We start from the raw sequence: 144,179 nt of genomic DNA, 5'->3' as shown, positions 1-144,179 counted from the left end.
CTTATGACAAACGGAGCTGGCGAGCTGATAATGATGATGAATGTGATTATGTAGATTTTATAGATCATATTCAATAGCAGGGAGGCACGGTGGTGTAGTGGTTAGGACTGTTGCCTCACAGCAAGAAGGTCCTGGGGTCGAGCCCAGCGGCCTTTCTGTGTGGCGTTCGCATGCTGTCCACGTGGGTTTCCTCCAGGTGCTCTGGTTTCCCCCCCCACAGTCCAAAGGCATGCAGGTTAGGCTAATTGGTGGCTCTAAATTGACCGTAGGTGTGAATGTGAGTGTAAATGGTTGTCTGTGTCTCTGTGTTAGCCCTGCGATGACCTGGTGACTTGTCCAGGTGTACCCCACCTCTCACCCATAGTCAGCTGGGATAGGCTCCAGCTTTCCTGCGACCCTGTAGGACAGGATAAGAGGCTACAGATAATGGATGGATATTTAATAGCATGCATTCTTTCACTCTACATTTTTGGCTTCTTGAAATAAAGGCTTTCATCATAATCTGAATATTTAATAGAAAATCAACTAAAACTAGCTCTTCTTCTATGGAATCAATTTTGTGCCAAAATGTTCATACAACACTTTTGAAATCTCATCATATTATCTCTAGCCGCTTTATCCTTCTACAGGGTCGCAGGCAAGCTGGAGCCTATCCCAGCCGACTACGGGCGAAAGGCGGGGTACACCCTGGACAAGTCGCCAGGTCATCACAGGGCTGACACATAGACACAGACAACCATTCACACTCACACCTACGCTCAATTTAGAGTCACCAGTTAACCTAACCTGCATGTCTTTGGACTGTGGGGGAAACCGGAGCACCCGGAGGAAACCCACGCGGACACGGGGAGAACATGCAAACTCCACACAGAAAGGCCCTCGCTGGCCACGGGGCTCGAACCCGGACCTTCTTACTGTGAGGCGACAGCGCTAACCACTACACCACCGTGCCGCCCCCACTTTTGAAATATCAAACAAAAACGACAAATCAAAATACAAAAAAAAGTCAATTTTTTTAGACCGGCAAACAAATTATTCGTGTAATTGTGCAAAATATTAGTCTATTACTCTTCAGAAACCTTTTATTTTTGTTCTGCGTCTTTCTCAGTTTTGTTTGACGCAATTTATTTTGGTTGCGATTCCAGCTTTCTCGTTTGCGCTCCCCGACTTTTTGCTTGCAGTTTTGGCACAAACCTCACGTGTGGGTGGGCTGTCCAGGAATGCATTCCCATTGGGTAACTTGTGTTTGACTGACAGCTACGCTCAGCGATTCCCCCGGAGGCTGTTGCGGCCATTTCCTACTCGGATTTTGGCGGACTGTTTGACAAGTGACCGATCCATTGACGGTACACAAGGATCGAGTAGTGGCGACTATGATATTGAATTAATTCAACAAAGTGTAAGTACGGGACAAATGTGCTGTATGTGTTGCAGTAGTGCACATTATGCAGGTGTTTCGTGGCAAGTCAAATGTTAGACTTCGCTCCACTACCCAATATAATAGCTGTCTTGCTAACGTTAAACACACCTGCATAATGTGTACTACTGCAACACATACAACACATTTGTCCCGTACTTACACTTTGTTGAATTAATTCAATATCATAGTCGCCACTGAAGTCCACTCGATCCTTGTGTACCGTCAATGGATCGGTCACTCGTCAAACAGTCCGCCAAAATCCGAGTAGGAAATGGCCGCAACAGCCTCCGGGGGAATGGCTGAGCGTACAGTAGCTGTCAGTCAAACACAAGTTAGCCAATGGGAATGCATTCCTGGACAGCCCACCCACACGTGAAGTTTGTGCCAGAACTGCAAGCAAAAAGTTAGGAAGCGCAAACGAGAAAGCTGGAATCGCAACCAAAATAAATTACGTCAAACAAAACTGAGAAAGATGCGGAACAAAAATAAAAGGTTTCTGAAGAGTAATAGAGTAATATTTTGCACGATTACATGTATAATTTGTTTGCCAGTCTAAAAAAATTGACTTTTTTTTGTATTTTGATTTGTCATTTTTGTTTGATATTTCAAAAGTATTGCATGAACATTTTGGCACAAAATTGATTCCATATTCTTCTGGCTGCTAGCTCTTAATTCCTCAAAATAAAAACCAAACTAAAATTACTTATACACTCCTAAAGCTTGACTGAAATGAAAAAGCAAACTGAAAGACTCAATAATAAAAAAAATAATAATGAAAATTTCAAAACTACAATAATTCTGCCCCCCATTTATTTATTTATTTATTTATTTAAAAGACCAGCCACCACTGAATACAAAATATACACTTCACTTCCAAATCTCAAATTACACTTCAAATCACAGCCAAATCCAAACAAATCCACTAACCTTGTGCCTTTATCAGCCAGGTGCTAAACAATATCAAATACACTTTAAAGTACTTTCGCGAGACCTCCGCCACTTTAACGGTACTTACTGTCATCTAATACTGCAGATCACGACTGCGCATGCGCCCCAGCAGTAATGGCATTTCAAAATAAAGACGCGTCTTAAGAAATGAGACGCAATTATAAACATGTAAAAACAAGGGCACGTATCAAAAAAGTCTTAATATAACTCAAATGTTATTTACCTGTAAAAAAAAAATCTGCAGTTCATATGGCTGATGTTTTCTCAAAACAAGTAGATGATAACAGGAAGTCGTTTTACTCTCTCTCTCTCTCTCACACACACACACACACACAACACGACTAGTCACAGTGTGTTCTGGGTAAATGACCAGATAATAATTGAACTTTTACAGTTTGTTTTGTCTCCGTGTAACTGATGGGCAGTTTTCACTTTACTACATGTATAATGTGTGATATATTTATCACAGACGAGGAAAGAAAGCACAACTTTATTCATCACACACTTGTGAAATTCCTCTCTGCATTTAACCCATCTGAAGCAGTGAACACACACATGCACACACACGTGAGCAATGAGCACACACATACCCAGAGCAGTGGGCAGCCATGCTAATAGCGCCCAGGGAGCAGTTGGGAGTTAGGTGCCTCGCTCAAGGGCACCTCAGCCCAAGGCCGTCCCATATTAACCTAACTGCATGTCTTTGAACTGTGGGGGAAACCGGAGCACCCGGAGGAAACCCATGCAGACACAGGGAGAACAAGCAAACTCCGCACATAAAGGCCCCCGCTGGCCGCAAACCCAGAACCTTCTTGCTGTGAGGCGACCGGGCTAACCACTTACACCACCGTGCCGAGTAAAAACAAAGATTTGAGATAATTTTACATTTGATAGAGGATTGCACACAATAACTTATACTGTCTTTAAAGCATTTTAATAAAAGCTTTTGCTTGAAATTCTATTCAGAGACAAATGCAAAGAGTCAAATTAATATATCAGTAAACTTATTAATTAACTTAATAACTTTAAATGTTTTTTTTTAAGTTAAAACTAAATTAAATGTTCTCTTGTAACATCCCCCTGTGTCTCGCTGTCTATTCTTTGGCCGAATCCCATTTCACCCCTTGGACCAACCCCTTGGCCCTTCCCCTCCATTTTGCGCGTTCACGTGAAGGGGTAGGGGTATCCCAATCCCAGTTAACGCGGAGGGGTAGGGGAAGGGGTAGGGCTTCTGTACCCCTCCAAACGGAGATTTTCCTGGAGCTGACTCCGAACGAAGGGGTTTGAGTGATTTCCCACAATGCCATGCGGATTTCAGCGAGATTTCATGCGGATTTCAGAAAGATGGCGGTTCCCACGGCGAAAGATTGTCATAAATGTATTTTCTCCATTATTTACGTGTTTTAAGTTGTTATCCAGAGGAAACACGCCGCTTGATTCGCTTTCGAGCTGAGAATGAGCAGCGATTTCTGAAATCCAAGCTGCTGCTAAAAAGCTTTGGGAGTGAGTATTGTTTTCGGTTGCTTGACTGCGTACGTTTTGTTCTGTTATTCTCGCTTTTATTGTTTACATGAGTGTTCTGACACCTCATTCTGTCAGATGTGGTGCACGAAGCGCCAAAGATATCCCATTCAGTGGTGTTAGTTAACAAATCACACCCTGCCAGCAGAGATTTCTGGTTCTGCCTCTGGCTCTGACTGTAGCGGCTGGTCGCAGCCAATGACGCATTTGGTCGCGTTTTGCTAATGTAAACGCTGACGGAGGTACGCGATGACGTATGCGATCGTTGAAGGCCTATCCCAATACGTAAGGGTTGAATTTCAAGCCCTATCCCTTGTAGCTCAGTTTCAAGGGGAAGGGCCAAGGGGAAGGGGGAGGGGAAGGGGGAGGGGTAGGGGTAGAAATTAGAATTGGGATTGGGCCTTTGTCTTGTTAGTGCACCAAGTTTTGAGGGAAGGCCTTGTCCAGGTTGTGTTGATACATCTTGCACTCCCTCATTCTCAAGGCCTCTGCATGCTCTTGCGACAAGGCTTTCGCAGACAGCTTTTCGCAGACAGTTGTAATTTATCGTTGAGCGGGGAGTAATAGGCGTGCGCGATGTTATTCACCGTTACAATGCAAGGGGGCGCGAAGTCGCGAAATCGCTAGGAGTAGTTGGTGGGTGTGGTTAGTGGAGTGTTTATCCTCCGGTTACTTATAATGACTAGAACTGGAGTCGTGTAGATGTCCGTACTTCCTCACTTCCTCGATCAACCGCTCTTTGTGCTGCTCCATCTTCGCTCGTGTTTTTAAAAATGGCGGTCGTGAAAACAAAACAAACCGGGAAAGTAGGGAAGCGGAAGTGCGTGTACAGCGGATGTAGAGTGGACCAATCAGAGCCCTCTTGTCTGCGACGCTGTCTGCAAGGCTTCTTCTGCGGTGGTCACAATTTTTCGGAGGTGCACGCAGAGCGTCTGCGAAGGTGGGGGGGGCTACGCAGAAGCTATCTGCGACACCGTCTGCGAGGACTGCGTTGTCTCCCAAAAATTGTGACCACCGCAGAAGCCTCGCAGACAGTGTCACAGACAAGAGGGCTCTGATTGGTCCACTCTACATCCGCTGTACACGCACTTCCGCTTCCCTACTTTCCCGGTTTGGTTTGTTTTCACGACCGCCATTTTTAAAAACACGAGTGAAGATGGAGCAGCATGAAGAGCGGTTGATCGAGGAAGTGAGGAAGTACGTACATCTATACGACTCCAGTTCTAGTCATTATAAGTAACCGGAGGATAAACACTCCACTAACCACACCCACCAACTACTCCTAGCGATTTCGCGACTTCGCGCCCCCTTGCGTTGTGGCGGTGAATAACATCGCGCATCCCTATTACTCCCCGCTCAACGATAAATTACAACTGTCTGCGAAAAGCTATCTGCGAAAGCCTTGTCACAAGAGCATGCAGAGGCCCTTACTCCGTTACATTGGGCTATATTCTGCTCGTTACTTGCTACTTTATTTTTATTGATCCGTGCGATGCGTGGTCCATTTGTTTATGTTTTGTCGAGACTTCCAGCAGAGGCTCTGTCACATGACAGCATCTTACCAATCAAATGTAGCAGCCAGAGCCATAGTGGGAGGAGCTATGGTTTAACTCCGTTTCACCAATCAAACAGAGCCAAGCTGCCGCGTGTGCCCGCACACAAAATTCCCGCGGCAAGAGCAGTCCAGGTGGAAAAGAGCCCGGAAGCAGAAGGAAAATGGCAGAGACAGCAGCCAGTGTTTCTCATCAAGCCGAAGAGGCACACCCCTGGCCACACATACAAACCATGTTCACTCTCCAAACAACAAAAAATAATAGTTATGTTATGCGGTGTCACATGTGTCTCCCCAAACCAGTGGACATTTCTGCTTATAAAAACTCAACGTCGAATTTGAGGAAACACATTGCTGTAAGTAGGCTATGTGCTTTTGGCTGTCTTCGTAGGCAGACGTTAGCCCTGTTGTAACATCATAAATAACTGTAAAATACATTGTTTTACATTGTAAAATACATTGAGAAAATGGATATTAAATATGGGGTAGCACTAACAGACCACATACCTCTGGCCTTCACAATTAATGTAGCAGAACTGCCATCTATAATTACCAACATTAATGATGGTAGGGGTAATGTGTCTACTAAAATAGACTGGTCAACTCTTTCTGACAAGGATTTAGTAACATATTATACTAACACAGACCAATACCTGAATAATGCTTATCTTCCCAGAGAAGCCATTTTGTGTAAGGACGTTCACTGTCAAAATGAGGAACACAAGATTGACCTATGTGCCATGTATGATGCTGTAGTGGCTGCTCTGTATGAGGGTGGAAAACCGTTTGCTAAAAACAAGAGAATTAGGGCAAATAACATAAGACCTGGATGGCATGAACATGTGGCTCCATATCATGCAGAAGCCCGGGAAACATACAGTGGTGCTTGAAAGTTTGTGAACCCTTTAGAATTTTCTATATTTCTGCATAAATATGACCTAAAACATCATCAGGTTTTCACACAAGTCCTAAAAGTAGATAAAGAGAATCCAGTTAAACAAATGAGACAAAAATATTATACATGGTCATTTATTTATCCAGGAAAATGATCCAATATTACATACTTGTGAGTGGCAAAAGTATGTGAACCTTTGCTTTCAGTATCTGGTGTGACCCCCTTGTGCAGCAATAACTGCAACTAAACGTTTCCAGTAACTGTTGATCAGTCCTGCACACCGGCTTGGAGGAATTTTAGCCCATTCCTCTGTACAGAACAGCTTCAACTCTGGGATGTTGGTGGGTTTCCTCACATGAACTGCTCGCTTCAGGTCCTTCCACAACATTTCGATTGGATTAAGGTCAGGACTTTAACTTGGTCATTCCAAAACATTAACTTTATTCTTCTTTAACCATTCTTTGGTAGAACGACTTGTGTGCTTAGGGTCCTTGTCTTGCTGCATGACCCACCTTCTCTTGAAATTCAGTTCATGGACAGATATCCTGACATTTTCCTTTAGAATTTGCTGGTAAAATTCAGAATTCATTGTTCCATCAGTGATGGCAAACCGTCCTGGCCCAGATGCAGCAAAACAGGCCCAAACCATGATACTACCACCAACATGTTTCACAGATGAGATAAGGTTCTTATGCTGGAATGCAGTGTTTTCCTTTCTCCAAACATAGCGCTTCTCATTTAAACCAAAAAGTTCTATTTTGGTCTCATCCGTCCACAAAACATTTTTCCAATAGTCTTTCTGGCTTGTCGTGATCTTTAGCAAACTGCAGAGGAGCAGCAATGTTCTTTTTGGAGAGCAGTGGCTTTCTCCTTGCAACCCTGCCATGCACACCATTGTTGTTCAGTGTTCTCCTGATGGTGGACTCATGAACATTAACATTAGCCAATGTGAGAGAGGTCTTCAGTTACTTAGAAGTTACCCTGGGGTCCTTTGTGACCTCGCTGACTATTACACGCCTTGCTCTTGGAGTGATCTTTGTTGGTCGACCACTCCTGGGGAGGGTAACAATGGTCTTGAATATCCTCCATTTGTACACAATCTGTCTGACTGTGGATTGGTGGAGTCCAAACTCTTTAGAGATGGTTTTGTAACCTTATCCAGCCTGATGAGCATCAACAATGCTTTTTCTGAGGTCCTCAGAAATCTCCTTTGTTCGTGCCATGATACACTTCCACAAACATGTGTTGTGAAGATCAGACTTTGATAGATCCCTGTTCTTTAAATAAAACAGGGTGCCCACTCACACCTGATTGTCATCCCATTGATTGAAAACACCTGACTCTAATTTCACCTTCAAATTAACTGCTAATCCTAGGGGTTCACATACTTTTGCCACTCACAGATATGTAATATTGGATCATTTTCCTCAATAAATAAATGACCAAGTATAATATTTTTGTCTCATTTGTTTAACTGGGTTCTCTTTATCTACTTTTAGGACTTGTGTGAAAATCTGATGATGTTTTTGGTCATATTTATGTAGAAATATAGAAAATTCTAAAGGGTTCACAAACTTTCAAGCACCACTGTACAAGCTCTGGGTCCTGGCTGGGAAACCTAGACAGGGCCCAGAGCTTGAGAGTAAAAAGTTGGCTAATGCCAGATATAAGTGTGCTGTTCGTTTTATCTCTAGAAATGAGCAAGCCATGAGGGCTGACTCTATGGCTAGTAAAATGATAGGTAACAATATTAATGACTTTTGGAAAGAGGTGAGGTCCCTCAAAAACTGTAAATCTTTTCTTCTTTGTACTATTGAGGGAGTCTCTGGTGAAGATAATATTGCTAAGCTATGGAGAAAACATTTTAGTTCTCTTTTTAACTGTTTACAATATGACCCGTATGTGGAGGATTCTGTGACCCATGATGAATCAATAACAATACTGTCACACGAGGTGTATGAGGCTATACAGAAATTACCCAACAGTAAAGCATGTGGCATGGACTTTATAAGTGCGGAACACCTGAAGCACACCAGTCAGAGGCTTTCTCTTCTTCTTGCAATTAACTTTACTGGACTGATGATACATGGCATATTGCCAGATTCTATGCTATCCATTCTGCTTGTACCGGTCATCAAGGACAAAACTGGAAAGGTTGGTTGCCTGGACAATTATCGACCTATTGCGCTGGCCAGTATATTGTCAAAGGTGATGGAAAGAGTCCTCCTTGATAGACTGAATGTGTATGTCTCTTCCCTTGACAATCAGTTTGGGTTCAAGCCAAAGCATGGCACAGATATGTGTATTTATGCTCTAAAAGAGATAGTGAATTTGTATAAATCTAAAAATTCAACTGTTTTAATGTGTTTTATAGATGCTTCCAAGGCGTTTGATCGCGTGAGTCACAAAAAGCTATTTATTAAATTAAAGCAAGGAGGGGTGCCTGGCTACATTGTGAGGGTACTTGCCTATTGGTATGCACACCAGAAAATGCACATCAAGTGGGGGAGTAGTATATCTGACCCTTTTAATGTGACAAATGGGGTTAGACAGGGTGGTATTTTGTCCCCTGTTTTATTTAATTTTTATATGGACGAGCTGTCCAGACGATTGAATGGCTGTAACACAGGGTGTTTGATTGGTGGTGTACTGGTTAATCATTTTATGTATGCAGATGATCTTGTGACCTTTAGTCCAAGTAGTGCGGGGCTGCAACAGCTTCTTAATGTATGTACTGACTATGGTTTACAATTTGACAAAGTATAATTCCAACAAAAGCGCTGTTCTAATATGTCGAACTAAACAGGATAAAAGCCTCAAATTCCCTGAGTTCAGACTGTCTAATAATTCTCTTGAGGTTTGCAAAAACATAAAATATCTAGGTCACTGTATTACAGATGATATGAATGATGATGATGACATATATAGACAGTGTTGTAAGTTATATGCACAGGCAAACACTATAGCCCGTAAATTTACATTTTGCTCCACTCAAGTCAAAGTGGCTCTGTTCAAGGTGTACTGCACACCACTCTACACTGCACACCTCTGGTCTTCTTATAAAAAGTCCAGTATGCAAAAATTACAAGTAGCATACAATGATGCCTTAAGAATTTTACTTAAGGTTCCCAGAGGAGGGAGTGCTAGCCAGATGTTTGTATCTGTAGGAGTTAGTACACTTCATGCACTTTTAAGAAACTTAATGTATAAGTTTATACAACGCCTGGATGATTCTTCCAACAACATCATGGTGGCACTCTCAAATCCAACTGTGAGTAGCACAAGGTATACATCCAGGTTGAGAGCGCACTGGACAAAATGTTTGTATATATTTAAAAAATTTTTTTTGTTCTTTTTTTTGTGTTTTTGTCTGACTGCCATGGTTTGTTTTGATGTGTATTTGTACTGTTTTGTGTGGATTTGGACATGTGTCTGGCAAATAAACAGAATTGAATTGAATTTTGTGGAAATGTATTGACGCACTGCGGCCTCAGACGGCAAGATAACACACACACACACACACACACACACCAGAGAACCAAGAAATAAAACTACAAAAAATCTTCCTAACAATCACTTTTTATTGATGTGAAACCAAAAAAATGCTCATGAAAATAAGGTTGCTCGCCTAATGTCAGCTCCTCAATAGCGTTACGGTTGTACACGGCTCTGGTCAAAAACTGGGAATGGAAGACTGGTGAAAACTTACTAAATAACAAAACCAGTGATGAGCTTTATCATAGCCTTCTTGGCTTACAGGAAACGGACATCCCTGAGTCAGGCTATAAACCAATCTTGATGCATACAGTAGCAGCTTGACGCGAGGAACCGGCCTTATCGCATTATCCCGTTTATCCCGCTTCAGCAATGACTTCCCTTACGATAGGGCACTTGAGGTTTTTTTCAGGAAGGCACGCAGAATTAAATGTTCTGATAGGACATGCAGGCTTTGCACCAGTTAGGGTAATGCTTTTTCATTATTGTTAGTTGCCTTTATGTTACCTTAAGTGGTTTCTTACATCTAATTATGATATTTTATTATTATTTTGTTACATTATACTATTTATTTCATTTTAGTATTGGTTGAGGTAAGTGTTGAGTTCAATATTTAAAATAAAAACCTCCAGCTTGTTTTTTGCAATTTATTCCTTGAATGTCAACTAAAGAATGATTGAAAGATTGCCACCAAAAAGGCAAAAAACTAAGGTAAAAACCAGAGGTGCACCGATTGACCGGCTGCCGATCGGAATCGGCCGATTTTCACGTGATCGGCCATGACCAGCAACCGGCCGGTCAAAATTAAAATATGCCGATATTCTGCCGATCAAAACTTGTGTATCACATAGAGATGAAAGTGGAAATACTCGCAATTCGCAACTAAAAAGACTGCAGTGGCAGCTTGAACATGCTTTCTAGTGCGATTGTGTTGCGCTTGCGCAGAACAGTGTCAGTCCTGCGCACCTAACGAGCTCCGGCGCGCGCGCTGTTAACAAAAAAAAAAAGAAAAACACTATATTTGGATATCCAAATATAATGAATTTTTTTTTTATATCCAAATATAGTGATTTTTTTATGCCAGATATTGGATGTGAAAAGAAGAAAATGTTTGTGGTTGTGTGAATTTCCCATTACAGGAATTAATATGTTAGCCTATTACCAAACATCTAGTTAGATTTGTACAAAGAGAGAGATAAAAAAAAAATGTCTTTTTGTTTGTTTTACAACCTTGGTTGCACTTGATTCCATTGGAAATTACTCTACAAATACACATTTGACAAAGATGATACACTGTAAAAAAAGAATAGTTGAGAATACTTGAAATTTCAAGGCAACAGTCTGCATTAAGAATTTTATGTTTTGCCAATGATGTGCCCATGATAATCCAAACTATGATAAAACTGTTATCTTTATTAAGAATTCTTAATTAAGTCAATTTTCAATTCCTCATTCTGCCAACATCGATTTCTCTTTTTGCTGAACAGTGGCATTCACAGTAGTACAAAAAGGCAATTGAGGTTATCAGACTTTTTTCACCTTTATTTGGATAGGACAGTGTAGAGACAGGAAATGAGTGGGAGAGAGGGACGGGGAGGAATCGGGAAATGACCTCGGGTCGGAATCGAACCCGGGTCCATGGTATGGTGCCTTATCCACCTGAGCCACGACGCCATACCCACGATGTAGGTATTAAAAACTTTATTTCAATATTGAAGTTTTGTAATTGTGTAGAACAATGAAAAAAGGCATGTATAGTTTAATGATAAATTGTCGTGGCTCAGGTGGATAAGGCGCCATACCATAAATCTGGGGACCTGGGTTCGGTTCCGACCCAAGGTCATTTCCCGATCCCTCCCTGTCTCTACGCTGTCCTATCCAAATAGAGGTGAAAAAAGCCCCAAAAAAATCTAAAAAAAAAAATTGTGATAACCTCAATTGCCTTTTTGCACTACTGTGAATGCCACTGTTCAGCAAAAAGAGAAATCTATGTTGGCAGAATGAGGAATTGAAAATTGACTTAATTAAGAATTCTTAATAAAGATAACAGTTTTATCATAGTTTGGATTATCATGGGCACATCGTTGGCAAAACATAAAATTATTAATGCAGACTGTTGCCTTGAAATTTCAAGTATTCTCAACTATTTTTTTTTACAGTGAATGGCTATGGTAAGTATGACTGGGTTGTTCTATAAGGCATAAGTTTTCAGATCTAAATAGGCTTATGAAAGTGTGTTCCATAGCAGTAGGCAAATAATATATGAGGGGGAAGTTGTTTTTGTGCCAGATATTTGATGGGAAAAGAAAAAATGTTTGTGTGAATATCCTATTTCAGGAATTAATATGTTAATACCAAACATGAAGAAAGATTTTACAAAGAACAATGCCTTTTTGTTTGTTTTCAACCTTTGAGGTGTTGAAAATTTATCACTGAAAATCTGGCAGAATGTTCTATTAAAGAAAAGATAAAAAGAAAATGGTCTATCTGTGTGCTGTGAAGTGGTTTGAAAAAATGAAATCGGAATCGGCCAAAATCGGTATCGGCAGGTCACACTCCATGGAAAATCGGAATCAGCCCAAAAAATTGCAATTGGTGCAGCTCTAGTAAAAACTAAACTTCAATTTTGGTGAGTAATTTTCATAAATTTAAAAGACAGGTTTTCCACCAACATCAAGCCCAGCAAACTAATGGCCTGCCCTGTAATGTAAAGTTGGGTCGAGGAATGAAACCAGATGGGGTTCTGGTAAAAAAAATTGTTTTAGCTGTCTTTTCTTAAAGAACTTAGAATTTAGATTGAACTGAATAATCTCAAATGTTTCTTGTAGCTTTAAAATAGTCCCAGCAGGTGACTCTGAAGAAAAATACTGTGTTTGAACACCGCCCGCTGTAAACACTTTGCATACACCCCAATGACCGACTCCACCGACCGCCACGACACCACTGCGCAAGATTCCCTCATCGGCACAGTGGAGCACCACAAATTGCTACCTAGTCTGTGGGAAACACTGAAAACGCGTAACATATCTCATCTCATCTCATTATCTCTAGCCGCTTTATCCTGTTCTACAGGGTCACAGGCAAGCTGGAGCCTATCCCAGCTGACTACGGGCGAAAGGCGGGGTACACCCTGGACAAGTCGCCAGGTCATCACAGGGCTGACACATAGATACAGACAACCATTCACACTCACATTCACACCTACGGTCAATTTAGAGTCACCAGTTAACCTAACCTGCATGTCTTTGGACTGTGGGGGAAACCGGAGCACCCGGAGGAAACCCACACGGACACGGGGAGAACATGCAAACTCCACACAGAAAGGCCCTCGCCGGCCACTGGGCTCAGACCCAGACCTTCTTGCTGTGAGGCGACAGCGCTAACCACTACACCACCATGCCGCCCTGCGCGTAACATATCGTTTGTGAAATCTCCATTTTTCAAACTACTGTATTTGTTGTGGAATAGAGGGATTTGTGAAGACTTTAGGTGTTTTTTCTGTGAGATTTGTTTTATTATTTGTCTACAAGTGCTTGTTCACAAAAGGAACGGCATTAGCTTGTTAGCTTGACCGCTTGCTAGCAAGCCCTACCACCACCCAGCCAAGCTGGGCGCTGGCAGCTAGTTAGCAACCTTTTTGCTTGTTATTTCCACTTGGTAACTCCTCTGCGAGATGGATCCAGTAAACAACTTTTTGGGAGATGAAAGGATTAACATCGTTGATCGCATCTTACAGGATTATTTCCAGTCTTTTTCGTACGAGGAGATATTACATGTGATGTTCAGCTGCTGTTAAAGCTGAACAGTCACTTCACAGAGTGAACGCGCACACAGTGTTATGGTTTATGTGCAGACTGCCTTGAGCTTCTTGTTGTTATTGTTAATACACAGAACTACACACACACAGTTTATGTGTGAAATATATATGAAATCTCTGCCTGTTATGACATCCTGATCAATAAACAAAGTTACTCAGCAGTTACTCAGTACTTGAGTAGTTTTTTCACTTAGTACTTTTTACTCTTACTCAAGTAATTAATTGGACGACTACTTTTTACTTTTACTTGAGTAATATTATTCTAAAGTAACAATACTCTTAATTGAGTACAATTTTTGGCTACTCTACCCACTTCTGATTAGAAGTGACCCTGGGGTCCTTTGTGACCTCGGCGACTATTACACACCTTGCTCTTGGAGTGACCTTTGTTGGTCGACCACTCCTGGGGACGGTAACAATGGTCTTGAATTTCCTCCATTTGTACACAATCTGTCTGATTGTGGATTGGTGGAGTCCAGACTCTTTAGAGATGGTTTTGTAACCTTTTCCAGCCTGATGAGCATCAACAACACTTTTTCTGAGGTCCTCAGAAATCTCCTTTGTTCGTGCCAAGATGCACTTCCACAAACATGTGTTGTGAAGATCAGACTTTGATAGATCCCTGTTCTTTAAATAAAACAGGGTGCCCACTCACACCTGATTGTCATCCCATTGATTGAAAACACCTGACTCTAATTTCACCTTCAAATTAACTGCTAATCCTAGAGGTTCACATACTTTTGCCACTCACAGATATGTAATATTGGATCATTTTCCTCAATAAATAAATGACCAAGTACAATATTTTTGTCTCATTTGTTTAACCAGGTTCTCTTTATCTACTTTTAGGACTCATGTGAAAATCTGATGATGTTTTAGGTCATATTTATGCAGAAATATAGAAAATTCTTCCACAACATTTCGATTGGATTAAGGTCAGGACTTTGACTTGGCCTTTCCAAAATATTAACTTTATTCTTCAACCATTCTTTGGTAGAACGACTTGTGTGCTTAGGGTCGTTGTCTTGTGTGTGTGCGCGTATATATACATTTTATATATATATATATATATATATATATATATATATATATATATATATATATATATATATATTGTGTGTGTGTGTGTCATGGCAATATTTGGGCTTTCAGTAATTTTTTGAACTGTTCTTTTTCTGTGGCAGAATGATTGTACAGCAAACATCTTTAATAAAAAAGAAAAAAAACACGAATTTGGTGCACAAGTTTTAATTTTCTTTGGGTTTTCTGAAATCAACACAGGGTCAAAATTATACATATATTGTCAAAAATTTACATATGCTCACTTAGATTATTAATTCAGATGTGCTGAAACTTCCAAAATGTCTCTTATCTTGCCAAGGCCTCGTAACTTCTTGTTCGTGAACATTAAGTTCAAGTTTGTCGCCGGTTAAGCTGCATGTCTGAAATGGCAGGACCCAAAACATTATGACCACCCAGAGAATGGGAAAAAAATGCCATTTTATATATACACACATAACCCCGATTCCAAAAAAGTTGGGACAATGTACAAATTGTCTTAAACACAGACACACCTGTTAATTGAGAAGCAGTCCAGGTGACTACCTCATGAAGCTAGTTCAGATAAGATTCAAGATTTTTTATTTGTCATATACACAATAACAGACACAGCGGTTTATTATTGAGTAATGAAATTCTTATTTTGCAACTGCCCGACCAAACTACGCTTACCAAAATAAAAAAATAAATAAATAAATATATATATATATATATATATATATATATATATATATATATATATATATATAATATGAAATATAAAATATAAAGTGCATATGGAATGCAAAATATAAAGGTAGAGTGAAAAATGAAGATAACATTTTAAAAAAAAGGAGAGGCAAACAAACAATGTGCAAACATAGAGGGAGATATACGTACTGTGTAATGTCTTTTAAAAAAAAAAGGAAGAGCCAAACAATGTGCAAACATAGAGGTAGATATACTGTGCAATGTCTTGTGCAAAATTGCTAATATACTCCGTGGCTCAAAGCCTGATGGAAATATAGAGGTAGATGGTAATTATAATCCCTGATTCAAAAGCCTGATGGAAATATAGAGGTAGATGGTGATTATAATCCTTGGTTCAAAAGCCTGATGGCCTGGGGGTAAAAACTGTTTGTCAGTCTAGTAGTCCTTGCTTTCACACTCCTGTAGCATCTGCCAGATGGTAGGAGCGTGAATAGTCTGTGTTGTGGGTGTGTTTGGTCCCTGATGATGCTCTGTGCCCTTTTTGTGACCCGGGTGTTGTAAATGTCCTACAGTGGGGGGAGGACAGCTCCACAGATGAACTGTGCCATTTTAATGACACGTTGTTATCAAGGTAAATAGTGACGACTTTGAAGAATCTAAAAGATGAAACGTTGTTTTTTAACACTTTTTTTGTTTACCATATAATTCCATATGTTCCATAATGTTATTTCATAGTTTTAATGAGTTCAGTATTGTTCTACAATGTAGGAAAAAAAAAAAAAAAACATTGAATTTGAAGGTGTTTCCAAACTTTTGACTGGTACTCTATCTATCTATCTATCTATCTATCTATCTATCTGATAATATACTACAGAAAAGGGGTCACATATTAGACATTAATTCATAGCCCAGAGTAAATATCGGTAATCAGTACTGCATGTATTTAACATAAATTGCAGCTTATGCACATTTATTACTTATAAATTTATGTCCAGTATGTTGTCATGCGGGGGGCACGGTGGTGTAGTGGTTAGCACTGTTGCCTCACAGCAAGAAGGTCCGGGTTCGAGCCCCATGGCCGGTGAGGGCCTTTCTGTGCAGAGTTTGCATGTTGTCCGCGTGGGTTTCCTCTGGGTGCTCCGGTTTCCCCCACAGTCCAAAGACATGCAGGTTAGGTTAACTGGTGACTCTAAATTGACTGTAGATGTGAGTGTGAATGGTTGTCTGTGTCTATGTGTCAGCCCTGTGATGACCTGGCGACTTGTCCAGGGTGTACCCCGCCTTTTGCCCATAGTCAGCTAGGATAGGCTCCAGCTTGCCTGCGACCCTGTAGAACAGGATAAAGCGGCTAGAGGAGATGAGATGAGGTCATGTTTTAAACTGATTTCAGTATAAGACAGTGAATTGCATTGAACAAATACCACTCTCATATCCCCCTTCATAGAAAGGAGGGTTTCTTTGTGACCCATTATAAGTTTAATATAAGACATACGGACACATTAATTAACCATGCATCAGAATATCAAGGGCAGGTTTCCTCAGTGAGTTTTCTCCAAGGACCAAATTATGTTAAGCATGCCATGTCGTCCAGGGCTAAACATACACACACGCAAAAATAAACATCCTGGCACATGTAGCGGTTGTGTACTCTCTCTCATTGTGTAGGCAAATAAAACTCATCAGTCACTCCTTTTTGGCTCCCAGCAGTTTATTCATATACCCGTGTGTACCTGATAACAACAGACTTCGTAAATATCTCACAGCGAATCTGTGGATTAGAAGTAGCATAAGACAGCCTACTGCAGACTGGTAACGTACAGTATGTGTATGCATTAAAATAACAGAACATAAAACTACCATATGAATACCCATGTGTACCTCATAACAACAGACTTCGTAAGTATCTCACAGCGAATCCGTGGATTGCAAGTAGCTGAAGACAGAAAGAAAATATTCATTCACTATTGACTACTGTTTACATCAGGTAACGCTAGCTAGACTCCCTGATTAGCACAACGTGGTTATTTTAACAAACCAAAGTATAAGAGATAAAATAAAACAAAGACTATATTTGAGCATCTCACATTAAATATGAAACTCTCCACTTGCATATAGCTCTTTACAAAAGTAATATTTCTACAAATGAAACCTATTTATTCAACTATTTAAGTGGAGCTCATTGTACACGAACTTACCATAAGACAGGCTACTGCAGACTGGTAACGTATGTGGGGAAATCCCCGTAATGTCTGCAGTAGCGTCAGTAGAGGGCGCTCATTCATCATATATTAAATAGAAAGAATTCTAACAAAATAAAAAAAAGTTTTCAAACGGCTGATGATGGCAAGTGGAATACCGTATATGACTCTGTTACATTCCCCCCTACTGATCTCCACTTGCCCATTCAAACAACTAGGATCAAAGTAAAAGACATGGATATAAGTGCTGTGAGGACACTACATAACAAATCATATCAGGTACCGTACCAACAACTACATACAAATGCACAGAGTAAATAATAATAATAATAATAATAATAATAATACACTGTAGTGTTCAGATCACAGACACCAAGCATTCTGGTCAATGACCATTCCCAAGGAATTAGAATGAGAAAGGGTTGCAAATCCTTCCAACATTCATAGAAAAACATGCCCATCTACATGTTAGACTACCAGATATCTTATAATTTACACAGTACACACTTAAACCACCTGGGTGGGTCTCAAAGTCTCACACATGTTTGTATATCGCACACAGGTGGTCGCTCTAAAATAAGAAAAATGCCACTTTCACAGTTTAAAGAATGACAAAATGAAAAACATTAAAGCCCAGCAAGAACCTTCCGGTGCATGTTTTGAATCAGCCTCACGACAGGCCTAACATCTTAGTTCTCACCCCAAGTATCCCATCATTATCTGTGCAGTCAGGATGGTAGCACACTAGATCTAACTACAGCACCTACAACTGAGGACTGTAAGTCATTGGCTGGCATAGAAGGGACAGGTTCTATGTCTGTCTGGTCAGGCCGACAGTCTATTCCAACAGGTAAGTCAGGTGAAACGGTCTGGTCAGGTCTGTCAGCAGTCAAGTCATAGGATTCAGTCCAGTCCTGTGTGTCAAGTGTCTCATCCAGGTCAACAGGTAAGTCACAGGAAACAGTCTGGCCTTGTCTGTCAAGTGAAGCAGTCCGGTGACTTTCAACTGAAGTTGGAAGGTTAGAGACCCATGATGCAGTCCTGTCATTTGGTCCACAATCAGGCAGTGCAACAGAGCCAGCGGCATCGTCTTCCTCCAGCAGTGAGTTGTCTGTAGCCCCTGTGGTCAGTTCACTGACACAAGAACTGCCATCATCAGACTGAGTTGGTATAGGCAGGAAATTGACAGGCATTATTAAATTCCTGTTAACCACCTTTTCTTGGCCAGTGGCACAGTTCCTGATCTTGAATGTACGGTATGTGTGTTCTCATGCTTCTCAACAACAGTGTACAAATGATTCTCCTAGCGATCAGCTAATTTTCTCTTTCCACGTTCACCCTTATTAGCTAAAAGAACTCTGTCTCCAATGTCCACAGCTGTGCCCTTGAACCTCTTGTTGTAAAGGTCAGCTTGCCTCTGCTGCTGTTTGGTGGTGGAGAGCTGAGCAACTTTGATAGCTTCTGCCAAATCATGCCTGAGATGCTGCACATAAACATCAAAGTTAACCACATGATCATACTTAAAGGGCAGATTGAAACATGAGGTCAACCGGCAGCCTGGGCGTTCATCCGAACATAAGTTGAAACGGAGCAAACCCTGTAGTCTCATGCACTGTGGCATTGTAGGAGAAGGTAAGAGATCTTAACAGCTGGGGCCACCTGTGCTTGGCTTTGAGAGGGAGGGCCCTAATCATATTCCCAAGCGTGCAATTGAACCTCTCAACAGCTCCATTGCCCATGGGATGGTAGGGAGTTGTATGTGATTTCTGGACGCCAGCAACAAGGAACATTTCTGCAATCAGACTGCTTTCAAAACTGGCACCTTGGTCTGAATGTATGCATTCAGGAAAGCCATACACACAAAAATAATTGTTCCAGAGTTGTTGTGCGACAGCCTTAGCTGACTGGTTGGGACAGAGATAAGCTTGGGCCAACTTGGTAAAGTGATCGGTAACCACAAGCACATCCAGGGATTTATTGGAAGAGTCTTCAGCTGACCAAAAATCAATGCAAACCAACTCAAGCGGTCTGGATGTTGTTATACTCTCTAGTGGCGCTCTGGCTTCTGGCTCAGGAGATTTACTAAGCACACAGCAATGACAGCACCGCACATGTTCCGTCACATCTCTCTCCATACTATGCCAGTAAAATCTCTGTCTACACAGGTAAAGCGTCCTCCTTTGACCTTGGTGGCCAGCTTCATCATGCACACCTTTGAGGACCACTTCTTTCAGCATAGAGGGCACAATGTACTGAAAAGTCTTCCTCTTCGTAATGGCATCTTTTGACACATGGTAGAGCACGCCTGATTTGATGGTGAGTTTCTCCCAATGCTGGAGGAGCTTTAGAGCATCAACTGATTCATGCACATGCTCTCATCTCGATGGGTGCCTCTGTCTCTCCACATACTGAAGCACGTGGCTCAAAGGGGGTCAGCATGCTGCAGATCCATCAGCTTGTCCTTAGGTAGAAGTTGTACCTCAGGACAGCTCACGTGGTCGAATGGACTGCACAAGCTGAGGCAAGAGCAAGGCTTGGGGAGGCAGATGTTCTTGGTCCAGAGACCTCTGCAGGACTGCAGACACTGCCTGCTTGGAGATGGAGAGGTTCAGAGGCATTGTCACTGCACATCCAGAGGCTCCCACTGAGCAATGGTGCATCTGTAGCCTGGCCTGTAGGTCACAGGACTGATGAAAGGCATCCTGCACACATTCGGGGTTCAAGGCGCTTGACTCTTCCATAAGTGCACCATAAAGGACCCTTGTGAGGTGATGGAGCATGCTGGGCTGTACGAAAGGTTCACGGCTGAGGGCATCTGCAACCACATTCTTAGGGCCTGGAATGTACCGTATGTCAAAATCAAATGGAGCAAGCTTCGCTACCCATCTCTGTTCACAGGCATTGCGCTTTGGTTTACTAAGAATGTAGGTCAATGGATTATTGTCAGTCCATACAGTAAATGTGTGGTCTCTGAGCCAGTGGCTGAATTTGTCACAAATGGCCCATTTGAGTGCCAGGAACTCTAACCTGTGTGCTGGGTAGCGGGACTGGGCGTAACTGAGAGATTTGCTGGCAAACGCAATTGGACATGCTACGTCATCACTCTCAGTGTGTTGGGAAAACACAGCGCCAAGGCCATTAGAGGCATCAACAGAGAGCAAGAAGGGCCTACTAAAGTCTGGATGAGCCAGAGTGGCGTTGTCCAACAAAGCCTGTTTCAGCCTCCCGAACGCTTCATTGCACTCCGGTGTCCAGTCAGCAGAAGTGAGTTTCTTGGTCACAGGCGGCTTCCTCTTGCCCTTGCTATATCATGGCCTCTTCACCCCAGAGGTCAAAGCAAAGAGAGGTTTGCTGATGCGAGAGTAGCCCTCAAAAAATTGTTGGTAGAAGCCAACCATGCCCAGGAAGGATCTTGTCTTGGAAGGAGATGGGGCGCCGCTGCTCTCCTCCATCAAATCCTTCACACTGAGGTCGACAATGGTTTTGATCTTTTCCGGGTCGGTGGAGATGCCATCCTTGTCCACAACATGCCCCAGGAACTTAACAGACAACCGCATGAGGTGGCACTTCTTTGGAGCCAACTTCAGGTTGTGCACCCTCAATCTCTCAAACACCATCTCTAGTCTCTGAAGAGCCAGATGTTCATTAGGAGCAAAGACTAAGATGTCATCTAAATAGCACAGGAGGCTTAAAAAGTTCTGGTCTCCAAAAATAGCCATCATCATCCTCATGAATGTAGCAGGACTATTGCACAGTCCTTGAGGGAGCTTGTTGTATTCATACAGCCCAAAAGGAGATGTAAACGCTGTGAACTTCTTGTCCTCCTCATGCACTTCCACATTATAGAAACCAGAGGTTAAATCCATGGTCGAGAAAAATGCATTCCCCCCAAGAGCAGCCAAGGCATCAGCCTGGTGAGGCAGGGGGTGTGCGTCTTTGATGGTGCGAGCATTCAGCCAACGAAAATCTGTGCAAAGCTGCAGATCGCCATTCTTTTTCCAAACCATAGCCAGTGGCGATGCATACTCACTCATATGGCCCTTTTCCACTACCCTTTTTCAGCTCACTTCAGCTCGCTTCAGCTCACTTCAGCCCGACACGGCTCGCGTTTCGACTACCAAAGAACAGCACGACTCGGCTCGCTTCAGCCCTGCTTAGCCCCTAAAACTCGCACCGTTTTGGAGTGGGGCTGAAGCGAGCCAAACCGAGCCGAGTGAGGCTGGGGGCGTGAGCAGACACTCCCCTGTGCACTGATTGGTGAGGAGGAGTGTCCTCACATGCCCACACACGCCCCGCGAGCACGCTGGGATCTGTAAACACCGTAAACCCGGAAGAAGAAGAATTACGAATTACGAGAATTTCTGAAGCCTTATGCGCCTCGCCTCATCTATACGCTCTTGCCAGTATCTGTTGGCGTTGTCGGTGACAACAAGCCACAGAACCAAGACCAGCAACACTAACGACTCCATGTCCTCCATGTTTATTGTTTACTATTCGGGTTGTGAGACTACCGCTTAAAAGCTCACTGATGTCACTGTTTGCGCTGCTTAACGACATCACCTGACGTCCACCCACTTTCGCTAACTCCACCCAATGTGTCCACCCACTTCCAGCCAGCACAGTTCAGCGCGGTTGTAGTCGAAATGCAACTCCAACAGCCCCGCTCAGCTCGACTCAGCCCAACTCAGCATGGCACGGCTCAGCCCGACTCAGCCGCGTTTGTAGTGGAAAAGCGGCAATAGACTTTCTTATGATGTCTCGCTCTTCCATCTCATTCAATGCCATGCGAAGCTTATCATAGTGGGACGGAGAGAGGTGCCGATAAGGCAGTCTGAAAGGCCTGCTGTCACTCAGCCGGATGCGGTGAACAAATCCTTTTGCTTTTCCACAATCCAAGCTATGGCAGGAGAAGATGGACTCGTACTTGGCTAGAAGATCAACCAGCTTCGCTTTCCAGAATGGAGACAGGACAGTTGAGTCAATGTCAAGGTCATGCAGTCCTAAGTCATGGAGAATTGATCGTGTCTGTCTGGGCACAGAGCACCCTGATTCGATGGTCAAGCTTTTCTCACTACCAGTATCAGTCAGTTGTGCAACATTGGCTACACTGCACTTTACATCGTCAGTCTGGTCAGTCACGTACAAACAGTCATTGTCAAAGTCCTCAAGTGCCACACAGGGAGATACATCGGCAATCTTGCAGTTGCGTTTCGGAGTCACAGGTTTATGGGAGGGGTTAATGATTCTCACAGGGACCCATCCATTGCCCCACAGTGGTGTCACAAGTCGACCTACCATAACTGTTCATGGCACTGTTCGTGACTTACTTGGCTCCACCACTACCGTACTGCCAGAAGAGAGACATGCATGGCTAGACAGACATCCCCATACTAGATGTTCCTTCATGGGCTCTAAAGTCACAGCACATTTCAGTTTGACAGTGCCCACCTTATCAGGGATCTTGCTGCCTCCCCACTTCTCCACAGTGGCCATCAGCTGCAGTATGGCTCCCTCCTCTGCAGGCACCCGGTGTGAAGGAGAAAGCTGTTCCCAGAAATCTTTGGAGGACTTCATTACGCAAATGAGATGTTTTATCATGTTGCTTCCCAGAATCAAGTCATCACTCTGGCCATCCACAATGAGTGTGGGTACTGAAAACTGGCAGTCAAGGACCTTCATCTGAAGCTAACATACGCCCACAGGACTTGTCTTCAACCCTCCACAACCAATCAAAACAATTGACATCGGAGAGATAGAGTCAGGCAAAACAATATTGGCCTCTTCCAGCATTGGAAGCAAATGTGAGTTAAGGGAGCAGGCCATTGAGCCATTGTCCAACATGGCACGCAGCTCCACAGCATCATGGATCAAGACATTGGTGTAGAAAAGATTATCTGTTGCAATCAGTCTTTGTGTGTTCTGAAATATTAAAGTCGGATCATTACTCACTGACGCACAAAATTCAGAATAAAGAGACTCAAGGTCAGCAACCTCACTTGGGGACATGCCAACTGGCCCTCCACTAGTCCCCTCCTCGTGCGGGCCAGCTAGTTTCCCTGCCGGGTGGATGGGCCCATCTGGGCAGCAGGTGAATCAGGAGTGGGGGGGGGGAGCTGTACACGTCACCACCTGATGTCCGGCAGCATGACAGCGAAAGCAAAGGCGTTCACTTCGGCAGTGTGATGCCGTGTCATGATCATCATTGCCACAAACAGCGCATGGTCCTCGAGCCCTGGTGCGAATGCCTTGTTTGGATCTGGGTTGTCTGGGGCGCTGAATGGACTCCCGCTGTAGTAACCGCTCTAGAAGAGTGATAATGTATTCAAGCGAATGTCCCTCACTCAATGACAGCCTACCAACTGAGGTTGGTTGTGGGGTAGGGGCAGAAGGACTCATGGTGGCCTGAACATGGCTGTGTAGAACATCTCCAGCCTGTGCAGAACGCAAGTTATCAGCTGGGCGCACGGTACACTGTCGCTGCTGAAGATGCTTTTTCTGGTGATGCTCATCGAGCCGCACCTGAACATCAGGGGCAGTCCATTCTTCCAGTGGCTTGCAGCTGAAGACCATAAACAATTCAGGGTTGGGGCAGTGGGTAATGAACATGACAGTCACCTCTCTAGGGGGGTTATCAAGGGTCTTGCCCTGCCTCTTCAGTCCCTCAACAGTAGTGTCGATGGCTTTATTAAGCCGAATCCAGTAGTCAACTGCACTTTCAGTGGGGAAGGGCTTGGTGTCATAAAAGTCAGCAAGAGGGATAAAAGAAGTCACAGATTCGCTAAAGTGTTGCTTAAGTATGTCAAAAATGGGCTGGGGACCTGACCGTAAGTCCAAACTAGGCTTGCTGCGCAGCCCTACTCTCACTACATCATGTGCTCTACTCTGCAACTTACTCATGACTTCTTATGCCTGATCACACAACTTCACATCCCTCCTAGTCAGGTACAGTTTAACAGCCTCCTCCCATTCTGACAGTGAGAGCTTATCTGTCTTATCCCCTCTGAAGGGCTGTGGCTCATAACTATTGTGGCCAACAGTCAGGTTAACCTTAGAGAGGTCAGTAATGCTCAAAGGGCTCAAACTTGACTCACCAGTTGGAACTGACTTAAGGCATGAGACAATGTTCTACCCAATGCTGCTGTCTATCTGCTTCACTAAATCACTAAGAACATGTATTGAGACATGCTCCACATCCTGACCCACAGAAAATGTGGGCGGGTTGCCTGCTTGAACACCTGCAGTAGCATAGGCATCATCACATTCAGTTTCATTAAGCATTGCATGGTGAGGGGTAGATGTAAGAGGCTTCCCCTCATTATGACCTCCTATGACTGGTTGTGAAGGGCTAAGCCACAACTTTTGACCCCTGCCAACACCAGATAGGTTTGGCCCATCCAATTTCAATCCATTCTCCATCCCCTCCATTACAAACCAAATCACAAAATTGTAACTATGTGAATATACAGTGTTGGTAGCATAAAAATCAAAAGGAGATCACAGAATGGCTTAAGATAGCTAGAAAGTCACTTCACAAAATGGCAAATACAAAAGAAAATTTAAAACATAAAAAGCTCCCTTTTATCAACTAAGTTCAATTCAGATATGTATTTTGTTTCTCACAAGCAAAAAGAAAGAGCATTCATGGTAAACTATGAAATAATAAGTATTAAATGCAGTTACAAATTGACCAGCTGCATAATATCTAATCTAAAGGGTTTAAATCAACTTTCTTTTTTTTCTCTTTTTCAAACCTATCCTCCGCTAAAAGTGTCAGTCCATTGGCGACACACAGCATTGACGAGATGATTGTGGAATGGCAGAACTCCCACGATGAAGCAGCAGGCACGTGTAGAGAAGAAGGGTCACGGCACCATTTGTAGCGGTTGTGTATGCTCTCTCTCTCTCTCTCTCTTGCATTGTGTAGGCAAATAAAACTCATCAATCACTCCTTTTTGGCTCCCAGCAGTTTATTCATATACCCGTGTGCACCTGATAACAACAGACTTCATAAGTATCTCACAGCGAATCTGTGGATTACAAGTAGCATAAGACAGCCTACTGCAGACTGGTAACGTATGTGTATGCATTAAAATAACAGAACATAAAACTACCATATGAATACCCATGTGTACCTCATAACAACAGACTTCGTAAGTATCTCACAGAGAATTCGTGGATTACAAGTAGCTGAAGACAGAAAGAAAATATTGGTTCACTATTGACTACTGTTTACATCAGGTAATGCTAGCTAGACTACCTGATTAGCACAACGTGGTTATTTTAACAAACCAAAGTACAAGAGATAAAATAAAACAAAGACTATATTTGAGCATCTCACATTAAATATGAAACTCTCCACTTACATATAGCTCTTTGCAAAAGTAATATTTCTACAAATAAAACCTATTAATTCAACTATTTAAGTTGAGCTCATTGTACACGAACTTACCATAAGACAGGCTACTGCAGACTGGTAACGTATGTGGGGAAATCCCCGTAATGTCTGCAGTAGCGTCAGTAGAGGGCGCTCATTCATCATATATTAAATAGAAAGAATTCTAACAGAGGTGGCACGGTGGTGTAGTGGTTAGCACTATCGGCTCACAGCAAGAAGGTCTGGGTTCGAGCCCCGTGGCCGACGAGGGCCTTTCTGTGCAGAGTTTGCATGTTCTCCCCGTGTCTGCGTGGGTTTCCTCCAGGTGCTCCGGTTTCCCCCACAGTCCAAAGACATGCAGGTTAGGTTAACTGGTGACTCTAAATTGACCGTAGGTGTGAATGGTTGTCTGTGTCTATGTGTCAGCCCTGTGATGACCTGGCGACTTGTCCAGGGTGTACCCCGCCTTTTGCCCATAGTCAGCTGGGATAGGCTCCAGCTTGCCTGTGACCCTGTAGAACAGGATAAAGTGGCTAGAGATAATGAGATGAGATGAATTCTAACAAAATAAAAAAGTTTTCAGATGGCTGATAATGGCAAGTGGAATATATAACTGTTACACACGCACTCACCTTTTTACATCCAACTCAAACCAAAAACAGTTTTAGTTACTGCCGTTTTAAAAACCAATTACTAATAACAGCACCACAGCACCCCTCCTAGAACTGCCACCTTATTGTGGTGGAGGGGTTTGTGTGCTTGAATGATCCTAGGAGCTATGTTGTCGGGGGCATTACACCCCTGTTAGGGTCTCCCAAGGCAGACAGGTCCTAGTTGACAGGCCAGACCAAGAGCAGTTCACCAAAACCCTTATGGATAAAAAAAAAATCAAGGACTGTGACGTCGCCCGGAATGGTGCAGCTGGGGCCCCACCCTGGAGCCAGGCCTGGGGTTGGGGCTCGTATGCGAGCGCTTGGTAGCCAGGCCTTTGCCCATGGGGCCCGGCCGGGCTCAGCCCGAAGCGGTGGTGTGGGCCCGACTTCCTGTGGGTTCACCACCCACAGAGGTAGCCGTAGGGGGCTGGTGCAGTGTGGATTAGGCAGCAGTCGAAGGCAGGGGCCTCGACGACCTGATCCCCGAACACAGCGGCTAGCTGTTGGGACATGGAATGTCACTTCGCTGGGGGGGAAAGAACCTGAGCTTGTGCGGGAGGTTGAGAGGTACCGGCTAGAGATAGTCGGGCTCACCTCCACACACAGCTTGGGCTCCGGAACCCAGCTCCTCGAGAGGGGCTGGACTCTCCACTTCTCTGGAGTGCCCATGGTGAGCGGCAGCGGGCTGGTGTGGGCTTGCTTATAGCTCCCCAGCTCAGCCGCCATGTGTTGGAGTTTACCCCAGTGAATGAGAGGGTTGCCTCTCGGGTCAGGGAGAGGGCTCTTGCTGTTGTTTGTGCCTAGGGGCCGAATAGCAGTATAGAGTATCCGGCCTTCTTGGAGTCCCTGGGAGAGGTACTGAGAGGTGCTCAGACTGGGGACTCCATTGTTCTACTGGGGGACTTCAACGCTCACGTGGGCGATGACAGTGACACCTGGAGGGGCGTGATTGGGAGGAACAGTCTCCCCGATCTGAACCTGAGTGGTGTTTTGTTATTGGACTTCTGTGCTAGTCACGGTTTGTCCATAATGAACACCATTTTTGAGCATAGGGGTGTCCATAAGTGCACGTGGCACCAGGACACCTTAGGTCAGAGGTCGATGATCAACTTTGTTGTCATTTCATCTGATCTCCGGCCCTATGTCTTGGACACTTGGGTGAAGAGAGGGGCTGAGCTGTCAACTGATCACCACCTGGTGGTGAGTTGGATCCGCTGGTGGAGGAGGAAGCCGGACAGGCCTGGCAGGCCCAAATGTATGGTGAGGGTCTGCTGGGAACGTCTGGCCGAGCACTCTGTCAGGGAGGTCTTTAACTCCCACCTCCGGGAGAGCTTCTCCCAGCTTCCGAGGGAGGCGGGGGACATTGAGTCTGAGTGGACCATGTTCTCTACCTCCATTGTGGACGCAGCTGTTCAGAGCTGTGGCCGCAAGGTCTCCATTGCCTGTCGTGGTGGGAATCCCCAAACCCATTGGTGGACACAAGAAGTAAGGGACACCATCAAGCTGAAGAAGGAGTCCTATCGGGCCATGTTGGCCTCTGGGACTCCGGAGGCAGCTGACTGGTATCGGCAGGCCAGGCAGTTGTGGAGGCAAAAACTCGGAACTGGGAGGAGTTTGGTTAGGCCATGGAGGAGGACTATAGGTCGGCCTCAAAGAAATTCTGGCAAACCGTCCGGCGCCTCAGGAGGGGGAAGCAGTACTCTGCCAACACTGTTTACAGTGCGGGTGGGGAGCTGTTGATCTTGACTGGGGATATTGTCGGGCGGTGGAAGGAATACTTCGAGGATCTCCTCAATCCCACCGTCACGTCTTCCATTGAGGAAGTGGAGGTTGATGACTCAGAGGTGGACTCGTCCATTACCCAAGCCGAAGTCACTGAGGTGGTTTTCAAGCTCCTCGATGGCAAGGCACCGGGGGTGGATGAGATCCGCCCCGAGTATCTCAAGTCTCTGGATGTTGTGGGGCTGTCTTGGCTGACATGCCTCTGCAGCATCGCGTGGCGGTCGGGGACAGTGCCTCTGGAGTGGCAGACTGGGGTGGTGGTCCCTCATTTTAAGAAAGGGGACCGGAGAGTGTGCTCCAATTATAGGGGAATCACACTTCTCAGCCTTCCCGGGAAGGTTTACTCAAGGGTACTGGAGAGGAGAATTCAGCCAATAGTTGAACCTCGGATCCAGGAGGAAAAATGTGGTTTTCGTCCTGGTCGTGGAACACTGGACCAGCTCTATACCCTTCATAGGGTGCTCGAGGGTTCATGGGAGTTTGCCCAACCAGTCCACATGTGCTTTGTGGATCTGGAGAAGGCATTCAACTGTGTCCCTCATGGTATTCTGTGGGGGGTGCTTTGGGAGTATGGGGTTCGGGGCCCTTTGCTAAGGGCTGTCCGGTCCCTGTACGAACTGAGCAGGAGTCTGGTTCGCATTGCTGGCAGTAAGTCAGACCTGTTCCCAGTGCATGTTGGACTCCGGCAGGGTTGCCCTTTGTCACCAGTTCTGTTCATAATTTTTATGGACAGAATTTCTAGGCACAGCCAGGGGCCGGAAGGAATCCTGTTTGGAAACCACAGGATTTCATCTCTGCTTTTTGTGGATGATGTTGTCCTGTTGGCTTCTTCAAACCAGGACCTTCAGCATGCACTGGGGCAGTTTGCAGTCGAGTGTGAAGCGGCTGGGATGAGAATCAGCACCTCCAAGTCCGAGGTCATGGTTCTCGACCAGAAAAGGGTGGCTTGCCCTCTCCAGGTTGGTGGAGAAGTCCTGCCTCAAGTGGAGGAGTTTAAGTATCTCGGGATCTTGTTCACAAGTGAGGGAAGGATAGAGCGTGAGATCGACAGGCGGATCGGTGCAGCCTCCACAGTGATGTGGTTGCTTTACCGGTCTGTCGTAGTGAAGAAGGAGCTGAGCCAAAAGGCAAAGCTCTCGATTTACCGGTCGATCTACATTCCGACTCTCACCTATGGTCATGAGCTTTGGGTAATGACCGAAAGAACAAGATCGCGGATACAAGCGGCCGAAATGAGTTTCCTTCGCAGGGTGGCTGGGCGCTCCCTTAGAGATAGGGTGAGAAGCACAGTCACTTGGGAGGAGCTCGGAGTAGAGCCGCTGCTCCTCCACATCGAGAGGAATCAGCTGAGGTGGCTCGGGCATCTCTTTCGGATGCCTCCTGGATGCCTCCCTGGGGAGGTGTTCCAGGCATGTCCCCCCGGGAGGAGGCCCAGGACATGCTGGAGGGACTATGTCTCTCGGCTGGCCTCGGAACGCCTCGGTGTTCTTCCCGAGGAGCTGGCCGAGGTGTCTGGGGAAAGGGAAGTTTGGGCTTCCATGCTCAGACTGCTACCTCTGCAACCCGGCCCCGGATAAAGTGGATGAAGATGAGACGAGCACCACAGCATGTGGCATACAGCAGGAAAGGACTGAGTATCATGAGGCAAAGATAACTGTCAACTTTTCTACAAAGGCCTGACATATTTCTGCGTACCAACAATAAAAGTATTGCTGTTTGTTAAACAGTATACACATCTGCAAAATATCCAAACAGGTTTCCATGTAGACAAGCAGCATCTCTACAACCACATTCACCTCAAGAAGAGCCAAGTGAGACTGTGAGCAAAGAGCCAGACTGGAGGACGTATTTACACAGACGCGCGCGCGCACACACACACACACACACACACACAGACAAATAGAGATTTTCAGTTTGTCAATTTTAAAATACAAGGTTAAATATCACAAAAACACACCAACACATTATTATTAGTTTGACACTTTAAAAATATGTGCTTACCAAATAATATCAGGCTATAAATATCAAATTGTATTATTTGTTTTTCTTGTGGCAAACAATATAATTTGCTTTGATTTTTGTATTAATTTAATTTCTCTTTATATGATTTAATTGTATTAAATTTTACCAACTAGTTTGCTGTGCTTTAGAAGTACTACATTTTCTGTTCTCTCAATACAAATAAAGTTATTAGTACTGTTGTTGTAATTATTATTATACCATAATAAGACTGACAGATGGACAAAAATAAATGGATGTTCTCTCACCAATCAGTGAAATTGTAGGATAGTTGGAATTAAAACTGACAGCATGCGTAGTGTTGAAGTGCTGCTTTATATAATATATGCTTTATATAATGTAGCAGACAGCTACAGTGTGCAGGTATCATATCAAGCTTGTTGTTTTAGTATTGGCATGGTCCGATAAAATAAAACAAAACTGATCAATCCAGTCAGAGCTGAACTGACGGGTTTCCTAGTCAACATTATGGTTGTTGATTTTTTTTTTTCGTGCAGGCCACATTGTTTTTGATTTAAGACAGTTAATGATTATCTGTTACTTACTGGTAATAACAGGCGGTGATGACAGGTGGCAGTGAGAAGGCAGAAGCAAGTTTTCTGAGTAAGTTTATCAGATAAATTTTAATGGATATTTTGATACTGCAAACTCTTTTCTTGTGTACATCTTGAGTTACTCAAAAAATCTCATACTCTGTAAAATTCAAAAATAATTTTCGATGGATGCACTGATTCAATCCTTAGTATTAATATAAAATCAGCATTGGACTGATGCTGAATCTTTATAAGTTAAAGCATGTTATTAGCTGAAAGAAAATACAGAAAGCACTGCATCCTTGTAGATAAGGATAAAGTGTTAGGACTAGGACTGTTTTGGCCTCTAGAGGCCGCTGTTATTTCCTTTTCATGTCGTGTTTATTTTGGCCTCTAGAGGCCACCACTGTTCCTGTGTTTTGTGTTTGTGTTAATTGCCTAATTATCTTCACCTGTGTCCTTAATTAGTTTGTCTATTTATACCCCTGAGTTCAGTCCTCTTGTCACGGAGTCTTTGTGCTGTTATGTTTATCTCCAGTTTCCTTTGTACTGTGTTTTTTGATCTTCTTAGCTTTTGTATTTTTGCACTTTGCTTTTCTTTTGGATTATACTCTTTGGTTTTTTTTGTCTTTTGTTTTGCCCTGTATATAGTGTATATAGTTTAAATAAACCTTTTGATTCTTTTTCTACTTCCGCCTCACGCCTCTGCATTTGAGTCATCCCCCTGGTGGCCTAGTGGGGGTTTGCTGGATTATCACACCAACGAACCAGGTTCGAATCCCAGCAAAACCCTAACAGAAAGACTCCGTCATGACCGACTCAGCAGAGGCTGCTTCAACTGTCTACCCGGCCAACCTTCAGGGAATTATGGCAGCTTTGACACGCTTCGGAGCGACCATGGACGCTCATGGACGTACGCTCACCAGCAAACGTGAGGCCCTCGCTCGCCACGAGGAACTGCTTCAGCAAATTGGGAAAACCCTGGCACAGCTGACATCTCTGCCTGCATCTCCTGCTCCTGATCCAGTTCCTGCTCCTGATCCAGTTCCTGTTCCTGATCCAGCTCCCACTCCTGCTCCAGTGCCTCCTGCAATGCTGCCTTCTTCACCTCGCGAACCCAGCCTTCCTGCACCACAGAGGTATGACGGCAAGCACAGTGAGTGCCGAGAGTTCCTTACCCAGTGTCAACTCACCTTTGAGCTTCAGCCTACCACCTACACTATGGATCGCCGCAAGATTGCCTTTGTGATCACCTTATTAGCTGGTAAGGCGCGAGCCTGGGCTACTGCTATCTGGCAAAGACAGGGACCTGAGTGCTTTGATTTCCAGCTGTTTTCTGAAGAGATGCTTCGGGTCTTCGATCAGGCAGACATCAGTACCGACGCAACCCGAAAGCTCATGTCCATCCGGCAAGGAGGAAGCGTCGCAGATTACGCCATCTCGTTCCGAACACTCGCAGCAGTAAGTGGATGGAACGAGACTGCCCTGGTGTCAGCCTTCCACCATGGTCTGTCTGACCCCATCAAGGACGGTCTGGCCTCTATTGGATGCCCAAGTGACCTCGAAACCCTCATCTCACATGCTATTCGTCTGGACAACAGGATGAGAGAACGCCACCAAGCCTTGAGCCCCCCCAGCCTCCCTACCTCTACCTGGAGACCGTCTACCTCCTTCAGTGACTGTCCAGAACCCATGCAAGTGGGTCGTACTCGCCTCTCCGCATCTGAGAGGGAGCGCAGAAGGAGGGACAAGTGCTGCATCTACTGTGGCAAGCCTGGTCACTTCCGAGCATCATGTCCCGAACTCTTGGGAAAAGGACCGCCCCGTCCAGCCGAGGGAGGGTTGTGACGGGGCCTACCCTCTCTCCCGGACTCCCTGGCCAAGGAATCTACATCCCGGTCTCCATCTCCTGGGGTGAGTCTGTCCACTCTTGTCAAGCTTTGATAGACTCAGGGGCGGCTGGGAACTTTATGGATATTCACTTCGCCCAAAGCATCAATATACCTACTGCACCTCTTGAAGTCCCTCTGTCTGTGTCTGCCCTCGATGGCCAAGCGTTAGGTGATGGAAGAGTCACCCAAGTTACTTCTCCAGTTTTCCTCCAGTCTCAAGGTCACAAGGAAGAAATATCCCTGCACCTGATTCCTTCACCTGAGTTCCCAGTTATTCTAGGCCTTCCTTGGCTTACTCGCCACAACCCTCGCATAGACTGGGTAACAAGCCAGGTTGTGGAATGGGGCCCTGCATGCCATGCCTCTTGTCTGCTCTCTAGCTCTCCTGTGTCTCCTGCCGAGCCCCCTGATCTCACCGAGTTATCTCAAGTTCCCACAGAGTACTGGGATCTCAAGGAGGTATTCAGCAAGAGCAGGGCCGCCGTTCTTCCTCCACACCGGGCCTACGACTGTGCCATCGACTTGCTCCCTGGGACTACCCCTCCTCGTGGCAGACTGTTTTCACTCTCTCAGCCAGAACGCAAGGCCATGGAGGAATACCTCAAAGATGCCCTGGTCTCTGGGTTTATTCGACCCTCCACTTCACCTGCTGGAGCCGGCTTCTTCTTTGTCGGCAAGAAGGATGGGGGGCTCCGACCATGTATTGATTACAGGGGCCTGAATAAGATCACTGTGCGCAACCGATATCCCCTTCCGCTGATGTCCACAGCTTTCGACCTGCTCCAAGGCGCCACCGTCTTCACCAAGTTGGACCTACGGAACGCATACCACCTCATCCGTATCCGACAGGGAGACGAGTGGAAGACTGCCTTTAACACCCCGTCTGGGCACTATGAATACCAGGTGATGCCCTTCGGACTCACCAACGCACCAGCTGTTTTTCAGGCCCTAATCAACGACGTCTTAAGGGACATGATTAACCTATATGTTTTTGTCTACCTCGACGACATCCTTATCTTTTCCAAGACCGTGCAGGAGCACCGCCACCATGTCCGCCAGGTTCTCCAGAGGCTGCTACAGAACAATCTGTTCGCCAAGGCCCAGAAATGCGAATTTCATGTTCCCGAGGTCTCCTTTCTGGGATTTATTGTACGGACAGGCCAACTCCAAATGGACCCTGCCAAGACCCTGGCCGTCCGGGATTGGCCTACTCCCAAGTCCGTTAAGGAGGTTCAGCGGTTCTTAGGATTCGCTAACTTCTACCGCAAGTTCATCAGGAACTTCAGTTCTGTGGCAGCACCCATGTCTGACCTCACCAAAGGGACAGGTGGATCTTATGGCTGGTCTCCTCAGGCAGAAAAGGCGTTCAAAGACCTCAAGGACCGCTTCTGCACGGCACCCATTCTGGTTCTCCCGGACACCTCCCAACCATTCATCGTGGAGGTGGACGCCTCGGACAGTGGTGTCGGCGCGGTGCTCTCTCAACGTTCGGAAGGAAAGCTGCACCCCTGCGCTTACTTCTCCCACCGCCTGAGTCCTGCTGAGTCCCGGTACGATGTGGGGGATCGAGAACTGCTAGTGGTCAAACTGGCCCTTGAGGAGTGGAGGCACTGGCTGGAGGGAGCACAACATCCATTCCTGGTTTGGACTGACCACAAGAACCTGGAGTACCTCCAGCAAGCCAAGAGACTGAACCCTCGACAGGCTAGGTGGGCCCTGTTTTTCAGTCGGTTTGACTTCACCCTCTCATACCGCCCCGGCTCCAAGAACACCAAACCTGACGCACTGTCCAGACTGTTCTCTGCCACTAACAGGGAGAATGAAGTCGGGCCTATTATCCCTGTGTCCCGGATTGTGGCCCCTGTCCGCTGGGGTATTGAGGAGGCTGTCCGACGAGCCCAACGCCAGGACCCCGGTCCTGGGACGGGGCCACCAGGCCTCTTGTACGTCCCACATCAAGCCCGGGCCAAGGTTCTCCAGTGGGGTCACTCTTCCCCTCTCACCGCCCACCCGGGAGCTCGGAGGACCCTGGACTTCCTGAAAAGACGCTTCTGGTGGCCTAACATGGAGAAGGAAGTAAGGTCATTTGTCCTGTCCTGTGAGGTTTGCACCAGAACCAAGAACCCACGACAGCGTCCCCAGGGTCTCCTGCATCCTCTGACCATTCCCCGGCGTCCCTGGTCCCACGTGGCAGTCGACTTTATCACGGGTCTCCCTGAGTCACAAGGTAACACGGTCATTTTGGTCTTAGTTGACAGATTCTCCAAGGCCTGCCGCTTCATACCACTGTGCAAACTCCCCTCTGCTCTTGAAACTGCGAAACTTTTGTTTAATCATGTCTTCCGAGTCTTTGGTCTTCCACAGGACATCGTCTCAGACCGAGGGCCCCAGTTCTCCTCCCGAGTGTGGCACGGGTTCTGCAAGGTCATCGGAGCCACTGCCAGCCTCTCCTCTGGGTTTCACCCACAGTCCAATGGTCAGACGGAGAGGCTCAACCAGGACCTGGAAACCACCCTGCGAGGCCTGGCTATGGATAACCCGACATCGTGGAGCACCTGGCTGCCATGGGCGGAGTACGCCCACAACACCCTGCAGTCATCGGCCACCAAGCTGTCGCCATTCCAGTGCCAATTCGGGTTCCAGCCACCTCTGTTCCCGGACCAGGAGGAGGACGCGGGGGTGCCCTCGGTCAACCAATATGTGAGACGGTGTCGCAAGACCTGGAGCAAGGTCAGGAAGACCCTCATACAGACCTCCAGAACCAACCAGACTCAGGCCAACCGCCATAGAAGACCTGCACACGCTTTCCGCCCTGGGCAGCGTGTTTGGCTGTCCACTAAGGACCTTCCACTGCGGGTGGAGAACCGCAAGCTTGCTCCTCGCTACATTGGCCCCTTCAAGGTGGTGCGCAGGGTGAACCCTGTCTCCTACCGGCTCCAGTTGCCCCGGACTCTGAGGATCAACCCCACTTTCCATGTTTCCCTGTTACGGCCCGTACTGACGTCTACGTATGCCCCTGCCCCTAGGAACCCCCCACCCCCCCGCATCTTCCAGGGGCAGACTGTGTTCACTGTGAATCGCCTGCTTGACTCCCGCCGGGTCCGCGGCGGGTTGCAATATCTGGTGGACTGGGAGGGCTATGGTCCTGAGGAGCGCTGCTGGGTTCCTGCTCGGGATGTCCTTGATAAAGAACTATGTCGGGACTTCCATTCGGCCCATCCGGATCGCCCTGGGAACGTCAGGAGACGCTCCTAGAGGGGGGGGTCCTGTTAGGACTAGGACTGTTTTGGCCTCTAGAGGCCGCTGTTATTTCCTTTTCATGTCGTGTTTATTTTGGCCTCTAGAGGCCACCACTGTTCCTGTGTTTTGTGTTTGTGTTAATTGCCTAATTATCTTCACCTGTGTCCTTAATTAGTTTGTCTATTTATACCCCTGAGTTCAGTCCTCTTGTGACGGAGTCTTTGTGCTGTTATGTTTATCTCCAGTTTCCTTTGTACTGTGTTTTTTGATCTTCTTAGCTTTTGTATTTTTGCACTTTGCTTTTCTTTTGGATTATACTCTTTGGTTTTTTTTGTCTTTTGTTTTGCCCTGTATATAGTGTATATAGTTTAAATAAACCTTTTGATTCTTTTTCTACTTCCGCCTCACGCCTCTGCATTTGAGTCATCCCCCTGGTGGCCTAGTGGGGGTTTGCTGGATTATCACACCAACGAACCAGGTTCGAATCCCAGCAAAACCCTAACATAAAGAAACTTCTGCTCAGAGAAATCTCAGCAAAGCTACTAAACTGCCCTTTTCCTTGTTTCTGTGTTGGCACCATCAATTCTTTTGTACAAATCTTCAAATATTTCACCTAGAGAAGGTGAATATAGTAGGGGTGCAACATAATACCTCTATCTGTATTTATGTCTGTATCTATATTTGTTTAGTCAGTAGCAGCTCATGACTATAGATTTTGATGGGGCAGGATTACATTATGAATGACAGCCTCCGAGAAAAAAAAAAAAGCAAATTCAAGAGGTTTTCATACTTGACTTGCCTACAGGTGAAGTTTTAGAATAGGCAGATGATAGTTCACAGCATACAGTCATCCAGCATGCAGTCTAGCAGCTTGTTTTGAGCAGTTTGGATGTACCTTTGTTAGTGTTGTAGTATTTAAGATTGGTCTTGGCCTCAAGACCGGTTTCAAGACCACTTTTTGAAGGTCACGGTCTCGTCTCAGAATCCATCACAGTTTTACTCAGTTTTGTCTCAGTCTCAGACATAGAGAACTCAGAATTTTGTTGCAAGACTGGTCAAGACCACAACTACAGGGATATCACTAAATTGCCTGTGTATTGTCTGATTTATTTGTCAATCATTTATTTGTTAATCATTACTGTAATTGGATGTAAAATTTCCTGCAACCAATACCATGACTCATTGTTAATTTAAGTTTTTGTTACTGTGAATGGCCATCACCCCTTCCTGCCCCCCTTCACATACCTGGGTCTGGTTCTGATCTTGACTCTGTCTCATCTTGCCTTTGTCTTCGTCTTGGTCTTGACTTAGTCTCAACCCCACAAAGTCTTGTTCTTGTTCTCAGTCTTGATGCAATCTGGTCTTGGTCATAACTTGGTCCCGGTTTAGGTGGTCTTGACTACAATCTTTGTTCAAGTGTGTCAGTACATCATATGTACTTCCAATTCACATGTACACCATTCACCAAATTTGGCAAAATTTCCAGCCCAACTACATCTCTAAAACCAAAAGATCTGAAACCAGCCAAAACAATCCAGCCACTGAAAAAGGGAGAAACATTTTGCTTCTTTTTCTCAGCCTTTGCATGGGACACAAATTCACATGCATTTCTGATGTCACAGTCCGGTCCAGTCCATCCATGCCTGAGTTTGTGGGACTTCCATGCTGGCTCCAGGCTGGATCCGGGACAGGAATTCAGTCCTGCCCTGTTGGAGGCCATCTTCCCTGAAGTGGCACTCCCACACCTGCTACCACTCCTCTCCCATCAGCCAGGGCTTAAGAGCTGTTTGGAGCTACTCCTTTTGCCAGACTGTCTCTTGCAGACTTATCACGGACTTCCACCAACAACACCCTGATGCACTTCCTAAGGTGCCTGGAGGTGCCCGTTGGAGGGGGGTGGTTACTGTCACAGTCTGGTCCATCCATGCCGGAGTTTGTGGGACTTCCACACTGGCTCCAGGACAGGAATAAAGTCCTGCCCTGCTGGAAGCCATCTTCCCTGAAGCAGCACTCCCACACCTGCTACAACTCCTCTCCCATCAGCCAGAGCCTACTTAAGAGCCATTTGGAGCTACTCCTGTTGCCAGACTGTCTCTTGCAGACTTTCCTCGCCTCACTACAGCCCTTTGGTATTGTGACTTCTAGATTCCCCTTGCCTGTATTGTTCTGTGTTTTTGTCTACTTTTTTGGCCAGTTTTTTACCCGTTTTACCTGCCTGTTCCTCTGGATTGTGTTTTTTGCTCCCTCTGCCTGGGTTTCCCTTGTCCCTGTTTTCTTCAGTTTTTGTGAAGATTTTTCTGTCCTGTTTTTGTCCCTGATCATGCCTGCCTGCTCTTCTGTGTTTTGACCTCTTGGCCCGTTCTTTGACCACTGATTTTGCCTGAGCCCTATTGTACCTCTGCCCTGTACTTCATTAAAGAAGTTTCTTTTTGTACACTGTCTGTCTTGAGTCTGCTCTTGGGTCCTCACTTCACCTCAGCTTGCCATTTCTGACAGCACAGTCTGACCAGCATGGACTCAGCAGATTTCGCCCAGCTAAGAGCAGTGGTGCAAAAGCAGGTAGCTTTCCTTGGGACCCACCAACAGGACATCCAACAGCTGAACCAAAACCTTGTCGCCATCTTTAACACTCTCAATCTTCTTGCCACTCAGCTACAACAGCTTCAAGTAATGTCTGCTCCTACACAACCCCCTCTGCCTGCCACTCCTCCAGCTCCTGCTCCAGCCCTCTTCAGGGAGCCGAGACTTCCCACCCCACAGCCATATGACAGAGAACCAGGTACCTGCCGATCATTCTTATCTCAGTGCTCACGAACCCTTGAGCTTCAACCACTGGCCTTCCCTACAGAGTGTTCCCGAGTGGCCTATACCATCACTCTCCTCACTGGCAAAGTTAGGGAGTAGGGAACAGCGATGTGGGATGCCAATGCACCATGCTGCGTCAACTTCAAGAATTCCACAGAAGAGATGAGGCGAACCTTTGACCGCTCTCTGTCTGGCAGAGAGGCAGTAAGAGAAATCATGGGGCTGTGGCAGGGCGCCCGGTCTGCTTTTGACTATGCTATTAAGTTTCGCACTTTGGCGGCATCTTATGGCTGGAATGAGAGTGCCTTGTTTGACGCATTTTTGAACAGGCTGTCAAACTCCAAGGATGAACTGGTCTCATGAAAACTGCCACCTGATCTACCCGGTCTCATGGACCTTGCCAGTCGTATTGACTCCTGGATCAGACAGCGGGTGAAAAAAAGAACTCGGACTAGTATTGCTCCCCCTCAGCCTCCCATTCCCTCCGCTGAGCCAATGCAGGTAGACTGAGTCCGTATCTCACCTGAGGAACGACAGCACCATCGGGATATGAGGGCATGTTTTTATTGTGGACAGCTGGGGCATTACTGCCAATCTTGCCCTTTAAAAGGAAGAGCCCACCAGTGAGTTTACAGGCCCTGGTGGGAAATGTCCAGAATCAGCCCCCTACCGATCAACCGCTACTCTCAGTGGTCCTTATCCATGGCAATCAGCCCCATGACCTCCAGGCACTCATTGATTCAGGGGCTGACAGAAACCTGATCTGCTTGACCACCGCCAAGCGCCTGGGGATTCCACTACTGGCTCTGAACCCGTCTCTCACTGTCCTGACCCTTAACGGTACTGGCCTCACCACTATCACCCATAAAATAGCCCCAGTCACCTTAAGAATTTCAGGCAACCACTCTGAGTCCATCCAGTTTTTCGCCATGAGCAACCCCCATGTGCCCATAGTTCTTGGTCTGCCCTGGCTAACTCTGCATAACCCCCATGCCAACTGGACTAACAACACCATTTTAGGATGGAGTCAATTCTGTTTATTGTCATGCCTGAGATCTGCCCTCCCTCACGCTGAGCTGCTCCAGCCCACCAGTAGTGAATATCCTGACCTCTCTAACGTGCTTCCTGAGTATAATGACTTAAAACCTGTGTTCAACAAGTCTCAAGCTGTTTCCCTTCCTCGCCATAGGCCCTATGACTGTGGAATTAACCTTCTCTCTGGGACTGCACCACCTAAGGGGCGACTTTACTCTCTCTCTCTCCTTCTGAAAGGCAAGCCATGGATAAATACATCACTAAGTCCTTAGCAGCTGGAATTATTTGTCCCTCCTCTTTTCCTGCAGGGGCAGGATTCTTTTTTGTGGAGAAGGACAAATCCTTGCGCCCTTGCATTGATTACCGGGGGCTAAATGACATCACCATCAAGAACCGTTACCCCCTACCTCTCATTTGAGTTACTCCATGGAGCTCAGATTTTCACCAAGTTAGACCTGTGCAATGCTTACCACTTCATGAGGATCAGGGAAGGGGACGAATGGAAGAATGTGTTCAACACCCCCACAGGCCACTATGAATATCTCGTGGTCCCGTTCGGCCTGACTAACGCTCCTGCGGTTTTCCAGCCCCTCATTAATGATGTCCTGAGGGACTACCTTAACTTTTTTGTTTATGTGGATGATATATTGATATTTTCCCGCTCCCTTGATGAACACCGCATCCACATCAGGCAGGTCCTTCAACGACTCCTAGAAAATAAACTCTTTGTTAAGGCAGAGAAATGCGAGTTCCATAGAAGCTCTGTCTCCTTTCTGGGTTTCATTATCTCCCCTGCACAGATTCAGATGGACCCCCTGAAACTCAAGGCAGTTGCCAACTGGCCCACTCCATCCTCTCGGCAAGAACTCCAGAGGTTTCTTGGGTTTGCGAATTTCTACAGGCAATTCATCAAGAACTTTAGTACGGTAGCTGGGCCCCTCATGGCTCTAACTTCCACCAAGGTCCCTTTCAGCTAGGGGGAAGGGGCCGAGAAGGCATTATCCGAGCTCAAACAAAGGTTCACGTCAGCACCCGTACTCACCATTCCAGATCCGTCCCGGCAGTTCATGGTTGAGGTCAATGCTTCGGAGGGAGGGCCCAGTAATGCACCTCCTAACCATCTTTTTATTCCTGTTTCTGTGCGGGCACAGGTGTTGCAGTGGGGTCATGGTTCCAGAATGGCATGCCACCCAGGAGCAGCCCGGACTCTAGCACTCATTCGACAACATTTTTGGTGGCCATCCATCAAGGAGGACGTCCAGAGGTTTGTGGCAGCTTGCGACATCTGCGCCAGGAACAAGACTGGCAACAAACCCTCTGCTGGTCTGCTGTGACCCCTTCCTGTTCCCTACCGGCCCTGGTCACACATAGCCCTGGATTTCATCACAGGACTCCCTAATTCAGGTGGCAGTACTTGTATCCTCACTGTCATCGGCTGTTTTTCTAAAGCTGTTCATTTTATCCCTCTGCCAAAGAGACCGCCGAATTGCTGATACTTCACGTTTTTCGTCTACACGGACTCCCCTCAGACATCGTGTCAGACCATGGACCCCAGTTCTCCGCCCAATTCTGGAAACCCTTCTGTAAACTCATTGGTGCTTCTCGCAGTCTGTCTTCAGGTTTCCACCCTCAGACCAATGGACAGACGGAACAGGCCAACCAGGAGCTGGAAGTGGCTCTCAGATGCATGGTGTCCAAGGATGCAGCCTCCTAGAGCAAGACCCTTCTGTGGATAGAGTACACTCACAACTCCTTACCCACCTCTGCTACAGGTCTTTCCCCCTTCCAGTGCTCTCTGGGTTACCAGCCACCACTTTTTCTCATCCAAGAAGTCGTCGCCGTGCCCTCTGCCCAGGTGTTTGTGCACTGCTGCAGGAGAACGTGGGCATTGACCAGGAAAAAATTCCTATGTTCTGTCAAGATGTTTAAAGAGCAAGCTGACAAACACCGCTCGGTAGCTCCCATCTATCAGATGGGGCAGCGGGTGATGCTCTCCACTCGCCACCTTCCCCTCAAGACGATCTCCCGCAAATTGGCTCCCAGGTTCATTGGGCCTTTCCCCGTCTCCAAGGTAATTAATCCCTGCTCTGTAAGACTGTCTCTGCCTGAAACCATGCGCCATATTCACCCAACTTTCCATATCTCCCAAGTCAAACCCCTTGTCTCCAGTTCCAGATGGTAGTGAGGTCTTCACGATCAGGAGGCTGCTGAAGGTATGATGCCGAGGCAGAGGACTCCAGTACCTGGTTGATTGGGAGGGGTATGGTCCAGAGGAGAGGAGCTGGGTTCCTGCCAGGTTCATCATGGATCCCACCCTCATCACAGACTTCCACCAACAACACCCTGAGGCACTTCCTAAGGCGCCTGGAGGTGCCCGTTGGAGGGGGGGGTACTGTCACAGTCTGGTCCATCCATGCCAGAGTTTGTGGGACTTCCACGCCGGCTCCAGGACAGGAATAAAGTCCTGCCCTGCTGGAAGCCATCTTCCCTGAAGCAGCACTCCCACACCTGCTATTAGAGGTCTGCGCGGGTCGGATTTTTCAGTCCTGCTCCCGCCCGCGCCCGCATTGTGCAGTCCCGCTACCATCCGCGCCCGCAAAGAATTATGATTTTCAGTCCCGCTCCCACCCGGGCCCACAAAAAAATTATGATTTTCAGTCCCGCTCCCGCCCGCGCCTGCCATATTTTGTCCCGCTCCCGCCCACAAATCCTGCATGATGCAGACATTCGCGTTATTTCTCAGGAAAGTTCTTGTTTTGACACAGCGTGATGGTGCCCCGCCCCCTACTTTGAGTGGATTTGAGCATAAATATCTACAGCTCATGTTCACATTTGTTATTATTTACCTTGTTTCTGAATTCAGCATGTAGTGTCTCTAATAATAATAATTAGTGCTGTCAAGCAATTAAAATATTTAATCGCGAATCGCACATTTTTATCACATGAGAAACCATTGTAATTCTCTGATCAGCATAAAAAAGTGAATGGGCTTGCTTTGTACCAATGGTGTTTTTTTTTATTGCAAAGCAGAGCTAGTAAGAGAAGTGAATTGATTTACTGCTTGAGTTAGTCTACAACTCTAATCAGAGAGACAGGTTACACAGTGACGGTAGGCTTGACTCAATGCTATCCCAGAAATCCTTCCTGTAATATGCAAATTTGGCCGCCTCTGATTGGACAGCCAAATTTGCATATTACAGGAAGGATTTCTGGGATAGCATTGAGTCAAGCCTACCGCCACTGTGTAACCTGTCTCTCTGATTAGAGTTGTAGACTAACGCAAGCAGTAAATCACTTCACTCATGGTTCTCTTGCTAGCTGGGCGTGAACTGCAAGTCATTAGAGTGATCAAAGGATTTCCCGTTAGGGTGATCAATGGCAAATTTAAGATGCCATTCCTCACTCAATCTGGCAATCTGACTCTCTCTGCAAATTTAGGCATCTTAAAATGTTTTTATTAATGCCAAATAAAATATCCAGCACAAATTATATATGATAGACATAAATTAATAATTTATAAATTTTATTTCAAACACGTTTTTAGTTAGCGGGACTGCAGCTTATCACCGCCCATGCCACATATGTGCACTCCCGCTCCCGCCCGCGCGTGCATATGTGCACTTCTGGTCTCGCCCACGCCCGCAATGAGCTTTCAAAATTTGTCCCGCGCCGCACTGCTTTGCGGCATGTCCCGCGTGTCCCGCGGGACTCCCGCGGGAGTGCAGGGCTCTACCTGCTACCACTCCTCTCCCATCAGCCAGGGCCTACTTAAGAGCTGTTTGGAGCTACTCCTGTTGCCAGACTGTTTCTTGCAAACTTTCCTCGCCTCACTACAGCCCTTTGGTATTGTGACTTCTAGATTCCCCCTGCCTGTATTGTTCTGTGTTTTTGTCTAGTTTTCTGGCCAGTTTTTTGCCCCTGTTTTACCTGCCTGTTCCTCTGGATTGTGTTTTTTGTTCCCTCTGCCTGGGTTTCCCTTGTCCCTGTTTTCTTCAGTTTTTGTGAAGATTTTTCTGTGCCTGCCTGCTCTTCTGTGTTTTGACCTCTTGGCCCGTTCTTTGACCACCAATTTTGCCTGAGCCCTATTGTACCTCTGCCCTGTACTTCATTAAAGTAGTTTCTTTTTGTACACTGCCTGTCTTGAGTCTGCTCTTGGGTCCTCACTTCACCTCAGCTCGCCATTTCTGACATATGAACATCATCCTTGCAATAATCCCCCTTCACCTCTCCTAATCTTTGCAACATATCTTACAATAGAAATGGTTCTGTGCATCATGGAAACAATGTATGTGCTTGTGCTATGGCAGCCATAGACATTTAAAAGTATTGCACATGCACCCTTGATGGCTATTATTGTCAAACATCTTTGATTGCTTTCTTCAGCAGCACCAAGTTTTAACATTTTTCTCTATAAATCCACATAAAACAAAATTTCAAAGTGTTTTATGCAACAAAAAAAAAGGTGTTTCTTTATGTGTAACAGGTGGCAGCATACAGCACCGTGATCTGCAAAGCATGTCAATATTTAAGCACCAAAGAAGAGTTTCTGGCGTTCAGACTCCCCCTGTATCCGAAATCACTCACTACTCACTATATAGGGGACTATATAGTGAGTTCACCATTTTGTAATGCTTTTTTTTAATCTTTATTGAAAATAACAGCAAAATACAAATACAGTTATTAATACACACACAAACCAAGAGCCAGGGGGAGTTTTCAAATAAAGACATTAAATAATGAGCACAAATGAAAAGTTTAAGCAGCTTTCTTGTTTTTAGAGTCAGAGATGATTTTGATATACTGTTCAGTTTCCTTTTCGAAGACTATAAATGAAGGTTTTGAACGACTAAACTTGGCTTTATGAATATGGTATTTTCCTAAAATGATCAAGGGTTTTTTTTTATATATAACTCTGTTTTTTTTGCTTTTGTTGTTATGGAAACCAAACAGTACATATTTCCAAACACAGTGAAAAATCAGAGTCAAGCTTGGCTGTAATGTACCAGGTTATTTCTGTCCAGAATGTGATGGTAAAAGGACGTTGTCAGAACAGGTGTATTATTGTTTCCGGGTCTGTCTCACACAATGAACAGTCCACACAGATGTCTCTCTTAAACTTAAGCAGATAATGCTTGGCAGGATAGTATCTATGAATCAGTTTAAAAGACACCTCCCTTACTTTGTTTGTAAGGAAGTATTTGTATGGGAGGTTCCACACATTGCTCCAGTTCAGGTCACCAACAAGACCAGTCTAGTACTGAACCACAAAGGGGATAGTGGTGATATTTGCCTGGAATAATACGCGAATATTGCAATTATTGTTCTTGGATGTGACAGAGAACCATTCTTGACCCACTGAGGTCAATATGGGGTCCAGAGATGGTAAACAAACCAGTTTTCAGCCCCTCTTAGAAGGGTTCGGATACCAGAGGGAATGGCATCCATTACAATAGCAAATTCTTTTGGGGTAACAGGAATACCAAGTGTTTGGAGGAACTCAGAATAATTTAGCAGATTTCCATTATCATTGAGTAGCTGGGTTACTAGAATTATGTTGTTATTGAACCAGGATTGAAAAAATAAGGATTTATTTTTATGTTTAATGTGCTGATTATTCCAGATGAAGCATCTACGTGCGGAGTTGTTGTGTTTATAAATTAATGACCATGCCAAGAGTATTTGTTTATGGAAACTGGACAGGATTAGGGGAAGTTTCTCTATTTTATAATCACATAAGAGTATATATTCAAAGCCTCCAATCATAGAACCATTTTCTAATGCTGTCCGAATGTATAGTGAGAATTATTACACCCTATATAGTGGACTCATCCCACAATGCACCATGAAAAGTAGTGCCAATGGACCATTTCACGGATACCGCCATTTTGGATTTGGCGCGGTGCACTCTGGGACCGTTTGGGGACAAACAAATGCCTGAACCAGGTAGCATGGCAAACTCTTGTGTGGTCTGATAGCATCTTTAGGTCACTCCGGTTGATCAACCGCAGCCACAAAGGATGCCACTTGACAGGACACGAATGCCACTTAAGTTCTTTTACATGATCTTTGATAACTAATCTGAAAAGAAATAAAAACATAAATTTCAATATCTTGGCTCAGATCAACATAGCTCAGATATGTGCCACATGTGAAAAAAGATAGGATTATGGGCACACCTGTGTTTACCTGTACTTCCAGGTAAGTGTGTTATCTATGTCTTGATTTAGATCAGATATATAGGTCTACAGTCTAATAGGATTAATAAACTTAAGATTGATAATAACTTATACATTCACTTATTGTTAACCTATTTTTCAACAAATGAAACAAGCCTAGGTCCATATATTTAAATCACCATTTTGAACTGAACTCCTGAGGCCTGATGTAGATTCTAAACTAAGCAACCTTTATCCGAAAATTTAAACTAAAGGGTAAACCATGGTAATGTCATGTTTATAAAGTCCCCTCTGACCGATGATACTAAAACATTAATAATAATACCATTATGGCTATAGTCTACACGTAGTATAGTACTATTATATTCATAATATTGCTCACCTGTCCTTATACCGTCGATCATTGTTGCATTTATAAACTGCACATCGATCAGCACCACCCATTTCACTCTAGGAGTAAAACACACACTGGCAGGACAAATGAGTACGAGGCTTTTATGACTTAATCACTAACACAACGTCTACAACAAGTTCGCGTAGGCTGACATCTCGCATGGGATGCTTTGTTTGTTCCCAAACGGTCCCAGAGTGCACCGCGCCAAATCCAAAATGGCGGTATCCATGAAACGGCTGATGGTCACTAAGCAAGCAATATATACCATCATGCATTGTGGTCGCGCTGGAGTGAATGGACGAAAGAAGAAACACATTATAAACGGACATTCAAGTACAATTAAAAATAGTAAGAGAATAGAAAAAAGCTAAACTAGAATAGGATAAATAAAATACAAGAATAAAAGTTACAGTGCAGAGCGGGGTATTAATCAAAAGCTTCAAATTTGATTTAATAAAAGGCAGCAGCAAAGAAGAAAATATTCAGCCTTGATTTAAAAGAACTGAAAGATGCAGCAGACACAAATTATTTATTAATGTGGGAAATACACTCAGTATAATATATATTTATCACAAAAATATGTGCATGGATTTATTATTTTGAAAACCCACCAGCCGACTGATCTGGCACGTTTTAATTGTGCGACAGTAATGACATAAATAACGGCGCAGTCCGAAAGCGTCATTATTGTCGTTGTTGTCCCCCCCCCAATTTTACCAATGAACTTACTGTACAGTCCTCTATGTAGAATTCCCTAGATAGTAAGTAGGGAGTAGTGAATGAGTGAGTGATTTCGGACACAACACAAGCATTTTATTCCATTTTCCCCGTTCACAAATCCCAGCATGCATTGCATGTTGGGAACTTCCGGTGGCTAGGTTCGCGTTGCTGATAACAGTATAAAAACCAATATTGGGTTATATAATCAGTTTCGATGCTCAAATATCAGATGCAAGCTGAAATGTTATGTTATTAGGTTGCTTTTATTTGTCTAGTTATTAGTTTCATGGTATTTTTCGTCAGCACAGAAGCTTTTAATCGGTCATTCTTATGTCATTCTTATTATATTATTGTCTTTGGCTCTGACTGACTGCCACTGCCTTCTGCAGACTCCACTGACTGACAGTATAGCTTTCACCCCTATCTGTGGTGCTCACTATTATAGTCCAACTGTACTAGCAGATGTCCAGTGAGAAATAAATCCTATGATGTAGACTGTATATTAAAAATGTAATGCTCAGCCTAGGTTTGACTTTGACATGCCATGCTTGAGGCTGAGCAACAATCATCTTAGCCGCAAGCTGCTTGTACGTTTGACTCTAATTGAATGCCATACAGCAAGTCTAGAGTAGGAACAGGGACACTGTGCTAGACTACCACTTGTCTTGTTCTACAATGTAGAATCAGGTCTTTATTTTTGTCTGTCAGGTCTCTGGTCTGGATGACAAAAGTAGACAGGTATAGACAAGTACACCATAAATGGGAAATGTCTGCTAGGAAGTGAACTTAGTCTGAAGATTATTTTTTCAAAAACCAGGTTTGACGAAATTGTGTGCTGAGAGCAATAAACATTTGTTTGTTTGGATTTGCAGGTATGCTGAGAAAGAAGGACCCAAAACATTCAGGTCACAGGTATGTGGCATGGGGATATGACAACAGAGTGGGGGAGGACTGGCTGAAGGGAATCCGAAGGAGTTACTACTCCTTTCCCAAGGAGCCAACACTGTGGCACATGTGGGAAAGAGCTATTTCATGAGCAGACTGGCATGCATCTGAGTGGTCAAGGATTTGCTCAGACCACTTCCAGGGTGGTAGGGTTGTCTTTTATACAATATCTAAAGTGACAGACAATTTCACAATGTGGCCACTGGTGACGGTTGGTGTTCAAAATGCAGACTGCAACACCAGCAAATGATGTCATACTTGTATTGTGTATCATGATGCTATTTGTGACGTCACTTATTGCTGGAGCAATACCTGCATTTTCAGTATCTGTCATGACCAGTGGCCTTGCTGTGAAATTGTTCATACTGGACATTTTTAAGTATCAGCAGGAGGTTGAAACACAGCATCAGGACTAGTTAGTAGTTGCCTTGTTAAAACTTCCTTACTAATTTATATTTTTTTCTACCACCACATGACCTGTTTTGATAGTTATAACTTCATTATGAAGACAAGACACATTTTGTCAAAACTTGTTGGGTTCAAACAAGCCAAAGATAGCAGTAAAAACTGATTCTCCCAGATTTCATCACAGAAATACTGTCATCTTGCTAACTGTCTTTTTTTTTTTTTTTTTTTTTAATCTTTGTCCCATTCTAGATGTTCGGACTCACCAGCCCAGAACACCTGGATATGTTCCAAGTATCTTCAACACAGAAAACAAGAAAACAACACCAAGGTCAACACACACCTAACAGAAAGCTGGACTACTCACAGTTATGCCACAAAAAACTGAGGCAACCAGAAATGTAGGATTCAAATCCTGCAAAGGCAGTTTGGAACACTACAGATCATGACTACATAAGAACCCATGAAGATAATGAGGTCTATGCTACTGACTATGTGGAGCTTCAGTGCAAAGTGAAAGAACTGGAGCAAGAGCTGGAGTCTGTGAAAGACAGAGTCCTGTCTTTGGAAAATATAATGAACAATGACAGGAAGTTTCAACAGTGGACTAACTTTCCAAACTATGAAGTACTCCTGGCAGCGGCAGAATATCTAGAAGCCAGGAGTAAAAAAAAATTGTAGTACTGGTATGGAGCTTGGACAGAGCAGCACAAACATTACACGGAAACCAAATCAGCAAAGTCAGGTCCAGACAGGAAAAAACTCTTGCAGAGGAGTTCTTCATTGTGCTGGTGAAACTGAAAACAGGATGGTCTGTGCAGGACATGGCCTTCATGTTTGGAGTCGGTGAGGATTATGTGTCCTGCCTTCTCAACATGGGTCAATTTTCTGGCTCTTGAACTCGAGGAACTGTTTGAAATGAAAAGTGACTGAAAATTTGGAGCAGTTGCCTGAACTCTTTAAGGCAGTGGTTCTCAAACTTTTTTCACCAAGTACCACCTCAGAAAATACTTGGCTCTCCAAGTACCACCATAATGACCAACATTAAAATACAGTAGCGTAGTCAGCCTAAGTATTCATTAAAAACAAGGCGGAGGTTTTATTTAACAAGTATATTTAATATTGTTGGCCACTGTAACATTACACACAGTACTTTGAACAGTAACACTGTGTTTAAATATAGGAAAATAAAACACTGTACTTAAATAATGAATCAAATAAAATTAATTGCACATAAAATTGAAATAAAAAATTGTACTAAAATAAATATTAAGACAGTTCTTAAAGATTAAATGAAAATGTACTTAAAAGTTAAATAACTGTATTGTACTTAAATGTTAAGTAAAAAAAAGTACTGTACTTGATGTACTTGAAAAAAATCAAAACAGGCTATGCACAGCTGCAGTTCTTGCCGTTTCTTAACTCCAGTGACTGCTTTCTGAAACAGAAACACACACCCACAAACAGAGGAAGAACAATACGATTAAGAATAAAACAAAAGTGAGGAAAAGCATTAAGAATAACAGCTTATAATGTTAAATATACACAGAGTATTGACTGATTGACTATTGATTGACAACTTACTGAGCTTAATGTGATGGGTGTGCATGCCTCTGTGAACACAGTCCTGCAACATCCAATCCAAGCCATGCTCCTGGATGAACTTGTTCAGTAACTGGAATATTTGCTCTGATGTAGTTATGGTCTCCAGTGATTTACAGAACATAAAGTCCTCCTGCGCCACACCGTCATATTCATATCTCACATAAACCAATAAATTGGCCAAATCTGCAACATCTGTAGTCTCATCAAGCTGTATGGCAAAATATCTACTGTTCTTAATGCGCTCAATCAGTGTCTTTTTAACATCGTCAGCCATGTCGTTTATTCTCCTTGACACGGTGTCATTTGAAAGCGGCACCAAGTTTAACTCTCTGGCAGCTTTCTCTCCACACATGATACGTGTCATCTCTTTGGCTAATGGCAAACACAGCAGTTCCCCGATTGTGTGCAGCTTACCGGCTCTGGCAATCAGGAGGCTGGCACGATATGAAGCTTCCTGTGCTTTGGCTACGGGTGTACCGTAGGACAGAATGGTGGACTTGGACTGCTTCAGTTCATCATGTTTTCGTAAAAAAAAAATCCATTGGTTTGTCCTTTAGTGCTGTGTGTTTGGTTGTAAGATGCCGTTTGAGATGCGATGGTTTCATGGACTCATTGCTCAGAACGTCCCCGTATACAACACACTGCGGCCTGGGCAGCTCCTCTGTCCCGCTCCAAATGAATCCCAGTTTTATGTATTTTTCATCATACTTCCTCCTCACTGGTTTCTGCCGTTTCCTAGCAGTTCTGGGGCTGGTTTTGCCACTGTCGTTAGCATCTGCGCTCGGCTCACACACGTCCTCTTCAGTTCTCCCTCTCTCCTGATCCACGCTCGCATTCGCGGATTTAAGCCACAACAGTAATTTTGTCGTACTCGTCATAATTAGCAAAGCCACCTCCACCTTTTCCCATCACAGCCTAGTCTACCAATGGCGGATAACCGTCTGTCAGCGGAACCGGCGGGAATGCATACGTACGCTACGTATGGCTACCCAGAAGCACTTGCAAACTTTTTTAAATTATTAACTTAATTTGTATCTCCTTTCATTTTCTTGTCATCGGTTGATAAGATATTTTCATCCATTCAGATATTATGGATAATATTTCATGTTTTATTTTTTAAATTTTATTTATATTTAATTAAGTGATTCTTTGGCGTACCACTAGAATGGAGCCTGCGTACCACTAGTGGTACGCGTACCACAGTTTGAGAATCACTGCTTTAAGGACATTCTATCACTGGAGATTACACTTGACTGTACAGAGATTATCCTAGAGCGTTCAAGTACATTACAGGCTTGCAAGGAAACCTACATCAACTACAAAAGTAGGGCCACAGAAAGTCCGACCAAGAATATCACCGAACCTGACCGTCAACTTTGTGAGTCCTGCCTTCGGTGGTAGGGCCAGTGATAATTACATGCTGTAGCTCTGAACAGTGAGGGACTGTTATCAGCACTAGAAGGGAAACCAGGCACAAATGTGCTGGCAGATAGGGGCTTAACTGATTCTGCTGAACTGCAAAAACTTGGTGTCAAGTTGATTGTGCCCAAATTCAAAGGTTGCGATAGCAGTCAGTTCACAATGGATGAATGCCAGTATTCAGAATGGGTAGCGAAAGCACGGGTTCACATCGAACATATCATTCAACAGATACGCAGCTTTCACATCTGGGACTCCACAGTCAAGCTTTCAGTGAAAGATGTGATCACTCAGCACTTCATGGCTTGTGCCTATTCCAATTTCTATATCAATTTCCAGCTGTCAATTTGCAAGTGAACAAACACAAACGTCTGAGAACTGGGACCATTTCCTGTCAGATGGCACAGGTGGTGACTGTCATGCTAAAGTACATGTATAACCAGGTGTTCAGTGGGCTGTATTAAACAGTCAGCACAATAGTAGAGTAGCAGAGTGAATTACAGCTTGACGGACCGAATTCAATAATCCAAATTGTACAACAATTAGTAAAATTTCTACTGAATTCTAACAAGAAGGGTAGTAGCCACTCTATATACTGAGTGTAGTCTAGAATCTGTGGAATTCTGGGAATTTAAAGGGGAACTGAAGTCATTTTTAAACTTGCTTTATTTATCCATTATGTTTAATGTACTGTTCAGACCAGTGTGACCAAACCTCATCCTTGATATAAGGTCTTCCTCCTTTCTATTTCTATTGCTTGCTGTCATTTCTCCTACTTTCTTTTGAATGCTGTAGTAGTATCGACCCTTATTTCCTCTATCCCACTCTTCCTGCCATTTCTTTCTTATTTCTGTCTTGATTATTTTACATCCATATTTATTTCTCTTTTTCTTGTTGCTCCTTTTGCATATCTGTCTGCCAGTTCATTTCCCTCCACACCAATATGTGCAGGAATCCACATGAATTTTACTTCCACCCCTGCTCTTTTAATTCTGAATATTGTTAGAGTTATGTCTAGTACTATGTCTTGTCTTGTATTTGACTACATATATTTCATACTTTTTAGTGCACTACTGGAATCAGAACCTATCAAAACTTTTGACTGGTTTTACTTCCTCTACCCAGCTTAAAGCAAGAAGAATAGCAAACAGTTCCCCTGTATATACTGCTAAATTATCACTAACCCTTTTGTTGAACATGACATTTAACTTCTGGAATGGTAAATGCTATTTCTACTCTATTGTCCAATGTTTTAGATGCGTCTGTAAATATTTTAACATTCTGCATACCTTTCTTTGATGTATTTACCAACTTTATTTTGGCTTATATTTTCCCTTTTCTCCTTCTTTAGCAGATTTAAATCAACCCTTGTTTCTTCTACAACCCCAATTCCAAAAATGTTGGGACAAAGTACAAATTGTAAATAAAAACGGAATGCAATAATTTACAAATCTCAAAAACTGATATTGTATTCACAATAGAACATAGACAACGTATCAAATGTCGAAAGTGAGACATTTTGAAATTTCATGCCAAATACTGACTCATTTGAAATTTCATAAGAGCAACACATCTCAAAAAAGTTGGGACAGGGGCAATAAGAGGCTGGAAAAGTTAAAGGTACAAAAAAGGAACAGCTGGGGGACCAAATTGTAACTCATTAGGTCAATTGGCAATAGGTCATTAACATGACTGGGTATAAAAAGAGCATCTTGGAGTGGCAGCGGCTCTCAGAAGTAAAGATGGGAAGAGGATCACCAATCCCCCTAATTCTACGTCGACAAATAGTGGAGCAATATCAGAAAGGAGTTCGACAGTGTAAAATTGCAAAGAGTTTGAACATATCATCATCTACAGTGCATAATATCATCAAAAGATTCAGAGAACCTGGAAGAATCTCTGTGCGTAAGGGTCAAGGCCGGAAAACCATACTGGGTGCCCGTGATCTTCAGGCCCTTAGACGGCACTGCATCACATACAGGCATGCTTCTGTATTGGAAATCACAAAATGGGCTCAGGAATATTTCCAGAGAACATTATCTGTGAACACAATTCACCGTGCCATCCGCCGCTGCCAGCTAAAACTCTATAGTTCAAAGAAGAAGCTGTATCTAAACATGATCCAGAAGTGCAGACGTCTTCTCTGGGCCAAGGCTCATTTAAAATGGACTGTGGCAAAGTGGAAAACTGTTCTGTGGTCAGACGAATCAAAATTTGAAGTTCTTTATGGAAATCAGGGACGCCGTGTCATTCGGACTAAAGAGGAGAAAGACAACCCAAGTTGTTATCAGCGCTCAGTTCAGAAGCCTGCATCTCTGATGGTATGGGGTTGCATTAGTGTGTGTGGCATGGGCAGCTTACACATCTGGAAAGACACCATCAATGCTGAAAGGTATACCCAGGTTCTAGAGCAACATATGTTCCCATCCAGACAACGTCTCTTTCAGGGAAGACCTTGCATTTTCCAACATGACAATGCCAAACCACGTGCTGCATCAATTACAGCATCATGGCTGCGTAGAAGAAGGGTCCGGGTACTGAACTGGCCAGCCTGCAGTCCAGATCTTTCACCCATAGAAAACATTTGGCACATCATAAAACAAAAGATACGACAAAAAAGACCTGACAGTTGAGCAACTAGAATCCTACATTAGACAAGAATGGGTTAACATTCCTATCCCTAAACTTGAGCAACTTGTCTCCTCAGTCCCCAGACGTTTACAGACTGTTGTAAAGAGAAAAGGGGATGTCTCACAGTGGTAAACATGGCCTTGTCCCAACTTTTTTGAGATGTGGTGTTGTCATGAAATTTAAAATCACCTAATTTTTCTCTTTAAATGATACATTTTCTCAGTTTAAACATTTGATATGTCATCTATGTTCTATTCTGAATAAAATATGGAATTTTGAAACTTCCACATCATTGCATTCCGTTTTTATTTACAATTTGTACTTTGTCCCAACTTTTTTGGAATCGGGGTTGTAGAATCCATGGTGGGACAACACAGAGTGGCACAGTGGGACTTACCATTTTGTCAGCTATTCCAAACTCATTGTATGGAATCAATTTTGTCCCAAAATGTTCATACAATACTTTTGAAATATCAAACAAAAACGACAAATCAAAATACAAAAAAAGAAAAAAAAGTCAATTTTTTTAGACTGGCAAACAAATTATTCGTGTAATCGTGCAAAATATCAGTCTATTACTCTTCAGAAAACTTTTATTTTTGTTCCGCGTCTTTCTCAGTTTTGCTTGACGCAATTTATTTTGGTTGCGATTCCAGCTTTCTCGTTTGCGCTCCCTGACTTTTTGCTTGCAGTTTTGGCACAAACTTCACGTGTGGGTGGGCTGTCCAGGAATGCATTCCCATTGGCTAACTTGTGTTTGACTGACAGCTACGCTCAGCCATTCCCTACTCAGATTTTGGCGGACTGTTTGACGAGTGACCGATCCATTGACGGTAAACAAGGATCGAGTGGACTTCAGTGGCGACTATGATATTGAATTAATTCATAGTCGCCACTGAAGTCCACTCGATCCTTGTTTACCGTCAATGGATCGGTCACTCGTCAAACAGTCCGCCAGAATCCGAGTAGGGAATGGCTGAGCATAGCTGTCAGTCAAACACAAGTTAGCCAATGGGAATGCATTCCTGGACAGCCCACCCACACGGGAAGTTTGTGCCAAAACTGCAAGCAAAAAGTCAGGGAGCGCAAACGAGAAAGCTGGAATCGCAACCAAAATAAATTGCGTCAAGCAAAACTGAGAAAGACCCGGAACAAAAATAAAAGTTGTTTTTGTTTGATATTTCAAAAGTATTGTATGAACATTTTGGCACAAAATTGATTCCATAGTATCGGAGTAGTCTTTATGGCCCCACAGCACAGTCTCAAAACTTGACTCTGGATTCTGTCCAATTTTTTAAGTAATGTCTTTGACGCTGATTCATATATTATACATCCATAATCAAGAACTGATCTGATTAGACCTAGATAGATTAGATAGCTTTCAAGGCTGATCTCTTTGCTCCCAACTCTCTACCCCTCAAAACATCTAATAATATTCACTGTCTTTTTACATTTTCCTACTATTCTTTCAATATGTGTTTTCCAAGTGAGCTTCTTGTCAAACCAAATCCCTAAATGTTTAAAACAATCTACTCTTTCTTCATATAGTTTAAGACTAATTTGATTATCTATTTTCTTTTTAGTAAAAAAAAAGTGCCTTTGTCTTTACAACCGCAAATCTAAACCCCCATTCTTGTGCCCATGCCTTTACTTCCTTTATTGCTTGTTGTAGTTTCTTCACTATAAACTCTATATTTCGTCCCCTTTTCCACATTACCCCATCATCAGCAAACAGTGAGACCCCAATAGACCTACCTACATTGCTAAATATTTCATTTATCATAATTGAAAACAATATTGGACTTACTATAGTACCTTGCGGGGTTCCATTTTCGACTAAATAATTCCCACTATACTCTTTTCCTGTTCTTACTGAGATCATCCTATCAGTTCAAAAACTTTTACCCCATCTATGCATTCTCCCTCTTATCCCCAATTGATGTAACCTAATTATTAACCCCTCTTTCCACATCATATCATATGCTTTTTCAACATCAAAAAATACAGCCACTACGCTCTCTTTATTAACCTGAGCTTTCCTAATTTCATGTTCTAGACACAGCGCAGGATCTATAGTGCTTCTTCCTTTCCTAAATCCACTTTGATAACATTTTATTACACCTTTGAGTTCTAAATAATAAACTAACCTTTCTTTAATCATTTTTTCCATAATTTTTCCTGTATGCGATGTTAAGGCTATTGGTCTATAACTCGATGCCAAGCTCGGATCTTTAGCTGGTTTACAAATAGGAACAATTATAGATTTCTTCCATTGATTGCGCAATGTTCCTTCTTCCCATATCTTATTATACATTTTTAGTAGCATTTCCTTACTTCTATCAATAAGATTTTTTAATATTATGTAGCTTATTTGGTCTTTCCCTGGAGTTGCCTTTCCGGATATCTTCAGTGCTTTATTCAGTTCTGTCACTGAAAACATAATTGTATTTCCACATTCCTTTTCATCTTGAAGTGCTTCTATGTTTTTAGCTATTGTCCCTTCCCACCCTCTTTTTCCCCGCATCTCTCAAATTACCTGTACTATGTACTTTAACAAAGGTCCTTGCTAATAATTCTGCTTTGTTCTTATTGTCTATTATTATATCTCTACCATCTTTCATTATCGGATACCCATGCTCTTTCCTATTTCCTGACATTCTTTTAATCATACCCCATACTCGATCTAATGGTGTATTTCTACCTAGAGATTCACAATATTTCCTCCAATATTCTATTTTAGTCCGCTTTATTATACTTCTCACAGCTGCTTGCTTTCTCTTGTAATCAATCAAATTTTGAAAACTCAGTGTTCTTTTTCAAGACTTTGAAAGCCTTATTTCGACTTTGTATTGCCTTAGTGCATTCTTGTGTCCACCATGGAACTAACTTTTCCTTTCTATTACCACTTCTTTTTGGGATAGATTCTTTTGTTGCTCCTATTATAATTCCACTGATTTCAGAATTCAAGTCATTAACTGATTGACAGAGGTGATTCTAGAGTCTGTTGTGGCCCCAAGCAAAAATTTCCAGGGGGCCCTTCTGACCAGTGTTCATCACCAATATGTTATAAATAATCTCACACCAACGAAAAATGTATGAAACTAAAGTTTTTTAAATTCCAAATGTGAAAATACAATGGTAAAGAACAATAAAAACAATAAAAAACAAAATAAATAAGCCCTCGGGCCCCAACTCTCGGGGGGCCCCTGGGCCAGGGGGCCCCAAGCAGTTGCCTGCCTTGCCTGTTCACAAGCTGCACTTCTGCTGATTGATTTATATTTACAACATTCAATTTCTCCTCACATAATCCTTTGAACTTTCTCCAGTCAGCTTCCTCAAATTTCCAGCTTCCTTCTCTTTCATCCCGTTTTATATCATATTCTATTCCTATACTAATATTGGGTAGTGATCACTTCCTAGAGTACTTCCTTTAAAAGTAGCCTTCCATCTACTTTTTCCAGCCAGCGATTGTGAAACCAGTGTGATATCGATTGCTGATTCTGTACCTCTCTCCACATTCACCCTTGTGCCTGAACCATCATTTAAACACACCAATTCCTTTTCATCCATTATTTCTTCTATTATGTCTCCATTTGGGTCTTCTTGGTTCCCCCATATTGTGCTGTGTGCATTGAAATCTCCACACCAGACTACTTTCCCTCTCCAATGCTCCAAAATTGATTCTAATTTTCCTTTCTCTAACTGTTTACATGGGTTATAGAAGTTTATAATTTTCATACTTCCTTCTCTAGTCCATACTTCAATCACTACTATTTCTAACTCTTGTACTGTCATTAGCTGTCTGTGTTTCATACCTTGTCTGATAAATGTTGCACATCCTCCACCATTTCCATTGACCCTATCTTTGTGTATGCTATGATATCCTTTAATATTAAAGTCTAGACCTGGTTTGAGCCATGTTTCCTGTATGCATATAACATCTGGTTTTGTTTTTAATGAACTGATGTAACCTTTACACTCTTGCCCATTTGCGATCAGACTTCTAGCATTCCACTGAAGAATAAGCATTATGGTATGATTTGATGACTTCCCTCTGCTGTCCCTTCTCCTTGACTAAAATCTGCACATATTTTTTCTCCCAAGATAAGTCTTTTGTGTTCAGGAACTTTACTGCTGCCTTCACTATAATTTTGATTTTTTTCAGTTTCAGTCTTTGCTTGTTCTGAGCAGTTGATACCATAGGCTAGAAACAGAACTAATCTGTCCGTTGGGATTCCTGTTTGGTAGTTATCTGACTCTGTCTTTGCTTGCCTGTTTATTTTGGATTATATTTAAAATTTTCCCCTACATTCACAATCTTCACTGCCTCTGCATAAGTTACTCTCCGTTCTGTTCTAACTTGTTCAACCTCAACTGCCTGTTTCCTCACTATGCAAGCCATTGTGCTTTTTTTTCTTCCCCCAGCACGTTTTCTGTTTTTGTTCCATTTATGTTTTCTTGTAAATTTCTTTTATCATGTGCAAATAAATAAAATATAATAAATGTGCTGTCCCCCTGATGTGCTCATTCCTTATCCTGTCCAACCTTGTTACTCTCATCGCAAACCTATCTGATGTTCAAATATTATTACAGGTTTACATGGACTCACAGATTTTTTTTTCAAAAAATTAATACTGTTCGAAATGACTGCACATTTATAATTTGTCATCAATGTAAATGTCATCAGTTTGGATGTTCAAATATCGGATGCAAGCTGAAATGTGATATTAGATTTCTTTTATATGTCTAGTTACTAGTTCCGTAGTATTTTTTTGTCAGCACAGAAGCTTTTAATCGGTCATCCTTATATTATCGTCCATACAGCCCTTTCACTTTCACTCTCTGCATTGTTTACACAAAATACACGTTCCAACTACTCCGGCCAACAACTTTAACAGTGTACATTTACATTGATGACAAATTGTAAATGTGCAATCATTTCGAGCAGTATTAATCTTGAAAAAAATCTATAAGACCATCTGGAATTTGAACATCGAAACTGATTATATCGCCCAATATTGTTTTTGTATCATTATCAACAGCCTAGACCTGGCCACCGGAAGTTCCCAACCACGCAGTGGATTATGGGATATGTAAAAGGGGCTAATAAGAATGACCGATTAAAAGCTTCTGCGCTGACGAAAAATACCATAGAACCAGTATCTAGACAAATAAAAATAATCTAATAACGTCATATTTCAGCTTGCATCCGATATTTGAATATCGAAACTGATTATAGCCCAATATTGGTTGTTGTATCATTATCAGCAGCGTGAGCCTAGCCACCGGAAGTTCCCAGCGCGCAATGCATGCTGGGATTTGTGGACGGGGCGAATACACAAGTGCTCTATGTAGGGTATAAAATAATAGCGTATACACCCTATATAGTGCTCTTTACATCCTATAGAGAGCTATTTGGAATTGTATCCGTGGTTGAGTTACATTTACTGTACTGCAGTATTGTCTAAGTTCGTTTATTATATTTAGTTATATTTATTGAGAGAGAGAATAGAAAAAAAAAGTAGAAAGCTGTTGCTAATAACATGCACATGTCATGTGATGAAGCCGACGACTGGTTTATGCAGTCATTAACCCTGTAAGTCATCAAGATTTTCTCACCATTTTGCATAAATTAATAAAATGATCATAAAGTCAGCATAAGGTATCTGAGTTAAACACAACGCTTGATAATGTTGCAGAGTTATTTTGACCATAATTCTAATGAGATTCCTGAGGTTTGTAAATATGAGACAAAATGATTCACCTTAGTGACTCGTTGAAATCACAGGACTGTTAAGTCTTTATGTCTATTGTCTTTCTTACAGATATAAAGACCTGCACGTATTTCAGCTTGAGCATCCAACGAAAACAATTGAGTGGACTGATGAAAAAAGTAAAGTATTGCTGGTTATGTAAAATTAGTTTAATTGACTACTAGAGCCACTATTCTCTGAATTCCTGGACCTGATAAGATTGTTAGAATTAACAATAAAATATTTGCAATCCTGTACATATCCAGTTTGTACAGTGGATATAAAAAGTATACACACCATGCTAAAATGATAGGTTTTTCTGATGAAAAAAAAAATGAGACCACGATAAATAATTTCAAAACTTTTCCCACCTTTAATGTGACCTATAATCTGTACAATTCAATTGAAAAACAAACAAATCTGTTAGGGGGAAAACATAAAAAATGTACAATAAGCTGGTTGCATAAGTGTGCACACACGTAAACTAATACTTTGTTGAAGCACCTTTTGATTTAATTACAGCATTCAGTCGGTTCGGGTAGGAGTCCATCAGCCTGCCACATCTAGACTTGGCAATATTTGCCCACTCTTCCTTGTAAAAGTGCTCCAAATCTGTCAGATTGCGAGGGCATCTCTTGTGCACAGCCCTCTTCAGGTCACCCCACAGATTTTCAATTGGATTTAGGTGGGGTTTACATTAGACCGTATCAGCGAATCATCAGATTAACGTTTTTAAAACGATTAGTGTGCACACAGCAACACCAATACACGATTTGCGTGCACACAGCAACACCAATACACGGATACGCTCGGCTCCGCAGGCATCCTGCGCTCCAAATCACTCCGCCCTGAACAGCGAGTGCCCTCTGGAGGGTGCACACTCCAGCCCTGCGCAGCTCACAGAGCGCGCGAGTATAGTGCACAAGCAGTGATTCGGGACTGAGCCGCTGTGTGTGAGATCCCAGCGCATATCACTTACCACTTGCAAGTGGAAGGATGGCAAGCCTAAAGACCATCATAACTACACAATGGGCAGTATTTGCATCAGTATTTTCATACTTTTATACTCTTTAATGAAAGGTGATACAAGGCGGAAGTCCGCGCCGTTTTTCAGCAGTCGCGTCGCATGACCAACGCCAGCGAATCAGGAAGGTGGATGTCACAGTGACGTTGTCCAATGACAACGCCAGCTAGAGCTCAGCACAGCGTATCCGCGTATTCTCAATGTTTACACAGCACCGGACCAGACACGATCTGGATTGAATACATGGACCCTGACGGATTCCCGTTTCCAGGCGGTTTAATGTAAACGGACAGTGCATCCGCGAAGAAAACGAGACAGATATGGTCTAATGTAAACTTGGCCTTAGGTCTGGGCTCTGGCTGGGCCATTCCAAAACTTTTTTGGGGTCATTGTCATGCTGAAAGATGAAATTCCTCTTCAGCTTTCTAGCAGACACCTGAAGGTTTTGGGTCACAATTGACTGGTATTTAAAACTGTTCATAATTCTCTACACCTTGACTAAAGCCCCTGTTTCAGCTGAAGCAAAACAACCCCAAAATGTGATGCTGCCATCACCATGCTTCACCGTGGGTATGGTGTTCTTTTGGTGATGCGCAGTGGTGTTTTTGCGCCAAACATACCTTTTGGAATTGTGGCCAAAAAGTTCAACCTTGGTTTCATCAGACCATAACACATTTTCCCACGTGCTTTTGGGAGAGTTGATTTGTTGTTGTTTTTTGTTTGTTTGTTTGTTTGTTTGTTTGTTTGGGGTTTTTTTTTTTTCAAAATTTAGCCGGGCCTGGATGTTTCTCTTTGACCCTACCTGATAGTCCAGACATATGGAGAATAGGGGCGATGATTGTCACATGTAGTACACAAGTAGTACTTGCCAGAAATTCCTGCAGCTCCTTCAGTGTTGCTGTCGGCCTCTTGGCAGCCTCCCTGACCAGTTTTCGTCTTGTCTTTTCATCAATTTTGGAGGGACGTCCAGTTCTCAGTAATGTCACTGTTGTCCCATATTTTCTCCACTTCTTGATGACTGTCTTCACTGTGCTCTGTGGAATGCTGTGGAAGTTTTTTTTGTACCCTTCTCCTGACTGATACCTTTCAAAAATGAGATCCCTTTGATGCTTTGTAAGCTCTCTGCGAACCCTGGCTTTTGCTGGAGGATGCAACTGAGTAAAGGTCTGAACTTTATTTGGGGTTGATCAGAGTTATTTTAATTGATAGCAGGTATGTACCCAAAAAGACTGAATGCTGTAATTAAATCAAAAGGTACTTCAACAAAGTATTAGTTTAAGGGTGTGCACACTTGTGCAACCAGCTTATTGTATGTTTTTTATTTTTTGTTTTTCCCCGAACAGATTTGTTTGTTTTTCAATTGAATTGTACAGGTTATAGGTCACATTAAAGATGGGAAAAGTTTTGAAATTATTTATCATGGTCTCTTTTTTTTTTTTTTTTTTTTTTAAACATCAGAAAAACCTATCATTTTAGCAGGGTGTGTACACTTTTTTTATATTCATTGTACATGAATTTCATATAGAATAATTTCACATAATAAGAAGGTAGAGAATAAAAATTAAGCGGAAAAAACACTTGCGAAATATGATGCTGTAGGAAAATGATTATGATGAAGCGGAGTTACTGTCAACACCTCAAAGTTGATTATTTTCTGTAACAGCATGTTCTATTTTATTCCTCTTAGACTACAGGAATTGCTCAATATTAATTAAATTAAATGTTTTTATTTAATAAACATCATACATGTTGAATATCTCTTCCAAGAAAACTTCACCATATCAACAACTACACACTTTTTAAAATCAGTTATGTGGACTATCTACCATACAACTCCCTGTGTACGGTATTACTATAGAAACAATAACATGTCAGAACGAGCTAATTAATATTTCTAGTGCATTGCATCTAGAAATATTGCATCAGATTTTGCATATTTGACAGTGTTGGTGTAAGACAGAGCCCATAACTGAGCATACAGTATATACAGTATGTTTTTTGGAATTAACTTGGACAGCTGCTTTTTCTGTTGCAGGTATTTGTGTTGCAGGCTACTCGTCAGAGAAGAATGAAATTTTAGAGCTGCTATTGCCTTTGAAATTGTATGCAAAGGGGAACCAGGTGAGTCAAGAACTGGACAAATTTCTGTGCGTACCACATCTATTATCAAAACTACAAACCTAATACCACAGTTAAACCCAGTACAATTTTCATCTTACGTGTGCAAAGGGACTCTGTCCTGAGCGGGACTTTAAAGTGCAGCATGGCGGATTCAGTGAGGAGCCAGTCGAGTGCCTGAGACACATCTTCGGTAAAAGGTAGGCTTACAGCATAGCTTGGTCATCTTTGAATAGAATCTTGACAATGTCTTAACCTATTTTAAAACTGATTTGCTAAGTCATTTTGCTAGAATAGTGGGCAGGCGATACAGAGGGTTGTGAATGTACAGTACCAGTCAAAAGTTTGTTCAGACCTTCCTAATTCAATGGTTTTTCTTTATTTTTATTAATTAAGACACTTCATGTCTTAAAGTAATGATGGATGTCATTTCTCTTTACTAAGTTGAGTGGTTCTTGACATAATATGGATTACTACAGTTGTAGAATAGGGCTATTTACTGCATCATCAAGGTAAACAGTGGCTACTTTGAAGAATCTAAAATATGAAGCATATTTTATTTTTTAAACACTTTTTTTGTTTACCACATAATTCCATATATGTTGCATATGTTATTTCATAGTTTTGATGTCTTCAGTTTTGTTCTACAACGTAGAAAAGAGTCAAAATACAGAAAAACCTATTAATGAGTTGGTGTGTCCAAACTTTTGACTGGTACTCTATGGAACTTGACATTGAAGCATATAAGACATAAGAAAATTACAACTTTTTATGCCTCTACCACCACACTTTGTGTGTTTATCCATCATTCTTGTTAGCACAATTTCTCAAGAAAGCAATAACTGAAGTTTGTCGGATTTATACGGAAATACAACCTTGTTCCCCAAAAAAGTTGGGACTCTGTGTAAAATGTAAATAAAAACAGAATGCTATGATTTGCAAATCATGGACACCCTATATTTAATTGAAAATAGTACAAAGACGACATATCAAATGTTGAAACTGAAAAATCTTAGCGTGTTTTGAAAAGTATATGCTCATTTTGAATTTAGTTCCAGCAATACGTTTCAAAAAAGTTGGAACGGGGCAACAAAAGACTGGAAAGTTTGTGTAATGTTAAAAAAAAAAAAAATTTTAGATTTTTTGGCAACAGGTCAGTAACATGATTGGAGATAAAAAAAAAAAAAAAAGGCATCCCAGAGAGGCCAAGTCTCTCAGAAGTAAAGATGGGGAGGGGTTCACCGCTCTGGGAAAGACTACGTGGGTAAACAGTGCAACAGTTTAAGAATAATGTTCCTCAATATAAAATTGCAAAGAATTTTGGGATCATATACATTGCCTTCCATGATCATTGACACTAAAGATGAATAAAAAGGGTTAGAAAATATCTACCTTTGTGTGAAGTGGCTTCATCTCTCACTGAAAAAATGAGAAAAATCCAACCTTTAACTGAAATGCATTTATTTAGAGAAAAACAAATCCATAGTCAGGAAATAACTTTTTTCAACAAAAACACATGCCACTAATATTTTATATAATATAATATTATAAAGTGTGTGTGTGTGTGTGTGTGTGTGTGTATCTCACAGTACATGTATATGTGTCAGTCTACCAGACTTTCATACCAGATGCTCAGATTATGGATTTTGAGTTGTACCTGCTGCATTAAACTACCAAGCCTCCATCTGTGGGACATGCAAACCAAAGTGAAAATTGGACCAAGGGAAGTTACTGACATCTGTGACTGAATCATGTGCACACAACCCAAAATGGTCCATTTTCCAGGCACTGACTACAGATGATACAGAACCTTGTAAATCCATCAGGAGACAATCTCAACTGTAGATTATTGGTGGATTTCCCAGATTTGTTGAGCAACAAACCACAAAATGCTGCTTGGAAGGTCCAGAAAACATGTGGTGAACTATTAGCACTGCCAAATGAATGTTGCATGAAAACTGTGCTTGCATGATTGATGCATTTTCACAACAAATCAAAATGTAATTTGCTGATTTTTTTTTTTATGGCAGAAGCAAGATCTATACGTCTCAGTTGTGGATGATTTTAAAGTGGTAAATATATCCTGTAAGGGCACTATTGAGGTGATTATTTGTTGATAGTTACTGGAACAGCCGGCAAAAATGGTGCAAAAATATTGCACGCTTTTCAATGCTGTTTCTACGCATTCTGTAAACAGCACATCTGGTACAAAAATCCCATGGTGTGACACACACGCACAGTTTTATTTATATTGTACAATATTATAATTATTATAACCTGTGGTGTATGTCTATATCTAAATAATATATGGGTCTGTCTCAGAAACTGGGTACTGTGGGGGTACCCCACTAAATATACTCAGTCAATAAACTATACGGTTTTGAATGGTGAGGTTGGTTTTAATTTGAAATAAAATGATGAAAGAAATAATACAGATAAAACTAAATCTTTGATATGAATATTCAGAATTTGGCAAAAATTCTGCAAATTTGTGGAAAAATGGCGACTTGATCTGGGACATGATAAATGGTTGACTACATCGCATTCCCTTAAAAAGTTTGTAGTCCACTGAAAAGTCTACAGTTATCACTAATTGTATTTTAAGTTGTAACTTGAAACATCTAAGGATTGGTGTGCTCACAGAATAATCATAACAGTAATAAAACATCATGCAAAATATTTGATCACCGTTGTAACTCCATTTTCCGCATACCCAAAACCAATACGATCGTATGTTTTGATCTAAACGGAAAGCCTCAGGGTCAAGGGTTACCTCACCAAAAGTGGTAACTTAAAATCACTACGCCATATAAAAATGTAGTTATAAATTTGCGATTTTGTTTTTTAAAATGAAAGCTGAAAGTTAGGTATAGAATGTTTCTTATAGAATATGTTACGATGGTAGCTGGTCTTGTGTGAATTTCTGAGCTATAAAATGAGTTGTGGTCTATTTTTTACCATAACGTGTTATTTGTGTGCGGGGAAGGACACACATTAACAATTTGCATGTGTAGAATGGAATTTTCCACTCCAACAGTTAGAAGTTGATCGTGCTTCCATTTGCAGTCTTTCTGTTACGCGGGTGATCTGTTCGGACGTTATCACTGAAAAGGTGAGTTTTTACAGTTTTATTTTGTTTTAGTCTTGCAGTATAAGGCAATAGAATGTTTCTTTTTCATCTTACTTTCATATTTTGTAGTGTTTGCGTATTTTTGGCCAATATTTTGCAACCATGGTCAATTTAGATCGAACTTTTGATAGAATCTACGGCCAGTCATTTTGCCCCGCCTCGCGCTCCGTCCGGTGCGGTAGTGATGTCCCGTTGCTCGCTCGCCGCAGCAGAGACCCGCGCAACCTTCAGCCGGTACAGTCGCTGTTCTTTTACCACCGCCGTTATTCTCATCTTTCCGGTGTGTTCTTGATTTTTCCATTGTGTCCTATTTCGCCATATCAAATACCCAAAATGTATCATATTATTCATATTTAAGTGAATAATCAATTCACTCATCATAACTTGCCATTTTTAACCCAACCAATCAAAAAGAGGAAATTTATTCAATATTTTTACTCATCTGTGAAGGAGGGGCTTTAATTCTTCATGATGTAGTTATTTTATATGTAAATCAATTTTACAAAAGCATTTGAATTGTAATCAAAATTTTCAACAGTGGAGGCCAGATAAAGCAAGATGCTATCTTTATTCTTATTAAACATGACAAAAGAAACATTTGAGTGTTAGGTAAATGCAAAAAAAAAAAAGTAAAATTAGAAAATTTATTTTTTGACCATAATGTCCCAAACGAGAGACCAATTTCTGAGACGGACCCATATTATATAAACATACACTCATCATGGGCATGAATATCATGGTAATTTTGGGCTGTTAATGATTTCCTTGAACTGTTCTTTTCCCCGGGGTGGAATGATTTGTACAGCATACATCTTTAATGACTTCAAAAAACAAGAATTGAGTGCACAAGTTTTAATTTATTTTGGATTTTCTCTAATCCACACAGGGTCAAAATTATACATACAGGCTCAAATATATACATACACCCCCACTAATATTTGGTTAAATGTCCCTTAGCGAGTTGTACCTCGACCAGATGCTTTTTTTTTTTTAAGCCATCAACAAGCTTCTAGCATAATTCTGGCTGGATATTTGACCACTCTTCTTGACAGAATTAGTAGAGGTCATTTAAATTGGTTGGTTTCCTGGCATGAACCTGGCTTTTAAGAGTAGTCCTCAAACTTTCAATCGGGTTGAGGTTGGGGCTTTGGGAAGGCCATTCCAGAAGCTTAATGCTAGCTTGCTTTATCCATTCCAAAACAAGTTTTGATGTGTTTGGGATCATTGTCCTGTTGGAACACCCAATTGTGTCCAAGTTTCAACCGTCTAGCTGTTGATTTGAGGTGAAGTTGAAGAATTTGGAAGTAATCCTCCATTATTCCATTTTGTTTGTGCAATGCACCAGTACTACTGGCAGTAAAACAGCCCCAGAGCATGATGCTACCACCACCATGCTTGACAGCTGGTACAGTATTTTTAGGTTTGAAAGCCTCACCTTTATTCCTCCAAACATACCTCTTGTCATTGTGGCCAAATAGCTCAATCTTTGTCTTGTCTGACCATAAAACTTTTCTCCAGAAGACATTTGGCTTGTCCATGTGGGCAGCTGCAAATTTCAGTCAAGCTTGAAGGTATCGAATTTGGAGCAGGGACTTCTTTCTTGGTCGGCACCCTCTCAGTCCATGGCGATGTAAAACTCGAAAATGGTACAAAGACAACATATCAAATGTTGAAACTGAGAAATTTCTTTTTTTTTTTTTTTTAAATATATGCTCATTTTGAATTTGATGTAAGCAACACGTTTCAAAAAAGTTGGGACAGGGGCATGTTTACCACAGTGTTGCATCACCTCTACTTTTAACAACATTCTGTAAATGCTTGGGAACTGAGGAGACCAAATGCTGCAGTTTTGAAAGAGAAATGTTGTCCCATTCTTGCCTGATATGCAATTTCAGTTGCTCAACAGTTCAGGGTCTCCTGTCATATTTTGCGCTTCATAATGTGCCAAATGTTTTTAAATAGGAGACAGGTCTGGACTGCAGGCAGGCCAGTTTAGCACCTGGACTGTTTTACTGCAGAGTCATGCAGTTTTAATATGTGCAGAAAATGGCTTGGCATTGTGTTGCTGAAAGAAGGAAGGCCTTCCCTGCAGAAGATTTTGTCTGGATGGCAGCATATTGCTCTGAACAGTGTATATATCATTCAGCATTAATGATGCCTTCCCAGATGTACAAGCTACCCATGTCATGTGCACTAATGCACCCTCATACTATGTGGCTTTTGAATTGTGCACCCTCATCAGTGCACAATTCAAAAGCCACAGATGCTGGCTTTTGAATTGTGCACTGATAACAAGCCGGATGGTCCCTCTCCTCTTTAGCCTGGAGGACGTGGTGTTCATGATTTCTAAAAAGAATTTCTATTTTTGATTCGTCAGACCTCGGGACAATTTTCCACTTCACCTCAGTCCATTGTAAAAGAACTCGGGCCCAGAGAAGGTGGTGGTGTTTCTGGATATTGTTTATATCTGGTATTAACTCGCATTTGTGGATGCAGTAATGAACTGTTTTTTCACAGACGATGGTTTTCTGAAGTGTTCCTGAGCCCATACAGTGATTTTCCCCTCCAGACACATGTCTGCATTTAATGCAGTGTTGCCTGAGGGCCTGAAGATCACAGGCATCCGATGTCAGTTTTCAGCCTTGTATCTTGCATACAGAGATTTCTCCAGACTCTCTGAATCTTTTAATGATATTATGTACCATACATGATGTGATCCCCAAATTCTTTGCAATTTTACTGTGGCAGCGGGGGCGTGGTCAAGCGCCGGTCTGTGACAGGAGGGTGGAGCCAGGGAAGGTGAGTGGCAGAATCACTTCACCTGACTGTAATTAACCTGTGTTTGTGTGTGTTTTCCCAGTAACCGCTCCCTATTTAAGGAGGCAGAGAGAGAGGAGAGGGAGCGCAACCCGGGACCAGACGAGAGTGTGTGTGTGTGAATGGATGAGATTACTTAAACTGAAAAGTTGTAAAAATAAATCGCCTTGTCTGCCTCCAAACGTTGTCCTGTCGTCCTCTGTGCTCCACCCACACTCGATACGCGCTACAGTGGTGCTGAAACCCGGAATTAAGGTGGAGCACCAACACAGCAGCCCCATGGAATCCTCCCCGTTCGTGGACTTGGTCCACGCCCTCACCACGGCTCAGCAGAGCCAGCACCAGGCACTTGTCACGCTCCGAAAGGAGCAGGAGCGCCGCTTTGAAGCCCTGGTGCTGGCCCAGCAGGAAGATCGAGAGGCGTTCCGGCGTCTCCTCGCATCGGCGGGGTCCACCAGCGCCCCGGCCGCGGGCCCGTCTCCCCTCACCTTGACCAAGATGGGCCCGCAGGACGACCCCGAGGCTTTCATCACATTGTTCGAGCAGGTCGCCGAAGCCTCGGGGTGGCCGATGGAGCAGCGTGCGGCGCGCCTCCTCCCCCTCCTGACGGGAGAGGCGCAGCTGGCCGCACTACAGCTCCCCGCCGACCGCAGGCTGGCCTACGCCGACCTTCGCCGGGCTGTCCTCCAGCGCGTGGGGCACACGCCGGAGCAGCAGCGCCAGCGCTTCCGCGCGCTGCGGATGGAGGAAGTCAGCAGCCCGTTCGCGTTCGGCCAGCAGCTCCGGGACACCTGCTGGCGGTGGCTGAGGGCCGAAGATCGCGACGCCGAGGGAATCATCGACCAGGTGGCGCTGGAACAGTTCATCGCCCGCTTACCAGCTGGAACCGCGGAGTGGGTCCAGTGCCACCGCCCGGCATCGCTGGATCAGGCCGTGGGACTGGCGGAGGATCATCTGGCGGCTGTTCCGGCGGCAGGACAGCGGACGACATCATCTTCTTTCTCCTCTTCTCTCTTTCTTCCTCCCCCCCTCCTCCCGTGTCCCGTCCTCGCCCCATTCCCCCACCGCGGAGGCGGGGGCCGGCTCCACCCCAGCCGGCCCGCCGCACCCGTGGTGCCCTCCCGTTTCTCCCTTCTGTGTCTGTCTCTCCCCCCCCCCTCAGGTGAGTGAGCCCCAGAACACAGCTGCAGAGGGAAGGCCCGGGCCGGTTTGCTGGCGCTGCGGGGAACCGGGCCACCTGCAGCAACAGTGTGCAGCGATGGAAGTGGGGGCGGTGGTGCGGATCCCCGACGCGCCAGAGGCTGCCCTCGATCGGGCCGGAGCGTATCGCATACCGGTAAGTGTACAAGGGGCTACATATCAGGCGTTGGTGGATTCAGGTTGCAATCAGACCTCGATCCGCCAAAGCCTGGTGCAAGACGAGGCATTGGGGGGAGCACAAGGGGTGAAGGTGTTGTGTGTGCACGGGGATATTCACAGCTACCCGTTGGTGTCGGTCCACATACATTTCAGAGGGGAAAAATCGATAGTGAAGGCGGCGGTTAATCCTCGCCTTACCCACTCTTTGATCTTGGGGACTGATTGGCTGGGATTTCGGGGTTTAATGGCACGCCTAGTAAAGAGTGGGTCCTGCCGGTTAACAGGAGAAGGTCCCGGTGTCGCTTTGGCTGGAGCTGCGGTCGCAGAGCCGTCTACGTCATCTCCGTGTCAGAGTGAGGAGCCACCGGCCCCTCCTCTTTCTATTGGGGAATCCCTCGCGGATTTCCCACTGGAACAATCGTGAAACGAGACTCTGCGACACGCATTTGACCAAGTGAGAGTAATCGATGGTCAGACGCTCCGGCCGGGCGCCACCCTGTCCTTCCCCTATTTTTCCATTTTGAAGGATAGGTTATACCGAGTGATGCAGGACACTCAGACGAAAGAGCGAGTCACCCAATTGTTAATTCCAAAGAGCCGCCGGGAATTGGTATTTCAGGCGGCTCACTTTAATCCCATGGCTGGACACCTCGGGCAGGATAAGACACTCGCCTGGATAATGGCCCGATTCTATTGGCCGGGGATTCGCGGCGACGTCCGTAAGTGGTGTACGGCGTGCCGCGAACGCCAGTTAGTAAATCCAGCGGCCATTCCAAAAGCGCCCTTGCACCCCCTACCATTAATCGAGACCCCGTTCGAAAGAATTGGGATGGATCTTGTCGGGCCATTAGATCGGTCAACACGAGGGTACCGCTTTATATTGGTTCTGGTGGACTATGCAACGCGATACCCGGAAGCGGTGCCTCTTCGCAATATCTCAGCATGCAGTATTGCGGAGGCCCTCTTCCACGTCATCTCCCGGGTTGGAATCCCGAAAGAGATTCTGACTGACCAAGGCACCTCGTTTATCTCATGAACACTGAGCGAACTGTATGGGCTACTGGGTATTAAGCCGATCTGCACCAGCGTTTATCACCCACAGACGGACGGTTTAGTTGAACGGTTCAATCGCACCCTCAAGAATATTATCAAAAAATTCGTAAGTGAGGACGCACGTAACTGGGATAAGTGGCTCGAACCCTTGTTGTTTGCAGTGCGAGAGGCCCCCCAAGCCTCCACGGGGTTCTCCCCGTTTGAATTATTATATGGGCGTAAGCCACGCGGCATCTTAAATGTACTGCGGGAAAATTGGGAGGAGGGACCTTCACCGAGCAAAAACGAAATTCAGTACGTTATGGATCTGCGCGCAAAACTCCACACGCTCACCCACCTAACTCAGGAGAATTTGCGGCAGGCCCAAGAACGGCAAGCCCGCCTGTACAAGGGCACGCGCCTTAGAGAGTTCACTCCGGGAGATAAGGTACTCGTCCTGTTGCCCACGTCGAGCTCCAAATTAATCGCCAGGTGGCAAGGACCCTTTGAGGTCACACAGCGAGTCGGGGATGTCGACTATGAGGTTAGGCGAACGGACAGGGAGGGGGCACTACAGATCTACCACCTCAATCTGCTGAAACTCTGGAACGAGGAGGTCCCCGTGGCGTTGGTGTTGGTAGTTCCGGAGAAGGCGGAGCTGGGGCCGGAGGTCCAAAAAGGGTCATTGGCATCACGTACCTCTCCAGTCCCCTGTGGAGACCACCTCTCCCCGACCCAACTCACGGAGGTCGCCCAGTTGCAGGCCGAGTTTTCAGATGTGTTCTCGCCCCTGCCCGGTCGCACTAACCTCATAGAACACCACATAGAGATGCCCCCGGGGGTAGTAGTGCGTAGCCGCCCTTATAGACTACCCGAACACAAAAAAAAGGTGGTTCGGGAAGAACTTCAGGCCATGCTCGAAATGGGCATCGTCGAGGAGTCCCACAGTGACTGGAGCAGCCCGGTGGTCTTGGTTCCCAAGGCCGACGGCTCGGTCCGGTTCTGTGTGGACTATAGAAAAGTCAACGCGGTGTCTAAATTCGACGCGTACCCAATGCCTCGTATTGATGAGCTGCTCGATCGACTAGGCACGGCTCGCTTTTACTCGACACTGGATTTGACGAAGGGATATTGGCAGATCCCCTTGACTCCATTATCCCGGGAAAAAACGGCCTTTTCCACACCGTTCGGCTTACACCAGTTCGTCACACTTCCGTTTGGGCTGTTTGGGGCGCCCGCTACGTTTCAGCGGCTGATGGACCGGGTCCTCCGGCCCCACGCCACCTATGCGGCCGCTTACCTAGACGATATCATCATTTATAGTAATGATTGGCAGCGGCACCTACAACACCTGAGGGCCGTCCTTAGGTCGCTGAGGCAGGCGGGACTCACTGCCAACCCGAAGAAGTGTGCGATTGGGCGGGTGGAAGTACGGTATCTGGGCTTCCACTTGGGCAACGGGCAGGTGCGTCCCCAAATTAATAAGACAGCAGCGATTGCGGCCTGCCCGAGGCCCAAGACCAAAAAGGGGGTGAGACAGTTCCTGGGGCTGGCTGGCTACTATCGTAGGTTTATACCTAATTATTCGGACGTCACCAGCCCGCTGACTGACCTCACTAAAAAGGGGGCGCCAGATCCGGTCCAGTGGACGGAGCAGTGCCAGCGGGCTTTCTCTGAGGTAAAGGCTGCACTGTGTGGGGGGCCACTTTTACACTCCCCTGACTTCTCTCTCCCTTTTTTGTTGCAGACCGATGCGTCGGACAGAGGGCTGGGGGCTGTTTTGTCCCAGCAGGTGGAGGGGGAGGACCGCCCAGTCTTATACATCAGCCGGAAGCTGTCAGTGCGTGAGGGGCGCTACAGCACAATTGAGAAGGAGTGCCTGGCGATCAAGTGGGCGGTCCTCGCCCTCCGTTACTACCTGCTGGGGCGCTCTTTCACCCTCTGTTCGGACCACGCGCCCCTCCAGTGGCTCCACCGCATGAAGGATGCCAACGCGCGGATCACCCATTGGTATCTGGCACTCCAACCCTTCAACTTCAAGGTGGTCCACAGGCGCAGATGGTCGTGGCGGACTTCCTCTCCCGTCAAGGGGGGGGGAGTCGGCTGCGGGCCGGACGGGCGCCCGGCCTGAGTCGGGCAGTGGGGGCGTGGTCAAGCGCCGGTCTGTGACAGGAGGGTGGAGCCAGGGAAGGTGAGTGGCAGAATTGCTTCACCTGACTGTAATTAACCTGTGTTTGTGTGTGTTTTCCCAGTAACCGCTCCCTATTTAAGGAGGCAGAGAGAGAGGAGAGGGAGCGCAACCCGGGACCAGACGAGTGTGTGTGTGTGTGTGTGTGTGTGAATGGATGAGATTACTTAAACTGAAAAGTTGTAAAAATAAATCACCTTGTCTGCCTCCAAACGTTGTCCTGCCGTCCTCTGTGCTCCACCCACACTCGATACGCGCTACATTTACATTGAGGAATGTTCTTAAAATGTTGCACTGTTTGCCCATGCAGTCTTTCACAGACCGATGAACCCCTCCTCATCTTTACTTCCGAGTCTCAGACTCTCTGGGATGCTCATTTTATACCAAATCATGTCACTGACCTGTTGCCAGTTAACCTATTTATTTATTAGCATTACACAACTCTTTCAGTCTTTTGTTGCCCCTGTGTCAACTTTTCTGAAACATGTTGCTGGCATCAAATTCAAAATGACCATATATTTTTTCAAAAAGCAATAAAATTTCTCAGTTTCAACATTTGGTATGTGAACTTTGTACTTTTTCAATGAAATATAGAGTTTCCATGAATTGGAAATGATCACATTATGTTTTTATTTATAGTTTGCACAGCTTCCCAACTTTTTTGGAATTGGGGTTGTATATATTTGAGCCTGTATGTATAATTTTGACCCTGTGTGGATTAGAGAAAATCCAAAATAAATTAAAACTCATGCACTCAATTCTTGTTTTTTTGAAGTAATTAAAGGTGTATGCTGTCCAATCATTCCACCCTGGAAAAAGAACAGTTCAAGGACATCATTAACAGCCCAAAATTACAATGACATTCATGCCCATGATGAGTGTCTGTAAACTTCTGACCACAACTGTGTATATATAGACACACACACCACAGGTTCAAATACCTGTGAGAAAAGAATGGTGATATGATTGTAATAGTGAAAGGTACAATCAGAAATAAGTGTTCTTGAAGCAACACCATTTAACTGTGATCTTTTATTTGCAGATGTGTGGTGACGAGTGGGCGCCATAGTTCCATACTCCAGGTTTGGGACATTGGCAGAGATAATAGTGGTATCTATTCATATTATTTTGGCACTTTATCTGACTTTAAAAACATAAGAGTAGTGCAGTCCCTTTTTACTGTGCATGTGTTGCTTAATTGTTCTTGCCTCTTTGTGGCTATGCAATCCAGTTTGATTTTTTAAATTCTTGCAGATTATTTTTTCAAATCATCTTCAGATTTGGCACCCTTGGTAAAGATGCCATTATTTATTATAGAGGTTAGATTTCTCTCCTGTTGTCGGAGTTAAATTGAGGTAATTAACTGCCAAACTTTTTCATAACCTTTTTTTTTTTAAAAAACATGTCTTCACTAATGGTGCCAATAATTATGGAACTGACCTGTATTTTTGGCAAATTACACTTAAACTTTGCCTCCTTTGGCATCCAGATATTATCAAGCGGACGGGCGTTATAAACTGCAGTCATGCATCAGCCACAGGCAGAAAACTTGCTTCTGGTTTCACTGAACATCCTTCTGTTCTTCATGGCTCTACAGTACGTGATGTTCAGCAGACTGATGTAGCCTCAGGGAGAATGCTTTTTGCAGTAGGTAATGATGATGTGCGTCTTTTGTTTTTTCTTTCACTTACCATCTAAAACCAGTGGTCATCAACTGGCAGACCGAAGTCCATATGCAGACCCAGTAAAGTGTTTCAGTGGGCCACATTGAGCACTTACTAATAAATGCCATAGCAGAGCCAATAAAAGTATTAAAATGACCATAGTTCAGGAACTCCAGTTTTCGAAATATGAAAACAGCTTGGATTCAGTAGCTGTTGCAGTTTATCCAGTCACATGCATGCATGTATGTAAATTACTTTACACTGGACCAGAGACTAACTATTAGGCTCAAGACATTTGGTCAGAAAGGAAAGATTTTTCACAAAGTTTTGATGTTTGTGAACTGATGATTGAAAAAAATGAAGAAAAAAGAATGGTTAAGGATAAATGGAAAGAAGTGTGTGTTTATTCTCCACATCAAATTCTAATGAAAGGTTACATCTGTTCAGAGTACAGTCAAAAGTGGTACTATCAAACATTAAAAAAAATCACTTCAAGTTATCTTATTTATAGCCATTTAATTTATTTATTAATTAGTTAAGCATCAAAAGGTAACTGTTGCCGCTATTCACTTATTAGTCGCTTATCCATGCCATTGTAAGCACAGAGTTTTATGCAATGGATGTTTTACAAATGAAAATCTATTTTGTTGTTCATAGAAACTGACTCCTTGGATATAGTGAGTGGTCTGCACTTTGTGAATGCCAATACATTTGCCATTTGCGCAACTAATGGCATTCTGTATATGGGGGACTTGAGAGATCCAAAGATCCATCATTATGCTCTCTCTCAGAGTATGACTGACTCACATTGGACTTTTGGATTAAGGACCATCGAGCCCCAGTGTGATCCTGCCTCGTGCACTGTAGCAAGACTTTCTTCCTCTGGTCAGATAATGGTGTCTGATCTCCGAAACCCAAACACTCCAATTGGACAAGCTCAGCTTAATCTACAACAAAATGATCCCAACAGTGAGTTTCTGACGGTCACATGGGCTCCTGCTCTGGATAACCATCTCGCTGTGTCAGGTATGTCATATTCTTGTGTCTTCTTTTCTGAGGTCTTTGTTTGGAGAAATGGCCTGATCTTGTTGATGTCTTAATTTTAAGGATTTGGTGGAACAGTGCAAATCTTTGACACAAGAAGCTGGAGCACGGATTCACAGATGCCTCAGCCTATTTTTGTGCATCAGGGTCATGACTTGTGTGAAGAAAAGGCTGATGCGACTCTTGTGGTCACTACTCATGTGTGGCATCCATGGCGACCAAGAACTTTGCTCTCTGCAGCTTCAGATGGATCTATACATGTTTGGGACTGGGTAGATAAAGATAACGAGAGTATAGAAAAATGACAAGATAATTTGATCCTTCTTGGAGGCAAGGGATTTTTCAAGTTATAGATGAAACTTCTTTAATTAAAATATTTCTGGAGTCAATTTTATATTACAAAAGATGGAGAAATGGAAATGTATATTTAACATTTCATTGACACTGATGAATAGCAGTAAAAAAAAAAAAAGTTTGCTTAAGATGCCATTGGATGAAAATCTTGCTGTTGTGCACCCCACCCACACCAGCACTTGCTACATTCACATGCAGATTTTTTTTTGGGGGGTCAACCCAAAATGACTTTTCCCTGAATTAACCTTTATTGTTTGCCCTAAACTCAGCAATGAATCAAATACAGACACTTACAATCCTGTTAAAAGTGGTGTATGTTTTGGACTTCTATCGACACTAAAATAGTGCTTTTGACCACCACCAAGTCTGATATCTTTCATCAATAAACATGTTCAAGAGCCACCTACTTTCACAGAAAGAAGACTGCAGGGATGAAAATGAAAAATATTTAAAAAGTCTGAAAAAAGATGGGGGTTTGGGGGCCACAGGCACCCAGCATGGTCCAGGGGCAGAGCCCCGGTGGGGGCCCAGGGAGCGGGAGCTAATGATTTTTGGCTTTTTTTTTTTTTTACCCCAAAATCATTAATTTTATCAGCAAAAAGTTGCAATGTATTTTGAAATAAATTCCCCTTCTTGGTGGACTACCAGGTGAAAATGATTAATATGGTACAAGAGACTTGTTTTTAATCAATTCACATTTGATGATTTCAAAAAATCAATGCACCTTTTAATATAAACGAGCTCTGCAGTATTATTTCTGTATTTTTGCTATTCATGTCTTTGAATACTCTAATCCTTTAAAATGAAGTGCAAACCAGAAAAAAGTTCTATCATATATAATTCTCTTAAGCTTTCTTCTGATGTTATCATGGTAGCAGGAGGTCTTGCATATTAAGCAGGCAACATTCAACATCACTTATCACTTCCCTTTCAACTGTTGTGTGTACTAACTAGGTTTTATCTGGACAGGATGTTGTGTAATGTAATACATATACCATATGGTCAATCTGAAGATCGAGATGGTGATTTTGAATTAAAGAACAGGCATGTACAATTGGCATTACATATTGGAAATTTTTTTAAAATCAAAAACTATAAGTTCATCTCAGCCTAAAAAATTTGGGCAGATGCTCCCGCGCGGCACATGCCAGCAATTCCCCCCCCCCCCCCCCCCATGAAATGAGCAATAAGTAGGAGAGTTATACATGGTATCATACCTAAAATTTTATCAGAAATATAGATATGATACATGATTCTCCCCAACATGCTACATTAGATAAGCTAACCCCATTTATAAAAGATACACACTTATATATGACATGTATTTGAGATATATACACACACCATGGCATTGATTCGTGTGATATACATTATAAATATAATGAATCATTGAACAGGCAAAATAATTTTTGACCTACCTTTGTGTTTTTTGGTGTATATGTGAAGTTTGATAGTCCTTGCCCCTCTACTAGCATAGTTTATCATGTCAGAACACAATGAGCAAAGTATTTTTCCTGGGACGTCTTTTCCATATGTGATCACCGAGCTTCGTTGTGACAGTCTGCTTGTCGATCTCGACATTCAGTGTTCTTTCTAACCAAGCCCATCGAAAACAGTTCTTTATTCCTGCACCTTTATTAATCTCCCTCACTCGATCCTCTTCTTTCTTATCTAGGACTTTTGCCACTGTCGATATGCTAAAATATCCCGCCTGAATACGTGTCTTTCCAATGTTACCAATGCGTATCGTCAAACAGTGTGCACGGTCGGTGAACGGCGATTGCAAGCCACGTGTAGAGAGCATGCGTACTTGTTTATACACTGCACGCGATGGGATTTCCCGAAAAATCTACCGCAAATAAGTCGAACATTGTTGCAAAAGTGAATGTTAATTACGACATGTCGAAAAACTCGAGTGTGTTAACCCGGAGCCACCAAGAATCAATACGTTTTAAGGTGACCACAGATCGTTAACCATACACCCCCCCACCCCCGAAAATTTCTCAACGGATTTACATCGATCTCAAAAACGATCGTTTTGGTCTGAAAAAGTCGGAAATCCGCCGATCGGCAGAAAATTCTCATCCCTGAGACTGACATGGCAGACGACCATCATTTATTCCTGCGGCCCACCAGCAAACATGGGATTCAGCAACACAGAATTCTGTGAAAATTTTTTTTCTTCAGTCCAGTAACTATATTTGAAAGGCTAATTGGGTCCCTGGGTTCAAACTTTTGCCTGATAACCAACAGAAGGAAATAAAGAAAGCCTTTACAGTTTTGAGGCTTGTGGCCAGAAAAGTATACAAATGCAGGGTTCTCCAGAAAATCTGAAGTAGACGGCTAATGCTAGGAGGGTCCGGGTCATACCTCTCCCCCCAAGAAAATTTTGATATTTACATGCCTTCTGGTGCATTCTCAGCTAACAAGAAACCTGTGTAGGTCTGAGCTCAGCCTTTTACATCAATGCCAGGATTCAAACCAACGTTGCAAGATCTGTTCCTTTCCTGGACAATGCTCTAGACCAGGGGTCACCAAACTACGGCCCGCGGGCCAGATCCGGCCCGCCACCCCCCTTTGACCGGCCCCCCAGCCCCTCTGCCCCCCATCACTTGAACCGGCCCTATGAGGCAATCCCCAAAAGTGGTCATGGCCTATTTTTTTAAATTGCTTTTTGGCAAATAATAACATGTCTGCATCTTGTATTTTGTTGATTTTATCAATTAAAATTGATATTTAGTTATAAAATGAACTATTCATATTTTCCGAATTTTCGTCATATGCTCGCGATCAAGCAGTGACAGGCAGCGCACGCGCAGAGAACTGTCAGTGTTCAGGACAGCAAAATGGCTAGCGGTCAGCGAAAAGCTGCCAGAGAGTGCAGAGTTTTTAAACAACAGTGGACCACCGATTATTTTTTCGTTCAGTGTAAGGACCGTGCAGTTTGTCTTGTATGTAAAGAAAGTGTGCCGGTTTTCAAAGAATATAATCTGCGTCGTCACTATGAAACCCGCCACAAAGCAGGGTTCGAATTATAAATTTGACCCTATGGGGGTCTCTATTTAAAAAAAAAAAAGCAATGCATACTCGCTCTCCTGGACCAGCGCACTTTTGCGCACTGCAGTGCACAGCTTTCACACACAGGCGCGCGCATGCACGCACGCACGCACACGGTGTTGCATATATATTATGGCATGCCATTCAGGAAATTAATCTTTGAATATATTGAATGAATCCCCGAATATATTGAATGAAACTTTGAATATATGGAATGAATCCCCGAATATATTGAATGAAACATTGAATATATTGAATGAATCCCCGAATATATTGAATGAAACATTGAATATATTGAATGAATCCCCGAATATATTGAATGAAACTTTGAATATATGGAATGAATCCCCGAATATATTGAATGAAACTTTGAATATATGGAATGAATCCCCGAATATATTGAATGAAACTCTGAATATATTGAATGAATCCCCGAATATATTGAATGAAACTTTGAATATATGGAATGAATCCCCGAATATATTGAATGAAACTCTGAATATATTGAATGAATCCCCGAATATATTGAATGAAACTCTGAATATATGGAATGAAACTTGGCTGACGTCATGAAGGCACTGCTGCCGTCCTGCAGCAAAAATGAGTCAGTCGGCTCGGGATTTGGTTGCGGCTATTTTAAACAATAAAGACATTGTTAACACTCTGGCGAATGCTTGTGGTTTTATTAGTGTTTACTTCTTTTATGTGCAACGAAGCTACGGTGACAAAGTCATTTCCCTCGTGGATCATATTTGTATAACGGTATTTTCTGTATATAAAACTAATTTGTAAATTTTGTTTGTCGAGTTTTACAGCGTTTCTCAATATACTCTAATACTCTCCTCTGAGTCAGAGTTTTTCTTGGGACCTGTTGTCTGTCTGACGAGCTGTGGGAGCGGGGGCAGAATATAAAGTTTCATTCCATATTCAAGATTTCATTCCATATATTCAAAGTTTCATTCAATATATTCAGGGATTCATTGAATATATTCAAAGTTTCATTCCATATATTCAGTGTTTCATTCCATATATTCAAAGTTTCATTCAATATATTCAGGGATTCATTCAATATATTCAAAGATTAAATTTCCTGAACGGCATGCCATAATATATATATATATATATATATATATATATATATATATATATATATATATATATATATATATATAATTATATATATTGTTAAACAAAGGAAGATCGTTGTGAGATAGAGGACAAGTCTTCTTCGGACTTAACTTCACATTCGATTTCGCAGGCTGCAAATTTCAGTTTGCGCGCATAGTGGTGTGGTGGTGAAGTACAGCCGTACATGTTGCGGTTTAATAACACGTTCAGTACAAAGTTATGGCTGCATGGTGATCGGAAATGAAATGAGTTTTATTTATATTTATATGGTGATATAGGCTATTCAAGCTTATTATGCTGATATATGACGTATTTGAGAGACTTCCACAGAAAATTAAGTTTGCTTCTTTCATGGGAGCCTGAGGGAATGGAAGCTCAGCTCCCATTGGCTCCCACGTAATTCGAACTATGCCACAAAGAGTATGCTAGTTTGCGAGGGCAAACAAGAGAAGACAGGATTCGGAAGATGAAATGCGGACTGGCTGCACAACAGAATGTATTCCTTCGCCAAACCCAGATCAACCAGGCTGCTGTCCGAGCTAGCTATAAGGTAGCTCACCTACTAGCTACCCATGGAAAGCCGTTTACTGATGGGGACTTTGTTAAAGTATGCATGCTTGCTGTGGCCGAGGAGGTGTGTCCCGACAAGAAGGATGCGTTCAATGCGGTGAGTCTCTCCGCACCTACTATGACCAGGCGAACCGAAGATTTGGGGGACAACGTGTATGACCAGCTGAATGAGAAAGCGTCAGAATTCGAGTTTTTTGCTTTGGCCATGGATGAGAGCAATGACGTGCAGGACACAGCACAACTGCTGTGATCTATTGCTCATATGATTATAATTTCACTGTTTTTTAAAATGTATTTATTTTATAGGCCTATTTATTTGACCTTTATTAAGTGCTGCATACAATTATTATTAATATTATTAATAATATCAACAGGCTTACCTACAATTTATAATTTTCCACTCACCTTTGCCAGTGTCAATCACCTCAACTAGGCAGATGTTTCTTACCTTGACAGCTTTGATATTTTTATTAGAAAATAAATAAATGGAATATCAGTGGTATTTCAAATTAAAACAAAGTGTGAAGACTTGATTACTACTTTTGCAAACCACTAGTAAAGATAAACAAATATGTGCCAGGAATCAAGTGTTGATATAGTAGTGTGGATATAGTAGTATGGATATAGTAGTGTGGATGGCTGTGCCAGGCTAGTAATCTCTACTACACAATGAGGCCTGCTGGTGGTCATATTTGTCTGGGTTATACAAATCTATGTGATATAGCTGACCCGACCCCGGCCCCCCATCACAGTCAGGAACGACAATGTGGCCCCCAGAGAAAAAAGTTTGGTGACCCCTGCTCTAGACCACTCAGCCACAGAGGATTACATTGTGAGCTGAGGTTATGTAACATGGCATTTACATAGTCGGTACGCACCACACCATGACTGTGGAATCACCACCTGAGGCTGGCACGCCAATTACCTTCTTAAACATGCTCGAACTCGGTTAAACATACACATGCAGACAGGTGCCTCGATAGACTTCAGCCAAAAGGCTGAGCCAATAAATTACTAATCATTTCCCTGTAAAATACTTTCAAAATATGTATGAAATTTCCCTCCAGATGTATGGTGTGCTTGACTTTCTCAGTTACCCCAGTTACCCTGGAGTAACTCCGGTTGAAAGTTATGCTGTGCTCATTTTGGCTGCCGCTTCTCGACAGAGCTTTTTACCACCCCCGTTTTTCTTTGTGTTTTGTATAGTTTGATGTTTGTTCTTTGTTTGAATGTTCTGTCCGCCGGTTGTGGCGTAGCTCTGGACCCAGTTTTGGGCGCCAGTTTCCTCAGGCATTGGTCTGCCATGGGTGATTCCTGTGTTCCTTGCTCTGGACTGCAGTGAGCTCGTTGCTCTTTTTAACATCGGGGTTGTTCAGCGCTCTGTGCAGTGGTGCTTCTGTGCTTGGTGTGGTGTTCTGGGTGATGTTGCCCGGTGGCATCACGGTGGCTGTGCAGGTGGTTTGGGGCATACCAGCGCTCTGTGTGGTGGTGCTTCTGTGCTCGCTTTCTAGATCCATGGTGTGGTGTTCTGAGCGATGTTGCCCAGTGGTGTCGCGGTGGCTATGCAGGCAGTGTGGGACATACCTTCACACGCTTTTTGGTGGGACTGTGGGTAGCTATAATGAGATTGATGCAGATCCGAGGAAGAAAAAAAAAGGGGGGGCCCCATAGGTCTGACACCAATGTGATTTAGAACTTCACCAAGCTGCTGTGATTGCCTGTTGTTGAACCCTTTCTTGTGCTATGTTTGAGTATATGTAAAGGAATAAGTTGTTGCGCTAGATAGGCATAAATAACTACAGCCTACACTACTGTCTACTCCCAGGGAAGCTCGGCGTAGGCAGCGAGCCGCAGTACTCGGCTTGAGTTTCGTTTCTATCGGCAGCTCCAGCCCGACTTTGCACGCTCGTAACTCGGCCAGGGGAGGTCCCAGCCTCCCCAAACTTGGCAGCCAGCAACCTCTGTCCTCTCCCCAACGAACCAGCGCTGCCAGGGCGGGCCAGCCCCGCGCCTCGGGATGCGATTCACCCCAAGGCGAGCCGCGGCGCTCCGCATCAGTTTCCTTTTAACGGCGGCTCCACTGATGAAACAATTTGGCTGTCCTACTACTAGGCAACTACTTGCCTACTACTAATACTAGGCCTATTGTAGTAGTAGTAGTAATAATAATAATAATAATAATAATAATGATATTTGCCTATTGAAAGGTGATCAGGTAAAAAATCTAAATAGACTGGTACCAAAATCCAGAATTGTGACACCCAAAGGCATTTTTGAGACAAAGTCGGCAAACAGTCTTATTTTGTCAATTTGGGTGTGCCGAATTCAAATCTGCAATATGCCGAGCTCTATCTGACCTTTGTTGACCTCTAGAGGTCATTGAACTTTGGGCCTGTAAACATCTCAGCTGAACCCAGTTTCTCAGCTTTCTAAGGAATGAAATGTACTAAAATGATTAATGAAGTTAGCAAATGGCCTTGTTTGTTAAATGTTTGGGTGCTGAATTCATTTTTCATTTGTAAAACAACATATGACCTCTGATAACCTCAAGGTCATTAAACTTGGCCTATAGGCCTATGCGTTTAACGGCATTTTTAAACTGACTTTACTCCCCCAAAAAGAATATGAACAGACAAGAAACAAATAGAAAGGAACAAATACAACATTAAATGCCAGTCCATGTACATGTGACTTACTTTTCACAATGAGAATGCCTAGGCGATCACCTTACATAACATTGCATTACATTTAGCGGTTATTGTTTATACAAAGCTACTGAAAAAAGGACAGATTCAGCAGCATACAAGATGTGGGGGAATACAGGGTATACAGGTTAATCAGGGTTAGTATATATGAGAGTTTTTTTCTTTGTTTTTTGTAAAGGCTTTACCCCGTTTAAAACAAAACAAAAAACAAACAAAGAAAAAAACTCTCATATATACTAACCCTGATTAACCTGTATACCCCCACATTTTGTATGCAGCTGAATCTGTCCTTTTTTCAGTAGCTTTGTATAAACAATAACCGCTAAATGTAATGCAATGTTATGTAAGGTGATCGCCTAGGCATTCTCATTGTGAAAAGTAAGTCACATGTACATGGAGTTACTTTGCCGCTTTTAATTAATGCCATGTTTTCGGAGCATATGAGGCACACTGGTTTTGAACTACTCGCCGGAAGAATGAATATATATTTCTCCGTCCATTCATCTTTAAAACAATTTTCCTTGTCTACTTTCTGCCGCCTTTTGGAGCAAGCCATGTTGTCTTGGTCGGTTGTCTCTGAACTTAACTCTCTTCCTCTCTGCTTGTTGCTCTGCTGTGGTGCGCTGGACAAACTAACAATTTTATTGGCTCAACTGAGTGAAGCTGTTGTCGTATTAACTGGAGTAGCAGCGCCCGCTGTTAATAGCCACGACCGTCCAAAATAATGCTCCATGAAAATTACTTAATCTCGTGAATTTACCATTGGTCACGGGTCCGGATCCGGACCGAGGTCTGCCATTTGGTGATGCCTGTATTAAGCCTTTTCTAGGTTAAACAGGCTTCGGCAGACAACGTTCTGGAAAGGCTGTGTTTTTCTTTGGTTTGATTAGCCTACGATTTAATCTTCAAACATTATGGTTTCAGCAGTTCGCTTAAACATTGGAGGCTGCAGAGTCGGGCTGCAAGATTTCCCGACACTTGTTTAAGATGCCAAACTTCATAGTAAGGAGAAAATAATTCCCCAGTATTTAGTGCCTCGTCAGTCTCAAAAATTAATAGTGAAGGACCAACGCGAATTAAGTCCCAAAAAACCATCTCGTAGGCCTATATTTTACATTTTCAAAAAAGTCCAGAATTGGAAGTCAATCAGTGGAGTGTAATGAAGTGTCTCATTCACTAAGCACAAAAGGTCAGAAAACAGTGGAAGCCAATACTCCGAAGCTCAAAATTCAGGAAAGTGGCTCCGGTGTCGCAAGTGCACAAGAACAGTTATTTGAAAGTTAACCTAATGAATTTGTGCGTGCACATGCAATTTCATGAAGAACTGGGACAGTTGGCATTCGGTGAAAGATTCACACCTATGACTCATTATATTCACGCGCGCCCTCTCACCCACTGTTGCTTCGTTTTCCCGATTTACATGAGTGTCTGAAGATGGAGTTTTCAGAAATCTCCACTCGGCCCAGAGTTTGCGAAAGTAGCTGTTTTCAGTGACTGAAACCTCCGTATACAGTACCAGTCAAAAGTCTGGAAACACCTTCAAATTCAATGTTTTTATTTTTACATTTTTTTTTCCTACATTGTAAATGAATACTGAAGTCATCCAGACTATGCAGCAACACGTAAGGAATCATTTAGTAAACTTTAAAATGTTAATCAAACCAAAATATGTTTTAGATTTTAGATTCTTAAAATAGGCACCTTTTGCTTTGATTACAGCTTTGCACACTCTTGACACTCAGTGCGTTTACATGCACATAGAGAAAATCGAATTTCTGCCGTTCCTCGACTGAAATCGAAGTTCTAAATGGCATGGAAACACCTTAGCTAGGCTGAAATTGAACCGAACTTGATTTCTCGTAATCAAGCTACACGACCTAGATTATGCGATTTTTGCCAAGCTACTTAGTGCATGTATACCCTATTGAGCTACGTAGTCGAGCTACTTACTTCAGCACTGCCCCTTCCGGAAGTGACGAGTGACGAGACCACAAGCGGGAAACACAACAGCCTCGGTCGGCATGACACTTCACCTTAGCTGCCCACTTTATTAGGAACATTTCTGTTCATACATACAAACTACAAACACTCTCTTCTTGTGAACACGGAACTGATAACTTTGTTTATACTCTTGAATAGCTCTTCAAGACGACAACCGGAAGTGTACCAACATGATGGGGCGTGTAGCGCCACCTGTGGCTCGGGTGCACAATCTACCTCACACAATAGCTCGATTTCCTTGTGTGCATGTAGGATTGGATTTCTCTGGCACCCCTGCTGGGACCCTTAGCTCGATTACCAACAGTAGCTCGATTTGGATGTGCATGTAAACGCACTGATTCTCTCAATCAGCTTCATGAGGTAATCACTCGAAATGGTTTTCCAACAGTCTTGAAGGAGTTCCCAGAGGTGCTGAGCACTCGTTGGCTGCTTTGCCTTCACTCTGCGGTTCAACTCATCCCAAACTTTTTCGGACTGACTGACCTTCATTTCTTAAAGTAATGATGGACTGTCGTTTTTCTTTACTTAGTTGAGTAGTTCTTGGCATAATATGGATTAGAGCAGTACTCAAATAGGGCCATTCACTGTATACCAACTCTACCTCTTCACAACACAACTGATGGTCTCAAACACATTAAGAGGTCAAGAAATTAACTCTTGACAAGGCACAGCTATAAACTGAAAGCCATTCCAGGTGACTACCTCGTAAAGCTGACTGAGAAAATGCCAAGATGTGCAAAGCTGTCATCTAAGCAAAAGGTGCCCACTTTGAAGAATCTAAAATATAAAACATATTCTGGTTTTATTAACACTTTTTTTGTTTACCAAATAATTCCATATATATTTCTTCATAATGTCGATGACTTTAGTATTAATCTACAATTCAGAAAATTTTAAAATAATGAAAAACCACTGAATCAGAGGCGTTTCCAAACTTTTGACTGTTACTGTAGGTGTGAATGAGAGGTGCAACCGAATAAATAAATATGCGTCTTTTTTATCCGGCTACATGTAGGCTATCACTGCGCAAAGCCTCTAATGTTGAAATGGTAGTAATATTTGTTAAAATAATAGTAGGCTAATTTCCACATTAATTGGTAAAATGGCACAAGGGATGTGATGGGGGGATGGCCGTTTTATAAGGGGGATGATTTGAGATTTTTATTTCAGAAGGGGGATGCCTCCCCCCACATCCCCCCTCAACTCGAGTACTGCATATAAGGCCATATTTCACCTGACATAGGCCCTTCGATTTCCATCACTAGAGCGCGTCAAATTACTTTCGGTTTTGCCAGCATGGACGCGCTTCTTTTAAATGAAGGCACAGATGTGTCAGACATCAACAAAACGGTAAAGAATAAGTGGAGATGGACTTGGCGAAATGAAATGGGCGATAATGGCAAGCTCCTGCTGCTGTGCCAAGGAAAAAGAAACAAAAACAGGCATCAGGTGTTGCCAAACTAGATGCCTTTGGCTTCACTGTGAAGAAGCAGAAAAAGTGAACTTTCACTTTACTTTTCTTGTTTCCTGGCTTTATTTCAACAGATTTTCTTATTTTTCTTTCTGTTCCACTCTTTTGAAAACATGGTTCAAGTTCAACTGCACTTGCACTTTTCTCTTAACCACTGTTGTGCATTACTAAAGTATTGTTGAAATAAATTTGCACTTTGCGCTGAAAACTTGATGTTTCATCATTTATAGCCAGTAATGACAATGGTAAAGTCTTGCCTTAGCTTTAGTCATTGTTAAAATTACGTAAATGTACTATAAGTAGGGGCCGAGGAGATAATGGACAACACGGCGTTTAAAATTTGATGCATCGCTAACGTGGTAGGGGCCAACGACATGGAACTTTTTTTTTTCAGTCAGATGATTTTTTTTTTTTTGCTTTAATCCATGAATTGCATCCTGACCCTCTTGATGACTTTTTTTTTTGGTAATTGTAAAGCAACCTTGGGTGTGAGAAAGGCGCTATACAAGTTGAACTTAATATTATTATTATTACCCTCTGTAGTATGCTGCCTGGCTCTGGAACATAACTACATAGGCTATAGAGTGGTCACATGGTCCAGCTCAGCCAATCGGAGCGCGAAAACCAATCGACAAATACAGCATGACCCGAATCAAAGAAAATTTTGTGGTGGAATAATTGGATTTGCAGCAAATTATGGGCAGCGGAGACAATTGCTTGAACACTGAAAGGCAGGTTATTATTATTATTTTTTTTTTGGGGGGGGGGGGTCGTGTAGGCGGAAAAAACACCAATCGCCAGCGCTTGTGGACATCTCTGAAATGACCTCATATGCATCATGGCCTCTGGTTAGAATGTCAGATGCTGAGACTAGTTTTCCTAGGCTTGTGTCTGATTATCATCTGCCAGTTCCAATACATCAAAAAGAGATTTTTTTTTGGGGGGGGGATTAATATAGTTACAATATAAACACAAACGTTCTGTATTTAAATCAAAGTTTTCACTTGTATCAATCAGTGCGTTTACATGCACATAGAGAAAATCGAATTTCTGCCATTGCTCGACTGAAATCGAAGTTCTAAATGGCATGGAAACACCTTAGCTAGGCTGAAATCGAACCGAACTTGATTTCTCATAATCGAGCTACACGACCTAGATTATGCGATTTTAGCCGAGCTACTTAGTGCATGTAAACCCTATCGAGCTACGTAGTCGAGCTACTTACTTCAGCACTGCCCCTTCTGGAAGTGACGAGTGACGAGACCACAAGCGGGAAACACAACAGCCTCGGTCGGCATGACAACGGCATGAATCTTTTCTTTTTGTGGCATTGTTTGCACTGTTAAAATTTAGCTCACTTACTGTATCACCAAATACATCTGTACAGCTGTTGCACAGCTGTGAATTGTGTACATAAACAAGTCATTGTATTTGTGTGTGTGTGTGTGTGTATATGTCCAACATCTGAAGAATGTCAATAAAAACAAAACAATTGAACTTTGTGTGTTTATTAAGACATAAGTTAAATTGTAAGCAAAAAAAATATTTTTTTGTAAGCAAAAAATGGACTTTAGAAAAATATACAATTGTGCAAAATAAGTTGTCTTACAAAACAGTGGTCTGCGCAGGACAGTTTGTAGCCATACAGTCTGTTAGAGCAAGCCTAACAACTTGAGCACGGAACTTGTGAACACGGAACTGCCAGTGTTGCCAGATTGGGCGGTTTTAAGTGCAGTTTGGCGGATTTGAACATGTTTTGGGCTGGAAAACGTCAGCAGTATCTGGCAACACTGCTGATAACTTTGTTTATACTCTTGAATAGCTCTTCTTCATGACGACAACCGGAAGTGTACCAACACGATGGGGCGTGTAGCGCCACCTGTGGCTTGGGTGCACAATCTACCTCACAGCTCGATTTCCTTGTGTGCATGTAGTATTGGATTTCTCTGGCACCCCTGCTGGGACCCTTAGCTCGATTACCGACAGTAGCTCGATTTGGATGTACATGTAAACGCACTGTATTAGTGTGGACAAGGCCAGAGGGCAACAATAACCATCAATAGTTTAGGATGTTTGCAGTGTCATCTCCTCCCCATCTTCTTAACATGCCCTTTCACCCCTGTCTTGCTGAGTAGCGATCTAGATCTACATTTGGATTTCTTTAAAGCTGCTTCATCACCATGTCTGTTCTTAAAAGCACTATACAAATAGAATTAAAATGAACTGTGATCGGAATTTATTTTGATTTAGGTGTATATGTTGTTTTGTTTTTTTTACACATGATTAGTTATTCATGATATCAGTGAGAGGAAATTCCACAAATGCTATTTCTTCAAGTTCACTCTTCTCTCCACACTCCAAGAGGCAAGCAAAACAATCAGGCTCCTCGCATGGAGCCAAATCTGAGTATCCACTAGGGCCGTGATGGATGATCCATGGTTTGCTCCAAGCAGAGCCACTAAGAGGAGATTTATTCAAATACACCCCAAGATCCATTCTCTTCCTTCTCTGAGTTGGATGGGAATAAAGGAGCCAAGTCTTTGTGTTTGATGGTAAACCGTTCTCTTGTTCCTCAAGTGCAGCAAAGCTCACCACACTACCCTGGCAGCCATGACAGGGCTCCACTAGCTTCTTTGCAAAGTGAGGTCTATCAAAAGTTGATCCACTGTTCTCGCTCAAAGCCTCGACTCTGTGACCTTTAGTGCTTCGTGCATTGCAATATAGCTCACTCCTGGACTCCTGGTCTATGATCTCTGCCATTTCACACTCGCAAGACTCTGTACTTAATCTTTCTCCAACGTACCACATGGTCCCACAATCATCACTATAGAATGCAAAAGCCTGGGATTTTACACAAAGTGGAAAATGAAAAGGGAAACATCGACAATGAATATAATAGACATAAGCAGGGATTATGAGTCTGCCACTCTTCATCTGAATGCCATGCCCAGGCCCAACAGCAAACGTGGCCCAATTGTGAAGTTCAGGTCCAATCACACTTTCTGTCAAGTCTACTGTGCTGCTCCAATTCTGCCCGCTGTCCTTGCTAGTGGCATAACACAGCCGAGCCTTGTTCTTACCAGTACAAATTTGGTGATGCTCAGTGGTCTTACCCAACACACAGATAAAGAACAGAAAGAGAGTCTTGGATTCTTTCTCATAGACTGGACATGGGTTCATGGTGCGATGTCCTGGCAAACAAGCTGTCCTAAGCTCCTTAACCGGTGACCACTGAAAAGAAAAATTAGCATATCTATGACACTTATTTGCCAAAACAAAGTAATAAAAGTTAAACAATCAATGTTTTCTTTAGCTTCACCTGAATGGACCCATTTTGCCGTGTTCCTCTCCTCATGACCAGGAGTGTGGCGTCATGATCATATGGTGATGTTCTTTTTTCAGCAAAAGCAAGAAAGGTTTGAGTATCATGAATGTAGATTAGAGCCGGGATTCTGTATGTTATCCCACTAATCTCTTTTCTGAACAAAGTTGTTCTGGGTGGTTCTGTTTGCAGTAGTCGGGAATAATTTCTCAATGTCCTGATCTCCATTTCTGCTGGAAATAGACAAGAATCAAATGTTGTAACTTTTCCATTGTTTAGCCATGTTGTGTTTAAACTCAAATACACACTGTGGTAAAATGATAATTTTACTGATTATACAAACTTTATATGTTTAATTGGTTTCTGGTTAAAAGGTTAAATCCCAACACTTCAGCTTTAAGTCCTAAAACTATAATATACAAAGCAATGGACAACTGACTAACTTTTCAGTATTAGCTTCTCCCAGTGAAGGTCATAATGGATCTGGCGTCCATCCAGGTAACACAGGTCATGAGGCAGGAATACACCCTGGATGGGATGCACGTCTTTTGCATGCCACCATGCACGCATGTGCGCACGCACACATTCTCAGGGACAGTTTATCTTATCCAATACACCAACTGGTATGTTTTAGGAGGAGTAAACCCACATGCTCAGAAACCCCACCCAGACAGTGACCTAAGCTCAGGATTGAACCTGGGACCCTGGAGCTGTGAGATCAGTTCACTGTGATAATTCTAATAATTAGGCAAGGAAAGCTAGTCTACAGTAAAATTACACTATATGACCAAAAGTGTATGGACACCGGACACATTCATATGTGCTTTTTGAACATCCCATTCCAGAGTTAGTCCCCCTCTTTGCTGTTTTAATAACCTCCATTTTTCTGGGATGGCTTTTCGCTAGACTTTGGAGCATAGATCTGGGGATTTGTGCTCATTCGTCTATAAGAGCATTAGTGAGGTCAACCACTGATGTTAGGTGATGAGGCCTGGGGCACAGTCGGCATTATAGTTCATCCAAAGGTGTTCAGTGGGGTTGAGGTTAGGGCTCTGTGCAGGCTACTCAAGTTATTCTACTCCAACCTTGGGAAACCATATCTTCATGCAGCACTCTTTGTGCACAGGGGCACTGTTACACTGGAACAGGGCCTCATAATTTCAGTGAAGAGAAATCTTAATGCTACAGCATACAAAGGCATTCTAGATAATTCTGTACTTCCAAGTTTGTGGCAAAAGTTTGGGGAAGATTCATATTATGGGTGTGAAGACCAGATGTCCACAAACTTTTGGCCATATAGTTTAGGTCTCAGGCACTGTACTGGTTTGTCACTGAATTCTCCACGCTAAAGTTGTGCTCCGAACAAAGGCTTCAATTGTGATGCTGAAACAAGTTTTGTGATGATTTTATATGCACATATGTAGTCACAAACACACACACACACACCTTAAAGGAAAAGGTGTAAATGATATAAACTAATGATTCATGCGAATAATTGAAAATAAGGCGCTCACACAACTAAGATATCCATCTCCAAAAGTCAGTTTCTATGCAGAATTCTCCCGTCATCGATGATTTCATAAATGCCGCCACTGAAAATATTTTAACCAATCAGAAAAATTCCCCCCAATCATTTGCGGCAATGCTCTGACGTCACTTGGGCACAACACATGGAAGCTCCGCATGGAGAGTAAAGGCCTCTGCATGCTCTTGCGACAAGGCTTTCGCAGATAGCTTTTCGCAGACAGTTGTAATTTATTGTTGAGCGGGGGAATAGGCGTCCGCGATGTTATTCACCGGCACAACGCAAGGGGGCGCGAAGTCGCTAGGAGTAATTGGTGGGTGTGGTTAGTGGAGTGTTTATCCTCCGGTTACTTATAATGACTAGAACTTTTTTTTTTTTTATAATGACTAGAACTGGAGTTGTATAGATGTACGTACTTCCTCAATCAACCGCTCTTCATGCTGCTCCATCTTCGCTCATGTTTTTAAAAATGCCGGTTGTGAAAACAAAACAAACCGGGAAAGTAGGGAAGTGGAAGTGCGTGTACAGCGGGTAGAGTGGACCAATCAGAGCCCTCTTGTCTGCGAGGCTTCTGCGGTGGTCACAATTTTTGGGAGGTGCGCGCAGAGCGTCTGCGAAGGTGGGGGGGCTACGCAGACACTGTCTGTGACACCGTCTGCGAGGACTGGGTTGTCAGCATAAATTGGCCTTAAGACTTGAAGCACTGGGATTGTAGGCCATTACATCAACCGTTGTTTTCACCATTTTCCTGTGCTAAAGGACACCGTTAGTCTCAAACAGACCTTACTAAGCAGGGAAATTTTTCAAGAAGGCTGTTCGACGACCGAAAGACCAAAATGCCTAGCTATGCAGTGGTCGGGTGCACATGCAGGACTGGATCAGGTCAGCGGCATGACCGCATGTTCTATGGCTTTCCGCTGGAAAAAAACAGACTTGCTCAAGAAATGGCTAGTCAACATGAAAAGGGTGGGCTTCGTTCCTACAACGAATTCCCACTAGTGTTCAGCACATTTTCTGGATACCTGTTTTAAGGAGGATTTGTACGTCAAGTACGTCGGTGTGGCGGAAGGCCAGAAGAGATAGAGACTATTGAAGGAAGATGCCGTGCCAACAGAATTTGAAGATGGCAAGGCAAGGCTCCGAAAGAACGTGCAAGTACGGTGTCAAGGATACGAAAATGAGAAAGGGAGGGCATTATTAAAGAGGTACTTACATTGTTTTTATCTAGTAAAAGTAAATTTGTCAGGCTGTCTGTTTAAATCTATTTGCGTTAGGAAGATCAAGTGCGCTAACTAATCACTCGATGCCCTGTTATCGCTCAGCACGAACCACATCACATGGCCTTTTTGAAGGAGCAATTCTGATTTCTTTCCATAGTATTGGACCCTTTGTATATTCGTTCAAGACCCCCTAAAACTGAACTGATGGCAGTGATGTGTCAGCCTTCCGAGTCAGTTTCCACCATCTTGTCTGTGGAAGTTGATTACCGCTTAACATTTTGCCCCTTTAGTACTGAAGAGTGACACTCAACCTTGCACCCAAGTGACATCACGCATTGCCCTTCCAACAGGCTGCATGGCAGCCTACTGGTGACATTAGAGTAGCGATACAAAAATGCTCACAACTTTCTCATAAATGGTCAAACATGCCTGAAACACTTCTTACACGCTCTCAATATTACAAGCTACCAATCCATGCATGTATTTGTTACATTTTCCATTCCTTTAAGTAATCACAAATGTATTCTGATTCATATTACCACACATATAAACACACCTTCAGTAATCACAAATGTATTTTGATTCATATAAACACACATATATTGATGAAATCACACATGTAGAGGCTTGTTCTTAGTGAGACCTTGAGAAAAGTGCTATAGCTTACACTGACGAAGTCTCTGACCCAAAGTAACTGTTTCCATTCTCAATGTCCATGTGCCTGGTAATAAATCCACTTGAAATGTCTTGGAAGTTGAACTTTAATCCTCGTTTTAACAATTACAAAGGTTCTAAGATGCAGAGAGTCAGGTAAGAAAAACTGTTCGCTTCCACAGCTCCTCAAGATCTTCCCTGAGAAAGCACGAGATCGTTCTTATAATAGCTGAGACCGTTCTAGTTCTAGTTCTAATTCTTCACATATGAATTCTAATTCTTGAGAAGCATGAGACCGTTCTAATTCTTCACATATGAATTCTAATTCTAATTCTTCTAACCTTGCCACATATTATTCATCATCTTAATCATGAAATAAACTACTTGTATGAAATTACACACTCAAATGAAATTATTTATACCTTTTTGTAATTCACATCTATATGAATTCTACTTTGACCGCTACAACACATACACTGATTTCTTTTTATGCCGATTATATATTAATTCAAAGCCAAGTATGTTGATTTTCAGTAAATAAATGAAGTTAATTCTATTAAAAGTAATAATAAATTGGTTTAGGAATGATCATAATTACAGTAAAATACAGCAAAGACATTGAGATTGTTTCTTTATACTGAAGGTTGTTAAATCACAGACCTATTCAAAAGGTGTATTAGTCTAACTCCAGCACCTGTAGTGTTATGTGTTGTAATGAGTTAGCCAAGACCATGTTGAGTTAAGCAATTGTTCATTCTGGAGTGTTTTGCATGCTAACGTTATACACTTTATCAAGTTATTCTGAATTGGGTATTGTTGCAGGCTGTAATGTGCATTTTCTTTTTTTAATACTATTTTGTGGTAGACTATCCAAGGCCACAAGTGTTGTGTTCCTTTGCACCTGCATCCTGAATCAATTTTTAACCTGATTTGACTCCAGTTATTTTGATTCATGTATTGTACGCTTTGAATGTTGTGTTATTCATGACATATCACTTCTTAGATGTTTTGATTCTTTCCGAATTGACCATTCATACTGGAAAATTTGGCTCGGTTGATACAAAATATGAGAAGCATGAGATGTACTGCCCAACAGAAAATGTTGAAGTGGTATGACGTGACATGTTAACCAATGAAATTATTTGTATTCACTGGGTTTTTTGTTTGTTTGGTTTTGAGACAGTATAAAATAGGAACTTTGTGATTTTGAGTTGGTTCACTCTGCAGACTGAACCCAGTTTTTATTTGATTTAATAAAAGTCTAAACCTTTCTGCAAACTCTTGGACTTTGAATCATTTTTGCCTGGAGAATTTAAGTTTTTGAGAGTTTCCACGACAGTTTCAAGAAGATTTCAATAGTTCAAAGAACAGTAGAGTAGCCCTCTTACCATTATTACATCATCTAGTTCACTACGTTTACATGCACAAATTATTCCAGTTTTTGCCCTTATTCTGAAAAAGACAATACTGTATTCCTACCAAGCTGTTTACATGGCTAATGAAAATGAACATTCACCGCCTTTCGCCCGTAGTCAGCTGGGATAGGCTCCAGCTTGCCTGCGACCCTGTAGAAGGATAAAGCGGCTAGAGATAATGAGATGAGAGAGACAAATATTCCCGTTTACATGCAGCTGTGCATGCTCAGATTGACCTAAAACACCCCCATGTTAGTTTGTGTACAACACAGAGCTTCCTGTAAACAGGCAAGAGGCTGTGTATCGCAAACTGCTGTAAAAACCCTCAGGCGCATATTCTAAATGTGCTGTAAAAATGTCCAAAGAATGTTCCTAAAACCTGATCGGCATACCCCATATATCTTAACGGGAAAATGCTAAATTCAGAATATCTACACGGAATATGCTGTTTACATGACCTGTATCAAATTCTGAATGTTGTCATATTCAGAATAATAGTGGAATATTATTCCAATCAAATTTCCTATTGATTATAAAATAATACTACTACTGACCTATAAAGCACTGAATGGTGTCACGCCACAATACCTGAGAGAGCTTCTAGCCCCTTATAACCTGCCATGCCTACTTGGATTAAAAGATGTAGGCTATCTGTTGGTACTTCAAATAGTGAAGGATACAACAGGGGCAGAGCCTTTCCTTACAAAGCCCCACAGTTATGGAACAGCCTTTTAAAGTGCTGATGACACGTTTTTGACATCTTTGGCGATGTTTTATAACATAAAAAGTAATTCCCGATGATCCATATATTAATTCACGAAGGCGCCTATTTTACAAGTTACGATAAAAAACGCGGCTATTTGGGCAAATTTGACGGGGCTGCAGCACCCAGGAGAGGAATGAGGAGGAGGGGCTATATGACGTCAGCGAAAGAACCTTCCTCCTAACTTACCAGTTTGTTGTTGATGCGGCAGGTGTTCAGTTTATCATTATTAGTATTTTTATTAGACATTATTATACATTATTATTATATATATTTATTATGCCTTCACGTTGTGTTGCCAGCTTTTGCTCCAAAGCCCACAAGGATGGGGTAAGTTTATTCAAGTTTCCCAGAGATCCCGAGCTGCATGCGAAGTGGGTGAAGCAAGTCAGGCGCACTCGTGACAAGTGGGAGCCCTCACCAACATCCGTCCTGTGCTCTGAACACTTCGATTTGGATTGTTTTGACACCCTTCCCAGCTTAAAAGAATCTCTTGGGTGTTCAGTTCAGCACAAACGTGTGCTGCTACCATCAGCAGTGCCTACAGTATTCCGGAGGGGGTCTACTAGTAGCTATGCCGGATCCAGCAGTCGCCTGGGACAAGGCGACTCCTCCAAAGACAGTCCTCCTGTCAGAACATGTGTTGTGAAAGGACATAAGATAAAAGGTACGTAGAGCTATAGAGTGCTCTGACATGATGCTAAAAATAGTAACACTGCGGTCTGCGCGACCATCTTGGAAGTGACTCGCTCCAGAGCGCTCATAGAGTACACATCATAGAGTACACATTCATGATAATCATAAATGTAATCATAAAGTCGGCGTGATATCAGTCATGTATTTGCTTGTGAAAGCTTGCTGCTTTCATGTAACTGCCGCCTAGCAACGAGAGGCAAAGGGTAAAGAGGGTAGGCTATCATAGATTCTATTCGGAAGAGATCAATACATGATTGCTTAAAAATTAGGTATTTTAACAATTTGCATCTGTTTTGTGATTATCGTGACACTTGTGTGTTATATAGAACTGTATGTCTTATCAGCACATCGAGGATCTTCCACCGGAGGCTTTAGCAAGTACTCGTAGCAACACTACACTTTACCCTTTGCCATGCATTGTTAGGGAACGGTAGCAAGTACCCCAATGACCGACTTCAAGAATATGTAGAAAAAATTTAGAAATTATACTTTCCAAAAGTCATTTGAGCTTAGTGTATTGCATTTCCATTTATATTGTAGGTTCTTGCTGATGTTTTTGCGGAGTATGACGCAGCTGCTGAATCAGAAGCTGCAGAGTTTGTATGTACTAGTTGTGAACATTCACATTATTATCAATCTTATTTATTTAAAATCAGATAAAATCATGCCATCATGATCACTGCTTAAAGTACCAGTATTTGGTTGTTCTTTTGTTCAGAGGAAGAGCTAGCACTAGAGAATTCACCGGCGTTTTCATGCGCCATTTCCATTGAGTAGAACAACCAGTGAACCGCAGCATGTTCTTCCGCTGACGTCACAGCATGGCCGCGAGCCACGGACCCAGTTTTCTTGCGCTGTGCAATTAAAAGTTGGATATTCGTGTAACAACAGCTTCTTTTCACGTAATTATAACAGAAATCTAACATGTTTGCCATGTTGTATAGTTTATTTAAGAAATTGCATAGAGTCATGTTCGTGTCATCAGCACTTTAAGTAGTGTTCAGGTCTCATACACAGTCTCAGTGTTTGTCTAGGCTGAAAACATATCTATTTCATCAAGCCTTTTGTTAATAGCTTTTTGTTAGGTAAAGGAGTAGATCTGGAGGGTCCTCGGGCATAGAGTGTTATGGTAAACTGGTATGTATGAATGCTGCCTCCCCCACTCTCATGCAGTCACTCAGGTTTGTTGACAGTCGAGTGGCTGGCTGCTTTGCGTCCCAGGACTCCCTCATGTCTGTCATAGTTAGTCTTGCCAGAGTCCCTGCTTGCACTTGGCACACAATGTATACTATTCTTAACCATTAGGTGACAACGGGCATACCAAACAACCTGTGTGTTCTCTCTCTCTCTCTTTCTTTCTTTCTTTGTCTCTCTCTATCGAGTTACACGTCAGTCTTGAGATACCAGTGATGCTGGCCTCTACTGCTCTTCGGACCTGACTGATCCATCCTGATGCCCTACTTCTGGCTGGAGTCTCATCACATCGCTCCTGTGGAGGACGGCCCCATACAGTGGTGCTTGAAAGTTTGTGAACCCTTTAGAATTTTCTATATTTCTGCATAAATATGACCTAAAATATTTTGAGGAAGTAAGAGCTAGCAGGGCGGCACGGTGGTGTAGTGGTTAGCGCTGTTACCTCACAGCAAGAAGGTCCGGGTTCGAGCCCCGTGGCCGGCGAGGGCCTTTCTGTGTGGAGTTTGCATGTTCTCCCGTGTCTGCGTGGGTTTCCTCCGGGTGCTCCGGTTTCCCCCACAGTCCAAAGACATGCAGGTTAGGTTAACTGGTGACTCTAAATTGACCGTAGGTGTGAATGTGAGTGTGAATGGTTGTCTGTGTCTAAGGCCGAATCCCATTTCACCCTTTGGACCAACCCCTTGGCCCTTCCCCTCCATTTTGCGCGTTCACGTGAAGGGGTAGGGGTATCCCAATCCCAGTTAACGCGGAGGGGTAGGGGAAGGGCTTCTGTACCCCTCCAAACGGAGATTTTCCTGGAGCTGACTCCGAACAAAGGGGTTTGAGTGATTTCCCACAATGCCATGCGGATTTCAGCGAGATTTCATGCGGATTTCAGAAAGATGGCGGTTCCCGCGGCGAAAGATTGTCATAAATGTATTTTCTCCATTATTTACGTGTTTTAAGTTGTTATCCAGAGGAAACACGCCGCTTGATTCGCTTTCGAGCTGAGAATGAGCAGCGATTTCTGAAATCCAAGCTGCTGCTAAAAAGCTTTGGGAGTGAGTATTGTTTTCGGTTGCTTTACTGCGTACGTTTTGTTCTGTTATTCTCGCTTTTATTGTTTACATGAGTGTTCTGACACCTCATTCTGTCGGATGTGGTGCACGAAGCGCCAAAGATATCCCATTCAGTGGTGTTAGTTAACAAATCGCACCCTGCCAGCAGAGATTTCTGTTCTGGCTCTGACTGTAGCGGCTGGTCGCAGCCAATGACGCATTTGGTCGCGTTTTGCTAACGTAAACGCTGACGGAGGTACGCGATGACGTATGCGATCGCTGAAGGGCTATCCCAATACGTAAGGGTTGAATTTCAAGCCCTATCCCTTGTAGCTCAGTTTCAAGGGGAAGGGCCAAGGGGAAGGGGGAGAGGTAGAAATTAGAATTGGGATTGGGCCTAAGGCTATGTTCACACTGCAGGCTGAAGTGACTCAAATCCGATCTTTTCGCCCATATGTGACCTGTATCCAATCTTTTATTGACAATATGAACGACACAGATCCGATTTTTTCAAATCCGACCCAGGCCATTTGGATATGTGGTCCTAATTCCGATTCCTATCCGCTCTTTTCATATGCGACTTACACGTCATCAACAAGCCACAAACGTCACTATTCTGCGCTGAAGTAGGCGGCGGGTCTCTCAAAAAAAGTTACAACAACATGGCGCATAATCACGGGCGCAGATAGAGGGGGGGACGGGTGGGATTCGTCCCACCCAGATTTCAATTCACTTCGTTCGGTCCCCCCCACTTATAGGGAGGAAAAAACGTCTATGCTGTCTTTCTTTGCATAAGGCAAACCTCACGGAAAAATCAAAAGACTAATTACCATTCGGTTTATTGAGGTGCACAGCAGTGTATACATAGTTGCAACAACTCACATAAAACAAAACAAAGACTGATATTCGGTTGGTTGAGCTGTGTAGACTGCACAGGTTGCGAGCTCGAGCTTGGTTGCTATGGTAACCCACAAGAAGTTTGACAGGCATATCGGGGTTGGGGTTGGTTTGCTGGCAGCTTTGTCCCCCCCAGTTCAAAAAACGTATCTGCGCCCCTGCGCATGACATCAAAGCGAGGGACGCTTCGGGCTGTGAAGGTTCTGAATCTTCTCAATGGAAGGACGCAGAGGTTAGGGAGCTGATTTCCACTTGGGGGGGATGCAGCTATTCAAGCTAGATTGGATGGGTCATACCGCAACCGGGCGGTTTTACTTCCGTAAACACTGGCCATGCTCACTGCGTGTGACGTCGTCGTATCCTGCAGTGCGCATGCGGAACACTTTTAGGTCGCTTTTCGTTCATACTGAGGATCGCATACAAGTCGCATATATTTGTTAATGTGAACGACCTCACAAAAAAATCGGATTTCACAAAAAAATCGGAATTGAGCATTAAGCCTTGCAGTGTGAACGTAGCGTAAGTGTCAGCCCTGTGATGACCTGGCGACTTGTCCAGGGTGTACCCCGCCTTTCGCCCGTAGTCAGCTGGGATAGGCTCCAGCTTGCCTGCGACCCTGTAGAACAGGATAAAGTGGCTGGAGATAATGAGATGAGAATTTGTTGTTTAAAAAAAACCTCAAATAAAGAATAATGGTTTGTAAAAAGAATAATTCGTATTTTAAAACTGATGTGTAAACAATTAGACTATGTGGAAGTAAATAGATTAACAAAGTGATTTTCCCATAACTTGACACTTAATAGTCTTTCTGTACATTATTTACATCTCACTTGCAAATTAACGATAATCTTACTGCAGATTCTGAACAAAATCATCAAAGGAAACGACAGCAATATTTCAAGGAAATGCTACTACATTCACACTTCAGACCGATAAGAAAACTGCGACTAACCTCGCTGTAAGAGAGTGAAATCATTCTCTTTTACCGAGTTATGGATTTGGATTCCAGTTTTAGCGTGAATGCATGTTCATGAGCCTCCGGACTGAGCCATGAGCAGACTCTGTCTGTGTTCTCTGTATTCCGGAAAGGACCTTTTGACTAGTCTGGCTAACGCGACTTCAAAGCTCTGCGAGCGTGTGGTTGACCCGCCTCCCTGAAATGCCTGAGTTTGCTACTGGTCGAAGCCAGAAAAGGCTGTGACGAATTTTAAACCAATCACATCACGCTTTCCTCTGACGTATGTGACGCGACGGGGCTAACTGGTAGATTAAACCATAGACATCCTATTATTAAACTCTTACCGAAGCCGGTCGGGAGCAAGGCGAAAACGTCCTTCCTTTCAATAAATACCTCCAGGGCTGCTCTTTGCTCCGTTTTCAATGAGAACTTCCCGTTGAATGCTTTCAATACAGCATTCGTGAATGAAGCGCTTCCGGCATAGATTCTGTAAACAATCTATGGCTTCCGGTCGCAGTTCTACTACGTCAGTGCCTTGAACACGCCTCTACCCAGGGCCGTTGGAGATGCTCAAAGTTGATTGGCTCCCGATTTTTCCGGAGCTTGGAAAAGCTGTAGATAGCTTGCCTTGCCAGACTTCTTTTTTTTTTTTATTAAAGAAAAATCAATTGGCAGTACATTACACAGTAACAAAAAAGATCAATGTCATTACTAGTAATTACAAATAAGCACATTAATAAAATTGTAATTGCTATTGCTATCAGGGGGTTACAGATTTACAGGCAAGTTAAAAATATATACAGAGTTCAGCGCAAGCATTGATAGTCCTATTAGCTTTCAAATTGGGGGAACACAGTATAGAATACACATATTGGCTCATTTCATTCTGAAAGGCACAGAATGATGGCTTGCTGCCCAGGAATTTACCTCTGTGTATGTGATATTTAGCCATTAAAATGATAAGGTTAATGATTGTGTGTGTGTGTGTGTGTGTGTGTGTGTGTGTGTGTGTGTGTGTGTGTGTTTCACAATCTGGGAGACCAAAAAGAACATCCTTCCAATATCGTACAAATTTCTCCCCTGTTACCTTTGAAATAAAACCACAAAGATCGTACCAAAAATCATACACAAAAGGGCAATACCAAAACAAGTGAATAACAGACTCAGGGTATGACTGACAAAACGTACAATTCTCTTCAATGTCAAGTTTGAATTTGGATTTAATGTAGGATTTAGCTGGATATATTCTATGTAATAACTTAAAAGTGACTTCTTTTACTTTATTGGAGATAAGAAAACGGTTTGGCAGAAGCCAGACCTTCCTCCACTTTATATCCTTCACAAGTTTGTTCCAGTAAACTACTGAGTGTGGTGTACCAGATGTCTCTTTTTGGAGCAGTGTTCTCACAAGCTTATTACTGCATGATATTGAGAGCAAGCTTTCTCCTATGGGGGTAGAAGTTGGTGAGAATGTTGGCGTGAGTGTGAGTATGTGGTGTATTCTTGCTTGACCCCTGTATAACATACATATGGGAGATGAGATCGCACCGAAGACCTTTGCATAATCCCCAGGTGTTACTGGGATTTTGTATTCTGCCAAAAATTCTTCATAGGAAAAGAGCAAGCCATCCCTGTTAAATAATTGGTCAACCAGAAAAATATTGTTGATAAACCATTGTTCCAAAAACATAGATTTACGTCTGTACAAAATATCCTTATTGTTCCATATGTAATATTTATGAGGAGAGAAGTTATGTTTGTAAATGAGACACCAAGTGAGGAAGGCCTGTCGGTGGAAAGACGACATTTTTTATAGGAATTTTATGTACGTCAAAGTTACACGTGAGAAAGAAATTTAAGCCACCCAATTTTGAGATAACATGGAGCGGAATAATATTCCAAACAGATGAAGGATTGCAAAACAAATATCTTACCCAGTTCAACTTGAAGGTGTTATTTAAAGTTGTGAAGTCTATAAAGTTCATTCCTCCCTTTTCGTATGTGTTCATAAGAGTTGTTTTCTTTAAATGATGTATTCTATTTTTCCATATGAAGTTGATGAGAAGCCTATCAATTTTTCTGAGCAGTTTGTCATCCAGGTGCAAAGCGAGCGCTGCATATGTCAGTCTAGAAATGCCCTCCGCTTTGGTGATTAGAATTCTGCCTCTTAGTGATAAGTCTCTCAAGAGCCATTGATTAAGTTTTCTACATGTTTTATCAATAATAGGGTTAAAGTTTGAAGTTACTCTTCTGTTTTCATCTTTACTGATTATAATACCTAGATATACAATTTCGTTTTTTACTGGGATGTTGTAGAGTGAGGAGACGGCACACTCCTTGATAGCCATAAGTTCACACTTGTTTATATTCAGACACAAGCCTGAGGCCTTAGAGAATTCTGTGACGGCTTCTATTGCAACTGGTATTTGTTTCTCATCTTTTAAAAAAAGAGTGGTGTCATCTGCCAGTTGGGTTATGGTTATTTCTTTGCCCACTGTAGAGATACCCTCTACTGTACTAGCTTTTATATGGTCCGTTAAAAGCTGAGCTACCAGGAGGAAGAGGTAGGGGGAGGCAGGACAACCCTGCCTGATCCCTCTAGACAGACTAAACCTTGGGGATGTACCACCTTTTAGTTTAATACAACTGCTACCGTCCTTATACAGAGTTTTGATGGCTGTATAGAAGTAAGCCCCAAATCTGAATTTCTCAAGTGACTGTAGAATAAATGCATGCTCTATGGTATCAAACGCTTTATAGAAGTCTAAAAATAAAATAAAACCATTACTCTCAATCAGTTCTGAGTAGTCTAGAAGATCCAGGACAAGCCTGATGTTATTAGTGATGTGTCTTTTAAGCATAAAGCCAGACTGTGTTTCTGCAATCACAGAATTGAGGACTGATTTTAGTCTTCTTGCTAATAAGAGCGCAAATATTTTATAGTCGTTATTAAGCAAACATATCGGACGCCAGTTATCTATAAATAACTTGTCCTTGTTGGGTTTGGGGATTAAGGTAGTAAGACCCTGAGTCAGTGTAGGTGGAAGTTGCTCATTCATCATGCTTTCAGAAAAAACTTTAACAAGAAAGGAGGCAAGTTTTTCATTAAGTAACTTGTAAAATTCTGCTGTTAGGCCATCAGTACCTGGAGCTTTGTTCTTTTTAAGACCATCCACTGCGTTTTTTATTTCTTCCACTGAAATTAGCTTGTCACATGTCTCCATATCACACTTATCAATAGTTTTCACTGTCAGAGTGTTCATGAAATTGTCAGAGGAAGACTGTGAGAATCTGGATGTATATAAGTCATTATAAAAGTTGCAACAAAAGTGAGAAATCTTCTTCAGGTCCTCTGTGACCATCCCGTTTATGTTTAACCGATTAATGTCATTATTGTTGGAGTGATGTTTTTCTAGATTAAAGAAGTAATGAGAGTTCTGTTCACCTTCTTCGAGCCATTTTGCTCTAGACCTGATAAACGCACCCTTTGCTTTGAGAGTGTATAGATCATCTAACTTGACCTGTAAATTAGCTAATTCCAGTTTTTCATCATGTGACAAAGTGTTAGGTAACTGATAAGAGAGTGATGAGATTCTAGATACCAACTTCACTTCCTCTTCCCTTTTCAACTTTGCTTTAATACTGCCAGTTTTTCTGAAAAACTGACCCAATTCAAATTTTAAAAGTTCCCAGTTCCTACCAAAACAGTTTTCTTCATTTGCTTTGAACCAGTAGAGAGAAATAAGTCTATCAGCCTCTTTTTTGACTTCATCATCTTTCAGTAAGGAGTTATTAAGCTTCCAGTATATTGAGTGTGTGGTTAGTTTAGAAGGGCAGAGATTTAATTTAATGTGTATTGCTTTATGGTCTGTAAGAGGGGTAGGGCATACTTCAACCTCTACCACTTCCTTATTTAAGTTCTTAGAAATTAACCAGAAATCTATTCTAGACTTACAAGAACCTGTTTTGTTACTCCACGTGTATATCTTATCAGATGGGTGTTTTTCTCTCCAAATATCTACTAAATTAAATTTATCCATAAAACATTGGAGAAATGTGTTAGATCTGTTACGGTGCCCAGAAGGCCATTTATCCAGCTCGCTATTCAACACCATATTAAAGTCTCCCCCTAACAACAGTATGGCATTAGAGAAAGAGTTAAGCCAGCTTACTAGTATGTTTTCTATAGATAATAGTAGGTTTACATTTTCTGTTCTGTTGTTATACCCATATATGTTGGCAATTAATATTATTTTGTCGTTGCACTTAATGGCATGACAAATAAAATGACCCACAGGATCGCATTCTGTTCTCAAAATTTCCCCGCTAAAACGGTTTTTCAAAGTGGCTACCCCAGCCGACCGTTCTGTGCCATGAGAGAGCCATATTGAGTTACCCCATTGTGATCTCCAGAAGTTGTCATCATTTAAAGTAGAGTGAGACTCTTGGAAAAAGAAAATATCTGATTTAAACTGCTTAGCAAAAAGAAATAAAGCTTTGCGCTTGACATTGTTACGTAACCCCCTAGCATTGAGTGATACGAAAGACAGAGACAGATTAACAACTCTAAACAGAACAAGCAATAGATTGCTAAAGAGTTTTGTTTTTGTTAGTGGATTGGAATCTTAATATCGAGCTCAGCACCGAATTGCTGAATCTATTTATAGCTTATTGGACCCCTCACATTTAAACTAAAATTTGAACATTTTGTGAGAAGTTATAATCCTTTGATATACTTGTGAAGTTGGTGAAATACGGATGAGTGATAAAAAAGTAGTGAGCCTAACGTGAACCAATGGCTCATTCATCCGAAGTTGAACAGAAGACCTCTTGAGGATGACTCCATGTGAATTGAAAAACAATGCAGAGGTATGTGTAAAATACAAAAAAGAAATCAACCATAATGTGAGTAGTGAGTGTAGATTAGTTAACACTAAGTTTAACTATGAATTTCAGACGCTTCAATGAAACCCTTACCATCTACAAAGTAGGCATTTTTCCCATTATCCCGTGCAGCTTTGATTTTTGGCCACAGTTTCTTACGATTGTCTCTGTCCTCTTTAGTTAAATCCTCGGCGAAGCGGAGACCGTTGTCCTGGAAGACGGAGTTTTTCTTGGCTGCCTTCCACACTGCATCCCTTAGCCGACGGGAGATGAACCGGAGGATGATGCCACGCGGCTTCGAATCAGTGCGCTTGTTTTTCCCCAGTCTGTGAGCAACGTCTATAGCATCTGCTAGTTTTTCTTTCTCTGAAGGAAGCGTTTCTTGACAAATGTTGGTTACCTCATCCATTATGTTTTCCTTAACATTTTCCTTCTCAGGCTCCGGCACGCCGTACAGTATCAGGTTCCAATGTCGCCCATACCGCTCCAGATTTGACACCCAGTTCCTGCAGTCCTTTCCCGCCACTTCATAGTCTTCTACACGCTTTTCGTTGCTGTTCACTTTTTCGTTCAGAGTTTGCATGTCCATGTGCACCGCCTCCAGCATTTTTTCAAGTGCATCACTTCTTGAGTTGATCAGCTTTGCCAGGGCACGGACCAAGTCATCAGAAATCACTTTGTCCAATCTTACATTATCTTTCCTGACCTGTTCACGAGCTGGCTTTTTTGCAAGAGGAGGCTTACTTGGTGTGGCAGGCAACTCAGGAAATTCATGCCGGTCGTCCACACGTAAATCCTGGCCATCGTAGCTGTGGTCGTTGAAGATTCCATTCATGCTGCATAAGGTTTCTTCCTCACTTTGTTCACTTGATCTTTTTTGTGTAGTATTCATTTCCAAGGTTCAAAGGTTCCAACTTATAGCTTTACTTTTGTAGAAGTATCTACTCATATAAGTGACCATATAAACAGTAAAATTAAAAGTTGTGCTGAGAGCTCGACAAAGTTCGACTACGCACGCCGCCATCTTGACCAGCTTACCCTTGCCTTGCCAGACTAAGTTCGCAACAGGCCCTCGTGTTGCATCACACTTAGGATGGGCAGGCCCAGGCTACCTTTTGACTGAATGCGGAAAACACTGACCAATTGCATTATGAGAAATTCTGTCATATGAAGAAATCCAACGTCATGTCTTTGAATTAGTTTAGCGGGGTTTTTTTTCCCGGTTTAAAAAAAAGAAAAAAAATTGAGGCTTGTAAAAAATAGACAAAATAGTATGAAAGTATTCTACATTTCAGAATCAGAATCACTTTTATTGCCAGGTATGTGGACACATGAAGAATTTGACTCCAGTTTCCCTTAGCTCTCATAGTACAAAACAGATAAAAAGCATATACACAAAACAAACAAACAAACAAACAAACAAAAAATTGGTGCAATAGGTGCATAGTGCAAAGTAATGCAAGTAAGTCAAGTATGAAATAGATACAACCCCGATTCCAAAAAAAGTTGGGACAAAGTACAAATTGTAAATAAAAACGGAATGTAATAATTTACAAATCTCAAAAACTGATATTGTATTCACAATAGAACATAGACAACATATCAAATGTCGAAAGTGAGACATTTTGAAATTTCATGACAGCAACACATCTCAAAAAAGTTGGGACAGGGGCAATAAGAGGCTGGAAAAGTTAAAGGTACAAAAAAGGAACAGCAACTCATTAGGTCAATTGGCAATAGGTCATTAACATGACTGGGTATAAAAAGAGCATCTTGGAGTGGCAGCAGCTCTCAGAAGTAAAGATGGGAAGAGGATCACCAATCCCCCTAATTCTGCGCCGACAAATAGTGGAGCAATATCAGAAAGGAGTTCGACAGCGTAAAATTGCAAGGAGTTTGAACATATCATCATCTACAGTGCATAATATCATCAAAAGATTCAGAGAATCTGGAAGAATCTCTGTGTGTAAGGGTCAAGGCCAGAAAACCATACTGGGTGCCCGTGATCTTCGGGCCCTTAGACGGCACTGCATCACATACAGGCATGCTTCTGTATTGGAAATCACAAAATGGGCTCAGGAATATTTCCAGAGAACATTATCTGTGAACACAATTCACTGTGCCATCCACCGTTGCCAGCTAAAACTCTATAGTTCAAAGAAGAAGCCGTATCTAAACATGATCCAGAAGCGCAGACGTCTTCTCTGGGCCAAGGCTCATTTAAAATGGACTGTGGCAAAGTGGAAAACTGTTCTGTGGTCAGACGAATCAAAATTTGAAGTTCTTTATGGAAATCAGGGACGCCGTGTCATTCGGACTAAAGAGGAGAAGGACGACCCAAGTTGTTATCAGCGCTCAGTTCAGAAACCTGCATCTCTGATGGAATGGGGTTGCATTAGTGCGTGTGGCATGGGCAGCTTACACATCTGGAAAGACACCATCAATGCTGAAAGGTATACCCAGGTTCTAGAGCAACATATGCTCCCATCCAGACGACGTCTCTTTCAGGGAAGACCTTGCATTTTCCAACATGACAATGCCAAACCACATACTGCATCAATTACTGCATCATGGCTGCATAGAAGAAGGGTCCGGGTACTGAACTGGCCAGCCTACAGTCCAGATCTTTCACCCATAGAAAACATTTGGCGCATCATAAAACAGAAGATACGACAAAAAAGACCTAAGACAGTTGAGCAACTAAAATCCTACATTAGACAAGAATGGGTTAACATTCCTATCCCTAAACTTGAGCAACTTGTCTCCTCAGTCCCCAGACATTTATAGACTGTTGTAAAGAGAAAAGGGGATGTCTCACAGTGGTAAACATGGCCTTGTCCCAACTTTTTTGAGATGTGTTGTTGTCATGAAATTTAAAATCACCTAATGTTTCTCTTTAAATGATACATTTTCTCAGTTTAAACATTTGATATGTCATCTATGTTCTATTCTGAATAAAATATGGAATTTTGAAATTCCACATCATTGCATTCCGTTTTTATTTACAATTTGTACTTTGTCCCAACTTTTTTGGAATCGGGGTTGTAAATATAAAGTATACAGTGTGCACAGAATGACGGTATGAGTGTGCAGATATTTTACAAGTGATATTACTGACACATGAATCTGGATTTTAGCTGTTCATCACAGAAAGGATTTCCCTTTTGGTGCAATATGGTGCATAGTGCAAAGATGAAATAGTAAATATAAATAACTATAAATATAAGTAACAGTGAGCACAGAATGACAGTATGAGTGTGCAGATATTTTGCAAGTGATATTACTGATATATGAATATGGATTTTAGCTGTTCATCACAGAGACAGCCTGAGGGAAAAAAAATATTCTTGTGTTTCCTGTTGTAACTAAATAATCTGCCACAACTCCCAGAGTCTTTCGGGGTTGTCGCTTGGAGACCAGTCTACAAAACCTCTGCTTTATTGGTGGTGAATATACATTATAGTTCGTTACATTATAGTACAATAGATCATAAAATATATTTTTTTTAAAAAGTGCAGATGGCATGGTAGTGTAGTGGTTAGTGCTGTCGCCTCACACTAAGAAGGTCTGGGTTTGAGCCCCATGGCCGGAGAAGGCCTTTCTGTGTGGAGTTTGCATGTTGTCTGTGTGGGTTTCCTCTGGGTGCTTTGGTTTCCCCCACAGTCCAAAGGCATGTAGGTTAGGTTAACTGGTGACTCTAAATTGACTGTGAGTGTGAATGGTTGTCTGTGTCTATGTGTCAGCCCTGTGATGACCTGGTGACTTGTCCAGGGTGTACCCTGCCTTTTGCCTGTAGTCAGCTGGGATAGGCTCCAGCTTGCCTGCAACCCTGTAAAACAGGATAAAGCGGCTAGAGATGAGAGAAAAAGTGTGTACACACACCTCAATATAATTTTTTTTGAAACACCCTGTATATGTGTGTATTTTTTTATTGTATATATACATACACACACACACACAAACAAGTGGTGTAGTGGTTAGCACTGTTGCCTTACAGTAAGAAGGTTCTGGGTTCAAGCCCAGTGGCTAGTGAGGGCCTTTTTTTTTTTTTTAAATAAGAGTTTTCAAATAGTGGACAGTGCCCCAAAAGGACTTAACAGACAAAAAAAGAACATACATACAAACATAATAACACTAAAGGAACAAATACAACATCCCCCTCCAACCCCCCACCCCCTATCCAGTACCAGACAGAGAACATATATATTACACATTATACAACCAGACCACCATAGAAAAAGAAAAAAAAAGTTAGCAATGCTGTCAGCATCCATATCTTCAACAAAGGTCAAAAAAGGTTACCAGATTCTGTAAAATTTCTTAGTCACTCCCCTGACAGTATATCTAATCTCTTCTAGTTTAAGATGACACATGACTTCTCTGATCCAATGACTATACATCGGTGGAATAGGATCTTTCCATTTAAACAATATTAATCTCCTGGCCAGGAGAGTACAGAAGCTCATCATGCTGATTTCACTCCATCTAAAAGGGGTATCCTCCGGGGTCACCCCAAACATTGCAACAAGAGGAAACGGTCTCACTACTCTTCCTATTATCTTAGAAAAGGTCTCAAATATAGATTGCCAAAATGTGTACAGCTTCGGGCATGTCCAAAACATGTGCAACAGAGTAGCTGGAGCCTGTCTGCATCAATCACATGTGGGATCTATGTCGGAATTGATCTTAGAGAGTCTAGCTTTTGACCAATGCAGATGGTGAACAATTTTAAATTGGACAACTGCATGTCTGAGACATATGGAGGAGGAGAAAATTCTTTGGATTGCGCCAATTATTAGCTGAAATTGATTCGCCTAAGTCTGTTTCCCATTTATTCTTAAGGAGATCTAAAGGTGTCAAATCATGCATGCTAAGTAAATCATAGATAAAACTTATTGTCTGCTTCCTGGCCAGTTTACATTTAAAAATTGAGTCCAACAAAGAACCGGAAGGGCACAATGGGAAAAGGTCTGAATTTGAGGCTACAAAGTTTCTAAGCTGCAAATATTTATAAAAACGTGACCTGGGAATGTCATATTTCTGTTTTAGCTGCTCGAATGAGACAAAAACACCATCAACATAGAGCTCAGACCATAAGACAGCCCCCTTTCTAGACCAAATATTGAATGGCTTATCCATCAATGATGGGATAAACAGGTGATTATTTGCAATTGGCCCAGTAAATGACAGGTCCCTAAGAGAGAAAGATCTTCTAAACTGATTCCAAATTTTGACTGAGTGTACAACAACTGGATTAGAGGTAAAGCTAGACAGAGGTTGTGTGAATGGTAGTTTAGTGCACAGTAGGGCTGCTAGGGAGGTGGACCCAATAGATGCCCCCTCCATAATTGTCCATCCGGGGGCTATAGCACTTTCACCCATCCAGTACAGCAGCGATCTTATGTTACCCACCCAGTAGTAGTACATGAAGTTTGGGAGTGCCATCCCTCCCTTCGCTCGAGGTCTCTGTAGTATACGTCTTTTGATCCGTAGTGGCTTTTTGTTCCAAATAAAGGCTGATATCTGATTATTTAGTTTTGAAAAAAGGATTTTGTAAGAAACACTGGGAGACACTGGAAAACACATAAAAATTTAGGCAGCACACTCATCTTTATAGTATTAATTCTGCCCCCCAGGGAGGGGGGTCCCACCACTCAATATCTTGCTTTAGATTAGACAACAGAGGCTGATAATCAGCTAAATATAAATCTTTATGTCTGTGTGTAACCCACACCCCAAGATACTTGAATTTCTTTGGACTAATTTTAAAAGGAAATGAGTCTAGGGGTACCTGGCCTGCCCCCTGGTGAGAACCTTTCTGTGTGGACTTTGCATGTTTTCCCCATGTCTGCGTGGGTTTCCTCCCGGTGCTCCAGTTTCCCCCACAGTCCAAAGACATGCAGGTTAGGCTAATTGGTGGCTCTAAATTGACCATAGGTATGAATGGTTGTTTGTCTTTGTGTGTCAGCTCTGCAATGACCTGGCAACTTGTCCAGGGTGTACCCCGCCTCTTGCCCATAGTCATCTGGGATAGGCTCCAGCTTGCCTGCGACCCTGTAGAACAGAATAATCAGCTACAGATAATGGATGGATGGATACACACACATCTATCTATCTATCTATCTATCTATCTATCTATCTATCTATCTATCTATCTATCTATCTATCTATCTATCTATCTATCTATCTATCCTCCTGAGAACAAACCCATAGACTTGTGTCCTCTGTAGTTGACATTTGTTTTACGTGCACACCCTCTTACTCTTTCAAGCTATTGAAATCTGAATCCTGGTTTCTTGTAAAGAGTACATCATGGGCTTCCAATGATATGTCATGTGACAAGGAGGGTTGCTGGGAAATTCCTAGTAAGGAAATCACAACAAAAGAGGAATTGAGAGACACATTTTTTTCTTGGTTCCCAGGATATATATATATATATATATATATATATATATATATATATATACACAACCCTGTGGCAGCGGGGGCGTGGTCAAGTGCCGGTCTGTGACAGGAGGGTGGAGTCAGGGAAGATAAGTGGCAGAATCACTACACCTGACGGCAATTAACCTGTGTTTGTGTGTGTCTTCCCAGTGACCGCGCCCTATTTAAGGAGGGAGAGTGAGAGCAGAAGAGAGCTTCCCCAGAGGAGACGACAGTGTGTGTGTGTCTCTCTGATTGTTATTCAATTGTCAGACTGAAAAGTATGGCAATAAAGCCTCCTGTTCACCCTGATCTCTGTCCTGCAGTCCTCTGTGCTCCACCCACACACATGGAACATTTACAGTGGTGCCGAAACCCGGGACAAAGTGGAGCACCGACCAAGCAGCCCTATGGAATCCTCCCCGTTCGCCGACCTGGTCCACGCCCTCGCCACGGCTCAGCAAAGCCAGCACTAGGCACTCATCGCACTCCGGAAGGAACAAGAGCGGCGCTTCGAAGCCCTGGTGCTGGCCCAGCAGGAAGACCGCGAGGGGTTCCGGCACCTCCTCGCGTCGGCGGGGTCCACCAGCACTCCGGCCGCGGGCCCATCTCCCCTCACTGTCACCAAGATGGGCCCGCAGGACGACCCCGAGGCGTTCATCACGCTGTTCGAACAGGTCACAGAAGCCTCGGGGTGGCCGATGGAGCAGCGCGCGGCGCGCCTTCTCCGCCTCCTAATGGGAGAGGCACAGCTGGCCGTGCTACAGCTCCCCGCCGACCGCCGGCTGGCCTACGCGGACCTTCGCCGGGCCGTCCTCCAGCGCGTGGGGCGCACACCTGAGCAACAGTGCCAGCGCTTCTGCGCTCTGTGATTGGAGGAAGTCGGCCGGCCGTTCGCGTTCGGCCAGCAGCTCGGGGACGCCTGCTGGCGGTGGTTGAGGGCCAACGATCACGACGCCAAGGGGATCATCGACCAGGTGGTGCTGGAACAGTTCATCGCCCGCTTACCAGCAGGAACCGCAGAGTGGGTCCAGTGCCACCACCCGGCGTCGCTGGATCAGGCAGTCGAGCTGGCGGAGGATCATTTTGCGGCTGTTCCGGCGGCAGGACAGCAGATGACGTCGACCCTTCTCCCCTCCTCTCTCTCTCTCTCTCTCTCTCTCCCCCTCCTTCTGTGTCCCGTCCTCACCCCATTCCCCCACCGCGGAGACGGGGGCCAGCTCCACCCCAGCTGGCCCGCCGCACCCGCAGTGCCCTCCCGTTTCTCCCTTCTGCGTCTGTCTCTCCCCCCCCCTCAGGTGAGTGAGCCCCAGAACACCGGTGCAGAGGGAAAGCCCGGGCCGGTTTGCTGGCGCTGCGGGGAGCCGGGCCACCTTCAACAACAGTGCACGGCAATGGAAGTAGGCGCAGTGGTACGGATCCCCGACGCGCCAGAGGCCGCCCTCGGTCGGGCCGGAGCGTATCGCATACCGGTGAGTATCCAAGGGGATACATGTCAGGTGTTGGTGGATTCTGGTTGTAACCAGACCTCAATTCACCAAAGCCTGGTTCGAAACGAGGCATTGGGGGGAGCACAGGGGGTGAAGGTGTTGTGTGTGCACGGGGATGTTCACCGCTACCCTTTGGTGTTGGTCCACATTATTTTCAGAGGGGAAAAATTTATAGTGAAGGCGGCGGTTAATCCTCGCCTTACCCACTCTTTGATTTTGGGGACTGATTGGCTGGGATTTCGGGGTTTAATGACATGCCTAGTAAAGAGTGGGTCCTGCCATTTGACAGGGGGAGGTCCCGGTGTCGCTTTGGCGGGAGCAGCTGTCACAGAGCCGTCTACGTCATCTCCGCGTCAGAGTGAGGAGCCGCCGGCTCCTCCTCTCTCTATTGGGGAATCCCTCGCGGGTCTTCAATATGTCACTGGCTGAAGCCGTGGTTCCATCTTGCTTTAAAAAATCAATCATTGTTCCTGTGCCTAAGAACAGCAAGCCAGCAGGCCTGAATGACTACCGCCCAGTGGCCCTTACATCAGCGGTAATGAAGTGCTTTGAGAGGCTTGTGAAAAAACACATATGCCACACCCTGCCCAGTTCTTTCGATCCTCACCAATTTGCCTACAGAGCAAACAGAAGTAGGGATGATGCCATCTCAAGCCTACTGCACACTACATTGGTCCATCTGGATGAGGGGAGGGGAAATTATGTGAGAATGCTGTTCATAGATTATAGTTCAGCATTTAACACCATAATCCCCCTTCGCCTGGCTGATAAGATGAGGGCGCTGGGATTTAACACCCAGTTGTGCAATTGGGTGCTCAGCTTCCTCACGGATCGCCCCCAAGTGGTCAGAATAGGGGGGGTGTCACTTCAGGGAAGTTGACCCTCAACATTGGCTCGCCCCAGGGTTGTGTTTTAAGTCCATTGCTCTATAACATCTACACACACGACTGCACAACCACCAGCAGTTCCACTTCCATCATCAAATTTGCTGACGACACCGTGGTGCTGGGTCTCATCTCACAAAAAAAACGAGCAGGCTTACCTGAAGGAGGTGGCTGACCTAGCACTGTGGTGCCAGTCCAACAACTTGGCCCTGAATGTCAGCAAGACAAAGGAAATGGTGGTGGACTTCAGGAAGGTGCAGAGCAGGACATATACACCACTCACCATTAGCGGGGATCCTGTGGAGAGGGTCCCCAGCTTCAAGTACCTGGGGGTACATCTGACTGAGAACCTCTCCTGGTCACTACAAACACAACACCTCACAGCGAAATCCAGGCAGGGGCTGTACTTTCTCCGTCGACTGAGGAAGTTTAAGGTCTCCCCTTCCATCTTGACCACATTTTACTCCTCAGCAGTGGAGAGTGTCCTAACAGGCTGTATTACGGCCTAGTTTGGGAACTGTACAGCATGTGACCAGAAAGCACTGCAGAGAGTGGTGCGCTCTGCGGAACGGACAATCAGAGCCCCCCTACTGAGTCTGATGGACATATACACAAAGAGGGTGGGAGCTAGGGCCAGGAAAATCATGCAGGATGCCTCACACCCAAACTCTAACCTCTTTACCCTGCTGAATTCGGGCAGACGACTACGAAGTCTCCATGCACGAACAGAGAGACTGAGGAAGAGTTTTTATCCACAGGCAGTTAGACTGCTAAACTCAGTACATTTTAAATAATCCTTTTTACTACAGTTTTTATATCAGTGTTAGAGGACTCATTTTCCTCTTTTTAACTGTGCACATTTCATTTTTATCTTGTTGTTATCCCCAGGCTATTTTAACTTACTCATTAGTATTTTAGACTTATTTTTTACATGTCATGCTTCAGGAGTCATCTTTTACTTTTCTTGTGCGGTTACTTATTTGCATATGTTGTTTTTATTCTTATTTATTTATTTATTTATTTATATGCTGAGCTGGGCGGCACGGTGGTGTAGTGGTTAGCGCTGTCGCCTCACAGCAAGAAGGTCCTGGGTTCGAGCCCCGGGGCCGGCGAGGGCCTTTCTGTGTGGAGTTTGCATGTTCTCCCCGTGTCTGCATGGGTTTCCTCCGGGTGCTCCGGTTTCCCCCACAGTCCAAAGACATGCAGGTTAGGTTAACTGGTGACTCTAAATTGACCGTAGGTGTGAATGTGAGTGTGAATGGTTGTTTGTGTCTATGTGTCAGCCCTGTGATGACCTGGCGACTTGTCCAGGGTGTACCCCGCCTTTCGCCCGTAGTCAGCTGGGATAGGCTCCAGCTTGCCTGCGACCCTGTAGAAGGATAAAGCGGCTAGAGATAATGAGATGAGAATGAGATGCTGAGCTGATGACCCCTTGAACTTTTCACTACATGTAAAATGTATGTGACAAATAAAAGCACTTGACTTGACTTGGCCCGATTCTATTGGCCGGGGATTCACGGCGATGTTGGTAGGTGGTGTACGGCATGCCGCGAATGCCAGTTAGTAAATCCAGCGGCCATTCCAAAAGTGCCTTTGCGCCCCCTTCCATTAATCGAGACCCCGTTTGAGAGAATTGGGATGGATCTCATCGGGCCATTAGATCGGTCAGCACGAGGGTACCGCTTTATATTAGTTCTGGTGGACTATGCAATGCGATACCCGGAAGCCATGCCTCTGCGCAATATTTCAGCACGCAGTATTGCAGAGGCGCTCTTCCGCGTCATCTCCCGAGTTGGAATCCCGAAAGAGATTCTGACTGATCAAGGCACTACCTTTATGTCACGAACACTACGCGAACTGTATGGGTTACTGGGGATTAAGCCGATCCGCACCAGTGTGTATCACCCACAAACGGACGGTTTAGTGGAACGGTTCAACCGCACCCTCAAAAATATTATAAAAAAATTCGTAAGTGAGGACGCACGTAATTGGGATAAGTGGCTCGAACCCTTGTTGTTCTCAGTGCGAGAGGTTCCCCAAGCCTCCACGGGGTTCTCCCCGTTCAAATTATTATATGGGCATAAGCCGCGCGGCATCCTGGACGTGCTGCGGGAAAATTGGGAGGAGGGACCTTCACAAAGCAAAAACGAAATTCAATACGTTATGGACCTGCGCGCAAAACTCCACACGCTCACCCACCTAACTCAGGAGAATTTGCGGCAAGCCCAGGAACGGCAAGCCCGCCTGTTCAATAAGGGTACGCGCCTTAGAGAATTCACTCCGGGAGATAAGGTACTCGTACTGTTGCCCATGTCGAGCTCTAAATTGATCGCCAAGTGGCAAGGACCCTTTGAGGTCACACGGCGAGTCGGGGACGTCAACTATGAGGTGAGGCGAACGGACAGGGGTGGGGCGCTACAGATTTACCACCTCAATCTGCTTAAACTCTGGAACGAGGAGGTCCCCGTGGCATTGGTGTCGGTGGTTCCGGAGAAGGCGGAGCTGGGGCTGGAGGTTCAAAAAGGAACATTGGCATCACGTACCTCTCCGGTCCCCTGTGGAGACCACCTCTCCCCGACCCAACTCACGGAGGTTGCCCAGTTGCAGGCCGAGTTTTCGGATGTGTTCTCACCCCTGCCCGGCCGCACTAACCTCATAGAGCACCACATAGAGATGCCCCCAGGGGTGGCAGTGCGTAGCCGCCCTTACAGGCTACCCGAACACAAAAAAAAGGTGGTTCGGGAAGAACTTCAGACCATGCTCGAAATGGGCATCGTCGAGGAGTCCCACAGTGACTGAAGCAGCCCGGTGGTCTTGGTACCCAAGGCCGACGGGTCGGTCCAGTTCTGTGTGGACTATAGAAAAGTCAACGTGGTGTCTAAATTCGACGCGTAGCCAATGCCTCGAAGAAAACGGCCTTTTCCACACCGTTCAGCTTGCACCAATTTGTCACACTTCCTTTTGGGCTGTTTGGGGCGCCCGCTACGTTTCAGCAGCTGATGGACAGGGTCCTCCGCCCCCACGCCACCTATGCGGCTGCATACCTCGATGATATCATCGTTTATAGTAATGACACAGCGGCACTTACAACACCTGAGGGCCATCCTTAAGTCGTTGAGGCGAGCAGGTCTCACAGCCAACCCGAAGAAGTGTGCGATTGGGCGGGTGGAAGTACGGTATCTGGGCTTCCACTTGGAAGGTCCGGGCAGGTCCGTCCCCAAATTAACAAGACAGCAGCAATTGCGGCCTGCCCGAGGCCCAAGACCAAAAAGGGGTTGAGACAGTTCCTGGGGCTGACTGGCTACTATCGTAGGTTTATACCTAATTATTCGGATGTCACCAGCCCACTGACTGATCTTACTAAAAAGGGGGCACCAGATCCGGTCCAGTGGACGGAGCAATGCCAGCGGGCTTTCGCTGAGGTAAAGGCTGCACTGTGTGGGGGGGCCACTATTACACTCCCCTGACTTTTCTCTCCCTTTTGTGTTGCAGACCGACGCGTCGGACAGAGGGCTGGGGGCGGTTTTGTCCCAGGAGGTGGAGGGAGAGGACCGCCCCGTCCTGTACATTAGCAGGAAGCTGTCAGTGCATGAGGGGCGCTACAGCACAATTGAAAAAGAGTGTCTAGCAATCAAGTGGGCGAGCCTCGCCGTCCGTTACTACCTGCTGGGGTGCCCTTTCACCCTCTGGTCGGACCACGCTCCCCTCCAGTGGCTCCACCGCATGAAGGATGCCAACGCGCGGATCACCCGTTGGTATCTGGCACTCCAACCCTTCAATTTCAAGGTGGTCCACAGGCCGGGGGCGCAGATGGTCGTGGCGGACTTCCTCTCCTGTCAAGGGGGGGGGGGAGTCGGCTGCAGGTCGGACGGCTGCCCGGCCTGAGTCGGGCGGTGGGGGTATGTGGCAGCGGGGGCGTGGTCAAGAGCCGGTCTGTGACTGGAGGGCGGAGTCAGGGAAGGTGAGTGGCAGAATCACTACACCTGACAGCAATTAACCTATGTTTGTGTGTGTCTTCCCAGTGACCGCGCCCTATTTAAGGAGGGAGAGTGAGAGCGGAAGAGAGCTTCCCCAGAGGAGATGACAGTGTGTGTGTGTCTCTCTGATTGTTATTCAATTGTCAGACTGAAAAGTACGGCAATAAAGCCTCCTGTTCACCCTGATCTCTGTCCTGCCGTCCTCTGTGCTCCACCCACAAGCAGGGAACATTTACAAACCCCAATTCCAAAAATGTTGGGACGCTGTGCAAACTGTAAATAAATAAAAACAGAATGCGATAATTTGCAAATCATGAAAACCCTATAGTTCATTGAAAATAGTACAAAGACAACATATCAAGTGTTGAAACTGAGAAATTTTATTGTTTTTTGAAAAATATATGCTCATTTTGAATTTGATGTCAGCAACACATTTCAGAAAAGTTGGAACAGGGGCATGTTTACCACTGTGTTGCATCACCTCTACTTTTAATAACACTTTGTAAATGTTTGGGAACTGAGGAGACCAATTGCTGTAGATCTGAAAGAGAAATGTTGTCCCATTCTTTGCTGCTATACAATTTCAGCTGCTCAACAGTTCAGGGTCTCCTTTGTTGTATTTTGCACTTCATAATGCGCCAAATGTTTTAACTGGGAGACAGGTCTGGACTGCAGCAGGCCAGTTTAGCACCTGGACTCTTTTACTACGGAGCCATGCAGTTGTAATATGTGCAGAAAGCAGTTTGTCGTTATCTTGCTGAAAGAAGGAAGGCCTTCCCTGAAAAAGATTTAGTCTGGATGGCAGCATATTGCTCTGAAACGTGTTTATATCATTCAGCATTAATGATGCCTTCCCAGATGTACAAGCTATCCATGTCATGTGCACTAATGTCCCCTCATACCATCACAGATGCTGCTTTTGAACTGTGCACTGATAACAAGCCAGATGGTCCCTCTCCTTTTTAGCCTGGAGGACATGGTGTCCGTGATTTCTAAAAAGAATTTCTACTTTTGATTCGTCAGACCTCGGGACAATTTTCCACTTCGCCTCAGTGCATCATAAAAGAGCTGAGGCCCAGAGAAGGGGGCGGTGTTTCTGGATATTGTTTATATCTAGTTTTAACTTGCATTTGTGGATGCAGTAATGAAGTGTTTTCACAGATGATTGTTTCTGAAGTGTTCCTGAGCCCATACAGTGATTTCCATTACAGACACGTGTCTGCTTTTAATGCATTGTCTCCTGAGGGCCTGAAGATCACAGGCATCCAGTGTCAGTTTTCAGTCTTGTCTCTTGCATACAGAGATTTCTCCACATTCTCTGAATCTTTTAATGGACCATCATTATCATGAATAATTTTAATTTTAATGGACCATCATTATCATGAATCATTTATGGACCATAAATGATGTGATCCACAAATTCTTTGTGGTTTAACATTGAGGAACATTATTCTTAAATTGTTGCGCTGTTTGCCCATGCAGTCTTTCACAGAGCAGTGAACCCCGCCCCATCTTTACTTCTGAGAGACTCCACCTCTCTGGGATGCTCTATTTATACCCAATCATCTTACTGACCTGTTGCCAATTAACCAAATTATTATTATTATTATTGTAACAAGTGTTCTAGGTGGGTGGAGCACAGAAGCACGGCAGGCCAGTACTGAGTTCTCAATAACTCTTTATTGTCAGCTTTTCAGCTTCTATACGTTTACTTATACATATATACACACGCCACACACACGTGTTCTGGTCGGGAGAGAGCCTGCTCTGCTCTCGCTCTCTTCCTTAAATAGGGCACGGCTCCTGGGAAGACACACAAACAGGTTAATTCACCTCAGGTGTAGTGATTCTGCCACTTACCTTCCCTGACTCCGCCCTCCAGTCACAGACCGACGCTTGACCACGCCCCCACTGCCACATACCCCCACCGCCCGACTCAGGCCGGGCAGCCGTCCGGCCTGCAGCCGACTCTCCCCCCCCCCCCCCCCCTTGACGGGAGAGGAAGTCCGCCACGACCATCTGCGCCCCCGGCCTGTGGACCACCTTGAAGTTAAAGGGTTGGAGTGCCAGATACCAACGGGTGATCCACGCATTGGCATCCTTCATGCAGTGGAGCCACTGGAGGGGCGCGCGGTCCGAACAGAGGGTGAAAGGGCATCCCAGCAGGTAGTAATGGAGGGTGAGTACCACCCACTTAATGGCCAGGCACTCCTTCTCTATGGTGCTGTAGCGCCCCTCACACACTGACAGCTTACGGCTTATGTACAGCACTGGGCGATCCTCCCCCTCCACCTCCTGGGACAAAACAGCCCCCACCCCTCTGTCCGACACATCCGTTTGCAATATAAAAGGGAGAGAAAAGTCAGGGGTGTGTAACAGTGGCCCCCCACACAGTGCAGCCTTTACCTCAGAAAAAGCCCGCTGGCATTGCTCCGTCCACTGGACTGGATCTGGTGCCCCCTTTTTAGTGAGATCAGTCAGCGGGCTGGTGACGTCCGAATAATTAGGTATAAACCTACGATAATAGCCAGCCAGCCCCAGGAACTGTCTCACCCCCTTTTTGGTCTTGGGCCTCGGGCAGGCCACAATCGCTGCAGTCTTGTTAATCTGGGGACACACCTGCCCGTTGCCCAAGTGGAAGCCCAGATACCATACTTCCACCCGCCCAATCGCACACTTCTTCGGGTTGGCTGTGAGGCCAGCCCGCCTCAGCGACCTAAGGACAACCCTCAGATGTTGGAGGTGCCTCGGCCAGTCATTACTATCGATAATGATATCGTCGAGATAGGCGGCCGCATAGGTGGCGTGGGGGCGAAGGACCCTATCCATCAGCCGCTGAAACGTAGCGGGCGCCCCAAACAGCCCAAAAGGAAGTGTGACAAACTGGTGTAAGCTGAACGGTGTGGAAAAGGCCATTTTTTTCTCGGGATAATGGAGTCAAGGGGATCTGCCAATAACCCTTTGTTAAATCCAGTGTCGAGTAAAAGTGAGCCGTACCTAGTCGATCGAGAAACTCATCAATACGAGGCATTGGGTATGCGTCGAATTTAGACACCGCGTTGACTTTTCTGTAGTCCACACAGAACCGGACCGACCCGTCGGCCTTGGGTACCAAGACCACCGGGCTGCTCCAGTCACTGTGGGACTCCTCGATGATGCCCATTTCGAGCATGGCCTCGAGTTCTTCCCGAACCACTTTTTTCTTGTGTTCGGGTAGCCTGTAAGGGCGGCTACGCACTACCACCCCCGGGGCATCTCAATGTGGTGTTCTATGAAGTGCGTGCGGCCGGGCAGGGGCGAGAACACATCAGAAAATTCTGTTTGCAACCGGGCGACCTCCGCGAGCTGGGTCGGTGAGAGGTGGGCCCCACAGGGGACCGGAGTGGTGGGTGATGCCAATTTTCCCTTTTGAACCTCCGGCCCCATCTCCGCCTTCTCAGGAAACACCGACACCAGCGCCACGGGGACCTCCTCGCTCCAATGTTTTAACAGATTGAGGTGGTATACCTGTAACGCCCCACCCCTGTCCGTTCGCCTCACCTCATAGTCGACGTCCCCGACTTGCCGTGTGACCTCAAAGGGTTCTTGCCACCTGGCGACTAATTTAGAGCTCGATGTGGGCAACAGTACAAGTACTTTATCTCCCGGTGCGAACTCCCTGAGGCACGTACCCTTGTTGTACAGGCGGGTTTGTCGTTCTTGGGCCTGCCGCAAATTCTCCTGGGTTAGGTGGGCGAGTGTGTGGAGTTTTGCGCACAGGTCAATAATGTATTGGATTTCATTTTTACTTTGTGAAGGTCTCTCCTCCCAATTTTCCCGCAGCACATCTAGAATGCTGCGCGGCTTACGCACGTATAACAATTCAAATGGGGAGAACCCCGTGGAGGCTTGTGGGACCTCTCGCACTGAAAACAACAAGGGTTCGAGCCACTTATCCCAATTACGTGCGTCCTCACTTACGAATGTTTTAATTATATTTTTGAGGGTGCGATTGAACCGTTCAACTAAACTGTCCGTTTGTGGGTGATAAACGCTGGTGCGGATCGGCTTAATACCCAACAACCTATACAATTCGTTTAGTGTACGTGACATAAACGCAGTGCCTTGGTCAGTCAGAATCTCTTTTGGGATTCCAACTCGGAGAGATAACGCGGAAGAGCGCCTCTGCAATACTGCGTGCTGAGATATTGCGAAGAGGCACTGCTTCCGGGTATCGCGTTGCATAGTCTCATCTCATCTCATCTCATCATCTCTAGCCGCTCCATCCTTCTACAGGGTCGCAGGCAAGCTGGAGCCCATCCCAGCTGACTACGGGCGAAAGGCGGGGTACACCCCGGACAAGTCGCCAGGTCATCACAGGGCTGACACATAGACACAGACAACCATTCACACTCACATTCACACCTACGGTCAATTTAGAGTCACCAGTTAACCTAACCTGCATGTCTTTGGACTGTGGGGGAAACCGGAGCACCCGGAGGAAACCCACGCGGACACGGGGAGAACATGCAAACTCCACACAGAAAGGCCCTCGCCGGCCCCGGGGCTCGAACCCAGGACCTTCTTGCTGTGAGGCGACAGCGCTAACCACTACACCACCGTGCCGCCGCGTTGCATAGTCCACCATAACTAATATAAAGCGGTACCCTCATGTTGACCGATCTAATGGCCCGACGAGATCCATCCCAATTCTTTCGAACAGGATCTCGATTAATGGGAAAGGGCGCAAAGACGCTTTTGGAATGGCCGCTGGATTTACTAACTGGCATTCGCGGCACGCCGTACACCACCTACGGACATTGCCGCGAATCCCTGGCCAATAGAACCGGGCCATTATTCAGGCTATTGTCTTATCCTGCCCTAAGTGTCCAGCCATGGGATTAAAGTGAGCCGCCTGGAATACCAATTCCTGGCGGCTCTTCGGAATCAAAAGCTGTGTGACTCGCTCTTTAGTCTGAGTGTCCTGCATCACTCGGTATAATCTATCCTTCATAATCGCGAAGTAGGGGAAGGATGGGGTGGCGTTCAGTGGGAGCGTTTGACCATCGATTACTCTCACTTGGTCAAACGCATGCCGCAGAGTCTCGTCTCGCGACTGCTCTAATGGAAAATCCACAAGGGATTCTCCAAGAGAGAGAGGAGGAGCCGGCGGCTCCTCACTCTGACGCGGAGCCGACGTAGATGGCTCTGTGACAGCTGCTCCCACCAACATGACACCGGTACCTCCCCTTATTAAACAGGACCCACTCTTCACTAGATGACTCATTAAATCCCAAAATCCCAGCCAATCAGTCCCCAAAATTATAGCGTGGGTGAGGCGAGGAGTAACCGCCACCTTTACTATAAATTTCTCCCCTCGAAACAGAATGTGAACTGACACTAAAGGGTATCTGTGAACATCCCCGTGCACACACAACACCTTCACCAATTGTGCTCCCCCCAATGCCTTGTCTTGCACCAGGCTTTGGTGGATTGAGGTCTGATTACAGCCGGAATCCACCAAAGCCTGATACGTATCCCCTTGGATACTCACCGGTATGTGATACGCTCCGGCCTGATCGAGGGCGGCTCCTGGCGCGTCAGGGATCCGAACCACCACACCCACCTCCATCACCGAGCACTGATGCTGGAGGTGCCCCGGCTCCCCGCAGCGCCAGGACACCGGCCCGGGCTCTCTCTCTACACCGGTGTTCCGGATATCACTCACCTGAGGGGGGGAAGACACAGACACGGAAGTAGGAGAAGATAGGACACCACGGGTGCGGGGAGCCGGCTGGGGTGGAGCCGGCCCCCGCCTTCGTGGTGGGGGAATGGGGCGAGGGAGAGGAACAGAAGGGGAGAGAGAGAGAGAGAGGGGAGGGGAGAAGGGGAGACACGCTGTCCTGCCATTGGAAAGGCCGCCATATGGTCCTCCGCCAGCTCAATGGCCTGATCCAGCGACGCCGGGTGATGGCACTGGACCCACTCCGCGGTTCCCTCTGGAAGTCGAGCGACGAACTGCTCCAGCGCCACCAGATCGATGATCTCCTCAGCATCGTGGTTGTCAGCCCTCAGCCACCGGCGGCAGGCGTCCCAGAATTGCTGGCCAAACACGAACGGCCAGCCGACCTCCTCCAGGCGCAGCATGCGGAAGTGCTGCCGCTGCTGCTCCAGAGTGTGACCCACACGCTGGAGGACGGTCCTGCGGAGGTCCGCGTAGACCAGCCGGCTGTCGGCGGGGAGCTGTAGCATGGCCAGCTGCGCCTCGCCCGTGAGGAGGGGGAGGAGGCACGCTGCACGCTGTTCCACCGGCCAACCCCACGCCTCTGCTGCCTGCTCAAAGAGAATGAGGAAGGCCTCGGGGTCATCGTGCGGGCCCATCTTCGTCAGGGTGAGGTGGGAAGGGCCCGCGGCGGTGGAGGTGGTGGACCCCGCCAACGCGAGTAGGTGCCAGAACGCCCGGCAATCTTCCTGCTGCACCAGCACCAGGGCCTCGAACCTTCACTCCTGTTCTTCCTGGAGGGCGACCAGCGCCTGATGCTGGCTCTGTTGGGCCGTGGTGAGGGCATGGACCAGGTCCTTGAAGGGGGAGGACTCCATGGGGCTGTTCTCTCCTGCGCTCGTCCTGGGTTTCGGCACCACTGTAACAAGTGTTCTTGGTGGGTGGAGCACAGAAGCACGGCAGGCCAGTACTGAGTTCTCAATAACTCTTTATTGTCAGCTTTTCAGCTTCTATACGTTTACTTATACATATATACACACGCCACACACACGTGTTCTGGTCGGGAGAGAGCCCGCTCTGCTCTCGCTCTCTTCCTTAAATAGGGCGCGGCTCCTGGGAAGACACACAAACAGGTTAATTCACCTCAGGTGTAGTGATTCTGCCACTTACCTTCCCTGACTCCACCCTCCGGTCACAGACCGACACTTGACCACGCCCCCACTGCCACAATTATTATTATTTTTTTTACCATTATGCAACTTTTTCAGTCTTTTGTTGGCCCTGTCCCAACTTTTTTGAAACTTGTTGCTGATATCAAATTCAAAATGAGCATATATTTTTTCAAAAAACAATAAAATTTCTCAGTTTCAACATTTGATATGTTGTCTTTGTACTATTTTCAAAGAAATATAGAGTTTCCATGATTTGTAGATTATCTCATTCTGTTTTTATTCAAGCTTTACATAGCATCCCAACTTTTTTGGAATTGGGGTTGTGTATATATATATAGGTTGTCTCAAAAATTTAATATTATTTGAAATGTAAATATCCCAGAAATTACATAGTCAAGGGAAATGAAACTGAACAGGCTTAATGTTGAGCAATATAAGATTAATTCTTCAAAATTTGAATGAGAAATTCAAAGGTATGTGGATTCCATGAACGATGTCACAAATTTTCAGTATTCGCAAACCCACTAGACTGTCTCTTCCGATGCTGGTGGTCATCCAGATCCTTTTACCCTGCACAGACAGCCTCCCTCTTTGAACTTTTTGTGCCATGTCCAAATCTGCATGGCAGTTGGTACATTTTTAGAGGGCTCTCTCATAAATGCGTGCTGCACAGTCTTGTTCGACTGTGTTTAAGTGTACTCTAACACACAAAACGCCTTTTCCAGTGAATGGCATTTCTATACCTAAAAAGATAAAAACAAAAAACGTTAAACATAAAATTTTGACCTGTTGTGTGTTATTGGGTTTGAAAAATACAGGGATGTGGTGCTTGTTAAAGATCCTCCTGAGTTTCTCAGATACCCCAGATACATACAGGATAACTATGTTCTTGTGCTTGTTATGCTTCTCCTCATCATCCACAGTGTTGATGTTCTTTCTGGAACGTGTCACCATTTTCACAAAAGTCCAACTGTTGTAACCACAGGTTTTAAGGGCCTGCCTCAGGTATTTGTGCTCTTCCTCTTGGGCCTGAGTGCTGGTGGATATGTTATCAGCCCTGTGTTGTCGGGTTCTGATAACACCTAGCTTGTGTTCCAGTGGGTGGTGTGAGTGCTCTTCCTCTTGGGCCTGAGTGCTGGTGGGTACGTTATCAGCCCTGTGTTGTAGGGTTCTGATAACACCTAGCTTGTGTTCCAGTGGGTGGTGTGAGTCAAAAAGTAGGTATTGGTCTGTGTGTGTGGGTTTCCTGTATACCCCAAGGTGGAGGCCCCTGTCTTCTCCAATGAGGACATCACAGTCCAAGAAAGGCAAACTGTTATCCTTAACATCTTCCCTGGTGAACTTGATGTTTCTGTCCACTGAGTTGATGTGTTCGGTGAACACTTGCCCCTCTTAGGTTTTGATTTTGACCCATGTCTCATCCACATATTTGAACCAGTGGGTCAGTGCTGTTCCTCCAAAGGAGTTTAGGGCCCTGTGTTCTACCTCTTCCATGTACAGATTGGCCACAATGGGAGATACTGGAGAGCCCATGGCACAGCAGTGTTTCTGTTTGTAAAATTTGCCATTGAATTGGAAATAGGTGGTGTTTAGGCAGAGATCCATTAGCTGGCATATCTGGTCTGGGTTAAGGTTGGTTCTATTGTGGAGGGTGTCGTCATGTAGCAATCGATGCCATACAGTTTTCAAAGCCTCCATGGTTGGAATACAAGTGAACAGGGAGGTCATGTCATAGGATACCACAGTTTCGTCTGGATCCAGTTTTAAACCTTGATCCTTGTTCACAAAGTCTATGGAGTTTTGGATATGGTGGAAGGTGTTGCCCACCAAGGGGGCTAAGATGTTGGCTACATGCTTAGCAATGTTGTAAGTAACTGAGTTTATACTGCTGATGATCAGCTTGAGAAGGGCCCCTTCTTTGTGAATCTTAGGGAGTCCGTATAAGCATGGGATAGCATCTTGGGGATATAGACGGTGATATTGAAGACGGTCAATAGTTCCTTCTTTCTATAGCTTTTGTAAGCATTATACTATCTTCTTGTAGCCTTTGGTTGGGTCTCATCTCAGAGTTTCATAGGTGTTAGTGTCACTGAGTAGAGCAGAGACTTTAGCGTGGTAGTCGGCTGTGTTAAGAATTACCGTGCATCTCCCTTTGTCTGCTGGAAGGATCGTGATGTTTTGGTCCTTGCTCAGCGATGTCATGGCTTTTCTTTCCTCGATTGTGAAGGGGGCTTTTGCACTGGACAGAGCTACTGACACCTTTAACCTAAGCTACTCAGCTTCAGTTTTTGTTGTTATTCCTTATAGTTGATTCTGTAGCTGTGATGAGATCAACTCTAGGTAATTGCTGTGGTGTCATGGCAAAGTTCAGTCCTTTGGCTAGTACTTCTTTCTCTGGGTGGGTAAGTTCCCTGTCTGACAGGTTCTTTACCCATCTGTTATATGTTTCCTCATGGGTGGGATTGTCTGTCTTTTGCCTCCAAGTAAGTATTTCCGTTTTGCTTGTGTTGTTGGTCTGCAACTGTAGGTTTTGAAAATTTCTTCTTTGTCTTTTTTCACTTTTGGTGTGTTGGGATAGTTGGGCTTTCTTCATGAAATCAATGACCTTCTCCAAGATTGCACCAGGCAGGAGTGATGTTAGTTTCTGGAGTAACTGGTCAGCTTTCTCCTTCAGTCCTTCAATGGTGAAATGGACCTGTCTCACTGTCTCATTTAGGAGTTGTTTTTGTGCCTTTTCTATGATCTTCTCCGCTCTGTAGCCTCTCATTGTGGAACATAGGCTTCGCACACACACACACACACACACACACACACACACATACATACATACATATATATATATATATATATATATATATATATATATATATATATATATATATATATATATATATATATGTATGTGTGTGTGTGTGTAGATATATAGATAGGGGTGTGTGTGTGTGTGTGTGTGGATATATAGATAGATGTGTGTGTGTGTGTGTGTGTGTGTGTGTGTGTGTGTGTGTGTGTGTGTGTGTGCTAGTAAGATTAAGCCCCCTGCCCCGTCTTTCAAAGATAAAAAATCATCAATATAATGTTTAATTTCTTGGCATCCACATAACATTTTTTGCTGTTATCAAATGTCTTAAAGAGGATTGTTCTGGATTTTTGTAGAACCAAGTGCAACAGCACCACCAATAGTTGTAAGGGAAAAAATGCACAGAATGGTATGAAGAAGTGTGGGGCAGGTTTCTTTCTAGCCCAAAGCATAGATTCATATTAGTAACAGTCATGTTTATAATGGCCTTTTAGGTATGCTGTAAAACCAATACTTTCAAAATAAAGCCAAGACTTTTTTTCTCAGAAAAAGTATCAATATTTCAAGAATAAAATCATAAACCTATGACAAATTGGTACATTTTAGAGTTTAACAAAAGAGACAATAACTTCACCAAATCCTCAACATCCTTCATTTTAACACACAAAGTTGCTCTGATATGTCCAATTTTGTCAAAATATTATGATTTTATTTTTGAAATTTTGTGATTATTCTTCCTCTAAATATTAAGACTTTATTCTTGAAATACTATGACTTCAGTCTTGTATTTTTAGTTTTTAAACTATTGTGGCAGCGGGGGCATGGTCAAGCGCCGGTCTGTGACAGGAGGGCGGAGTCAGGGAAGGTAAGTGGCAGAATCACTACACCTGATGTCAATTAACCTGTGTTTGTGTGTCTTCCCAGTGACCGCACCCTATATAAAGAGAGAGAGCAGAAGAAGGCAGTCTCTCCTGAACCAGCCAACTTGTGTGTTCTGTGTGACTGGGAGTATATTTGTCTCTGAAAAGAACAAATAAATTGAATTATGGAACTTTATTCTGGCCTGCCGTCTTTCTGTGCTCCTCCCCCTCCTACGAACTGCCACAGTGGTGCCGAAACCTGGGACGGAGCACAGGAAAAGAACAGCCCCATGGAGTCCTCCCCCTTCGCAGACCTGGTCCACGCCCTCGCCACGGCCCAGCAGAGCCAGCACCAGGCGCTAGTCACCCTCCGGAAGGAGCAAGAGCGCCGGTTCGAGGCCCTGGTGCTGGCGCAGCAGGAAGATCGTCAGGCGTTCTGGCACCTCCTTGCGTTGGCGGGGTCCACCAGCGCTCCCACCATGGGCCCATCCCCCCTCACCCTAACCAAGATGGGCCCGCAGGATGACCCCAAGGCATTCATCAGGCTCTTCGAGCAAGTCGCGGAGACCTCGGGGTGGCCGATGGAGTGGCGCGCCTTCTCCCCCTACTAATGGGAGAGGCGCAGTTGGCTGCGCTACAGCTCCCCGCCGACCGCCAGCTGGCCTACGCGGACCTTCGCTGGGCCATCCTCCAGCGGGTGGGGCGCACCCCCGAACAACAGCGACAGCGCTTCCGCGCTCTGCGGCTGGAGGAAGTTGGCCGGCCGTTCGCGTTTGGCCAGCAGCTCCGGGACGCCTGCTGGCGGTGGTTGAGGGCCAACAACCGCGACGCCGAGGGAATCCTCGATCAGGTGGTGCTGGAGCAGTTCATCGGCCGCCTGCCAGAGGGAACCGCGGAGTGGGTCCAGTGCCACCGCCCGGCGTCGCTGGATCAGGCCATCGAGTTGGCGGAGGACCATTTGGCGGCTGTTCCGACGGCAGGACAGCGGACATCCTCTTCTCTCCTCTCCTCTCTCTCTCTCCCCCTCTCTCCTCCTGTGTCTCATCCTCGCTCCATTCCCCCACTGCGGAGGCGGGGGCCGGCCCCACCCCAGTCGGCCCGTCGCACCTGCGGTGCCCTCCCGTTTTTCCCTTCTGTGTCTTTCTCTTCCCCCCCTCAGGTGAGTGAGCCCCAGGGCACCGGTGTAGAGAGGAAGCCCGGGCTGGTTTGCTGGTGCTGCAGGGAGCCGGGCCACCTCCAACAGCAATGTTCGGCAATGGAAGTGGGCACAGTGGTTCGGATCCCCAATGCGCCAGGAGCTGCCCTCGATCGGGCCGGAGCGTATCGCATACCGGTGAGTATCCAAGGGGATACATATCAGGCGTTGGTGGATTCTGGTTGTAATCAGACCTCAATTCACCAAAGCCTGGTGCAAGACGAGGCATTGGGGGGAGCACAGGGGGTGAAGGTGTTGTGTGTGCACGGGGATGTTCACAGCTACCCGTTGGTGTCGGTCCACATTTTGATCCGAGGGGAAAAATTTATAGTAAAGGCGGAGGTTAATCCTCGCCTCACCCACTCTATAATTTTGGGGACTGATTGGCCGGGATTCAGGGAGTTGATGAGTCATCTAGTGAAGAGTGGGTCCTACCATAGTTCAGCAGGGGGAGGTCCCGGTGTCGCTTTGGCGGGAGCAGCTATCGCAGAGCCGTCTACGTCATCTCCGCGTCAGAGTGAGGAGCCACAGGCTCCTCCTCCCTCTCTCGGGGAATCCCTTGCGGATTTCCTGTTAGAGCAGTCATGAGACGAGACTCTGCGGCATGCGTTTGACCAAGTGAGAGTAATCGATGGTCAAACGCTCCCGCCAAACGCCACCCCGTCCTTCCCCTATTTTTCTATTATGAAAGATAGATTATACCGAGTGACGCAGGACACTCAGATGAAAGAGCAAATCACACAGCTTTTGATTCCAAAAAGCCGCCGGGAATTGGTATTCCAGGTGGCTCACTTTAATCCCATGGCTGGACACTTAGGGCAGGATAAGACACTAGCCCGAATAATGGCCCGATTCTATTGGCTGGGGATTCGCGGCGATGTCCGTAGGTGGTGTATGGCATGCCGCGAATGCCAGTTAGTAAATCCAGTGGCCATTCCAAAAGCGCCTTTGCGCCCCCTACCATTTATCGAGACCCCGTTCGAAAGAATTGGGATGGATCTCGTCAGGCCATTAGATTGGTCAACACGAGGGTACCGCTTTATTTTAGTTCTGGTGGACTATGCAACGCGATACCCGGAAGCGGTGCCTCTTTGCAATATCTCAGCACGCAGTATTGCGGAGGCACTCTTCTGCGTCATCTCCCGAGTTGGAATCCCGAAAGAGATTCTGACTGACCAAGGCACCTCGTTTATGTCACGAACACTGAGGGAACTGTATGGGCTATTAGGTATTAAGCCGATCCGCACCAGCGTGTATCACCTACAAACGGACAGTTTAGTTGAACGGTTCAATCGCACCCTCAAGAATATAATTTAAAAATTCGTAAGTGAGGATGCATGTAACTGGGATAAATGACTCGAACCCTTGTTATTTGCAGTGCGAGAGGTCCCCCAAGCCTCCACGGGGTTCTCCCCATTTGAATTGTTATACGGGCGTAAGCCGTGTGGCATTTTAGATGTGCTGCGAGAAAATTGGGAGGAGGGACCTTCACCAAGTAAAAATGAAATTCAATATGTTATTGACCTGCGCGCAAAACTCCACAAACTCACACACCTAACCCAGGAGAATTTGTGGCAGGCCCAAGAACGGCAAACCCGCCTGTACGACAGGGGTACATGCCTTAGGGAGTTCGCACCGGGAGATAGAGTACTCATACTGTTGCCCACATCAAGCTCCAAATTGATCGCCAAGTGCCAAGGACCCTTTGAGGTCACATGGCGAGTCGGGGACGTCGATTATGAGGTGAGGCGGACGGACAGGGGTGGGGTGCTACAGATTTACCACCTCAATCTACTCAAACTCTGGAACGAGGAGGTCCCCGTAGCGTTGGTGTTGGTGGTTCCAGAGAAGGCGGAGCTGGGGCCGGAGGTTCAAAAGGGCGCATTGGCATCGCATACCTCTCCGGTCCCCTGTGGAGCACCACATTGAGATGCCCCCGGGGGTGGTAGTGCGTAGCCGCCCTTACAGGCTACCCGAACACAAGAAAAAAGTGGTTCGGGAAGAACTTGAGGCCATGCTCGAGATGGGCATCGTCGAGGAGTCCCACAGTGACTGGAGCAGCCTAGTGGTCTTGGTTCCCAAGGCCAACGGGTCGGTCCGGTTCTGTGTGGACTACAGAAAAGTCAACGCGGTGTCTAAATTCAACGCGTACCCAATGCCTCGTATTGATGAGTTGCTCGATCAGCTACGCACGGCTTGCTTTTACTCGATGCTGGATTTGAAAAAGGGTTATTGGCAGATCCCCTTGACTCCATTATCCCGAGAAAAAACGGCCTTTTCCACACCGTTCGGCTTACACCAGTTTGTCACACTTCCTTTTGGGCTGTTTGGGGCACCCGCTACGTTTCAGCGGCTGATGGACAGGGTCCTCCGCCCCCATGCCACCTATGCGGCCCCATACCTCGACGATATCATTATTTATAGTAATGACTGGCAGCGGCACATACAACACCTGAGGGCCGTCCTTAAGTCGCTGAGGCGAGCGGGTCTCACAGCCAAACCAAAGAAGTGTGCGATTGGGCGGGTGGAAGTACGGTATCTGGGCTTCCACTTGGGCAACAGGCAGGTGCGTCCCCAAATTAATAAGACAGCAGCAATTGCGGCCTGCCCGAGGCCCAAGACCAAAAAGGGGGTGAGACAGTTCCTGGGGCTGGCTGGCTACTATCGTAGGTTTATACCTAATTATTCGGACGTCACCAGCCCGCTGACTGATCTCACTAAAAAGGGGGCACCAGATCCGGTCCAGTGGACGGAGCAATGCCAGTGGGCTTTCTCTGAAGTAAAGGCTGCACTGTGCAGGGGGCCACTATTACACTCCCCTGACTTTTCTCTCCCTTTTATGTTACAGACGGATGCGTCGGACAGAGGGCTGGGGGCCGTGTTGTCCCAGGAGGTGGAGGGGGAGGATCATCTCGTGCTGTACATCAGCAGAAAGCTGTCGGTACGCGAGGGGCGCTACAGCACGATAGAAAAGGAGTGCCTCGCGATCAAGTGGGCGGTCCCCTGCTGGGACGCCCTTTTACCCTCTGTTTGGACCACGCGCCCCTCCAGTGGCTCCACCGCATGAAGGATGCCAACGCGCGGATCACCCGTTGGTATCTGGCACTCCAACCCTTTAATTTCAAGGTGATCCACAGGCCGGGGGCGCAGATGGTTGTGGTGGACTTTCTCTCCCGTCAAGGGGGTGGGGAGTCGGCTGCAGGCCGGACGGCTGCCCGGCCTGAGTTGGGCGGTGGGGGTATGTGGCAGCGGGGGCGTGGTCAAGCGCCGGTCTGTGACAGGAGGGCGGAGTCAGGGAAGGTAAGTGGCAGAATCACTACACCTGATGTCAATTAACCTGTGTTTGTGTGTCTTCCCAGTGACCGCGCCCTATATAAAGAGAGAGAGAGCAGAGGAAGGCAGGTCTCTCCTGAACCAGCCAACTTGTGTGTTCTGTGTGACTGGGAGTATATTTGTCTCTGAAAAGAACAAATAAATTGAATTATGGAACTTTATTCTGGCCTGCCGTCTTTCTGTGCTCCTCCCCCTCCTACGAACTGCCACAACTATATTTTACTGTTGTAGAATAAATGGGGAGTAAAATGTCCCCTAAATTAGATCTCTATTTGAGCAGGGTTGTTTTTTGTTTTTTTTTAAATCCCACTTTGGTGATACAGCCATACCACCCATAACATCAGCAATTATTGTGAAGATGCATGTGAAATACAGTCATAGATGTAATTATTTGAGCAAGGTAACTTATTTACATCGTTTTAGATAGACTAAGCACACACTGTCAAATCAAAGTACAAATTAGACAAAAGAACTAAAGAACAGAACCTTTAAATGTAATGTTTTTGAAAGAGTTACAACATTTCTGTTTACCATATTTGATATTTTAAAGAAACACAATATGAATCCAATAGAGCATGACAAAATTTAAACACTTAAGAAAATTTGAGGTCACAAATGCAGCTTCCTTTAAGAATGTTTAAGTGTGTATGTGTAATGGTTTGCACCAAATCATTCATATTTTGCCATCGATGAGACTTGATTGAAGAAGCCTTTATTTGTCACATGCACACTCAAGCTCAGTGAAATTCATCCTCTGCATTTAACTCATCTGAAGCAGTGAACACACGCACACACACCCAGAGCAGTGGGCAGCCCTACTACAGCATCCGGGGAACAGTTAGGGGTTAGGTACCTTGCTCAAGGGCACTTCAGCCCAAGGCCACCCCATGTTAACCTAACTGCATGTCTTTGAACTGTGGGGGAAACCGGAGCACCCGGAAGAAACCCACGCAGACACAGGGAGAACATGCAAACTCCACACAGAAAGGCCCCCCCGTCGGCCACCAGGCTCGAACCCAGAACCTTCTTGCTGTGAGGCAACAGTGCTAACCACTACGCTACCGTGCCACCATCACTCAGCCCTAATAGTTTCATTGTTGAGATACTGATAGACATTAGATTTTAGTCCTCCCATCTAATATCATATAGTGTATGAACAAGCTTGAGTTCTGTAGCAGAACCTCTGTTGTAGTTTATCCAATCACATTTAGTTAAATTATTTAGCTGAAGGCAGCTCCACAAAGGCTATTTCTTCAAGTTCACTATTCTCTCCACACTCCATGAGGCAAGTAAAGTGATCAGGCTCCTCACATGGAGTCAGATCTGAGGCTGTAATGGATGATCCATGCTTTGCTCCAACCAGAGCCTTATTCAAATATACCCCAAGATCCTTTCTCTCCATTCTGTCAGTTGGATGAGAATAAAGGAGCCAGTTCTCAGTGTCTGATGTTAAGTTCTTTTGTTCCTTCGGTGCAGCGATGCTCAGCACACTACCCTGGAAGCCATGATCAGATTCTACCAGGTTCTCTGGAAATTGAAGTGTACTAAAAGCCACTCCACTATTCTCACTCAGCGCCTCAACTCTATAACCTTTGGTGCTTCTTGCATTGCAGTGTAAGTGAATTGTGATGTCTCTGTCAACGATCTCTGACATCACACACTCACAAGATTTGGTGGTGCTTAAGACTCTTTCTCCGAACTTCCATGTAGTCCCACAATCATCATTATAGAACACAAAAGCCTGGGACATTGCATGTGGTGGGCAATCATCATCATTCCTGCTCATGTAATAGAATGATTAGTCTGCCATTCTTCATCTGAATACCATGCCCAGGTCCAACAGCAAACGTGGCCCAATTTCTAATCTTCTAATTTCTGCTCCAATTCTGTCTACTGTCCTGGCAAGTGACACAACACAACCAGGCCTCGTCCTTACCAGTGTAAATCTGGTGATGTTCAGTGGTCCTACCAGCACACAGATAAAGAACAAAAAAGACAGTAATCTGCTTTATAGTGTGATTTCCTGACAAACAAGCTATGCTTAGCTCCTGAACAGGTGACCACTGAAAATTTGCATTTCTATGACTATTTTGCCAAATGAAGGTAAAATGTTAACACAAAATAAGCAGTGTTTGCATTAGCATTACCTGAATTGACCCATTCTGTCTTGTTCCCCTCCTTCAGGAGAGTGGCATCATGATTGTGGGATGAGGTTCATTTCTCAGCACAAGCAAGAAAGGTTTGGGCATCATAATGTAGATTAGAGATGGGATGCTGTATGTTATACCACTTATCTCTTTTCTGAACAGTTGTTTTTGCAGGTTCTGCTTGGAGGGTGTAGGAACAGGTTGTTGATGTTCTGTTTTTCATATGTATGTATGTATGTATGTATGTATTTGGAAACACAGAAAAGAATCAGAATCAGAGGTAGTGACTTTCCTCCTGCTAAGCCATGCACAAACAGCACTAGCCTTACCAAAATCTGGTGAATGACTGCGATGCTGGCTTTCTTTGCTTTCTTTTGATATTCAGAATTCATGTTCTATTGACAAAACATTTACATACGGGTGAATATGAAACTATACCACAGTTCAGGGAAATGTAACACTGGGTGACAGCGGGGAGACTTGGGACAAGTTTTCAGTTTTTATAGATTGTGTGAAATTCTTTGCAGGTAGCATCACATTCATCTTGCATTAGAGAGTATTTACTATACCCTCTTGCCACAACATTAATTTCTCAGCTTGTCACACATACTGGCCTTCAGGCTTCACTTTTTATGTTATTATTTTTTGTGGGGAGACATGAGACACTGAGGGGAGACATGGAACAAAAATAAAATACCTACATGTTTAATTTATATTTATGATCAAAACTTGTAACATATGAACGAGTTATATGAACACACAGTGCTGGTACAGCAACAGAAAAATGTCAATTTAACCAAAACCTGACTAGATAAAACAGTTCCATTCTCAAGAAGGAATGAAATAAGTTTAATCCTCATGCAGGTACATGGCCACATTTTTACCAAAATTTTTTAAACAAGTTTATATTTGCAAACCACAAGAAAAAAACTCTAACATGAACTGTCCCAACTCTCCCCATCTGGCTATTTTGAAAAAAGGAAGGGGAGGGGGGGGAAATATATATATATATATATATATCTCATCTCATTATCTCTAGCTGCTTTATCCTTCTACAGGGTCGCAGGCAATCTGGAGCCTATCCCAGCTGACTACGGGCGAAAGGCGGGGTACACCCTGGACAAGTCGCCAGGTCATCACAGGGCTGACACATAGACACAGACAACCATTCACACTCACACCTACGGTCAATTTAGAGTCACCAGTTAAACTAACCTGCATGTCTTTGGACTGTGGGGGAAACCGGAGCACCCGGAGGAAACCCACGCGGACACGGGGAGAACATGCAAACTCCACACAGAAAGGCCCTCGCCGGCCCCGGGGCTCGAACCCAGGACCTTCTTGCTGTGAGGCGACAGCGCTAATCACTACACCACCGTGCCGCCCATATATATATATATATATATACAGTGGTGCTTGAAAGTTTGTGAACCTTTGAGAATTTTCTATATTTCTGAATAAATATGACCTAAAACATCATCAGATTTTCACACAAGTCCTAAAAGTAGATAAAGAGAACCCAGTTAAACAAATGAGACAAAAATATTATACTTGGTCATTTATTTATTGAGGAAAATGATCCAATATTACATATCTGTGAGTGGCAAAAGTATGTGAACCTCTAGGATTAGCAGTTAATTTGAAGGTGAAATTAGAGTCAGGTGTTTTCAATCAATGGGATGACAATCAGGTGTGAGTGGGCACCCTGTTTTATTTAAAGAACAGGGATCTATCAAAGTCTGATCTTCACAACCCATGTTTGTGGAAGTGTATCATGGCACAAATAAAGGAGATTTCTGAGGACCTCAGAAAAAGCGTTGTTGATGCTCATCAGGCTGGAAAAGGTTACAAAACCATCTCTAAAAAGTTTGGACTTCACCAATCCACAGTCATACAGATTGTGTACAAATGGAAGAAATTCAAAACCACTGTTACCCTCCCCAGGAGAGGTCGACCAACAAAGATCACTCCAAGAGCAAAGTGTGTAATAGTCGGCGAGGTCACAAAGGACCCCAGGGTAACTTCTAAGCAACTGAAGGCTTCTCTCACATTGGCTAATGTTAATGTTCATGAGTCCACCATCAGGAGAACACTGAACAATGATGGTGTGCAATGGCAGGGTTGCAAGGAGAAAGCCACTGCTCTCCAAAAAGAACATTGCTGCTTGTCTGCAGTTTGCTAAAGATCACATGGACAAGCCAGAAGGCTATTGGAAAAATGTTTTGTGGACGGATGAGACCAAAATAGAACTTTTTGGTTGAAATGAGAAGCATTATGTTTGGAGAAAGGAAAACACTGCATTCCAGCATAAGAACCTTATCCCATCTGTGAAACGTGGTGGTGGTATTATCATGGTTCAGGTCTGTTTTGCTGCATCTGGGCCAGGACGGCTTGCCATCATTGATGGAACAATGAATTCTGAATTATACCAGTGAATTCTAAAGGAAAATGTCAGGACATCTGTCCATGAACTGAATCTCAAGAGAAGGTGGGTCATGCAGCAAGACAATAACCCGAAGCACACAAGTCGTTCTACCAAAGAATGGTTAAAGAAGAATAAAGTTAATGTTTTGGAATGGCCAAGTCAAAGTCCTGACCTTAATCCAATGGAAATGTTGTGGAAGGACCTGAAGCGAGCAGTTCATGTGAGGAAACCCACCAACATCCCAGAATTGAAGCTGTTCTGTATGGAGGAATGGGCTAAAATTCCTCCAAGCCGGTGTGCAGGACTGATCAACAGTTACTGGAAACGTTTAGTTGCAGTTATTGCTGCACAAGGGGGTCACACCAGATACTGAAAGCAAAGGTTCACATACTTTTGCCACTCACAGATATGTAATATTGGATCATTTTCCTCAATAAATAAATGACCAAGTAAAATATTTTTATGTCATTTGTTTAACTGGGTTCTCTTTATCTACTTTTAGGACTTGTGTGAAAATCTGATGATGTTTTAGGTCATATTTATGCAGAAATATAGAAAATTCTAAAGGGTTCACAAACTTTCAAGCACCACTGTATATATATATATATATATATATATATATATATATATATATATATATATATATATATATTAGGGTTGGGCGGTATTACGGTAAGAAGGTATCCCGAGGTATCCAAAAGTACCAACGGTATCGGTCTCATTACCGTCATTTTAAAAAAATATATAATATCTAAATAAATATGGAGTACATGAGGTCATAATATAAAATAATAAATTGAAGATCATCCCGAATAACTGTGTGATCGTATTTTCACTAATTCTACCAATTTCCTAAAGAAGTTCTCATCGCGTGCAGGGTTGTTTATGTCGTTACCATGGCAACCCTGCGTGACATTTGGAGTCTGACAGAAAGCTTCGCAAGAGACTGAGACCGGGGGTGTCATGGTTCAGATGGCTAAGGCACTGTACCATAAATCCGCGGACCTGGGTTCGATTCCGACCCGAGGTTATTTCCCGATCCCGTCTCTCTCTCTCCCCCGCTCATTTCCTGTCTCTCTATACTGTCCTATCTAAAAAAAAAAAGAGACTGAGACCGCGGTTGAAAGATGGCAAGTCAAGATAACGAGTTACTGGCAAAAAAAAAAAAATGCAGTGTGGCAGTATTTTGGTTTCAAACCAAACGAAAAATCTAATATGTCCCCTAAGGCACACCATAGCCTGGGGTACTCCACTTCCACGAGATCTCTCCAATGAGTTGTGTTTTGAGTTGGTTACATGAGTAACAACAAGGTAAAATAATATAACGTATGACATTTGGGATGTGGGTAATAAACGTTTGAAATGTCATCTACTGAAGAAGCGGAAGAAAACATCGTAGCGTAAACTGTTAGGTTTCTGGTGGGAATTAGCAATGCGCTTGCTATCTTTGTTGGGTGTGTTAAACCGTATGGATTTAAGTGGAATAATTGTAAGGAGTTATGTGATCAAGACAACGTTTTAAGCAAGGTAAGGCCATTTGATTATTAATTTCCCCGCCATGGCATGACGTGGGCCCATATGATTTTGCCTTGTGCAGCTATCACGCATTTGAATTAGGTTCGCCTCATTTGCGCTGAAGAATATGGTTTATCGCGTAGTCTAAACGGACTTGGGTGTTGGTTGATTCTTTTTCTTTTTTTTTATTTCCCATGCTTGAAAGGGTATGATCCTGCTCATCGTGTACTTTTTTTTGATGGAGTAGGTGAAATAGTGCTGCAAATGGCGTTTCAATGCAGACATGTGTAAACGACAGTTGAATGCTATTTTCAAGATGAAGGAAGAGTTGCGTGATGCTTTGAAATATCTCTTAATCCATTCATCAATGCACAAAATTCGCTTTTCTGCTTAATCCATACCACAATGCACACAATGCGCTATGCTGCTTTTAAATAGTACACTTGAGGCATAGGCGCACGTTACACAGTAGGCCGAAACAAAATATTATTTTTTTCTCGGTAATACCGTATACCCCGGGAAAACACAGAGATAGTTTAAAGGTATCAAAATTTGGATACCGCCCAACCCTAATATATATATATATATATATATATATATATATATATATATATATATATATATATATATTCAATTCCCCCCCCCCCCCGAATTTAAGTTGAATAAATAATACTATTTATTTTTTTCGCAGTCCGGTTTCCACCAAATCGTGCTCTCTGATTGGCTCACGAGCAGTCCGGAATCCTACGATACGGACCCCGGTTACGGACCTTTGGCGACTCGCTCGTTCACAACAACAACAAACATAGTAGCAATTTTTTGTCAACATTTATTTTCACATTTCTCAGTATAAAGCATTAATTTTACAGCATGGATAGCGATAACGACAGTGTTCACAGCGAAAGCGAGTTTTACTACCCTGATGAAGACGAAACAAAAGAAAACATTTCAGGAGAAAGCCGAAAACAAGCTTGTAGCAGGTTTGTTCTAAATATGGTTTCCCTTTCAGGCGCTCTCATTTTCTGTTAGAATTTGGTAAAGAAAAAAATAAATATATTATTTATCAACTTAAAGGTTATATCACGGGTAAATTCAGGAGCAAGATCAATGTAATTCTCCTATTTATATTAAACTTTGGTCAAATATCTGTAACATTCTGCATTCTCTGCAATTGTTTTGTACCTTGCGCAATACCAGAAAAATTCAGTTGAAATCAAGCCATTTGAGGCGAATTGGTCCGCCTCTGAAAAAACTTGCCATATGAATTTCCAGGCAAACATTGATTTTCGTGACGTCATCTGCGGAACGCCTCCCTCTGAATCCTATGTCAGCGCTGGTTTGTTTCTGAGAAAACGACCTGGTGGTTTTCTGCAAATTTCTTCAACGTTATCGCATAATTATTAAAATGGTTAACAGATGTATTGTAGGAGGGTGTAGCAACACCAATCTTGATGGGATTAATACTCATTGTTTTTTAAAAGACCGGACAATGAGAGAGAAATGGGAGCGCTTGGTCTAGACAGGCTGTGCACTTAAACCGTGCAAAGCTCACACAGCCTGCTGGCGCTTCCGCAGATAACGTCACGAATCTGGCTCTAGACTCCCTTGGGATTTTTCCAGACGTGTTTTGTTATTTTATTTTTTTCTGCTGTAGACAGATGGCCTTGTGCAAAATTACCCTTCTGGATGAGTGTGTAAAGGGACATACTTTCATATAAAAAACCACGAAATTGGTCCAGAATATGCACTTTAAGGTCGGTCCGTATCGTGAAATACCGTGACCCTGGCCTTGAAAATACTGACCTCGGCCCAGAGGCCTCAGTCATCGGTCATGGTATTTCACGATACGGACCTCCCAGCTGGTAAATTATATATATATGGTAACTCTAGGCTACATACTTTAATTCCTAACAAGTCCTGAATTCATCAGTGTATATTACATCATAGGATGAAGATGGACTGCAGAGTAGAAAATACAAGTTTTGGTTCACAAAATTATTTAACTGCACAAACCTTACTGCAGTATCTGCAGTTGGTCATCACCAACTTTATCGCCTGGTGCGAACTGAACCACCTGCGCATCAACGCCAGCAAGACAAAGGAGGTGGTGATCGATTTCAGAAGGACAGTTCCTCAAATTGCACCAGTGAGCATCCAGGGTTTGGACATTGAGATCGTGGAGGAGTACAAATACCTGGGTGTTCACCTCAACAACAAACTGGACTGGACTAACAACACAGATGTCCTGTACAAGAAGGGCCAAAGTCGTCTCCACCTCTTGAGAAGACTGAGGTCTTTTGGTGTGTGCAGGACACTGCTTAGGGCTTTTTATGACTCTGTGGTAGCATCAGCGATTTTCTACGCTGTGGTCTGCTGGGGCTGTGGAAGTTCAGAGGGGGACAGGAAGAAACGTAATAAACTGGTCAGAAGGGCTGGCTCAGTCTTGGACTGTCCTCTGGACTCCATTGAGGTGGTGGGTGAGAGGAGGATGTTAACCAAGCTGACATCAATCATGGATAACCCCTCTCACCCCCTACATGAGCCTGTGGGGGCTTTAAGCAGCTCTTTTAGTAGTAGACTGCTACACCCATGGTGTAAGAAGGAGAGATACCGCAGGTCATTCATACCTGCTGCTGTCAGACTGTATAACATCCACAACTTGTAACGTAGCAACAATAACCTGTTTGTCGTTATATTTGCACTACTTCACCACTACTACCTCTGCCATCTCTCATCGATGCAATTATGTGCAATAATATAGGCCTTAAACTATTTTTATGCATACTTATATATATATATATATATATATATATATATATATATATATATATATATATATATATATATATATATATATATGAGTGATTCCAAAAATTCACCTAAAACCATTTCTTTTTTTTACCATCAGGTCACAAAACATGTAATCTTTAATGAATGATATGTTAAAAGATAACTTTAATTTTCTGAGATGTAATAAAAACATATTTATATGCCAAAGTCAGAACATAACAGAAGTGTTGTGGACATATATATTCTCAATTTTAACAATGTGAATTACTTTTTGAAACATAGGAAGGTGATGTTTTAGCAAATATAATGAATAAACATGTGTAGTAGAATAAACATACACATTCTTTCAATAAGATTAACATGGTATATAGGTAGATTGTAATTAATTTGTAACAGATGTGAGATGGACAATCGTAACAGAAGTAATGTAACAGACATCATTTTGGAACTCATAGGCTTGACTTTGGCATATAAATATGTTTTTATTACATCTCAGAAAATTAAAGTTATCTTTTAACATATCATTCATTAAAGATTACATGTTTTGTGACCTGATGGTAAAAAAAGAAATGGTTTTAGGTGAATAAGTTCATGTCCCCATTTCAGTACCCATAAGCGTGGAATCACTCATATATATATATATATATATATATATATATATATATATATATATATATATATATATATATATGTATGTATATGTGTGTGTGTGTGTGTGTGTGTATATAGAGTCTACCTGTAATGTGCAATTTTTCCGAGCCTCTCAATAAGGCAATTTTTCTATACTTTTTCATGGTAGATAATGCAAATAGCCCTTTGTATTTAATCCTTCGTTTGTCTAATTTTTATTTCAGTTTTATTTGTTATCTGTTTGACATTTTCTTGCTACTGTAACACGTGAATTTCCCCGATGTGGGATGAATAAAGTGAATCTAATCTAATCTAATCTAATCTAATCTAATCTAATCTAATCTAATCTAATCTAATCTAATCTAATCTAATCTAGCTTTGTGGCTCCAAAGGAAGTAAGTTACTCTAAGAGGCAACATCTAACTTCTGATATAATCTAAAACCTGTTTTGCTGAAATTAATTTATGGGAATACAAACTGTCCCAAGTTTCCCCCGTCCCAAGTCTCCCCGCTCTCCCCTACCGATCCGTGTCGTTTAGTGAAACCAGTAAAGAGTACATGGTGTGTGTGTGTGTGTGTGTGTGTGATAGCAAGGAATACGTCTCTTGAACGTAAAAAAAGAGAAACTTTTTCC

At 44.0% G+C, this 144,179-nt stretch overlaps 4 protein-coding genes and 1 pseudogene across 16 annotated transcripts in view; 2 read left to right on the top strand and 3 right to left on the bottom strand.

Moving 5' to 3' along the window:
- LOC132895441 (sialidase-3-like) overlaps positions 1-2,673 on the bottom strand; it is a 34,232-nt gene extending 31,559 nt beyond the window's left edge. For 3 of the 4 annotated variants that reach the window (XM_060936074.1, XM_060936072.1, XM_060936071.1), the window contains exon 1: positions 2,348-2,432. The gene's annotated coding sequence lies outside the window, so the exon portion shown is untranslated. Of the gene's footprint in view, positions 1-2,347; positions 2,433-2,591 lie in introns of those variants that run through there. The other variant, XM_060936073.1, reaches the window with a different exon arrangement.
- Positions 2,674-59,552: 56,879 nt separating this feature from the next.
- Positions 59,553-77,285, top strand: wdr73 (WD repeat domain 73). Of its 2 annotated transcripts, XM_060936067.1 has the most exons (8): positions 59,553-59,819; positions 60,049-60,116; positions 63,036-63,121; positions 63,230-63,318; positions 74,687-74,754; positions 75,134-75,295; positions 75,966-76,334; positions 76,416-77,285. In XM_060936067.1, exons 1-8 carry the CDS (start codon positions 59,767-59,769, stop codon positions 76,655-76,657), a joined length of 1,137 nt encoding a protein of 378 aa, XP_060792050.1. In that variant the 5' UTR covers positions 59,553-59,766; the 3' UTR covers positions 76,658-77,285. The 2 variants fall into 2 exon arrangements, with proteins under 2 accessions (XP_060792050.1, XP_060792052.1); XM_060936069.1 differs by lacking the exons at positions 59,553-59,819; positions 60,049-60,116; positions 63,036-63,121; positions 63,230-63,318 and adding an exon at positions 73,346-73,647.
- LOC132895440 (uncharacterized) lies at positions 65,203-73,290 on the top strand. The gene is made up of 2 exons (XM_060936070.1): positions 65,203-70,401; positions 73,204-73,290. The coding sequence occupies exon 1, from the start codon at positions 69,192-69,194 to the stop codon at positions 70,233-70,235; it is 1,044 nt and encodes a 347-aa protein (XP_060792053.1). The 5' UTR covers positions 65,203-69,191; the 3' UTR covers positions 70,236-70,401; positions 73,204-73,290.
- An 11,845-nt stretch (positions 77,286-89,130) lies between the features above and the next one.
- On the bottom strand, positions 89,131-101,784 carry LOC132895438 (sialidase-3-like). Of its 9 annotated transcripts, none has more exons than XM_060936064.1 (3): positions 101,664-101,784; positions 90,958-91,193; positions 89,131-90,869 (listed from the first exon to the last, which is right to left on the bottom strand). In XM_060936064.1, the coding sequence occupies exons 2-3, from the start codon at positions 91,186-91,188 to the stop codon at positions 89,922-89,924; spliced, it is 1,179 nt and encodes a 392-aa protein (XP_060792047.1). In that variant the 5' UTR covers positions 91,189-91,193; positions 101,664-101,784; the 3' UTR covers positions 89,131-89,921. The 9 variants fall into 9 exon arrangements, with proteins under 9 accessions (XP_060792047.1, XP_060792044.1, XP_060792043.1 ...); XM_060936061.1 differs by lacking the exon at positions 101,664-101,784 and adding an exon at positions 101,314-101,504; XM_060936060.1 differs by lacking the exon at positions 101,664-101,784 and adding an exon at positions 101,314-101,504 and having other exon boundaries at positions 90,958-91,190.
- A 33,470-nt stretch (positions 101,785-135,254) lies between these two features.
- LOC132894779 (sialidase-3-like) lies at positions 135,255-136,577 on the bottom strand (annotated as a pseudogene).
- Positions 136,578-144,179: the final 7,602 nt, after the last annotated feature.

Source organism: Neoarius graeffei, chromosome 12 (genome assembly GCF_027579695.1).
Source record: "Neoarius graeffei isolate fNeoGra1 chromosome 12, fNeoGra1.pri, whole genome shotgun sequence".
NCBI lineage: Eukaryota > Metazoa > Chordata > Actinopteri > Siluriformes > Ariidae > Neoarius > Neoarius graeffei.
Note: the sequence above shows the minus strand (reverse complement) of the source record. Positions and strands in the feature narration are given on the sequence as shown.

What these genes read in the sequence shown, in the direction of transcription:
- wdr73 (XM_060936067.1), top strand. Translation starts at nt 59,767, where the DNA reads ATGCACATGTCATGTGATGAAGCCGACGACTGGTTTATGCAGTCATTA. An exon ending in AGACACATCTTCGGTAAAAG is followed by an intron (nt 63,319 to 74,686) that starts GTAGGCTTACAG and finishes TTTTATTTGCAG; the next exon opens with ATGTGTGGTGACGAGTGGGC. An exon ending in CATTGGCAGAGATAATAGTG is followed by an intron (nt 74,755 to 75,133) that starts GTATCTATTCAT and finishes TTTGGCATCCAG; the next exon opens with ATATTATCAAGCGGACGGGC.
- LOC132895440 (XM_060936070.1), top strand. Translation starts at nt 69,192, where the DNA reads ATGAGATTACTTAAACTGAAAAGTTGTAAAAATAAATCGCCTTGTCTG.
- LOC132895438 (XM_060936057.1), bottom strand. Translation starts at nt 91,530, where the DNA reads ATGCGTGCATGGTGGCATGCAAAAGACGTGCATCCCATCCAGGGTGTA. An exon ending in GGAGAAGCTAATACTGAAAA is followed by an intron (nt 91,194 to 91,403) that starts GTTAGTCAGTTG and finishes GTCTATTTCCAG; the next exon opens with CAGAAATGGAGATCAGGACA. An exon ending in GGCAAAATGGGTCCATTCAG is followed by an intron (nt 90,870 to 90,957) that starts GTGAAGCTAAAG and finishes TTTTCTTTTCAG; the next exon opens with TGGTCACCGGTTAAGGAGCT.